This window comes from Lissotriton vulgaris, unplaced genomic scaffold (genome assembly GCF_964263255.1).
Source record: "Lissotriton vulgaris unplaced genomic scaffold, aLisVul1.2 SCAFFOLD_1050, whole genome shotgun sequence".
Taxonomy (NCBI): domain Eukaryota; kingdom Metazoa; phylum Chordata; class Amphibia; order Caudata; family Salamandridae; genus Lissotriton; species Lissotriton vulgaris.
Genome location: NW_028242719.1, coordinates 194,008 through 338,186, shown reverse-complemented (window position 1 = coordinate 338,186; position 144,179 = coordinate 194,008). Strand labels below are relative to the sequence as shown.

At 50.1% G+C, this 144,179-nt stretch overlaps 1 protein-coding gene and 1 pseudogene across 1 annotated transcript; one reads left to right on the top strand and one right to left on the bottom strand.

Moving 5' to 3' along the window:
• Positions 1 to 54,192: 54,192 nt before the first annotated feature.
• On the top strand, positions 54,193 to 113,769 carry LOC147668862 (uncharacterized). Its single transcript, XM_086948391.1, has 4 exons — positions 54,193 to 54,472; positions 108,336 to 109,234; positions 110,265 to 111,150; positions 113,630 to 113,769. The coding sequence occupies exons 1-4, from the start codon at positions 54,193 to 54,195 to the stop codon at positions 113,767 to 113,769; spliced, it is 2,205 nt and encodes a 734-aa protein (XP_086804517.1).
• Positions 113,770 to 137,527: 23,758 nt separating this feature from the next.
• Positions 137,528 to 139,974, bottom strand: LOC147668861 (uncharacterized; annotated as a pseudogene).
• Positions 139,975 to 144,179: the final 4,205 nt, after the last annotated feature.

The window sequence follows — 144,179 nt, the reverse complement described above, 5'->3', positions numbered from 1 at the left end:
TGAGTGGGAGGGCCACTGGGAGCATGTTACTGCAAGGGCACCACTCACAGAGACAACAAAAGAATAAAGAGTGACAGTAAAGACTTAACGAAAAGGGAAAAGTCCCGCTGTCTTATCCATTGGTGGGAGTGTGTGCCCCGCAAAGTGGATTCGGGCAGTGGCCATCAGAGATGATATCCTGCACATGACCAGTGAAGAAGCCTGCAGCGTATGCAAAGCTGCTGAGTGAGACCAATCCAGGCTCTGGAAAGGTGAATGCATCCCAGGCAGCATTCACCAAAGCACAGAAGTGTCTGCAGCTTGAGGGCATCAGGTAGGAAAGAAAGCACCACCATCATCTTGGTGCCCTCATACTGTCATTACCGGCAACTTTTCCCACCCTCAGTCTGAGCATGCAAGAATAAATAAATACACAAGACAACTTTCTTATGCCAATATATTGCTGCAGGTTTATTCCATACAAGACTATGCAATATGTGGTTTATCTTACGGGCGATCCAAGGGCGGGCAGCTGTGTCAACCTATGCTGCCCCGCCCATCTGATGAGCCAGCACACACTGTGGGACGACACCCAGACTGTGCTATACCTTTGGTGATCCTCTTCCGGATCACGTGACACGTTGGTCTTTTCTACTCACGCCCTTTTCAGGGCAAAGCGTAGCAGGGCAAACCCCTGGTTGGTCAGGCCCCCAACCGCCCGAAGGACTAGCAGGGCGCTGTCGTGGTTTTCCAGGAACCTGCCCTGAGGCTCCTAGTCTTTGGCTCTGGCACCCCTACTGTGCCGCGCAGAGGTACCCTTACTGTACCGGTCTGCCGCAGAGGTACCCTTACTGTACCAGTCTGCTTCCAGATTGCCCTGTAACTCCGCCTGCAACACAAAAGGAAAACATTAAAACATTCAAAGTACCCTGCCCGCCAGCCTGTCTGCCGGATAAGAGGTGGGGTGGGAGACGGCTTATATGCCTTCCCCCCCCACCTGGTGAATTGGAAGGACGCCACAGTGGCGACCTGGTTAGTGAGCTCCTGCAGGAGCCCCCAACAACTAGAGCGGCGGGGGGCAGTGCCAAAATGGCAGTAAAGGGCCAACCTGCTGGATTGGCCCCTGCAAGGGCCGCGGACAGCCGCATAGTGCCATTACCGGCAACTTCTCCCACCCCCATTCTTAGCATGCAAGAATGAATAAATACACAAGAGAACTTTGTTATGTAAAAATATTGCTGCAAGTTTATTCCATACAAGAGTATGCAATATGTGGTTTTTCTTACGGGCGATCAAAGGGCGGGCAGCTGTGCCAACCTATACTGCCCCGCCTGCCTGATGAGCCAGCACTCACTGTGGGACGACACCCAGACTGTGTTGCATCTTTAGTGATCCTCTTCCGGATCACGTGACACGTTGGTCTCTTCTACTCACGCCCTTTTCCGGGCAGAGCATAGCAGGGCAAACCCCCGGTTGGTCAGGTCCCCAACCGCCTGAAGGAATAACGGGGCACTGTCGCAGTTTTCCAGGAACCTGCCCTGAGGCTCCTAGTCTTTGGCTCTGGCACCCCTACTGTGCCGCGCAGAGGTACCCTTACTGTACCGGTCTGCCGCAGAGGGACCCTTACTGTACCAGTCTGCTTCCAGATCGCCCTGTAACTCACCACAGCTCTGGAGGCAGCCCCTGTCGCCACCAGAGCCCCCCACCAAAACACCTCTTTTCTGACCTGCAACCTTCTTTCTAGGGCCTTGTGCATGTCCAGTGGAAAGTGTCTATGCTCACCTGTGACAAATACACCCAATGTTTGTCAACCTAACCTAGGAGTACGCCTGGATGGCAATGGTGACAATGGACCCCACCTTTAGCAAAGTAGCCTTTAACATTAGCCTGTATCAGCTTGTGTCTTATGAAAACTAGGACCCTCTGGTCTGCAAACTTAGGCCATGAACAGTTCCTTCTTACTGGGATGTTCAATGGCCTCCTATGACTTAGCTTCGACCTCTGCGGGGGATCATCTCTGAACACCAGAGCTCACATAGACCCATGTAGTTGCTGATCTCACCAAATCAGCGCATTTCTCACCTGCAAACGCTCATTTCCAGGCCTCCTGCAAATCTAAGGGAAGAGATCCCTCCCTACTGGTGATAGATGACCCCCATCTATCACAATAACCCTTGACATTAGCCTGGATCAGCTAGTGTCTGATGAAACTATGGGCCCTTCTGGCCTGTGACCCTGTGCAAAGAACTATTCACCCTCCTGCCGGAAAAGTTCCACTGCCTCACATGACTCAGCCCTGTGCCAACTCTGGGCGGGACAGTTCTAGACACCATGGCTCACATTGCCCCATCTATTTTCCAATCTCACCTAGCTGCCGTCCTTCTAGCCCGAGTGTGCCTGAACACCTGTGTCTCCCATCTATGGGACAGCAGCCCACTTGTTAGCGAACTGCATCCACCCCCGCCTGCCTTCTGCAGCTATTAGGGCGAGAAGGATTGTACTTATCATGTGCAGAGCCCCTTTGCTTTCTAAATCATGACATGCAGGAATGTTCATAACTAGAAGTGTGTGCCAATGAGCAAGGGTGCCCTCCTGCCCTTGCCCTGCATCCCTTATCCCCCGCTGTGGTGAAACCCCCTAGGCATACCAGCTGAGACAATTTGTCTGATTCAATACAGTGCACACTGTTTGCAATATGGTGCCTCACATTTAGGAATGACCAAGTCCTACATACCCCATCCTAGAATATTCCCGAATATGGAGGACAGGGGGGGTTCACACTACCCACCCTGAGCAGCCCCAGCGATGTAAAATTACCTGTTCAGTTACATTTTTATTTTTTTGTTGAACACTGGACGTGCAAATGTTCTTTACATAGTGGCCTTTTGTTCTTGGCACCTAGTTTCCCATTTCTTGGGACAGCAGCACACCATGTTGGCCGACAGTGTCCCCCCCACCAACGAGGCTAATATAGCCAACCGGGCAGGCAATTGAGCTTAACTGCAGGAACATGTCACCTATGCCCCATTGACCAGACGGTTGCACAAACCCCTTCGATTGCTAAACCCTGGTGAGCACCTTAATGGTGTCAAATCTGGTTTGAAACAATATATGTCTTGTGCCCACTATTGGAGACACCTCACCCGTTTGTGCGGTGACAACTTGCGCAGTGCACCCCACTTGCTTAACTGCCATCGGATCACAGATGCACAGTACCTACTGTCCATCTCCGAACCTGAATGCTTCAACGTGCCAAAATGTCAGAAACCAAGATACCAGGTTCCCTGTTTAGCGGCAGTACGCCTTCAGTGGATCTGCTAGGAGGTACCACAGACCACATTGCAGTGGAGAAGCGTGGCTCAATGGTTAGAGCGGCAGACCCTGATGCAGAGGTCTGGCCTGGGACCAGGGTTCAATCCCTGCCTTGGCGGCTCTTGGACTCCATCTCCCCGGACCTGATAATTCTCGCCTTGGTGCCTAGTCTAATCATGGGTCCCACTCTGTGACTCTGGGCAATAGCTTGCTTAATCTCCACAACGGCCCCAGCAGCGCTTGGATGCCTGGCCTCCACCTTGGGGGTGCCCAGGAGTGGACATTTCACAGGAAAGCCAGGAAGGGTTCCACAGTGGTATGAATACAGCGCTACGAGACCTCAGGGTAGAAGTGCGTTATATAAGTACAAACACATTTACATTTAAATTTACTTTGGTCATGCGAACCATCAGTACACAGTTTTCACCTGGGTGTACCTCAAATGAGACAGGCTCCACACAGATGTAAGGCCAGAGACACAAATATATTGAATCTATTTATAGGGTTTTTTTTACTTGCCACCTTCTGGTTGGTGATGCAGAATCTCCTACCCAGCATAAGCTGACCGCCTAGCGTTGCCGCCACACTACCCGTGTCCCTTGAATCACCCTCCATCACCCTGTGAAATAGTCATATAGCTAAGTGGGCAATCAATTCAACATCCCTCCTTTCCTGCCGAACTGCGGCCTGTTCAGTCTGATCTGTGGTGGCTGCACCCAGACTTCCCAGGCAAATTTATTGCTGATAATGTGACCAGTTGACCTTGGGGGAATCTCACGCTTGCAACTACAGCGATTGTATCATTGTAATGATACTGCGTGTCTGACTGGACTATGCACAGGTAATTGGACTCCTACATGCGCAGTTGTAGTGAACAACACAGTGGATGGCCCGGATGTGTCGGGTGACGTCCCCCTACCAGTCTCTGCTGTAGTTTTCCCTTAAAGGGAACGGCCTGCTGAAGCTCAGCAGACAGGTGAAAATGTATCTCAAGCCCACTTATGTGTTCACAGGGTGAAAATTGGGGATACTTTAAATACCACTGGTGGAGGAGACTGGTGGAGGGCTGGGCCTGCTGCCAGAACTTCCCTGCTCCACCTGGGTTTCCTAAGCACCAGTCCCGTACCCTCCTAGTCCACCCTAGGATACGCAGGTTCGACCCCCAAACCTGGGATGCTGTGGCCCAGTATGTGGGGACTATCAGGGAGCTAAAGCAATCATCTATCTCAAGCAAGGAATGGCCGCTCGCAGCGCTCAATTGCTCCCCGATATAATTATCTTCATCGGCAGTTGACATGGCTCAATTATTACTTGATGTCCTTGAATGAGTCCAACCCCACACCCAAACAGGTGATTGCTTCCCAGGTGAGGTGATGCAGCCTGGCATATACTATGCTACGCGCAGGGAGCACCTGCCCTGTAACCCCCTGGCTGCTTGTCTGGCCTTCCTATATGCCCCCGGAAACCTAAAGCAATGCTTAAATTCGAACTGGTGTGCCTATGCTGGAAATGTAGTGAGCCTTCGCCTGCACCAGTCGCCCAACAAACAGGATGGCCCTGACTAACCTTGTGCTATGGTGTCCGATTTGGGAAGGAGTTTCCCCTGTCCTATTCACTATTGTGCTGTTGGAATGAATTTAAGGAGATCAACCCTTCCTCAGCACCCGGGGGCCGTTCCTTGGCCTGTATCATGTACCATGCACAGGTAAAAGTTCAGTAAATGTGCACAGTTTGAACTTGTCCCTCCAACTTAAGCCTGGCAACCCAGAGTTGGTTCTGGCCCTGCACTTGAAGCTCTTACATCAGCGTTTGGCTAAACACTTAAGCTTAACTCTTTGCTCAGCACAGGTGCTGAAGGCGATCTGTACACCTTCCACCTGGTCCTGGACACCGCGGTGAAGAGTTCCAGAAGGACCTGGCCAATATAAAAGACACCAACAGAGCTGAGGGAACCCTGACCAGCTTCAAGGATTGTTTAAGTGTTAAACTAATCTGCAGGGTTACCCCGCTTGCTCAGGTAATGACTATAGCATTCCGACCAGCACCGCTCACAGCGCATCTACCAGGAGTTCCTCGCCATGAAAAGCCTGACCAGCTAATTAATAACAGTGATGGTAATTTGGCAGTTTACTCCCTGCTGAGCCGTCTCCCTGTACACTATGCCACATTTGGCCCAAGAGCCTACCCCACATTTTCCATACGGAATACCTATTTTTAGAATGCCAGGTTCCAGCATCATAAGATATAACTAGCGTGCTTGCTGGTAGTTGTAGGTTAAAGCTAGTGTCATAAAGGCATGCATATGTGGGCGAGGAATCACCGCAAATGAGAGTCAAAGACAGCGCGGCATAAGGAGTATCGTAAGCAAGTGCGCATGGGACCAAAGGAGGGCGTGGGTACCAAGCAAAACCGATGTGATATGTCCCCAGCCAGACATTAGCAGGGCTACCCAGCTGGCTCAGGCAATGACTATGGCATTCAGACTGGCCACCGGCTCACAGCCAGGGGCGGATACGGATTGGCAAGGCGGGCATTTGGGAACGGGCCGAAGGGCCGGTGCCTCAGTGCCCTCTGTGGGCCGTTTTTTTTCTCCCCTGTCCCAGTCCACAGAGAGTGGACTAGGAAAGGGGAGAAAAAAACCGGCCCACAGAGTGCATGGAGACAGAGACACAGAAAATGAAAGCAGCCTCGCTGTGCGGCCAGACAGCGATTGTCAGCTGTGGCCTCTCCTTCACCCCTGCCCTGCCAAGCAATCAAGCTGAGGCTGGGCTGGGGAGGGGTGATTGTTTGCAATAATCGGCCTCCCTGGGGGCCAGGTGTTTCTCAGGCCTTTGAGCCATTTGCACCTCGGCCCCCTGGCGCCCATGCAGCCCAGAAACGGTGTTAGTCTTAACACCTCGCCCACAGCCCTTCACATTCAGGGCAAAGTGGGCGAGGAAGAATGGGCCTTGCTGTGGGGGCCTGGTGATGTTTGGAATTTTTTTGTTTTATTTATTTATTTATGCGATTTTATATAGCGCAGACTTTACCCGAAGGTGTCAGAGCGCTTCACACTAGGAACAGCAATAATACATGAGGAGAAAATTATAAGTGGACAAATTACAAAAGCAAACGTTAAGTTACATGAATCAAAAGTGACAATAGTGAGCAACCAATATACAAGAGGAGCAAACGATACATTACAGGAGGAAAAAGTGACATGTGTGCAGGTTACAAAAGCGTACAAAATATAAGTAGAGGTATAATACTGCAATTAATGGCAGACACTCCAGCACAAGAACAAACGTTACGTAGGCAATGGTGGCACTTGTGCAAGTATCTAAAGCAAACAAAAGTGAGAGGAGCAAACAGTGTGTTACAAGAGAAAAGTGACTTGTGCAAGTTCGAAAAGGGTACCATACACAGGTACAAGGGTAATACTACAGTAAATGGTAAACACTCAAACTGCCAGAACACACTGGGAAGGCACTTCCCATGCACCAGCTTCACCTCAGCCTCCCCCCTGGCTACCTGGCTACCTTGGATGACCCAGAAAGCTGTGTTTTGTGCTCCCCTGCCAGGACATTTTCCCAAGGCCTGGAGGGTTGATTAATTTACTAATTGCAGGGGCCTTACCTCTGTTCATGTGCTCCTGAGCTGAAGGTCTGGGGGGGGGGGGGCTGAGTAGGTTAGTAATAGCAGGGGATTTGCTGCTTTTCAGGTGCTCCTGTGCTGGAGGGCTGGAATAATTTTGTGACAAAAAGGGGCCTTGCTATTTTTTTTAGTTGCTCAGCATGTAGGCCATTGTCACCTTGGCCCTGTGTTGTGTGCAAGAACAGTATCCTCCCACTTTCATTCCTTGTCTGTGCAAATGGTGTTTCATGAAAGGGCACACCTCTTGAATGTGGGCCACGCCCCTTAAATATGGGCCACGCCTCTTGAATGTGGGCCACTTTTTAGGTTTTGCCTGGCGAAAAGATGCGCTTTGCGCATCTTTTTAGCGCAGGCGAAAACCTAATGAGTACTGTAGTGTGGTTTGGAACGGCCCCGTCATTTATTGGCTAGCTCCATAAATGGAGCCTAGCCATTGGACGATGGGCCTGTCCGTCAATGCCGGACCAGATTCGGGGGCGTTCCTGAGAATTTTTGGCTTTTGGCTACGTCACGCGACGTCAGCCAAAAGCCGGGAACGCCCCCGAATCTGTTCCGGCATTGCCGGCACCCGCCTTACTGCTCCGGCCGTCGTCAGCGTCTCTCCTCCCCCTTTCCCGCCCCCTCCCGCTTGTTTCCTGATGCCCGCCTTCCTGCTCCGGCCGTCGTCAGCGTCTCTCCTCCCCCTTTCCCGCCCCCTCCCGCTTGTTTCCTGATGCCCGCCTTCCTGCTCCGGCCGTCGTCAGCGTCTCTCCTCCCCCTTTCCCGCCCCCTCCCGCTTGTTTCCTGATGCCCGCCTTCCTGCTCCGGCCGTCGTCAGCGTCTCTCCTCCCCCTTTCCCGCCCCCTCCCGCTTGTTTCCTGATGCCCGCCTTCGTTAGCAGTTCTGAACAGAACTTATTTCCCTTCGTGTCAAGGCCTCATCCTAGTTTGACCTATACTCTGGATAGCCGCTGGCATTACTGTTGTGAGAACTGTCAAAAAACTATCAATCCAGACCACGCTAACCTTGTTGACGAAACCTCTTCTAAGGTTGTCCAGAAAGGCTGTGACACACTCGGTATCCCTGGGTGCGGTGCGTGTGGTGTGTTTGCAGGTGGTTGGGCGTTCTACATCACTAGTTGTGGACGTTTTACTGGATCCATGTTGGGACCTTCAGAAGAGAAACGTTGGTGTTTGTTCTCGAGGCCGCATGGACCCTCCCGGGTTTTAGACTCCGACTGACTTCCAGCTCACCTGTGGGTAAGAGAAGACCCCATGCCTGAAACGGCATGCCTCCTCTCTAAAATCCGTTTTGTCATTTTAACTCTCTTCATTGGGCCGATAGAGGCTGAGCCTGGACACAGCTCCATGGAGGCGGCCGGGACACAGCGGCTCCGCCTGGACCTCTCCCGGGCCGCTCCAGGCCCCTCAGGGCCCGCTCATGCCCCCCAGCCGAGGAGCGAGGTGTGGGCCTACCTGATGACCCTGGCGGACCGGGGCCTGCAGAGGAAGAAGGCGGGGGAGGAGGCCAAGCACGGAGTGAGTGTCCGACACCGGGGGCCGCGGAGTGAGTGTATGGGATGGCATCTGTGGAGGTGATGAGAGGCCGCGTTTGGGGGCTGGGAGGGGAAAGTTTGAAAGGATGGGGGCAGCGGAAAGGGGTTGAGTGCTGAACGGTACAGGGGTGAGTGAGTGTGCTGAAGAGCAGGCAGGGAGTGAATGTCCAAGTTAAGTGGCTAAAGTGGGGATTTGGGAAAATGTATAGGGTGAAGGATTATGGTAATTCGGGGATGGGCAAGAGAATTGCTGCGAGCCGGGAGTAATAGGCTGGGTGCTGCAGGCGGAGAGGAGGGTGAATAGGAGGCGCAGAGCTGGGGTGAGTGTTGGACGAGTGACAAGGAGGCTGAAGGGACTCGGGGCGGGATGATGGACTCCGAGAGGGGTCGCCTAGGCATGGATCGTGTATGTGTGGACCGCAGTCCACTGTATGTCAGTCACTGGGTATGAGGAACCTCAAAGTTGCAGAATTGAGGCGGTAAGGGTTTCCCCTCTTCCTCACAGGTTGAAATCTAGGAGGGGTTTTTCCTGAGTGGGAATGGTAAGATCAGAGGAGTAGGATGCTTGATCATCATTGGAGAAAAATCTGAGGGTGTTGGGGGAAGAGTGGGGGGGGGTGACTCTTCTTCCCCGAAGGTTGTTCTGGTGCCTCTAAGGTGAAAGGAGGCTAGGTATTCTCTCGGCATAAGCGGAGGAGCTGATGGGGGCGAGAGGGGATTTGCCTATTATGGTTAAGTAATTCAAGGTACATTATTGGCCAAGTAACTCCATGAAATGTCAATGCTGATTCAATGCCGCTGGCTCCCCAGCGGTTGTTTCATACACGGTATGTTTTGGTCTCATGCATGGGTGCTTATTGTTGCTCTCGCCCCTGTTTCTGGCCTGTGCACTAGAATGATGAACTGCTTTTCTCCTTCACTTTCACTAGTAGACGTTTCCTTTTCTGGTGGGATGTGGTGCTGTCAGTGTCCAGAGAGCTACTGCAGGTAGGGGTGGAGAAAGTGATCTCTGCATGGATTTCTCCCAGACCACACTGCTGGTAGATTGTGACCTATCTGGGTTGTTTGGTGGGTGTCAGTCAGTCCGTAGTCCCTCATTTTGTATTTGGCTGGTGTTGCCTGTGTTTTGCTTCTCGCCATAGTGAGTTTTTCAGAAGTTTCTTCTCAGTGAACGGTAGTATTGCAGCTGGTTGTGTTGCCCCAGGTTTGCCTCCTAGAACATTGTCTAGTGTTTCTTTGGTCCTGTGGTCCTTGAGAAACTCTTCATCTTTCTTGTGATCTCATTTGTTAAGAGCTCCGGGGGCTGCTATTCAGGGATTTCAAGATTCTATGCACAGAGGTATATGACACAGATGGCATGGCCTGGCACCATGCTAGTGAACACTACACACCAGGGCATCTTACACATGACGTGTCATTTTGACAAAATTACTCATTTTAAGTACCTTATACTTGGGGTGCTTTGTGTGGCTGTGTGTGTGGGGGGCTTTGTGTGGCTGTGTGTGGGGGGGCCTCTGTGTGGCTGTGTGTGTGGGGGGCTCTGTGTGGGTGTGTGTTTGGGGGGGCTCTGTGTGTGTTTGGGGGGGCTCTCTGTGGGTGTTTGTGTGTGTCATTTGCGAGATAAAGCTAGTGGCATTGTAAATGACAATGCCATTTATTTATGTTAAAAAAAAAACATAAATAAAAATTATGTCAAGAGCAATGCCAATAGCTCTAACTTTAACAAAGGCAAAACCATTGCATTGTAAATGCTTGTTTCGTCAGTGCCGAATTGTGATCCCAATCCGACCCTGCTCACAGCGCATCTACTAGGTATTCCGCTCCCTGAAAAGCCTGACCGATCCGCCATTCTTAGCGTTAATCTAACTCGCATTGAGAATTACATATTAATTAAACAGATGTAACATGTATGTGAATGCAAAGGTACTGAAACGCTATATATGAGCACCAGTTACATTACATATTCAGCACAGCTACCCTAATGTGCCACCCACCTGACCGCTTAAAGGTACTTAGTACGGCCACACAATGTCGAATTATTCTGGCCCTTACCACGGACCAAGGTTTACTCGTCCAGTCATCCGACCCTTATTACCCCCCCGTAAGGTGTACCATGGAGACCGACCCTTGGTGTGCCATCCCAAACTAGACATTCTGCCCCCTTGGCATGGATAGCGCCACCCTACTTACTGCTTTTACCTTTCGCGCTGCCCGGCGGCGCAAGTTGGTCCAGGCAGGTCCTGTGCGACTGAAAACTCGCAGAATTACTGGGGAGGAGAGAACCACATGCAAATATCTCTTGGGCGGCACCCTCCTACCCAGAGCACCCCATCTCTGGTGCGCGCATGTTGTCTGTGATGCCACCTTTGCGAATATACCTTAGAGTTACAACTTTTTAGTGCGACAAAGGGGGAACAGGCACAATGAATTCTTCCCTCTGAGCTGCTGGGCCTCATTTATGAGAAGTGACGCATCACTGAGTGAAAGCAGCGATGCGTCACTTCTCAGTGCGCACTCCTTGCGACATACCTGATGCGTCATACTTAATTTTTGACGCATCATGTCGCAAGGAGTTAAGGATAAGTCAGTATTTCGGATGTATCTGTAAGCGCAAAAGTGACGCATTGCTGGAGCGTATCACAAAAGTGACGCAACTCCAGCAATGCATCCTTTCACATGGGGCAAGCCCCAATTGAAAGGGCCTGCGTCAGTCTGATGCCTGCTGTGAGGCAGGCGTAAGATATTGACGCAACGGCGTCCTAAAAGTGACGCAGTGAAATCTCATAGATTTCACTGTGTCACTTCTACGACCCTTCCTTGCGTCAAACCACCCCCCTTGCATACATTATACCTGGCGCAGGTATAATGTGGCGCAGGGGTTTACAAAGTGACGCATCTACCTAGATGCATCACTTTGTAAATATGGCGCAACAAGGCGCATTTTTTACGCCACTGGTGCGTTACAAAAAGTGACGCACCGGCGGCGTAAAAGTGACGCACGGCCTCATAAATGAGGCCTTGCTGTTTTTATTTTATTATTTATTTTTCTCTTTCTTTTAAGAGCACTGAGCCAGCTCAGAACAACAGGGGGCATCAGTCTGACTGATGGCATCATGGAAGGGGATAACCTGGCAAGGTCCATAAAGAGGTCACCAGTCTGTTCCCCCAGAGTGTTTGCTATTGGCATGTTTAAACGCGCATAACGCCGTCATGCCAATTGGAGCACTTTAATAATAAGTCCCGGTTGCGATGCAAATCGGGCGCACTGCCAGAGAAGGTCCGCATTTGCTAGGGGGAATAAGTGATTTACCCAGAATCACTAGATGTAGGGCCGGTATTCAATAAAGGTTTTGATATTCCAAACTCGCCTGCTTGGGTGCTAGAGCCCCCATCTCGTGTCGAAAACAAGCGTAATGCTGCACCAGGTTCACGCACCGCCTGCGCCGGCGGTATCCGATGTTACGGCTGCCTGGCCGCTTGCTTAAGTTGCATTGAAACTGGGGCTGGCTCCCTGCCCACATGGTAATGGACGTGCAGGGAGGGCCGCGCCACTCGTGCAGGCACATGAATGAGCACCGCTGCCATAGGGCAACCCTCATTCTGGCACCCGCCGGCAGCACTATACATGTGGCATCTGGGAGCAGGGCCTAGCCCTGATCTCCCGTTACTTGCAGAGGCACTGGAAACACTAAACACGGTGCCACCTTGTCCCTACGCATGACCACAGCTGCAAGTGAGCCCCCTTCTTACTGGCACATGCCAGCAATACTATACATGCAGCCCCCAGGCAGAGCCCAGAGCTGCTGGGAGAGAGACCACTGGGCTGAGTACAGCGCCGCTCACTGCGGCTTCGCCCTACTCCCGCAGATTAGGGAAAAGACGATCTTGCCGAACCCGGGATCAGGGCCGGCCTTAGGCATGTGTAAACTGTGCACCTGCACAGGGCCGCCAAACCACAGGGGTCCCCACGCCAATATATATCCTTAATATAATAATCCTCTGAGGATGGATACTGTTGGACCCGGCCCTTTTGGCAGGTTCACCCCGAGACTTTTTGCTTTGATTTTAGGCCTCTGCGCACTTTTTCACTGTGGTGCAGTGTAAAGTGCGTGAGCTCTCTGTGTATGTGTGGTAAGTGACCTGCCCTCCCATAGGAATAAATGGGGAATATGTATGCCCGTGGTAGTTCCTGATGTATGGGGAGTGCAGGGTCGAGTTTGGTATGTGCAAACTCGTGAGATTGAATTCTGCTCAATGGTATATGCGGCAGGATTGTGTCTAGTGTAGAAGTGCCACTTCTAGAAGTTGGCATATTTGTGTAATTTGTGTCTGGCATGTGATTGGCTGAGGCTGGCTGGTGAGCCTGGCTCCAAGAGTCTGGGAGGGTCTGCCCCGGTGGTGAATGGAGTGTTTAGCATGCTGATGTGAGGGGAGGAGTGAGCCTGGGCCTGCTTGTGGATTGACCGTCTGGTTTGAGGGTCCTGAATGGGTCTGGGTTTTCGCCACACAATGTTGGCTCCACCCCCTGGGGTGCGTCTGATGTCCCTAGCCTGCCCAGTGAAAGGAATTCCCTATAACCAGTTCTAGCTGGTTCTCACACTGCCTGCACCCTGCTAGATAAAGGATTTCTCTGTATAAGAAGGGGCTGTGTCCCCTTCCAAAATGTTCTTGTTTCTGGCTTGAATCCTGCCAGGGGCGTGCTGCTGCTTGGGCCCTGGGAAATCCCTGGGCCCTGCCCAGCCCCTGATACCTGATGGACTTGTCCTGTGATGTCCTGCATTCCTTGGAGGACTTTGTGCATGGACTTTTTGCTTCTTTAGAACTGGGAGCGCTTTACTTTCACTGTTAAGCGCTGGGAGCACTTTATTCCTGCTCTAAGCACCTGGGAGCGCTTTATGGTTACTTCTGGACCTTGGTTGGTCCTATAGCGCTGGAGAGCGCTTCGTTGGTGGCCTGATCGAGTGCCCACCTCGATTTATTATTTTAAAGAAGCCGGTGCCCACCCGGCAATTGCCTCCGAATCACCGCCGCTGCCCGGGGATTGAAATCGCCAGAAGAACTGAAGAAGCCGCGCTCTAATTGGCGGACTGCGGGAGGCTCGTCCTCTGAGCCGCGAGGTGATTGGGCCGCAGTTGGGGGCTCGTCTTGGTGGGCCGCGCTGCCATTGGCTGCCCACCGGAAGGAGAGAGACGCGTCATCACCGGGGCTCCAGTGAGGGAGTGAGAGCCCCGGTCTGCCTAGTAGAGCACGCGCTGGAAGACCGGGGGCCACGAGAGAGAGAGAGGAGGTCGGGAGCCCACCCCGCCTCCTCGAGCCCAGGGAAGCCATGCTGTGTCCTTCCGGTCTCCCGTGAGGAGAGGGAGACCGGGGATGCCCGCCGCTGAGGGAGCAAGATCGGAGATGTCTGCGTGCCCGCCCGCCTGCCAGCGTGAAGAGACCGGCTCCAGAGACGGCAGCGCGACACTGCTGCTCTGCCTAGCAGAGACTGTTCCCTGCACCTGGAGAGCCCGGTAAGTGTGGGGCTCTCCGTGGTAGTGGTGCCGGGGGGAGATGGAGTCAGAGCGGCCCCGTGTGCTCAGTGGGCCGCTCCAACATGGCGAGAGTTGTTCCCGGGGCTAGGAGGCTCGTGATTGTCCCACGTTAGGGACATTTTGTCAGTGGGGCACATTATTGATTTAAGAGCCTGCGAGGCTCAGAGGGGCCTTACTTGTCTTTGAGCCTAGTGAAAGGCTCCGGGGGCATTTTTGCTAGTTCGAGACCCCCTGCGAGCGACTCCCACGAGGCCCCAGTGTTATGTTTCGAGCTTAGAGAGGCTCAGGGGGCCATTTTTGTTTGGTTAAAGCCCAGCAAGGCTCTGCAGTGCCACAGTTGATTTACGAGCCCAGCGAGGCTCGAGGTGCCATTGTTTGCAGAGCCTGAGGGCTCCATGGGCCATAATTGTTTAAGAGCCTGTGTGGCTGCAATGTTTGGGGCATGTGCGATGTCCAGAGCCTGTGTGGCTCCAACGTGCACAGTTCAGAGCCTGTGGGGCTCCAACAGAAGGCGCAGATTTATTCTAGAGGCTAGTGACAGCCCCTGTCGCAGTTTGTTTCCCAGCTGCCCAGCAATTAGTGGGAAGCTGCACCGTTTAGGTCTTGGGATGTTCTCAGCTGCCCAGCAAGTAGTGGGCACCTGCAACGTTTAGGTTTTGCGCCAGTGGCACACCACTGACTGGCGCTGCATGGTAGCGCGCCCTGACATTCTGGACAAAGGGCTCTTTAGTCCCTTCATTAGATGGGGGCTGGTATGTGGCTTTATTTAGGCGCAATATGATTATCTATGTGATGATAATTGCCTTATGTGAGTTTTGTGCAATGTGATGTGGTGCTAGGAAATGTAATGCATTTAATATGATTACGCACCTTGATCTTACACCTCTGAATGTTTTTAGGCATCATGTGTTTTTGCGCTATTGAGTTATGTTCTGGCACCTCTGAATGTTTTTATGCATCATGTGTCTTCCTTGGTTTTACACCTCTGAATGTGTTGGTTTATGCATCATGTGTTTTTCCTTCCCTGTACCTCTGAATGTGTTTTTGATGCATCATGTGCCTTGTTATTACACCGCTGATTGTATGTTTTATGCATCATGTGTTCTTCCTTCTCTACACCTCTGAATGTTGTGATGCATCATGTGTAATGTGTTCTTGCTTATACCCCTAACTGTATTGTGATACTTAGGTGGTTGTTCTTTTTAGTACAGGTGGTCCTAGTGAGGTCCTGGTTCCCTGCGTGACATTCTCCTAAGGTGTTTAGGGTTGCGTAGGTGGTACCTACCTGTTACCAGTAGTTACTGGTTGTGATTTATAACTGTTATTTTGTGCTATACTTATTCTAAGTTCTAGAAGTGCTATTTCTAAAAGTGTTAATTCTGACAGTGACCCATGTGGCCCTGTCCTGTAAATAATCCCTTGTGAATATTGCCTGTGCCAGTTGGCACAATGTACATGTGTGACTTCTATCTGATGTGTTTTTACAATACAGAAGTTATTTTTATATAACCTTGTGTGGAGTTCCTTTTGTGGTGTGCCTAGGATGTTGTTGCTGTTGTATGCTGGCGCAAATGCTTTACACATTGCCTCCGGGATAAGCCTGTCTGCTCATGCCAAGCTACCAAGGGGGTGAGGAGGGGTTATCTTATCTTATCTTATCTTAATAGTCATTTGTTGAGCGCACGTACACCCTTGGGTTTCTTGGCGCTATAGAGTCAAGACAACAACACCATTCTTAAGCATAAGCCTGTTGTAATAGCCAAGTTTTTAAAGATTTTCGGATCTTGGCGTGTGACTCCCTTGCCCTGACTAGAATGGTGGTTTCTGCCTAGCTTTGGCGTCATCCTTAGCCAACCAGAAATAGCCAGTTCTAACAGATACATATTTGCGTGGCGGACCCTGGCAGGGATTTGGCGGCCTCCAGCTCTGTTCCACTTCCAAACACCCTGACCCCTCCTCTTCACTGGCCTCCACGCCTGCGTTCCTCCGGGGCCCCCTACCTGTTCCTCCAGCGGCCTCCTACCTACGCTTCCTGCCAAGGGCCGCCATGAGCCTAGAGCCGCCTCTGCCGGGATTGAACCAGGGACACCCCTGCCAAAACAAGGGCTTTGGTCACTCAAACCGAGAACCGTCACAGTGCTCACTAATCTCACTACAGTATACCGAGCACTCGACAAGCGCCAACAACCCACTCGAACCGCACCGATGGAGAGCTCGAACCCGGTGCGCTGCACACTCACTCTTCCACTCCCTCTGTGAGCGGGGCTGCCAAGCATGGTTCCTGAACGGGAAGCTGGAACATTTGCGAATCAGACACCTCCTTCTCAACTCTGTTTCAGTACAATGGTGTCACAATATTGCTACTTCATACTGCCTCACAAATAGGGAAGTGACCCACACCTCCCATTAGTGGTTTGTTTGTATTGCAAAACTCTTTTAACACATTGTAAAGTCTGTTCTGACTCATAAAAGCAATTCAGTAGCTAGTACAGAGGCCTCAACCCTGTGATTTTGCATATGAAAGGGTTATGACCTGGAAAGACTATCAGGCTCTAAATCCCGTTTCCATTACGTCTTGGTAAACAACACCTAAGCCTCGCCAGCAGGTGGCAGTCATTACCCATGAGCTTCAGGCATAGAGCATATTGAAGAAATGCTGCAGGTTGTGACTTGGCAGAGCTGTTGGACAGCACTCGTGAAGTACGGTACATAGGGGCAGATGTATCAACATCCGTGTTTGCGATTCTCAAATACCGTTTTTTTGAGAATCGCTATTTGAGAATTGCAAAATGGGATGTATGTAAAAATCACAATTTTTTTGCGATTTCACACAGGTAAATTTCAGGGGTGCATCAGGGTGTCCTTATGACACCCTTGAAATTATTCTCAATGTGAGATTCTCAAATTGCGAAATCGCAATTAAGGAATACTTTCCCATTCATTCCTATGGGCCAGGAGGCCCATAGGAATGAATGTGAAGTCATTCTCAATTTGCGATTCGCAATTTGAGAATCGCAAATTGAGAATAATTTCAAGGGTGCAAGGGTGTCATAAGGACACCCTAATGCACCCCTGAAATTTACATGTGGTCCCATATGGCACACATACATGCCCTTAGGGCATGTATGTGTGCCACATGGCACCTTCACAAATGGCAAAAAGTGCATTTGTGAAAGAAATCGCAAACTACCACCAACTTCAAGTTAGTGATAATTTGCGATTTCTTAATTAGAAATCGCACAACTTGGGTACTCGCAAATTGAGAATAATTTCAAGGGTGCAAGGGTGTCATAAGGACACCCTAATGCAGCCCTGAAATTAACATGTGTACGCATATGACGCACATGCATGCCCTTAGGGCATGTATGTGCGCCACATGGCACCTTCACAAATGGCAAAAAGTGCATTTGTGAAAGAAATCGCAAACTACCACCAACTTCAAGTTAGTGATAATTTGCGATTTCTTAATTAGAAATCGCACAACTTGGGTACTTCATACATAGCATTTAAGGAATTGCAATTTGGGATTCCTTAAATGCTGATGCAAAATTAAGGAATCGCAAATTTTGCGATTCCTTAATTTTACGATGCGATTTCAATCATACATCGCATTTTCTGATTTTTCTGTCGCAAACGCTGCTTTTTTGCGAATCGCAGCATTTGCGACAAAAAAACGGATGATACATATGTCCCATAGTGATTTGTGGGCCTGAATTTTACTGGCTGAGTTGACCTGATTATAATGTTTTATTAGATAATGGTTGCAGCCCAATACAAATTGAGGCCACATATACTGTTATCAAGTAGATCCGAAAGGCACTGTTTTGTCATTTATTTTACTGTTTTCTATCGCACTTCTCTATAGCCAGTAATTAAAATGTTTCGTTTACACAGCTCACCCCTCTCATGGAATAGGTGGCTGCGGGCTGGTATAATTAGATACGATGGCTCTGCCCTTTATTAGCAGGTGAACACGTGCAGCCAAGGTCACCTGAAGGGATAGGAGGAGCCCGCGGGTTCGCTGCTCTCCCCCCTCTATCACCCAACCTCGGGCTCACAGCTGAGGTGATATAAAATCAGCGCAGGCAGGCTGGAGGCAGGACGGTGGCAAACAGCCTTCGCCGCGGGGCTAATTCCTGGCTCATGCTCAATGTTGAGTACCGCGGTACTCATGACGAGCTCCGCTCATCATGACTCCACCCACTCAATGGAAAGCCTCACACAGGAGGGAAATTATCACCGCGTGGGCGTTCCACAGCGATGAGCACAGCTCCACTGTGCCTCATGACGAGCTGAGCTGACCTCGTCATGAGCGTCGAAGGAGTTAAGCGCAACCGATGAATGGATGGTGTACCGAGTTGTCAGCGTGCCTGAAGGAAAACTGTGCGTGCACAGTCTACAGCGAGCCTAACCAGACAACCAGTGTGTGTGTTGCGGCGAGGGACAGACTGCATCTCACGCAAGTTACCCTAACTTACCACGCCGCAGTACGTGTTTTACTCGCTGAGCTTTCCACAGTCCCCTCTCTTAGCCTTGAGTCCGGACACCCGTTCGGGATCGGTGGGAAGGAGGAAACCCTGGCTGGTCTCCCCCCCTACACACACTGTGCCCTACAAGGCGAGGCCTAGCCCGCGCATGCTGGCCTGGTGCACGTGGCCTCCGTCCACTCTTTGTCCCCTCCCCGGTCGGCCATATGCAGATCCCGACCAGGGGAAGGGGGCGCCGTCCTGTGCACCCCTGGGAGCTGCCCTACCCCCCCTGGCGGACCGCGGCCACATTATTGGCCGGGCTTTGCAATCTTGCCTGAGAGAAAGGGGGAGGGTAGAAGCACCCTCACCGCGGCACAGCTCCTGGGGATCCCGCCAAACAGCGTAGAGGGCCGCAACCAGACGGCGAGGCTGGCGAACAGAGACCGCCAGGAGGGGCGGGGGAGGCTTATATGCCTCCCCCCCCACCTGGCTCACCGGAAGGACGCCACAGTGGCGGCCTGGTTAGTGAGCTCCTGCAGGAGCCCCCAACGCCTAGCGCCGCGTTGGGCGGTGCCAAAATGGCACTAAAGAGCCACCCTGCTGGATTGGCCGCTGCGGGGGCCGCGGACAGCCACAATTCCTCTGTCCCAACGACACCCACTTCGCCAGGATCAACTGCAGCACCACGGAACCGAGCGACGGTCCAGAAGCAAGGAAGGCGGCCGTTGACTGCCACAGTTAGCCCTGCAGCGCCACCTGGTGGCTATTTTGCGCTACCGCGGTTAGGAAAAGGACTATAGTTTAAACACCAGCTTGAAGCAAAAAGTAACCGATTGCTGCAGCCTATGATCGGTGCCAGGGAAGGAAGTTCTACATATATTTAGTTTAAGAGGACCGCCAGGACAGGCACGCACTGCAGACGGAGAGGCAGCTCCATGGGTGTACTTGAAGAGGTGACCACAACTGCAGCAGTTCAAAGCAGCCATGCACACTTAAGGGTCGGCGGCACCGTTACACTGATCACAGCACCGCAGTGCTGCACGAGCTACACAAGTGAAAAGCAACAGACTTGACTGTAAAATAAGGAACGTTACCCAGGTATATGTTTGCAAAAGTATGGTACCCAAAAGACAAGAGACTGCATGCACGCTGCACTAGTTCTAAAGCCACGGGAAGCAAATGTAAAGGCAAGCTGAGGTCCCAGAGTGGTACCAGGCCACCACACAGACTTTCAGGATAAAGAGACAATGCGCAGGAACGCGCCAGGAGTAAACCAGGCAAGCACGCAGCAGCACAGGACCAGCTGCTACAGTTCAGGAGTAAAGGACTGAAGAGAATGCACAGCAAGTGCGTCCAATGAAGCAAACGAAGGGCGCAGTCAAAAGGGCGCCAAAGTGATGCAACCAGAGAGAGGTTGAAGAGATGGCTGGACAAACCATCAGGATCACGGTTACCCCAAATAAGGCAGAAGAGCGCCAAGTCCAAGGTGCGCGACAGACACACCCAGAAGCGTGACTGCATGGGCAAGCGCCTAGGAGTGCAAGACCTCCTCGAAAAGAAGAAGGCATGCAGAAGGCATCAAGGAGAACCACTGCGGTAATCCCGAACAAAAAATGGTGCCAATGGAAATTCCCAAGAGGAAGTACAAGTCCTACTGACAGGACAAACCTGAGACAGGCTCTCAAGAAGGGTGAGACCATCTGGGCACCTAGCAAGGTCCACGTGACACCAACACGAGACACGCGGCAGGACGCCACACCCAAGTGAGATCCTGGTCGGGTGAGAGAGAAGAGCATGACATAATAATACTCCGCGGAGAGAGAAGAAACAGTGGCACAGCGCCACAGGGCAAACGACCACCACAGGCGGGCAGGAAGAAAGGAGCAGAGCGACAGGGCAGAAGACTCGCACCACCACTGGAAGAGCACACCCAGAGACACCAGACAGCCACCAGCCGGACCGACATCCCTGGAGACAGCCCAACGAGGAGAACCAAACATAAGCCTGCAGCGTGATGCGAGCATCCCTCCAACGCTTCCCCGCACAACCAGTGAGTCCTGAACACCAACAGGATAAGGTCGACATCCCCGTGTCTCACCGCTGATGACCGGGGCAAAGACAACCTCAGCAAGATAAAGGCAACCTGCGAAGCCTCTCCAGTCCTCCTCGCTCCACAAACTCACCCAAGACAACAGACCGCCGCCTGCTGCCAAACTGAGGAACAACCACCACTTATCATCACCACCAAGGAGCATCAAACCACCAACGCAAATCCACACTCCAGATAACCAGAGTTCCATGAGAGAGCCACCCAGGACGCAGGGAGGTCACAGTTGAAGACCGGAAGACCTCACACACAGAGATCCTCCCGAGTGGACCTCACCGCAGCTCCCAATGCACTGATGCTGGAATCTGTACATAGACTTCGACACTGCGGGACCAGGCCGGTCAAAAGCACTTCGCCAAGGACAACTAAAACATCATGGCCATGCAGGCCAAAGCTCCGGTGACGCCTGGCTGACGGCCTGAAGAAACTCCGTCAGTGCTATTTAATGTTTGTTTATGTTTCTTCCAGGTTGGACCTTTGTTCCTTTCTTTTCATTAAGGTGGGGGGGATGTCGTGTCTAGCCAGACACGCTCTAGGGTTCTGCCTGCAAGTGTAACACACTTTACACCCTCCACAGGCGTCACCGGCCAGGTGACCCTGCCAATAAAAGAGGCCTGGCGCACGTGTCTGGGGCCAGTTCTGCACCATAACCATCTGTGTCTGCGTGGTAATTCATAGCAGTATGTGGGCCTAGTGCCCGACAACACAACACCCTCAAGAGCAGGTGTGTTTTACCGCTCCCTGGTGCACTTGTGCCCCTCAAGATTGGGTGTGTTTCTCCCTCGTGCACCCGTGCCCCTCAAGGTCGGGTGTGTTTCTCCCTCGTGCACCCGTGCCCTTCAAGATCGGGTGTGTTTCTCCCTGGTGCACTTGTGCCCCTCAAGATCAGTTGTGTTTCTCCCTTGTGAACCCGTGCCCCTCAAGATCGGTTGTGTTTCTCCCTCGTGCACCCGTGCCCTTCAAGATCGGGTGTGTTTCTCCCTGGTGCACTTGTGCCCCTCAAGATCGGTTGTGTTTCTCCCTTGTGAACCCGTGCCCCTCAAGATCGGTTGTGTTTCTCCCTCGTGCACCCGTGCCCTTCAAGATCGGGTGTGTTTCTCCCTCGTGCACCCGTGCCCCTCAAGATTGGGTGTGTTTCTCCCTCGTGCATCCGTGCCGCTCATGATCGGGTGTGTTTCTCCCTCGTGCACCCGTGCCCCTCAAGATCGGGTGTGTTTCTCCCTCGTGCACCCGTGCCCCTCAAGATCAGGTGTGTTTCTCCCTCGTGCATCCGTGCCCCTCAAGATCGGGTGTGTTTCTCCCTTGTCAACCCGTGCCCCTCAAGATCGGGTGTGTTTCTCCCTCGTGCACCCATGCCCCTCAAGATCAGGTGTGTTTCTCCCTCGTGCACCCGTGCCCCTCAAGATCGGGTGAGTTTCTACCTTGTGAACCTGTGCCCCTCAAGATCGGGTGTGTTTCTCCCTCGTGCATCCGTGCTCCTCAAGATCGGGTGTGTTTCTCCCTTGTGAACCCGTGCCCCTCAAGATCAGGTGTGTTTCTCCCTCGTGCACCCGTGCCCCTCAAGATCGGGTGTGTTTCTCCCCTGTGAACCCGTGCCCCTCAAGAGCGGGTCTGTTTCTCCCTCGTGCACCCGTGCCCCTCAAGATCAGGTGTATTTCTCCCTCGTGCACCCGTGCCCCTCAAGAGCGGGTGTGTTTCTCCCTCGTGCACCCGTGCCCCTCAAGATCAGGTGTGTTTCTCCCTTGTGCACCCGTGCCTCTCAAGATCGGGTCTGTTTCTCCCTCGTGCACCCGTGCCCCTCAAGATCAGGTGTGTTTCTCCCTCGTGCACCCGTGCCCCTCAAGAGCGGGTGTGTTTCTCCCTCGTGCACCCGTGCCCCTCAAGATCAGGTGTGTTTCTCCCTCGTGCACCCGTGCCCCTCAAGAGCGGGTGTGTTTCTCCCTCGTGCACCCGTGCCCCTCAAGATCGGGTGTGTTTCTCCCTCGTGCACCCGTGCCCCTCAAGATCGGGTCTGTTTCTCCCTCGTGCACCCGTGCCCCTCAAGAGCGGGTGTGTTTCTCCCTCGTGCACCCGTGCCCCTCAAGATCGGGTGTGTTTCTCCCTCGTGCACCCGTGCCCCGCAAGAGCGGGTGTGTTTCTCCCTCAAGCACCCGTGCCCCTCAAGAGCGGGTGTGTTTCTCCCTTGTGCGCCCGTGCCCCTCAAGAGCGGGTGTGTTTCTCCCTTTGTGCACCCGTGCCCCTCAAGAGCGGGTGTGTTTCTCCCTCGTGCACCCGTGCCCCTGAAGATCAGGTGTGTTTCTCCCTCGTGCACCCGTGCCCCGCAAGAGCGGGTGTGTTTCTCCCTTGTGCACCCGTGCCCCTCAAGAGCACTCATGTTGCCTCCCCTTCCGTGATGCGCATGCGCTCATTGCTTTCTTACATGACTCCGCCCTCCTTGTTGCTCCCCCCACATGTCTTCTTTATCCAACCCAGCCTGATTCCTCGATTCAAGCTGCTTCTCCCCTCCCGATACTTTGTGTTTGTTTACCGATCCAAATACAATAAAGCTCTTGCGTCATCTTGCAGCGATGCACGTGCTTGGAGTGCGCGCACACAATGACGGAACCAGGCATGAGGCTGTTTGTCTTGTTTGTTGCCATGCTGTATAAGCATCACGGATGTGGTGCAGCAGGGCTAAAACATTGACAGATTCCAGGGTCACAAAGGCGGGAGGTGTTGGCTTTGCCAATGCTTGTTTTCTGTTTGTATCCATGCTTCCTAGCATCACAGATTTATTTATTTATTCTATTTATTTATGCGTTTTTATATAGCGCTGACTTTACCCGAAGGCGTCAGAGCGCTTTAAATTAGGAAGAGAAAATTACAAATTAACAAATTACAAAAGCAGACGATTAGTTACATGAGGTGAAAGTGACAATTGTGAGCAAACAAAATACATGAGGTAGCAAACAGTGCAATACAGGAGGGAAGAGTGACAAGTGTGCAGGTTACAAGTGAAAACAAAGTACAATTAGAGGTGATATACTGCAATATATGCTAGACACTCAGGCACAAGAACAAACGTTACGTGGGCAATGGTGGCACTTGTGCAAGTATCAAAAGCAAACAAAATGTAAGAGGAGCAAACAGTGAGTTACAAGAGAAAAGTGACGTGTGCAAGTTATATACGAGTACCAAACACAGGTCGTTTTCAATGATGGGAGGTCTTCCGTCAGATAATAGAGAGGGCGTGAGTTACTTTTGGAGGTGTCTCTGGAGAAGAACTTTGAGGTCCGTTTTGAAGGCCTGGGAGGAGGCGGTCCAGAGCTGGCTAAAACATTGACAACTGCAAGGGTCCCAAAGGCGAGACGTGTTGCCACATCCTCCCCTTATGACCCCCCCCCCCCCCCTCCCCCACTACACACAACCCCTGTCAATCTCCGGCGTGTGCTCGCTCAGCCCTCAGTGGTTATTTTTGGCTGCCCCCCTCCCCCTCAGGGCACTGCTCTTGCTGTTGCTTTCGGTTTGGGGTCGCTTCTGGCTCGCTCTGTGGCAGCGCTGATCCTTGAAGGCAGAGCGTTCCAGAGAGGCCATGAAGGCGCAGGGGCACCCGGGAGGCTCCAAGGCTGTCACCTGCTGCAACCCTCTGACGGCGCACCGTGTGATCTTGGATGACGTGTGAGGGGCGCACCCCGTCCACCGTCCCAGCGCACCGTGTGATCTTGGCTCGCAGTGCACCGTGTGATCTTGGCTCGCTGTGCACCGTGTGATCTTGGACACGTGGCCTCAGAGATGGACCCCACAGCCCCCGCGGGGGCCCCCGGCGCAGCGATGATGGCGCTGCTCCTCGAAGCCTGCGAGGCCCTGCTGCAGCGCCTGGTGCAGCACGGAGACCGGGCCCCGGATGAGGGCACCGCAGCCCTGGCCCGGAGGCTGCTGTCCCAGGGGGGCCCGCGGGGACGGGGGGGGCCCTCCCTGTCCACGGACGGCCAGCTCTTCCCCCACCCGGACCTGGGGGCCCTCCTCCGGGCCAGCGCCTTGTTCTCATCCCTGGGCGAGGAGGACGAGGAGCTAGAGTGCGTGGCCGGGGAGCTGTCCAAGCGCCTGGAGGCCGAGGGCTTCGAAGCGCTTGAGGGCCGGGCCCCCCTGGCAGAGAGCCGGCTGAGCCCCACCGCCCACCCGCCGCACTGCCCGCTCTGCACCGACACCCTCTCCCCGCAGGAACGCTGCCTGGACGCCTGCCAGGCGCTGCTGGCCGACCTCAAGGCGCTGCACCTCCGGCACCGCCGCCTGGGGGCGCTCTTCAAGGACGAGGGGGCGCTGGCGGTGAGCCTGGGCCGGGAGGTGCGAGCTCTGCTGGCCAAGAAGGACCCCCGGGCCCGCAGCTACATGGAGGGGGCTCCAGCAGCACTGCAGGTGGCCACACAGGCACAGCTGGGGGTCACAGCAGCACAGGAGAGGGTTACAGCAGCAGAGCAGGGGGTCCCCGTAGCACATCAGGGGGTTACAACAGCACAGCAGGGGGTCCCAGTAGCACAGCAGGGGGTCCCAGCAGCACGGGAGGGGGTTACAGCAGCACAGCAGGTGGATATAGCCGCACAGGAGGGGGTCCCAGTAGCACAGCAGGGGGTTACTCCAGCACAGCAGGGAGTCCCAGCAGCACAGCAGTGGGCTCCACCAGCACAGCAGTGGACTCCACCAGCACAGCAGGGGGCTACAGCAGCACGGAAGAGGGTTACTCCAGCACAGCAGGGGGTCCCACCAGCACAGCAGGGGATCCAAGCAGCACAGCAGTGGGCTCCACCAGCACAGCAGGGGGTCCCAGCAGCACAGCAGGGGGTCCCACCAGCACAGCAGGGGGTCCCAGCAGCACAGCAGTGGGCTCCACCAGCACAGCAGTGGACTACACCAGCACAGCAGGGGGTCCCCGCTGCACAGCAGGGGGTCCCAGCAGCACATCAGGGGGGTACAGTAGCACAGCAGGGGGTCCAAGCAGCACAGCAGGGGGTCCCACCAGCACAGCAGGGGGTCCCAGCAGCACAGCAGGGGGTCCCAGCGGCACAGCAGGGGGTTACAGTAGCACAGCAGGGGGTCCCAGCAGCACAGCAGGGGGTCCCAGCAGCACAGCAGGGGGCCTCCGCAGCACATCAGGGGGCCCCAGCAGCACAGCAGGGGGTTACAGTAGCACAGCAGGGGGTCCCAGCAGCACAGAAGTGCTGCGCCCAATCACACCAGCCATACATGGATGAAGATTTGGACTCCGCATCATTGGAGGTCTGGACACGCGCTCAGCCGGGGTCCGAGATGCCCCGGGGCCCCGCGCCGGAGCTGGGCGCAGACCTGGTGATGGTGGACAGGCGGGAGGAGCTGGTTTACTACATCAAGGTCAGAAAGAACCCTAGGGGGTCAGGAATGAGGGACGACGAGGTGACGCTGAGGGCCCTGCTCAAGGATCCCGGGGCGCGGGTCCCGGGCAACCGGACGCTCCTGAACCCCACAAAGACTGGCTACCAGGTCATCTTTTTTACCACGAAGGAGAATTTACACCATAATGAACCCCCGGCGACAATGGACGTTTACAGGCAGGAATATAGGCACCGGAAACGGAAGTGCCACGGCAGTGTCAATCTCAACAACGATATACCGTATCTCTCGCACCTGAAGCACAACATTTACTGCTGCATCCTGTGCGTAGAGGAGGACAACGCAAGCGAGGACCGCTGATGGTGGATTATCAAACCACTTACGTACCCGAGAGTACGAGCACCAGCCCACACGTTGAAACGCGCGGTAAGTACTCAGTGGCGGCCTCGCTCCACGTTCTCTTCTTCGTTATTGGCACTTAATGCGAGCCTGCCTGCGTGAGGCACAACCCACGCCAGGCGTCGCTAACTTTTTCTGTAATGAGAGCTACTTCTGATCAGTGAAAACCATCATGAGCTACTAAAGGCCGAGCCACTCACGCATTCTTCCGAGAGCCCCCCACGCCCAGCTTCATTGACTTTAAGCCTCGTTTCCTCGTTCCCGTACTGTAGTTCGAACGGAATACTCAGAGTTTCAAAGAGACGCTGCCAGGAATGACTGTGGATGTGTGTTGACCCCAGGCTTCAAGACCTTCCAAATTACAGCTGTCGCTGAAATAATCATTGTAATGCAGCTCAATTAACAATCTTACAAGACCGCAATCTTACCTTCAAGGTGGAACTGTGCGAGGCCCTCTATACTGTGTAATCTGGGAGCCCGGGGGCGGGGGGGGCAGTTCTGAAGAAGTCATTATAGTAGTGAAGTAGTCGCAGTGCGTGGCAGTCGCCGGTGCAAAGCTCTGCTGAATCACACGTACAGATGGGCTCAAAGAGGTGCTACTCGTCGTTTGCAGCCACGACAAGATGGCTGTGCTTATCAATGTCAGAGCAGCTGAACCTCAGCTCTGCGTTATGCAGCCACTCGCACTGGAGCATGAGCGAAAGCACCGGATTCGTCCTCTGCTCTGCATTCTTTCAAAGGCTAAGTTTGGACTTTAAGGTTTTCATGGCACACGTCATGTAGCCAATATATTCTCATTGCACCCTTTGCATTTGTTTGCGGTCAGTAACCCAGGCCTGCAGTACACATGCTTTGTTCTTTTTCAACTAATAAACCACTTTGAAAGATGCTGACGGTTCTTCTCTATGGCTATCTTATTTCGTGATGTCAGTAAGCCAGGCCTGCAGGGAACCCTGCTTTGCTCTGATCTTGTGCAGCTAATACAAAGGTGGAAACGGGCTGAAGATCCTTCACTCCAGCTACTTTTTCTTGGTGTTACTAAAACCAGCCTGCGGGACACATTCATTTGATTTTGTTCATTGTTAGACCTGGCACCTTGGCGTGAGTCTCCCTTCCACTTTTTGCTGATGTGCCTCCGATGTTTTGCTGGTTTTCCGATACTCAGGGCACTGCGCCACGGCTGACCCGTGCCGCAGTGCAAGTGCTCCCTACTGTAAATTATACATGCGATTGGTATCCATGATTGGTGCATTGGATTTACTGTCAGTCCCTAGTAATGCGCACTAGAGAGTGCCGGGGCTTGTAGATGCCAATACTGCTGGTGGGCCTGCAGCGCTGGTTGCGCCACCCACCGAAGCAGCCGTAAAGATGTGTCCGGGAACTGCGACCGCAGAACCTGCGTGCGGTCTCGTACTGTCACGCTCGCTGGGCAAGTGCACCCACTTGCCAGCCCCGAACCTTCCCTTGACTACATATTAGTCACCCCTATGGTAGGCCTACGGGCAGGGTGCGTTGTAGGTGTAAGGTAGGACAAGCCCTGATGTGTGTGGCATGTCCTAGTAGTGACTTACAACCAAAACCGTATTTCACTATTGAAGGCTACCTGCTCCATTAGGCCAGACTGAGCTGCTGGAATTATTACACCCTATAATCCCCGCAGGCTCAAGGAGCATGGTAGCGAGTCATGTTTAGTATGCCTGAACTCAGGATGATAAAATATTTCTTTCAGTAAAGTTTATTTTAGTATCCTGGGTTTGCAAATGCTACTTTTAGAAAGTTAGCATTTGCTTGCTTAACCATTTCAGTCCGCCTCTGCTGGTATGTGTATCTGACTGTCTGGGACGTGTGAGTGACAGGGCTGGAGGGATGACAGGTGGTGAATGCGCAGATTACACCTTAGTGGGAGGTAGGAGTGCCTCTTGACTCGAACTGTAGCTGTGCTCGGCCACCACAATGCTGGCTCCACCCTCCTGGGGAGCGGCGGATGACTCGGCCGGCACCTGGCCCAGGAAGGGCGAAGCCCCCATCAACAAGGTACTCTGGTCGCCCCTGTCCGCACAATGCTGGCTCCACCTCCTGTGGGGCGTCTGATGCGCCTGCCCCTCACACTGAAAGCAGAAGCCGGAGTACACCCGCCAGGGTACTCAAGGACTGAGAGTGGCTATGCAAAGGCCCCCCTGGCCTGCGAGAACAAAAGAAATGGCCTATAAAAGAAGGAGCCCTGCTCCTTGAGAATTAGATCCTGTTTGGGCCACAGAAGGACTCTGCCCGACGAGAAGGACCGTGAGAGACAAGGAAGGGGGCTGACTCTTGCCTGTGTCTGGTGCCTTGCTGCCGAAGGAGAGGAAGAAGAAAAGACTACGAGAAGACTTTTGCTTTACTTTGTGCCAAACTCTGCTAAAGAGATCTCCAAGGGCTTGTAACTGAACTTGCCCCCTGACCAGCGCCCCAGGACCAGTGGGCGCTACACCCTGAAAGAAAGCGACTGCGGGTGCTGGCCATCGCTGCAGTACCGACGGAGGAATCTCTTCCAAGGCAACGAAATCCACCTGACCACCGTGACCGGGGCCCAAAGCAACAGCGAAAGCAAAGTGAGGACCAGCCGCCGCTGGCCCGAACACCGTGACCGCAACTGCACCGGGAGCCCGAGAGCAACGCAAAGGAAGACCCGTCCGGTCCGAGCTCTCGAGTTGACTGCGCAACAAGCAGCCACTCACCTGCACAGACGGACAGTTGCCCCGTGAGAATCTGCAAGGTCGGTAGCCTGCCCGACAGCCCAGCTGTGAGCGCACAGCTGCACCGGCACTTGGCTTGGTACGTCCTGCACTCGGGGACCGTACTGCCACTTGCCACCACCGCACAGCCGCCGCCTCCAGGGTCGGAGCGGACGACGAGGAGAGGACCCTGCCGCCACAGAACACCGCTGCCCCGGATGACCCGTGAACTGCCCGGCTGAGAGCCGCAACGACCAGCGACCCCGGGAGGGCAACGCGACGTGGGACAGATCCCCTGGAAGCCGCCTGCTCCCCAAGAACTTTTGTTGACACCGGCCCGAGGGCCCTAAGAGAACGCTTAAACTGCTAGAAAGAACTGTGGTAACCTGAACTGAGTAATTTGCAACCGTTATCGTAAAGAACGTTGACTGTATTCACAAGCCTGCTTAAAATCTATATAAAGATATATATTTTTACAGAATACAGTCTGGTCTCGTTGTGTGGTGGGTTGGTTGTAAAGGTGTACCATTGCAAGTGTTTAACCTATATGCCCCAAAGATTAGCCTACGACTGCTTAAGCCACACTACCTAGAGGGTAAGCAGAGGTTGTCTGGAAGGTAACCCTCAGCCCTGACGAGGAAGAGGAGAGTCCCTGCTTGTCGCTAGTGTTGCACTGCGCCAACTAGAGACTCCCCCTTCCTACATTGGACGCAGCGGTGAGGATTTTCGAATTTACACTTGCGATATCTATACCTGAGCTTCTGACCACTACACAAGGATTACGGTCCAGTTACTTAGCCACAGACTTTGCTTTTGAATTTTGCCGAAAAGAAGATTCCGAGTGCGGAAGCCATGCCGGGCACAAAGAGCCTGGATGGAGCAGAGTCCACGACCTCCGAGGTGTTGGAGGTGGAATGGGACCCCGCAAAACTGGATAAATATTCCAGGGATGAACTGAAGTTCTTTTGCAAGAAACTCAAGGTTCCGCACGCTGGTTGCAAAAACAAGACACAGCTCTCCAAGGCCCTGAAAGCCTGGATAGAGTCCAGAAAGACCCCGGAGGATCAAGACGCCCTCGCCGAGCAGAATGCAACGGAGGAGCAGAATGCACTTGGGGATCTGATTGACCTCGAGAGGCAAGACAGCGTGCACAGCTTTGGTAAAGGCCTGTCGCCAGAGGAGCTGGCGGACAGGAAGGAAACAAGGAATCACGAAAGAAAGCTGGCAGAATTGAAAATCCAACTGGAGCTTGAAACAAAAAGAATGGCGCTGGAAGAGCGAAAGCACCAAATGGATTATGAAGTGAAAATGAGGGAGATAAGTCTCAAGGAGAGAGACTTGGATCGTCCTCCCTCTGGTGGCAGCACATCGTCAGTGCAGGTAGAGTCAAGAGTGCACATCCCGAAGGACGTAGTCAAGGAGTTCTTTAAGGGGGATGACATAGGACAGTGGTTTAGGGCATACGAGGTAGCCATGTCCTCCCACCGGGTCCCTGACAAGGATTGGGGAGCGGGGTTGTGGGGAAGGTTCCTTAGCGAAGGGAGAGATACCTTGCTAGATTTGCCCGTTGAAAATCAGAGATCCTATGCCCACATGAAAGAAGCTTTAATGAACAGGTACGGGCTTACCCCTGAAATGTATAGACAGAAGTTTAGGGGATGTACTAAGCGGCCTGGGAATACGTATGTGGAGTATGTGACTTACTTTTGCAGAGCACTGGATGGTTGGGTGAAGGGTAGCAAAATTGATGATTTTCAAGGTCTCTTTGATTTAATTGCATGGGAGCACTTGTCTGATCACTGTTTTCCTGAGTTACGCCAACACCTGATCGATAGCAAGCTGTCCAACCCGAGGAAGCTTGCTGAGGAGGCGGACCGCTGGCTCAGCACCAGGGTCCACAAGGGTCCCGTGGGAGACTCCGCCAAGAGTGGGCAGGGTCCCCAGCAGAAGAGTGGGGGGGACAAAGGGGGAAAACAGAAAGGGTTCCAAAAAGGCCCCCAAAGTAGTTCCCAGGGGAGCCCGCAGCAGGGTTCTCAGCCTCCCCCACCTCCGAAGCAGAATGGGGCCCCGACAGGTAAGCCTGTTCCAAAGGGGCCCTTCAATTGTTTCAAATGTGGCGAGCCTGGGCACATATCCAGTGACCCCAAGTGTCGCCTATTTGGAAAACCCGCACCCACTGGTGCTCCGCCCCGACAAGTGACTAGCGTTCACCTGGGGAAGAAATGATGGTCCCGAGGGGTGGAGATCCCGTTCACATGACCCAGGTCTCGCTAGGAGACAGTGAGATGATCCCTACGAACTACTTGCCCTCTAACACTAAGAAATATGGGCAGGTGGTGATCATCAATGGTAAGGAAGCTGAGGCTCTTCGAGACACAGGAGCCAGTGTGACTGCAGTGAGGCAGCACCTGGTGTCTCAAGAGCAGGTTGTACCCCATGCCTACTGTAGGGTTATCAACGCTGATAATTCAGAGAGTCAGTGTCCGATGGCTCAAGTTCCCTTCGAGTGGGGGGGGGTCTCTGGTACTCTGCAGGTCTGTGTGAGAAAAACCATGCCTGTTGACTGTTTGCTAGGGAACGACTTGGAGCACTCCCCTTGGGAAAAGGTGGAGAAGACAACTCACCTGCGGATGGTGGGTCTGCCTGACTGGGCGTGCGTGACCACCCGGTCGATGGCAGCCAGTAGGGGTGATCGAGAGGTCCTGGGGCCTGAAGGAGAGGCCCAGGAACCGGCCTTAGGGAGAAGGCGCAGGGGGCGCGGGAAACCGGCCCCTGAAGTTCCCACGGTCCAGGAGGAAGCAGACCTTGAGGGGGATGCCCTGGAGCCTACAGGGGAACAGATCGCCGAACTGGGGGACCTGCCTGAGCTGACCCATTGGCAGCAAGAAGGAGGACCCTCCAGGGAGGAATTCTGCAAGGAGCAGAAAGAATGCCCTTCTCTCGTGGGTATGCGGCAGCAGGCTGCAGACCAGGCCAATGGTGTTCAGGCCAAAACACATTACGTGTACTGGGAGAACGACCTCCTGTATTCAGAGCCTAAGGCTGCTGAACCTGGGTCAGCCCGTGTGCTGGTGGTACCCCAGAAGTTCAGAGCCTTCCTACTGGGTCTGGCTCATGATGTGCCTTTAGCAGGACATTTGGGGATGGACAAGACCTATGACAGGCTTGTCACCCACTTTTACTGGCCCCAAATGCACAAGAGCTCAGACGCTCATTGCAGAACCTGTCCGACTTGCCAGGCAAGTGGGAAGACGGGAGGGAAGAACAAGGCTCCCCTCCAACCCTTCCCTGTGGTCGGTACGCCATTCCAGCGAGTGGGTATTGACATTGTTGGGCCTCTGGACCCCAAGACAGCCATGGGCAACAGGTTCATCCTGGTCTTGGTGGATCATGCCACCCGGTACCCTGAAGCCATCCCTCTGAGGACAGTGACGGCCCCCGTGGTGGGACGTGCACTGATGGGAATTTTCTCACGAGTGGGACTCCCTCTAGAGGTGAAGAGCGACAGGGGGACCAATTTCATATCCAAGTATATGAAGTCCCTTTGGCAAGAGTGTGGCGTAACGTATAAGTTCACCACGCCTTACCATCCCCAAGGTAACGGGTTGGTTGAAAGATTCAACCGGACCCTGAAAGGCATGATCATGGGCCTAGAAGGTCCGATGAGGCGTAAGTGGGACGTCCTCTTACCATGCCTGCTCTTTGCATATCGTGAGGTGCCACAGAAGTCCCTAGGGTTCAGCCCCTTTGAACTACTGTACGGCCACCCCGTGAGAGGACCACTGAGTTTGGTAAAGGAAGGCTGGGAGCAATCTCCCAGGAAACCTCCCCAGAATGTATATAGCTACATGCTGGCCTTCAGAAACCAGACCAGACGCTTCAGACAACTTGCCGAGGCAAATCTGGAAGCAAGCCAGGAGGAAATGAAGCGGTGGTACGATCAGAATGCCACTCTGGTCGAGCTTCAGCCTGGACAAGAGGTGTATGTCCTGGCCCCAGTGGAGCCCTGTGCCCTTCAAGATAAGTGGACAGGCCCATTTGAGGTTGTGGAGCGCAAGAGCCCCGTGACATACTTGGTGGACATGAAGACGGCCAGGAACCCTTTGCGGGTCCTACATGTCAACCGCCTCAAGCCCCACTTGCGAAGGTCCGAAGTGGGCATGTTGTTGGCAACTGATGACGGAATGGAGGAGGAGTCGGAGCCTCTTCCTGACCTCTTGGTGGCCTGTGAGAAAGATGGGTCAGTGGATGGAGTTAACCTCTCACCCACCCTGACCGCCGAACAACAGGAAGACTGCCGCCAGTTGCTGGGGCAGTTTCCAGACCTGTTCTCCCTGGTTCCGAGTGTCACAGATTGGTGCGTCCATGATGTGGGCACTGGAGACAGCTTACCTGTGAAGCATAAGGCTTACAGGGTGACTGACAGGGTCCGGGCCTGCTTCAAGGAGGAGGTCTCCAAGATGCTTGCCCTGGGGGTGATTGAGTCTTCCAGCAGTCCTTGGTCCAGCCCCGTGGTTTTGGTTCCGAAGGCTGCTGCGCCGGGAGCCACACCCGAACTCCGGTTCTGTGTGGACTACAGAGGACTCAATTCAGTCACGAAGACTGACGCGCACCCCATCCCCAGAGCTGACGAGCTCATTGATCGGCTAGGGGCTGCCCGGTTCCTCAGCACGTTTGATTTAACGTCTGGGTACTGGCAGATCGCCTTGACCGATGGGGCAAAGGAGAGGTCGGCATTCTCTACACCAGATGGGCATTTCCAGTTCCGGGTTATGCCATTTGGAATGAAGAATGCCCCTGCCACCTTTCAGAGATTGGTCAACCAGGTGTTGGCTGGACTGGACGAGTTCAGTGCCGCCTACCTGGATGACATCGCGGTGTTCAGTGGCACCTGGCCCGAACACCTGCGACACCTCTGGGAAGTGTTGATGGCCCTGCGCAGAGCAGGCCTCACAATCAAGGCAAGCAAGTGCCATATTGGGCAGGGTTCCATGGTGTACTTGGGACACCAAGTTGGGAGTGGCAAGGTAGCACCCTTGCAGCCCAAAATTGAGACCATCCTGGCTTGGGAACCCCCCAAGACCCAGACTGCAGTGAGAGCCTTCCTGGGGCTCACTGGGTATTACAGGAGGTTTGTCAAGGGTTATGGCACGATCGTGACCCCCTTGACAGAGCTGACTTCGAAGAAGCAGCCCAGGAATGTGATTTGGACTGACACCTGTCAGAAGGCTTTTGACACCCTGAAGACTGCCATGTGCACGGCGCCCGTGCTCCTGGCTCCTGATTTCTCCAAGGAATTCATAGTGAAAACAGACGCTTCAGAGCATGGTGTAGGGGCTGTTCTTTCACAGATGACTGAGGAGGGCTTTGACCAACCCGTAGCCTTCATAAGTAGGAGGTTACTTCCACGGGAAAGTAGGTGGAGTGCAATAGAGCGTGAAGCATTTGCTGTGGTCTGGGCGCTGAAGAAGCTAAGGCCCTACCTGTTTGGGTCTCACTTCCGAGTTCAGACAGACCACAGGCCCCTCAGATGGTTGATGCAAATGAGGGGTGAGAACCCGAAACTGTTGAGGTGGTCCATTTCTCTACAGAGTATGGACTTTACGGTGGAAAACCGCCCTGGCACCGATCACGCCAACGCTGACGGTCTGTCCAGATTTTTCCGCCTTAGTGATGTGGAACTCCCTGGGGAAGGGTAGTTCCCCCCACATTTCAGCTGGAGGGGACACATGTTAGACCTGGCACCTTGGCGTGAGTTGCCCTCCCACTTTTTGCTGATGTGCCTCCGATGTTTTGCTGGTTTTCCGATACTCAGGGCACTGCGCCATGGCTGACCCGTGCCGCAGTGCAAGTGCTCCCTACTGTAAATTATACATGCGATTGGTATCCATGATTGGTGCATTGGATTTACTGTCAGTCCCTAGTAATGCGCACTAGAGAGTGCCGGGGCTTGTAGATGCCAATACTGCTGGTGGGCCTGCAGCGCTGGTTGCGCCACCCACCGAAGCAGCCGTAAAGATGTGTCCGGGAACTGCGACCGCAGAACCCGCGTGCGGTCTCGTACTGTCACGCTTGCTGGGCAAGTGCACCCACTTGCCAGCCCCGAACCTTCCCTTGACTACATATTAGTCACCCCTATGGTAGGCCTACGGGCAGGGTGCGTTGTAGGTGTAAGGTAGGACAAGCCCTGATGTGTGTGGCATGTCCTAGTAGTGACTTACAACCAAAACCGTATTTCACTATTGAAGGCTACCTGCTCCATTAGGCCAGACTGAGCTGCTGGAAATATTACACCCTATAATCCCCGCAGGCTCAAGGAGCATGGTAGCGAGTCATGTTTAGTATGCCTGAACTCAGGATGATAAAATATTTCTTTCAGTAAAGTTTATTTTAGTATCCTGGGTTTGCAAATGCTACTTTTAGAAAGTTAGCATTTGCTTGCTTAACCATTTCAGTCCGCCTCTGCTGGTATGTGTATCTGACTGTCTGGGACGTGTGAGTGACAGGGCTGGAGGGATGACAGGTGGTGAATGCGCAGATTACACCTTAGTGGGAGGTAGGAGTGCCTCTTGACTCGAACTGTAGCTGTGCTCGGCCACCACAATGCTGTCTCCACCCTCCTGGGGAGCGGCGGATGACTCGGCCGGCACCTGGCCCAGGAAGGGCGAAGCCCCCATCAACAAGGTACTCTGGTCGCCCCTGTCCGCACAATGCTGGCTCCACCTCCTGTGGGGCGTCTGATGCGCCTGCCCCTCACACTGAAAGCAGAAGCCGGAGTACACCCGCCAGGGTACTCAAGGACTGAGAGTGGCTATGCAAAGGCCCCCCTGGCCTGCGAGAACAAAAGAAATGGCCTATAAAAGAAGGAGCCCTGCTCCTTGAGAATTAGATCCTGTTTGGGCCACAGAAGGACTCTGCCCGACGAGAAGGACCGTGAGAGACAAGGAAGGGGGCTGACTCTTGCCTGTGTCTGGTGTCTTGCTGCCGAAGGAGAGGAAGAAGAAAAGACTACGAGAAGACTTTTGCTTTACTTTGTGCCAAACTCTGCTAAAAAGATCTCCAAGGGCTTGTAACTGAACTTGCCCCCTGACCAGCGCCCCAGGACCAGTGGGCGCTACACCCTGAAAGAAAGCGACTGCGGGTGCTGGCCATCGCTGCAGTACCGACGGAGGAATCTCTTCCAAGGCAACGACATCCACCTGACCACCGTGACCGGGGCCCAAAGCAACAGCGAAAGCAAAGTGAGGACCAGCCGCCGCTGGCCCGAACACCATGACCGCAACTGCACCGGGAGCCTGAGAGCAACGCAAAGGAAGACCCGTCCGGTCCGAGCTCTCGAGTTGACTGCGCAACAAGCAGCCACTCACCTGCACAGATGGACAGTTGCCCCGTGAGAATCCGCAAGGTCGGTAGCCTGCCCGACAGCCCAGCTGTGAGCGCACAGCTGCACCGGCACTTGGCTGGGTACGTCCTGCACTCGGGGACCGTACTGCCACTTGCCGCCACCGCACAGCCGCCGCCTCCAGGGTCGGAGCGGACGACGAGGAGAGGACCCTGCCGCCACAGAACACCGCTGCCCCGGATGACCCGTGAACTGCCCGGCTGAGAGCCGCAACGACCAGCGACCCCGGGAGGGCAACGCGACGTGGGACAGATCCCCTGGAAGCCGCCTGCTCCCCAAGAACTTTTGTTGACACCGGCCCGAGGGCCCTAAGAGAACGCTTAAACTGCTAGAAAGAACTGTGGTAACCTGAACTGAGTAATTTGCAACCGTTATCGTAAAGAACGTTGACTGTATTCACAAGCCTGCTTAAAATCTATATAAAGATATATATTTTTACAGAATACAGTCTGGTCTCGTTGTGTGGTGGGTTGGTTGTAAAGGTGTACCATTGCAAGTGTTTAACCTATATGCCCCAAAGATTAGCCTACGACTGCTAGAGACTCCCCCTTCCTACATTCATGTAATAAAAATATTTGTAAAATGCTGAAGGTTCTTCTCTGCAACAAATGTTTTCTAGATGCCAGAAATTAAAAATATACCTGGATTTTGGATTTCACCAATAACTGTCACTGAATATGATTGTATTCATTCCAACTGCAGGCAATCCATTTCAGTGAGAGACGTCACACTGCCTGGTGTTCCCCAATCCCCTGTAACCTGGGGTGCAGCCTGAGCGAGTCATTCAAAAGTTCAAAACTTAGGGCCATATGTATCAACACATTTCCCCATAGACACAGAATGGGCAAAACCCTTTGATACATCTGGGCCTTAGATTTTGCAAAGTTTATAGCGGAGAACGCAGATTCACAAAGATAAGTAGAGCCAAACAGGGAAACAAGTTTTGTTGCAGCTGTGCGGGTGTTCTTGTTCTTTTCAGCATCCACAAAACTCCAGAAAGTAAGGTCAGATTGCCTCGCTTTCAATTCAGTGTCATTTTGAAGCGTGACAAGCTCCATTTCCACGGTGGCAGAGCCTGGGTTGAGAAGCACCGTCATTGTCTCAGAAATGTCCCTAACATCCTCTTCCATTGAGGGGTTTAAAGTGAACATCACACAGGGCTCCCGTTGCTCAGAACCACTACTTCTGTCCCTGAACTCTGGACGAAGCCTCGTCGGGAGGCAGCTCCGTGTCCAGGAGCTCAGCCGCAGCTTTGTTTTCAAAAAGGATTTGGAGCACGGAGGGAAAGTGCTGTCTGCACTTGCTTTATGAAAAGGATATAGTTTCAATACTAATGTTTTCACAGAACTAATCATGTTGACGATTGTCTTGGTTTTTCTTTGTAATAAGCAATTCAAGCCATTGAATTCTTTCGTCACATCTGTCAAAAACGCTAAATAGAGCAGCCACTCAGTGTTTGAGAAAGTTCTGGTATCTTTATTTCTAGACTCAATGAAAGCTTCGACTTGTGGCAATAGCGAGAGGAATCTACACCATATTTCCCCCCCGCTAAGCCATCGGATCCAAGTATGCAGTAATAGCTCACCATACTCAGCTGACAGTCCTTCAAGGTTCGGTGTTGCGTGGCCTTACCACAAATTGAATTCATAATTTTAAGGGTCCGGGGGCAGAGCCAGCACCAGACGCGGAATTCGCCTATAACTGCGGCCTGGGACCATAATGTCCAATTCCCCCCGAGGACACAGAAATTCCCTACTATTAAGGTAAATTGAGCCTTGCTATAGAACTACGGTGGGTAAAATCACAACCCCTGACATACTACACAAAAGGTGTGAGCATACATTTTAACCTGTTTGTCCTGGCGAATGCTCCATAGACCCGGCTGGGCGATAAGGAGCAGAAACATGTTGGCTGTATGTTTAAAGTGATATGCGAGGATCCAGTTGCTTGGTCAAAGAGTATACCCATTTGTATATTTTTTAAAAACAAACCACATCCATTTATAATTAAAGTAGTTGCCTGGATTGTGGGTTTGTTTTTTAATAATAACCTTCTTCCGTGATGGTACCTACACATATATCTGGACACTGCTACGCTGCTCCAGAGGTTACCTCAGGTTTGAGGTTGGCATGTAGCACACTAGGGGGCATATTATTAAGGGATGTATCTCCGCTTTTGGCTTTAAAAGTCAAGAAAGCAGAGATAAAATTATCTCCCTATTAGCAACAGGGTGCTAACACGCAAATTCGCATGTTAGCACCCTTTTTCTCTACGCTTCCCCTTGCATCTCTAATGAGATGCAAAGGGGGCGTTCCAGAGAAAAATAATAGGAGAAATGTTGTTAAGCGACATTTCTCCTATTATCAAGGATTTCGCTAACCCTGTTAGTGATAAAAAAAAGCAGCGCTAACCGCGGTTAGCACTGCTTTTTTTACACCTGGTATTTTCCTGACTTAGCCATGATATCCTATGGAAGGTGGATATCATGGCTAAGTTTGTGAGCCCCTATCATCAAGCTAACACCAAACTTTGAGAGATTATCGTTGGTTTTCCAGCGATAATCTCTCATTTGGCAGTTAGCGTGAGGATTTTTATCACTTCTGAGATGAACGTTGCTAATAGCAAGTTATCTCTGCGATAATTTCCGGCGATGCTTAGCGTTAAAAAAATCGTTGCTAAGCATCGTTAGCGATAAATATCGCTAAACGTTGGTAATATGCCCCATGATCACCCAATGATAAATGCCACAACGTCTATGGGGGGCGGAGAACAAATATAAACCGCACAGCACAATATAGCGTTTATGAGGGTTATCTAGAGAAACTTTTGTAACGTAGTCACAAGTGTCCTAGTCCATTTTTGATAAACGTTAATAATTTTTACTCTTGATCAAACCCCGTTACCTTGGCACATATTGCCTGTTGGTGGTTCGTGCGATGGTAGTTCAGTGATGGAGGGATATATTGATCTGCTTTACAATTGGCAATGAACGGGGAATGACGCCCTATCTGTGCGGTGCGCCATCAGTTGTTATCGCCACTAACTTATTCAATGGTGCATTTTTTTTCTCAAAATAATTCTGTGGATGTCAGCACCTCTGGTTGTGGTTTTCAGAGGCAATAAAGTAAAAAAAATCCTCTCTATCAGTGAAATCTATAAAATCCGTCTTAACGAACATTCCCAACTGGGGAATATCTCTTGCATCAACAAATTCATTCTGAATAGAAAAATATTTGCATGTCTTTAAACCCAGCTCTAGCTGCTCTATCATGTTGGCCGATAATGCAGATACCCTTCTTGCCATAGTGTCCGACCCTAACTGCACATCTGAAGTGGCAGACATGATTTCAGAGCTATTTTTGAAGTCTCTGAATATGGACTCGGCATTAGAAGCATCGCTCCCTTCACAACGGCTTCATCTGAAAATGTTGCTTTGTGCCTGATCAGGTGAGAAGGACCTTTGGCAGCTGCTTCAGTGGCCACAGTGGCTTTCTTTGAAAGGTTTGTAAACAAGCATTGGCATGGCCAATAGATCTCGCCTTTGGGACCTTATAAGTGTTTAGCCAGCAACAGTTGATGTTGTTGCACCAAGGATATTGTGCTGGATAACCAAACACTTATAAGGTCCCAAAGACAAGGCCTATTGGCTATGCCAATGCTTGTTTCTTTTTAGTCAGTACTCATGATGGGAGCCATTCCTAATGGCTTTGCTACTGCTTGATTAAAGAGGTGAGCTACAGAAACCATTTGTGGTCAAGATAGCAATCACCCTATTAAAATATTATTTGTTTCAACCTAGTACCACATTTTATAATATTTTCTCAAGTCAAAGGAACATTTTACATATTGGCAGCAGCATGACTAGTCGCATGAACCCTTTAATAAGTGACTTGGAATTAACGCTGTCCTTTAGGAAACGTTTCAGACCAGGCGTGGCCACAGTGTGTAGGCAAGCATTCTAACCCCTTGGATGAGGCGGTAATTATGCCGCAGCGCTAGAGGGGAGGGGGGGCCGTGCGGCGCCGCCATGCACGTGACGGAACCACTCCGTCACGAGTCTCGGGCGCGCTGTGCTTGTGACGGAGTGTTTTCGTCACGGCCGGCCCGCTCAGTAGAACGTGCCGCGCAGGCGCAAAATCAGCATCGCGCAGGCACGGCGGCCGGGCCGTGACGGAACCACTTCGTCACCAGCACAGCGCGTTCGTGGCTGGTGACGGAGTGGTTCCGTCACCAGCATCGATGAGGCTAAGGTACCAAACATACCTTTTGCTTTGGCATGGGGTTTTCTTAGATTTGAAGTGCTTGTGTACTTTTGGGGGACAAAAGAGAACATAGCTGATTTTCGAGATAGCAGACTCCACAGAGCCCTGCTAAATGGATATTGGTTGTCTTTATTTGCAGTGTCTGGGCCACAAAGTTCAATCGGAGAAAGAGAGTGGGCGTTATTTACTCAATACCAAAGGCTGTCTGTCTTATGGGCAGGAAGCAGCTTGGGAAGATCCCTGTTAGCCCAGCTGCTTAACAGGCTGGTGCTGGGCTCTTCCCCACCTTGAAGAACAAGGGCAGGGAGGCGGGAGGCAGTGTGTGTTTGGAAAATATCCCAGCTGGCACAAGCTTCCGGCTTCTGGGGCGAAAGACGAGTCACCTCTGAGCTTCTATGACAGAGATGGTGAATCGCAAAGGTGCTGGGACGCCTACAGGTCCGTACCCCCCTTTGATGGAGACCCCGAGGGACCGTTAGGATACGGGGAGAGCCACAGGTGGATTACTGCTCCAGACCTGGTGCTCAGAAAGGCGAAAATGTGGTCACAGTTGTCATCAAGCGGCAGACCATACCTGTACTTCAGTGGAATGCTTTTTCCCTTCGAGTTGTTGGGGGGGGGTTGCAAGAGGTGTCAATTTAGGGTATTCTCTCAGCTGAAATAGTTTCATATGTTGGTTACTTTATCTGACAGCCTTTAGTCTTGATTGGGGGCTAGGTGCCTGTTCTTTGGAGAAAAAGAACAAGATGGTTTGGATGAGTGTATATTGAGAGAGCATCCTGCTGCCTAGAATATTAGGCAGTGCTCAGGCCAAGATTCATGCGCGCTAGCAGGTGTTAGACTGTCCTTGTACTGAAATAGCAGGGCAAAACGGACTTCTGTGCTGAGATGTTTCAGAACACATATGTGGCTATCCCAGTGTTAAAAAGAGGTGTAGCACTCTGTGTTCAAGTGCAATGGCAGTCTAAATTAGAAGTAAAGTGATGCAATAGAATGGGTTACTTACTGCACCTTAGGATAGAGGTGCGTGGTAAAGCTTTGTGGGCGTCCCATTTCTAGATTGGCAGAGAATGCTGCTGGTCAGAATGTGGATGCAGTAACACAGCTGTGTGGGTCCATTTGGCGGCATTACTGGTTATGACAGGCCAGTATTGAAGTGCAGTAGCGAAGATTTGTAGGAATAACATGGTCCCGTATTACGACGGAGGATTGCACAGCTGTGTGTGGCTCGGTGCACTGACTGACGCAGCTGGGTGTTGGCTGAAGAATAATCAGGCATGTGGGTTAGAGCTGAAATGTACTTGCAGAGCTGGGTGGTTTTGCGAGGGGACAGCTGTGGAATAACTCGACATAGTTCCACCTCACACCAGGTATTGAGGTGCGAAAGCAGGTGGGGGTGTGGTTCTCGATTTGCATTAAATGTAGTTATTTTCCTCTCTGAAATCCTACATAGTTTTCACCTTTTAAGTAATGACCCATGCCATTGAATATATGGGTGGCATGAAAAATGCATGCCTGTGTCCTCACTGACTGTATGATACGGGATACTCTTGTGCTTGGTTCTCAGAAATGCTGGCCTGTTCACTGCTTGCGTAGAGATGGTGATGGGTAGTACTGACATTAGTGTACATAGATAATTTCTAAGCATGGGCGGAAAATCCGTTTCGCTCGCGGATTTTGCGGATTTTCGGTAAATTCGCAATCCGCGAGATTCGCGAATCTCCCGCAAAATCCGCAAATCCGCGAGCAGCGGATTTTGCTCGCACTGCTCGCACTGTTCGCGTGAGTTCGCGGCTTCCCAGTACAACTTCGCGCCCCGCGAATAAGTGCAAAATTGCAGAAATACGATCTTAGCAAAACTGAAACTACTTACCAGGTTCAAAAGTTCAGGCTCATCATTAGTAGCCATTTCCTGTAGTGCTTCCTGAGGGGCCCCTCCAGAGTTCAGTTGCCAGTTGCAACTATTATGTGACCCTGCTCTGAACCTCAGAATAGTTACACATATGCCACAAAGGTCCTGAATTACAGCTAAGGGAGACAAGCAGGAGCCAGGCTGGAAGTTCAAATCCATTAATCAGCCCCTAATTCATTATTGTCAGTTGGGGCAGGGCAGGTGTTGTAACTAATTTTGCAACAATGAAAGCACTTAGCAAGTGCAAAAGATCACTGATCAGGAAGCACTAAGGAAGCAGGTGCCAGCTAAAAAAATATTCTGTGACACATTAATCAGCCCCAAATTAATTCAGGTCACTTGAGGCAGGGAAGGTGTGCTTGCGTTGCCACAATAATGTACACTGACTGGACAACCAGAGGGTGCTGTGATGAAACAGAGGGTGGCATGGGTGGGCCAGAGGGTGGCATGAGTAGTCAGAGAGTAGCAGTGGTGACAGAGAGTGGCAGTGATGAAGAAGAGTGTCCCAAACAGGCTGGACACGTAGAAACAACAAGTTCGCGAAACTTGCGACCCGACAGGTACGTTCGCAATTTGCGACATTGTACAAAACCCTCGCGAACTGGCAGAAACCCGCGCAAACACACAAAAAAAAATCCGCAAATTCGCGAGAATTCGCGGATTTTGCGGATTGCGAGTTCGCAAATCCGCAAAATTCGCGAACGCGAGATTCGCAAAATTCGCCCATGCTTAATAATTTCCCAAATCCTAGCAGACAGCTGTAGCGCATTGGACCAGACAGTGGGCCCTTGACAGATTCTCACCCACTGACACCACATTACGAGGCAAGCTCTGGGCTTGTTGCCAACCTTCCACTTGGTGGCACTGGCCCAACTTTTATGCCCAGACTCTGATGGAGGTATTTAAGTTCACACCAACCACATATTGTCTGCCCACGAAGGCGGCCAAACATATGGTTTCATTGGTGCGATATTGTAGCCAAGGTGGTCCCCCCCCAAGTTAATTATTTGCTGATAATTGAATTACTCTACTTGTGACCTGAGACGAGTGCCACTGACAGCAGTATTCAGTTATTGTTAGATGGCCTATCATACTGACAGCAACTACTCCAGCATTGTAAGGGTGTCCAGATGGTGACATCTCAATATTACCAATTATTGTGAATTTAAAGCGCTATACAAATAAATATAATGTCCGGGGCTAGTTTAGCGATCCCATTTTTCAGGCTAAACTATTCTCTGTGTGTGGTTTCCTGTCCCCGAACTGCTCTTCTTTTCAGTAGCTAGTTATTTTTCAGAGCATATCTCTGAATCCTCCTAAAAGAACAGAAAATAACTGGTGTTAGGTTGAGAAATGAAGGAGCTTTTTCCTGTTGGCATTTACATTTCTGAAAAACGCTCATATTTAGGATACTTTTCTGACTTCTCGTGCTCTTTGTAAAAACGTCCATAGCATAGCAACAACTAAAGAAAATGTTCACATTACGGCCAGTATGCATTTAAAACAACAATCACTCTTTTTATTGCCAAGATAAAAAACAAGCACACGAGTGGTGTGTGCCTGCGTGCGCGAAAAGAAGCCCCGGAGTTGTGTGTGCGTGCTAAAAGACGCTTTATGGTGGGGGAGGGGCGAGCAATACAGAGGCGCACAACGGCAAAAGTGAAAACAGGCTGGCGAGTGGTGTGCGATGTGCGCGTACCATGACAAGAAAGGAAAGCCAGATGGTACCTCTGATCATCATTGTGCGCGTAACCGCACGCTCGAGGCCAGCCAAAAAGCTGTGGGCGGACTTTTTAAAGCCTGTTTACTAAATGTCTCACTTTTCAGCGCATGCGCTGGCTCAGGCGAGACCTAAAATATGATTGCTCTGTCTACAGTATAGATTTCAGTTTAGTATTTTTCCTTATTTCCACTGCACCTTTTTGCTTCACAGGTTAAACATGCACAGTTGTCTTTAATTTGTGGAAATACAATTCCCTCTCCCACTCTTGATGGAAATGCTGTGTCTTCCTCTTTGGCCTTTTGGAAGGATCTGGCTCTTCATCCATGATTGTAGTTGTTAAGGCTACAAGCAAGAGTAGAAATGTGGATGAGGTCACCCTTCAATCCATGACAGGCAAGAGCACCATGTGTCAAGAGATCTGGGTTAATTCCATCATTCTTTTGCTCACCACTCCACCCCAGTTTAGACCTGGCCATATGCAAATCAGTCTTGACACTGCGCCCAATGGGAACATCCCAGCCCGAACTGCCAAGCCAGGTCCTCCCAGAACTGTAATCAAGCATCCTAGGACTGGTTTTGGGGTATTACATTGTTCGGCATTCTGTCCACCAATTGTTCTTTTTGCATTTTTAACCCTGAGTGGGACGGTTATGCCCAGATGTGGGTCCCGTGCTCTCCATGGCACTGGAGTCAAGCTATCCTGGCCGCTGAGGAATTAAACCCAGAAACCGGTCCCAGGATGCTTCTTCCCAGTCCAGGGAGGACCTGGCTTGGCAGTTCAGGCTGGACTGTTCCCATGGGGCACAGGGTCAAGACTGATTTGCATATGGCTGGGTCCAAACTGGGATGGCATGGTGAGAAAAAAAACGATGGTTTTAGGCCCAGATCTCTGTACTGGGCTGAATGTACAACATTGTTCTGCATTCTGTCCATGTGAGCAGCACCAGGATTGGCTGAGCTGCTTGGTTTGCCGCTCAGACGCTCCCTGGGATCTGTGCTGTTTCTCCGACCCGGCTGTGAGGCACACTGCTGGGTTGGAGAAACGTAAGTTTGTATGACGGTTTGGCCGGTCTAAGGCGGCAGGCCAAACCATCATGCGCACTTACAGTGTGCACTACTCCTCCCCTGCTGCCGTCAAGGCCCCGAAGAGATTTGGGTGGCTCTAAAGGGAAACTGGAAAATTAAACGATAATGAAACCAATTTATTATCATTTTATTTTTCCCGTTTCCCTCATCGGGCTCTCAGCAGGGGGGCGACGCTCCCACCGCTGTGCTATCGACTCTGAGAGTGCACTGAGTGCTGCTAAACAGGCTCAGCGCCGGTGCTCTAAGCCCTAGAAGATGTATGTACAGGTGACTAACCTATTGGCTTAATTTAACCTACGTCTAAATCCCTGGTATATGATACTGAGTGTGCTCAGGGGCTGTAAGTTAAAGATCACTTGTGGACTGCAGCGCTGGTTGTGCCGCCTCGAGAAAGACAGGGTAAAACACGACACCCAGGCTGCCAGAGACGCTTACGCAGCTAGCTTAACTTTGCCATTTGGATTAATGGCAAAGAAAAGATCCTCCTTTTTAATATATCCTAAGTCCCCCCTAAGGTAGGTCTAACGAGCCCCCTAAGGCAGGTGCTATATATTAAGAGGTTTGAGCATTCGTATTTATATTTACATGTGTATGACAGTAAAAACCCCACATTGTCGTTTTTACCTAGAGAAAGGCTAGTAGCCCCATTGGCTAGTGTAAAGTTACATGCTGACCATTCCACTATGCAATCTTTTGAATGGGACCACTGACGTTAGTACTTCAAGGTATCAAAGGAAGCGTTACATTATGTCCAACCTGTCGCTCCTGGGAGTTGTTCACACCCCCACCCTTGGCAGCTCTTTGTTATAGCGCCTAGTCGAAATTAATGTAACTATTGTGAAGCTTTCAGGACACACACTTCTGCACTCCTGGAGAGAGGTGTGAACAAATCCCAGGAGGAAAACAAAGGAGCTGTCAAGGGTGGGGATGTGAACGACTCCAAGGAGGGATAACAAATGAGCTGTCATGGGTGGGGGAGTGAACGACAACCCAGGAGGGATAACAAAGGAGCTGCCAAGGGTGGGGTGTGAACGACTCCAGGGAGGGATAACAAAGGAGCTGTCAAGGGTGGAGGTGCAAATGACTCCCAGGAGGGATAACAAAGGAGCTGCTAAGGATGGAGATGTGAACGACTCCCGGGAGGGATAACAAAGGAGCTGCCAAGGGTGGAGGTGTGAAGGACTCCCAGGAGCGAAAACAAAGGAGCTGCCAAGGATGGAGATGTGAACGACTCCCGGGAGGGATAACAAAGGAGCTGCCAAGGGTGGAGGTGTGAATGACTTCCATGAGGGATAACAAAGGAGCTGCCAAGGGTGGAGGTGTGAATGACTCCCAGGAGGGATAACAAAGGAGTTGCCAAGGGTGGAGGTGTGAATGACTTCCATGAGGGATAACAAAGGAGCTGCTAAGGGTGGAGGTGTGAATGACTCCCAGGAGGGATAACAAAGGAGTTGCCAAGGGTGGAGGTGTGAATGACTTCCATGAGGGATAACAAAGGAGCTGTCAAGGGTAGAGATGTGAACGACTCCCAGGAGGGATAACAAAGGAGTTGCCAAGGGTGGAGGTGTGAATGACTTCCATGAGGGATAACAAAGGAGCTGTCAAGGGTGGGGGTGTGAACGACTTCCAGGAGGGATAACAAAGGAACTGCAAAGGGTGGAGGTGTGAACGACTCCCAGGAGGGATTACAAAGGTGCTGCCAAGGGTGGTGGTGTGAATGACTCCCAGGAGGGATAACAAAGGAGCTGCAAAGGGTGGGGGTGTGAACAACTCCCAGGAGGGATAACAAAGGAGCTGCTAAGGGTGGAGGTGTGAATGACTCCCATGAGGGATAACAAAAGATGAGCCAATGGTGGGGGTTTGAACAACTCCAAGGAGGGAAAACAAAGGAGCTGCAAAGAGTAGGGGTGTGAACGACTCCCAGGAGGGATAACAAAGGAGCTGTCAAGGGTGGAGGTGTGAAGGACTCCCAGGAGCGAAAACAAAGGAGCTGCCAAGGATGGAGATGTGAACGACTCCCAGAAGGGATAACAAAGGAGCTGTCAAGGGTGGAGATTTGAAGGACTCCCAGGAGCGATAACAAAGGAACTGCCAAGGGTGGAGATGTGAACGACTCCCAGGAGGGATAACAAAGGAGCTGCCAAGGGTGGAGGTGTGAACGACTCCCATGAGGGATAACAAAGGAGCTGTCAAGGGTGGGGGTGTGAACGACTCCCAGGAGGGATAAAAAAGCATCTGCAAAGGGTGGAGGTGTGAACGACTCCGAGGAGGGATAACAAAGGTGCTGCCAAGGGTGGAGGTGTGAATGACTCCCAGGAGGGATAACAAAGGAGCTGCTAAGGGTCGAGGTGTGAATGACTCCCAGGAGGGATAACAAAGGAGCTGGAAAGGGTGGGGGTGTGAACGACTCCCAGGAGGGATAACAAAAGAGTGGCTAAGGGTGGAGGTGTGAATGACTCCCAGGAGGGATAACAAAGGAGCTGTCAAGGGTAGAGGTGTGAACAACTCCCAGGAGGGATAACAAAGGAGCTGCTAAGGGTGGAGGTGTGAATGACTCCCAGGAGGGATAACAAAGGAGCTGCCAAGGGTGGGGATGTGAACGAAGCCCCAGGAGTGATAACAAAGGAGCTGCAAAGGGTGGGGGTGTGAACGACTCCCAGGAGGGATAACAAAGGAGCTGCTAAGGGTGGAGGTGTGAATGACTCCCAGGAGGGATAACAAAGGAGCTGTTAAGGGTGGAGGTGTGAATGACTCCCAGGAGGGATAACAAAGGAGCTGCTAAGGGTGGAGGTGTGAATGACTACCAGGAGGGATAACAAAGGAGCTGTTAAGGGTGGAGGTGTGAATGACTTCCATGAGGGATAACAAAGGAGCTGCTAAGGGTGGAGGTGTGAATTACTTCCAGGAGGGATAACAAAGGAGCTGCTAAGGGTGGAGGTGTGAATGACTCCCAGGAGGGATAACAAAGGAGCGGTTAAGGGTGGAGGTGTGAATGACTCCCAGGAGGGATAACAAAGGAGCTGCTAAGGGTGGAGGTGTGAATTACTTCCAGGAGGGATAACAAAGGAGCTGCTAAGGGTGGAGGTGTGAATGACTCCCAGGAGGGATAACAAAGGAGCTGGCAAGAGTGGAGGTGTGAACGACTCCCAGGAGGGATAACAAAGGAGCTGCCAAGGGTGGAGATGTGACTTCTTCCTGGCTGGATGGAGAAGTATGTGCGAAGCCCAAACGGCGAGCTTCAAAGATGAAGCCACCTTTGCGGGACAAAAGAGAGTCACACAGAGGAAGGGGTGATCTATGGTTTTTGTAGACAATCTGGCGTTCGAGGGGAGAGGGGAATCCTGATGCCAAACCAGGTACCCAAGAGGTGTGTGGCCTCCTTGTAGCCACACCTCTGGGTAGGGCTCTGGAGCACCAGGTGCAGAGAGAGGGTTTCTGCCATTCTTCGAATGCGCAGAATAGTGAACTTTGGGATAGCTAGATGCCATACTCCGCAGGGAGTAGTCATCCGGCGGGGAGTAACCTAGTACCCTATTGGCTAGTGAGTGGCTACCACTTCCTGAGCTCAAAGTGGGTATCATAATAGCACCCCAGGCATCCTGACCTCAGATGACCTCAAGGCCACACCTGTGCTGGAGGAAAGACTGAAGAAGGTCTGTCCTGCTAATTCCTGGACCTGGCAGAAACGTGTTGAACCAAGAAGGACTGCAACTGCTGCACCTTGGACTAGCATAGAGAGGACGGTGCCTGTGGTGTCCCGACTCATGGAACAGGCTTCCAAGCGTACCAGGCAGAGAAGGTTTCTGCAAAAGTGAGTCAGCTGACTCCCTCTTCCAGCCACAGGGCCATCAACCCTGAGAAGCATGCATGTGGAGAGGTCTGTAGCCAGAAATGCCTGACCGCTGTTGTCACTGAGGTGTAGTCTGTGGGACTAGGTCCTGACACTCAAAAGTTGCACTCAACCCTGCGGGACTCAGGAGAGTTGTCAAAGTGGCCCCAAGTCGCCCAGGCAAGAAGGTACAGCCACCTAAAGGAAACCAGTCTTTCCATGGGCGTGTATCCCGCTGGTAACCACACCTCTAGTGTGGGCTATCAAGCTCCATGGACCGAGAGAAGGGTCTGCCATCTTTGGAGTGGGAGGAATATTGCATTCTGAAATAGATGCCACACTTTGCTGGAAGACGTTAGCATCCAGAAGGGAACCTGGTATCCCATTTGCCCTCAGAGTATCTCCTGGGGGCAATTTCTGGGCATAAAAGTGGCCCGCTGGCACTCAGCCTCAAATCTTGTCTGCACTGGAGAGAGGACTGAAGAAGGACTGTCTTGCTGTTCCCTGGACCCGGCAAAGAGAGGCTGCACCAAAGACAGAACTGCATCTGCTGCTCCTGGAATTGCCATGAGAGGGGGCTGCAACTATTATGCCCTGTTCATCCCCAACCTCAAATAGGAGTGACTCCAAGACTCAGTTGGCTGGCTTCCTGTAACAGCTACAGGGCCACAAAAGCTGAAGAAGCCTGCCTTGGTGAGTTGGTAGCCATAATTGCATAACCATCGAAGTGCAGCCCAGGAGCCCAAATCGTTATGCTCACAACTTGCAACCTCGTCTGCTGGACTGGGGAGATTTGTTGAAGTGCAGTTTTGTCACCTAAGATGGACACTAGCCTCAGTTAAAGGGAATGGCCTGTTTTGCTGTAACTGGAGACCAGTAGACCAATGGCAACTGTTTTTTGGTTGGACTTCACCCAGACTTCGAGTCGAGTTGCCTAAGTCGCCCGCAGCATGGCTGTGAACTGAGAAGCAGATCCAAGAAGACCCCGGTCACCGGATCAGCATCCCCAGCTTCCTTCCGCATCCTGTGTCCTTCCCATAAAGACCACTTCATTGAGATCTATAGCGGTTCACCCACAGTGCCTAGAACTGGACTCTCAATTGCCTTGGCTGCAAGGTATCTGTCCTGGGAAGCCTTGTTGGCTCCTGTGACTCCCTTTGTGCTGGAGTTGGTCACTCAAAGCGGGCCAGAGTAGCCAAACAGTTTTGAAAAGTTTCAAAAGTAATTGATAACCACAGTAGTTACCAATGCTTGTTTCTGAGTTGAGTGAAAAGCAATGATTTATGATTTGAGAATAATTTATATCTCTGGAAGCCTCCAGTGGATTTTGTTAATTCTGGTATCTAAACATTCATAAAATAGAGATGTATATTTATAAAATGGTCTTGGAATTCCTTCGTGTTGTGTTTCTCTCCCATTCAGGTATTTTGGTACTTCCAAATGCCTCGCGCCTGTGCATCCCTAAAGCTTCACTGCTCCAAGCCACAGCAACGCAGGGTTGACCCGAGGTTTTACAGATGAGCCCGACTGATCCCAAGCTGGATCTGTGATTGTATTACATCGTGAGGTAGCACAACCCCATCATATAATAAGCATCTTTTCTTGCAGCATTTCTGTACAGAGACAACTAAATGTGCCTTGATACTTAGAGCCCAATGTAGGTAAATATGAAATACCCATTCCTAAATAGCGAATTTTACCGATTCTGTATTTAGGAATCAGTATTTTATATGTAGCTAAAAATTCGGTAAAAAATACAGATTCAGTAATATTCGTTATTACATATGGCCCTTGGTGTTAAAGAGGACCAGTCTCTTGTGTATTTCACTAATTATCCATGATGCCCGGGAAAATAACATTTGTTGGACTGATATTCATACTGATCACCCTTCCGGATCAAGGATGCTGCCAGAACGTAACGAGGGAGCCCTCACAAGCATACGGGGTTTGTCTATGGAGTGAGGACAGTACAGAGGACAGTACAGAGGGCATTGCAGAGGACAGTACAGAGGGCAGTGCAGACGGCAGTACAGAGGACAATGCAGAGTGTAGTACAGAGGACAGTACAGGGGACAGTACAGAGGACAGTACAGGGGACAGTACAGAGGGCAGTACAGAGGACAGTGCAGAGTGCAGTACAGGGGACAGTACAGAGTGTGGAGAAGTGTGGCTCAATGCTTAGAGTGGCAGACCTTGATGCAGAACGCTGGCCAGGGACCAGGGTTCGATTCCCGCCTCGGCGGGTTACGGGCTTAAATTCCTCTGACCGGATATTCTCGCCTCAGTGCTGATTCTAAGCATGGGTCCCACGCTGCAACTCTGGGCAATAGCTTGCTTAGTCTCCACAAAGGCCCCCTGATACACAAGGGATGCCTGGTTTCACCATGGGATGCCCAGGAGTGGACACCCCACAAGGAAAAGCCAGGAGGGGTTCCCTTGTGGTAGGAGTACAAGCGCCGGGATGCCTCCGGGTCACTGTTCGCGCTATACAAATACGCCACATTTACAGTGCAGTACAGGGGACAGTACAGAGGGCAGTGCAGAGGGCAGTACAGGGGACAGTACAGAGGATAGTACAGCAGATAGTACAGGGGACAGTACAGAGGACAGTACAGGGGACAGTACAGAGGATGGTACAGGGGGCAGTACAGAGGACAGTACAGAGGGCAGTACAGAGGGCATTGCAGAGGACAGTACAGAGGGCAGTACAGGGGACAGTGCAGAGGACAGTACAGAGGGCAATACAGAGGGCAGTATAGGGGACAGTACAGAGGGCAGTACAGGGGAAAGTACAAAGGGCATTGCAGAGGACAGTACAGAGGGCAGTGCAGACAGCAGTACAGAGGACAGTACATCACCTGTTTGGACACCCTTTGGAGCTCTGGTGGCTGCCTGTAGTAGCTCTGTGGAGTAGCTGAAGAACTTAGTAAAACACCCACAGGAACTCATTGGATTGCGTGAATGAGCCTAAAATATCTGCAGGATGTCAGCAGGACGCCTGCTGGAGTGAGGGTTGTAATGTCGCTCCATGTGGTCGGTGTGTTATCCACTAGTCCAGGGTTTTATCAGCATGGCAGGTGTTTCTATGCTAAGCAAATAATAAAAACCTTCAAAAAGGTTCAAGTCGGGGGGGCGTGGCAGCAGCCTAATAGCGAGGCTTCAGGAGTGAGGAGGCATCCCCCGGTAATCCGGCATTCAAATCCGATAAAATAATTACTCCGGAAGGGCGAACCGGGTTGGTGATCGAGTGGTGCCCAGCGGGAAAAGTCCGTAAGCCGCGTGCCACCGGGAAACGCTGCGGTGAGACCCTGCATGGTGTGGCCTGAAGGCGACGACAAGCAGCGGACTGTCCTACGAGCACTGGCCGGGCGGAAGTGGAGGTGCGACGGGACCCCGACGCCGGAAACCAGCGCAAGAAGCAAGAACCAGAGTAAGACGGAAATCGGAGGGGCACAGGTATCATCTGCTGAAGACTGGAGGGTTGCCGGAGGAGGCCAGCGGCAATGGGAGCTTGCCAGGAGACAAAGAAGAAGACATACGGCGCGGGGCTCCGGGAGCAGAGTGAAAGGTAGCGGGACCAGCGCCGGCTTCGGGATTAAATCCAGCGGGAGGTCAGTGAGCCGCAATAAGGTACCGACGGAGCCCCCCCCCGCCCCCCGCAATCCAAAATAGACGGTAGGGAGAGATGCACGGAGGGACCTATGGCGCCCCAAACAGTGAATGAATGCCGGGGCCCGCAGCTGAGTACATAAGCCAGAGGACTCGGAACGGGCGGATTGACTACCGGCTTGCGGGGTGAAACAGCATCAGGCGAAAACATGCAGCAGGCAGAGCAGTAAAAATCAACGGCCACACATAGATACCAACAGCAAGGGCCTGCAGAAAAGGGAAAGGGTGTCTGAACATCCTGGTTGCGCGATCCGTCAGAAGGGCAGTGAAGAGCTGACTGGAACTGGGTCGTGTCGAGGTGGGGTCTGGAGAAGAGGCACGGGTGGGGGCAGCCATTGGGGACGGCGATCCGGTCAGCCTCACGAACCACAAAGCGAGGGCGTCATTAGTGGCCCTACATTGACAGATCAAAAGAAACATTGAGATATTCGCCCCCCCCCTTGCCCCCCCCCCATCGCACTGGACCGGAGGGTAAGACATTGGTGAAGGCGATACCGCCACTTCAACGCAACAAGTGTGGAAAGGCACACCCTGCAAATACTGCATACGTCCCATAAGTTCTGCTCACCCCATAACTAACTCTGGCAAACAAGGGACCACGAACAACCCGGAGGTTGAGGTCAGCTAGGAGGATCGGAGAACTGCAGGAAGATTCGCAGGGCAAGGCGAACGCACAGCAAGGGAGCGAGGAGGGACCGGAGCCAAACATGACAGGCAGGGGATCCATACACACCTCGACGCAGTCCAAAATTGATAAGTTCGCCTACGAGAGGAACAACCCTCCCCAGGCGGAACCCCGCAACTCCACGGGGAAGATGCCAGAAGGAGACGGGGCGTTAAAAGCAACGCTGGAGGATGTGATTCGTGCCCTAGCACAGGTACAAGCAACAGTGGGAACCATGGCCACAGAAGTCACCCTGATCAGAGCGGACTTTCAAAAAATGAATGAGAGAGTGAAACAGGTGGAGGTGGTGACGAAATCCTTAGTGGAGGACGTGTCGGAACTGCAAGTGGCAATGGAGAAGATGATGGCTGAAAATAAATCGCTCAGGGACAAGATGGGTGACCAGGACGTCCGAATACTGGGGGTTCCGGAATTGGAAGATAAAGGTGCACTGGACCTCTATGTGGAGGACTTGATAAAGACGCAATTAAACTTCAAGGGTCTCTCACACTTTTTCTCGGTGGAGAGGGCCCACAGAGTACCTGGTGGCAAACCAAAATTAGGGCCCCCCCCTTGAGACCTATCCTGGCGAGACTCTTCAATTTTCGCGATCGCGACGCGATTATGCAGGCAGCGAGAGTGACTCCAGCCATCCAGATACAAAATTCCAAAGTGGCCTTCTTCCCAGACTACACTGCTGAGGTGGCGCGCCGCAGGAGAACTTTCCTGGATGTCAAGAAGGAGTTGAGGGCCAAAGAACTGTCGTACTCAATGCTGTTCCCTGCGCGTCTCAGGGTGGTGGCGGAGGATAAAGTTTGGTTCTTTGAAACACCAGAGGCGGCTCAGGACTGGCTTGAAGGCTGGAGAACTGCAGGACAAACCCACCGCTCACACAGGAATGACCGTAATCACAGACAAAACAGCCAGGCGGGATCGCAATTGTCAGGCAGAGGGGGAGTAACCAGATCACCGATGCATGGATCCTTAGGAGCGGAGGGGGGTGTAAAATCCTGAACCCCGGTGGCTGATGCAGTGCTGTTCGTTTAGGAACTTTCCAGAGTGGGCACGCTTGGACACTGGCCTGGGGAGCTCGGAGGAGGGCAGGGATGCCGCCTGCTCAGGAGGACACTCAGCCCCAGTGTGCAAGTAAACTGTTAACGGGATGTGTTAAGCACTCTGCTATGTTGGGGAGGTGGGCGGTTGAAAGCCCGTTAAGCAGGGAGGCAGGGAGGGGGGAGGCAGGGGGGGTTTGTTTAGAAGTTGTTGAAATTCCACAAGTTAGGTCTAATGTTACGAATACAAGCATGTGCTATGCGATACATGTAGCAGGCGGGTACACCCAGGAAGTTGGAACCGGCTTCCACTGCTTTAAGTATTGAGCCATCTACGCATGATTCCCAAATGAGTACAGCTGAAGAGGAGGTGCTGAGATCACGGTTAGAGCCACTTCGACTTATGACTTGGAATGTAAGAGGGATGGGTGATAAGATTAAAAGGGGGTTGGTGATAAACGTGATAAGGAGGCAGGGACCGGCTCTGGTACTTTTCCAGGAAACACATCTCACAGGGGGGCAACCAAGGCTCTTGATAGAAAGGGATATAGAATGGCGGTACACTCAAGAAATCGGCACAGTTCATCACATTTTAAGCACTAAGGTAGGCATGCGGGGATGCTTTGCTGCGCTCCAAGGGCAGTGGGAAGGGAGACTCCTGAACGTGATATCGGTATATATCCCCCCAGCACTACACTTGATCATGTTACCAGCACTGGGTGATTTCTTACTAGACCTGCCTGATGTGGGCATACTAATCGGAGGGGACTTTAATGCAACTGTGGATACACAGGTGGACAGATTTCCGGAGGCACCTCAGCCTAGTGGTCCTTCCAGATTTCAGAGGTTCTTGTCAGCAATGGGATTAGTTGACACGTGGCGCCACACCCACCCCTCAACAAAACAGTACACATAACACTCCACAGTTCATAACAGTCTGTCGCGAATCGACTATTTCTTGCCGCTGGGTGGGGGGCTGCAGCACGTAGATAATGTAGACATACACCCTAGGGGGATCTCAGATCATTCCCCAGTCACGCTCACAATGTCCACACAGGAGAAATCCCGTAGGAGAATTTACCTAATGCACGCTTCGTATCTTAAGGTCCCCAAGGTGCGGAAGGCACTCAAAGTGACGACATCCCACTATTTTGCTGAGAATACTGAGTCAGTACAGTCTTCTGCTGTCCTGTGGGAGGCGTATGAGGCGGTGCTCAGGGGACAGGCTATAACATCCATAAAGGGCCATAAACGAGAACGACAACGTGAGTTGTTCGAGCTGGAACTGGCCCTACACGACGCAACCGTGACACACGAGGAGAATCCTACGCCTGCCACGTCCCACGATTTGTTACTAAAGCAACAGCACTACAGGGAGCATTTGAAGCAGCAGTCAGTGACTCAAATAGTAGAGACGACCCATAGGATCTACGACATAGGGGATAAAGCAGGGAAAATTTTGGCCTGGTTAGACAAAAAGGAGGTAGCACCAGGGGTATACAGCGGATTTGTGACAGGCAGGGGTCAGTGCACACACGGCCCGAAGAAATAGTAGAAATCCTAGCAGATTATTTTGAGAGAATGTACACTCCAGCCAGGGAGGTGTCGGCAGAGGCGGCCCGTGCAGCGATAGGCCATATCCCCACTCCGACACTGACACCGGAAGCAGTCACAGAACTAGAGACAGACATAACGGAGGAGGAAATACAAAGGGCTATTCATGCGGTAAAGTCGTGTAAGGCTTCGGGACCAAATGGTATTCTGATAGAATGGTACCAGACGGCGTCCGAGGGACTCAGTGGACCCATGCTGGCAATGTTCACAGATAGTCTGGAGAAGACTAATCTTCCGTTAGATCAACGGACGGCGACCATCGTCGCGATTCCTAAGCCCGGAAAACCGCCAGAAGACTGTACATCATATCGCCCCATCTCACTCCTTAACGCCGAGGTTAAAATCCTGGCGAAGCTCCTTGCCACCCGGCTGATAGCGCACCTCCCACAACTTATACACTCCGACCAGTCAGGCTTTATGCCACACAGGAACACCGCCCTCAACCTGCGCAGGGTGCACGGTGTGTTGGCTAGAGCGGACTCATTAACAGAACAGGCGGTCATACTGGCGCTTGACGCAAAGATGGCATTCGAATTGGTAGAGTGGCAATATCTTTTCGAAGTCTTGGCACACATGGGATTTGGCCCAAATTCCCTGCCTGGATCCGACTACTATACAGTGAACCGATGGCACAGGTGGTGGCGAACGGCCATATTTCTCGGGCATTCCGGTTGGAGCGAGAGACCCGTCAGGGATGTCCCTTGTCGCCACTGCTCTTTGCGATTGCACTGGAACCGTTGGCGACGCTGATACGTTCTACCCCACTTCTGAAGGGGATCTCCTGGGCAGAGGGATGGGAGGACCGCATATCCCTATATGCGGATGATATGCTGGTATACCTGACGAAGCCGGAATGTAGTATACCGGCGCTGCTAGCGCTGTGCAATGAGCAGGGGGGAATATCGGGATATACTCTGAACTGGACTAAGTCAGATATATATGTCTTACAGGGCCCACTAAGCGAGGATTGTCCCCTGAAAATGGCAGGGTCCTCCTTTCGTTATCTGGATGTACATGTCACCATGACCCAATCGAGTTCTTCCAGAAGAACCTAGCACCGCCGTTGGAACGATTGAAACAAGACGTAAAATTCTGGGCAGCGCTGCCGCTGACGTTGTTGGGTAGAGCGGCGCTATACAAGATGATGTCACTGCCCCGGTTTTTGTACATCCTAGAAAATACGCCATATCCGGTGACTCTGGGGAACTTTAGGCGGGTGTATGCAATGGTGTCAGGTCTCATGTGGAATAATCGGCCAGCGCGCATAGCTCAGGCGAAACTACAAAGGGGGTGGTATGACGGGGGGATTGCCCTGCCAAACCTGCAATTGTACTACTGGGCCGCCCAACTGAAGCCCATTAACCAGTGGCTGCATGCACCTCAGGAGGACCCGGCATATAGGGCGGATAGGGTACAGTTAGGTACCAACAGCATACTGGCGCCTCTTTATGACCGGCAACATGTGAGCAGGCTCACGGGACCCACAAAGCTTACTGCATCACTGTGGCACACGATACAGGCAAAACTGGGGTGGAAGGGGAAAATCACACGACTCACCCCATTATGGGATACGCGAGCTCTGGGTAATCTGAGACGCAGCAAGGGTTTCACACATTGGGATACCATAGGTATATCCACAGTGGGTGATTTATGGGGAAAAGGCACGGTGATCCCCTTTGACCGGCTGCAACAGCAGTATGAGCTGCAGCCCACGGAACTGTACCGCTACATACAGATAAGACATGCTCTGATGGCAGCAGTCCCAAGAGACACAGAAGTCCCAGAGGCATCTCCCCTTGAGGATCGTCTCCTCACGGATTACATGCAGGAGCGGGCAACATCACTCAACCTACCGCAAACTGGTTAACAACTGAGAGGACCCGATGGTAAAACTAAGAGCTACGTGGGTGGAAGACATAGGGGAAATGGACGAATACGAATGGAACGAAGCGCTGGCGTCACCTAAGGAGGTGGGCATGTCGGCGAAATTTAGGCTTGTGCAGCTTAACATTTTACACAGGGTGTACTACACAAGGAAAATGCTACACACAATACATAGGGCGCAGCACCCATACTGTCTTCGCGGCTGTGGAGAGGAGGGAACACTGTTACACACTATCTGGGAATGTCCTCGCATTCAAGAGTTCTGGAGACAAACGATGCGTACTATATCACAGACACTGGGGGTATCCCTGGTCCCTGAACCACGAAAATGCTTACTAAACATATGGGAACCTAACGACCTTTCCAGACACGGACTGCAGTGGTCCATGATTGGCATGATTATAGCTAAACGCGACATAGCACAGAAATGGGGTGCGTTTGACACCCCCACATTGACACGGTGGTGCACAAATATGGACAGGGTCATGATAATAGAGAGGACAGTGTACACTAATAGGGCGTGTCCATGTAAGTGGAACAAGATATGGAACGTTTTTAGGGGGGACATATGTGAACCTCTGGAGGAAGATGACGCATTGACTTCAGAAGAGGAAGGAGATGAAGACTAGGAGAAGTGGAAGGGGGGGGGAAGGGTGGGGACCCAGGAATAGACCCAGAAGCAAGATTAGGAGGGGGTGAAGTGGGCGGATGGACGGATGAGGGGTATACATTTGACCACCGTGCAGAATCACCTAACTGAGCGGGAATGTGGTAGTGACAGGCTCAGTGGTCCCACACATAACAGACGCTCGGCAACTGCAAGTTAGGATAAGGGAATTGTGCTTGCTACCTGTAAGACTCATGACCGAATGTGGAAACTTCATGTTATTATTGTTTAATGTTTTTAAAAATGGAAAAACAGATCTATAATAATTTGAAATCCAAACGAGATCCATACACGCAAATAACGCCGCCAAACCCCCGGGTTGTCGGCAGAGGGGCTGTGCAATTCGGATGCTAAGGATTCAAGGCGAAAATGGTACAGCCGGCCCCAGAGGTTGTAGGCCAGTAACAATGTATGTTGATGGATAAAATAAAGGTCTTTTAAAAAAAAAAAATGTTCAAGTCCACAATTCTTTCCATGTGGACATAAAAAATGTAATTTAAAAAAACATGATTCTTTTAAAACTATTTGCTAACCATGTTAACTATTCCTAAATTAATATTAGAGCAAAGACAGAGGCAGATTTGTTTTTTTCACTTACTCGCACCGAACTCATCCTCGCCCTCAGTAAAGAAGATCACACCACTAGAGCCAACTTCCAGAATGCCATGATCGATGTCGCCGACTGCATAAGAGCAAACTGCCTCAAACTCAACATCGACAAAACCGAAGTTCTCCTCTTTGGAAGACCCCCCTCGCCCTAGGACAACTCCTGGTGGCCCTCAGAACAGCACCAACCCCCAACACCCATGCACGTAACCTCAATATCATCCTTCACAGCGAGCTCTCAATGAAATGACCGGTCAATTCTGTTGACTCCACCTGCTTCAACACCCTCACAATGCTCCATAAAGTCTTCAGATGGATCCCAACCGACCAGTGGCAGCTCCTCCGCTAAGAGCGTCGCCCCACTGCCCAGCGAGGGGTGCAAAAAAAGAAAAAGAAACAATGCACAATGCACAACGCAGCACACATATAAACAGCAACAATGAGGAGAAATGAAACATTTCTCCTCGTTGCACCGGGGTAAGACCACGTTTTCCTGGTCTTAATTATGGTGCTGCCTCCTTTTTAAGCCACCCTTGTACATAGGGGGCAGCGTCAGAATCAATGGGTGTTGTGGTGGGACGGCCACCACAACACCCACTGCACGTCCCTTTCACAGTAAGTACAGCATGAAAGGTGGCCTTATCTACAAGGCAGCGTTAAGCTACGTTAAGTGGCTTAACAGTGCCTTGTAAATAAGGCAAAGCCTGTATTGCCACAGGAACTTAACAAAAAGTGACGTTGTGGTGGCGATAGGGGCTTGTAAATATGCCCAAAAATGTCTCTGCAGACTTTAACAGGATCACCCACTTTCCCTTTTCAAACTCATATCACTCTCCAAAAAAGAGTTAATTTTCTATCCATTTTGGTGGGCTCACCCACTTTAATGCTCTGTTCACCCACATCTTTCAATCAAGAGGTTGGCAGGTTATGTTATGGTTTATGCATTTTATATAGAGCAAAATCACCTCCAGGTCTCTAAGTGCTTGTAGAGAAAAGTGCACAAAGTCACTAACGGCAGATGGAAACATAAGCAGCAAACCAGAAATTACACGGTGGCTAGCGCCTCTCTAAATGGGAGCGTTTTAAGTTGTTTCCTAAAAGTGAGGAGAACCGGTTCCTTGCGGAGGTACTCAGGTAAGCTATTCCAAATTTGTGGAAGCAGGACAGAGAATGATCAACCCGCTTTGGATTTCGTGATATATCGGGGAAGAGCTAGACGGCAGGCCTCAGATGATCGCTGTGTCCGGCCAGGAACATATTTCTCTAGGCGTTCTTTTATATACACTGGTGCTTGGCCATAAATTGACTTTGCATTGAGCTCTCGTTTGATGGGGAGCCAGTGCAATTTGTGTAGTAGAGGGGTAGCGCGGGTCTTTCTGGCAAGTCTGAGAATGAGCCTGGCCGCAGGTATGTGGACTATGAACTTGCACAGATATCAGGGCTCCCTGGCCTGAATCACCGGGGATCTGGGGAGAGCACGCCTTCTGCAGCAACCTCCTTTCAACTTTCAGGGAAAATATGAGCCTCATTTATGAGGCCGTGCGTCACTTTTACGCCACTGGTGGGTCACTTTTTGTGACGCACCAGCAGCGTAAAAAATGTGGTAGGTAGATGCTTCACTTTGTAAACGCCTGTTGTACATTATACCTGAGCCAAGTATAATGTATGCAGGGGGGCGTATTGACGCAAAGAAGGGTCATAGAAGTGACGCAGTGAAATCTATTTCACTGCGCCACTTCTAGGACGCAAATGCGTCAATTTCTTACGCCTGCCTCACAGCAAGCGTAAGACTGACGCAGGCCCTTTCACGTGGGGCTTGCCCCATGTGAAAGAGCACATTGCTGGAGTTGCGTTACTTTTGTGACACACTCCAGCAATGCGTCACTTTTGCGCCATGCAGATGGTGAACAGCCTGAACAACGAATCCTTAACAACGAGTGTATTAATCAACGAATCCTTAATCACGACCTTTACAAGAACCACGAACTCATTAACAACTACTTTACATTAACAACGACCGCATTTTTAATAATTTAGGAACGTGTAATATTCATTTGTACATTTTTGGATTTTAATTATGATGTAGAAATATTACTTTGTTTTAATTTGGCGTGTTAGGCCAGTAAATGGCAGTGTTGGTTTGTTTTACAGTGATATGCTTAAGAACAGTGCACGATGCGATTTGTCACAGTTTGTAAAAGGTGAAATAGTTACAAAACCCTGGCTGTGCGTTTTTTTCTATATTTCATTTAAGAGAATTATTTAAAAAAAAATCTGTAGTGCAATCAATTAAAAAAAATATTCTAAGAGACCTTTTTGTGAAATGGCTGCTGGAGTTATAAAAATCTTCAAAAAAAACTAGTTGATCAAAACAAAACATGTTTTCTGTTGCTCCTAAAAATAAATTAATCCACCGAAGTTAAATTAGGAGTTTACATCTGTTTCTTAATGAACCATTATTATATAGCGTAAAATGAACCTGATGTTTTAAGTCTTAAACAAGTTTAAAAACGCTCCTGACATAACAAAACTGGGTGCAATTTCCTTGGCCACATGAATAATAATCGTTATTGCTCTCCATGAGGGCGACGTTTGTAGTATGCTTGGAATCGCTGGCTGACCTTTAGAACAATCATTTGGTGGGGGAAAGCATGCTCGAACAGCGCATGAAAAAAAACAATTAGAATGAACATTTAAAGAATATTGAAAAAATGTTTAAGTTATCCATGAATCAAACATGCGATTTTAAAAACGTAGTAGTAAATTCAGGAAATACGAAAAAATATTAATTTTCGTGGTTTAGGCATTCGTTGCACAGAAAGTAGTGGCTTGGCTTAGGTAGTGCTTTAGCCTTCGTGGTTCAGGCATTCGTTGTTTAAGTGGTAGTTGTTTAGTCATACAACCCATGCAGATATGTCAGAAATACTGACGCATCTGTAACTCCTTGCGCCATGATGTGTCATACTGTAAATATGATGCATCATTGGTGTCGCAAGGAGGGCGCAATGAAAAGTGACGCTTCGCTGTTTTGACGCAGCGATGCGTCACTTTTCAGAAATGAGGACCCATGTTTTTTATGAATGTTCCATTTTTTCCCGGACTGTAGTAACAGTGGCACATGGATCTCAGCTCAGATTGCAATCTTGCATTGCAAGGCACCCACACATTTCAGTTCCGATCTGCTGTGGTTTGAGCACCAGCCCTATTTAAAAATTCACTTTTATTACTTCTACTTTCCAGCTGTGCACCTCTGCGCCTTTAAATCTTCATTAACATTTGATGCACACGGTGCGAAACAATATCACCTGTGTCTTCTGCTCAGCACAGAATAAGAATCTGAAATGACTGTAGAGGAGCCAGAAACACTGCGCAAGTGAAGACCCCGGAAGCCTTTGGGCGGGAGACGATCAGAAAGATGGATTAATTTCAGAGTTGAAGCATAAAGTGAGCTTCTTAGAGGCCAGGGCTGAATTACTACAACTTCTGTGAGGGGGGAGGTGGCGGCCGCAGCCCCCACCCCTGCACCTCTTGCTGGGCCAGGTCCGCGGGGAGAGCTGGGGCACGTGGTTTCTGGGAAAGCTGGCAGCCCCTGGCAGGAAACGAAACCGAAAGTAACTTCAGCCTGTCACCGAGGAGGCAGCTGCAAGGGCCTGCTTCTCACGCACAAAGCGTGTGCCTTAACTGCATTAAACAAAACTGGTTTACTCTGAGATGAGGTTTAATGAAAGGGATAAAAATGCCGATTTTCGTAGCAAGCAGCAACGGAAGATCGCGATTTGCATTTCGTGTCTTTACTGAACTATCAGCAGCAAAGGAATGCATGCACCTTCTACCTGTGTTTGGTTCTCTTTTGTAACATGCACACGTCACTTTTCTCTTGTAACACACTGTTTGTTACCTCTCACATTGTGTTTGCTTTAGATATTTGCACAAGTGCCACCATTGCCTACGTAACGATTGTTCTTGTGTTTGAGTGTCAACCATTTATTGCAGCGTTATACCGCTACTTGTACTTTGTAAACCTTTGTAACCTGCACACATATCACTTTTTCCTCCTGTAATGCACCGTTTGCTACCTCGTGTATTTTGTTTGATCACAATTGTCACTTTTGCCTCCTGTAACTTAACGTTTGCTTTTGTAATTTGTTCACTTGTAATTTTCTCCTCATGTATCATTACTGTTCCTTTTGTGAAGCGCTCTGACACCTTCGGGGAAAGTCCGCGCTATATAAAAACGCATAAATAAATAAATAATACATGAGGAGGGTGTCCAGAAACTCCACGCCCCCAGGACACAGCTCTTCTGGTTCTGTGCTTTGCTCTCACCTGTCAGTGCATCTGGGAGTGGATGTCTCGGTTCATTGTAATTGAGCCGGTGGCACCAAGACACCTGATAACAATGGTGTGTGAGAGCTAAGTCCAGGAACGGAAGAGTGTTGTCCAGTGGACGTGCCGCCAGCTATGCACCTCAATCATGGTTTGAGAACAAAAGAAACAGGCCCTGTCAAAGCCAGTCCAACTCCCCCTGGAAATGCAAGTGGGAGCTGTTAGCTTGTTTGCTTTTGTCTAAAAATTTGAAAACATCTAAAAAAAACAGCAGGCTTTGCATAATTAGGGGCATATTTACTAGAAACCGGTGGTGCACGGTGTTACGCCAAAATCAGAAATGCTGCGCTACAGCACTTTAAAAACGCAGAGATACGCTGTATGTACAAAAATACGGCGTGTGAGAAGTTGGCCCGATATGCAACGTTCGCTATTCTAGCGACCGCTATGTATCGTTCCAACGACCCTTATGGTGTTTGGTTGTAAGTCAACCTATAGACCAGCTATCCTAGTAGCGTGGATACGAGCAGTCTAAGGCTAAAGACTCGAGAGGGCGCGTTAAGCCAGCTGTTTACCACACCTGTACCCCTTGAACATCCAGTGAAAAGACACCACACAAGTGTTATGAAAATAAACAATATATTTATTAAGAATCACAACAGCCCTGTACTCTTTATGAGGACAGGGTACTAAGCACAAACCAAATCTCTTTAGCAAATACTTCAAGTGCACGTTTAAACAAGTGTCCGAAGACACGGAAAGGTTAAGGCAAGTCGGAAGCGAGGGACTCGGGACCCTAGAGTAAGGAGGCTATGCAGGCACCGAAATGCCGAGTTACCTAGCCACGAGGGCTGCGGCTGCACAAGTCTTACAGGCGTCGGGGTCTTCGCTGACGAGCCAGGAGCCGGAAGAAAAGGAGTTGCTGGCCGGCGACCAGTGATGAATAGTTCGTAGAGATCCAAGCCTGGATCAGAGATTGATGAAACCTGAAAGCAGAGGGGACCAAGTTCGTACTACTAGCCAGTAGTCAGAGGGTACCAGGAAGGCACCAGTTGGCCGTCACCTCGACCAGGTGAGTGGGCGACACTAGGCTCTGCAGTCTCACGGACCAGGAGGCGTTGTCGGCGACCACGGTGGAGGTGCGAGCTGTCCCACGAAGGATGGCGCTGTTGGCGTCTTGAGTGGACCAGGAGGGTCCGGGGTGCTTCTCGAAAAGATGGAAGCAAGGGCCAGTCTGGAGCAACCAGACCAGCAGTGTTGATTGTCGGTCGTCGTCAAGGAAGGGCACAAGCCAGCGGCTAGTGACCAGACAACGTGCTGAGCAGCGAGCAGAAGGGCCCCACGCAGATCGTGGAGATGCTGGGAGACTGCACTTCGGTGCTGGAGCGGCTCAGGGTCGGGGCTTCTCGGACCCCAGAGCACTCACCAGAGAGTTACCTCGATGGTCGTGCTGGTTTTAAGAGCGTGCAGGTTCTGATGATGGCCGGTCCCTCGAGGTCTCGTCGCACCCACAGATCACAGCTGAGCTGATGACGTGGGTAGAGGTCAGAGGTGCCAGGGAAGCCGGTTCTCGTCGAGCTGGGCCGTCGGATTCCTTGAGGAAGGACTTACAGCAAACCGCAGAGTTCTTAGATGGTGCCCGCTGATGCAGGGTGACTACTCCTTAGCCACAAGGGAGAAATCTTGAGAAGAGTCTTGAAGTCCTTTCGTAGAAAGTATTCTTGATTCAAAGATGATCTAATTTGGAAGGGTCCCCGCTCCGGCCTTTATCCTAAAGAAAGGGGTGGGTACATGACTAGGTCCTGCCCTAAGGGTGGGACCAGGAAGGGGGGTAGTTACACCCCTCTCCCCTGCCGGACTTTCCCCAGGCCAGGGCTGTCGCCCCTGGAACTGGTTCTAACCGGCAGATGCGTAGTGAGCACCGGGGTGCCACTCCGCAGTCACCTTCTCGCAAAAGCCCTACCTACCCAGAATACACAAACCCTGTCTGGGACGGTGCGAACACCGCCCTCGACAGGAAACCCTTTGTCCAAGCGCTCCTCGCTGGGAGGACTCCCAGCAGCAGGAGGTCAGACTCGTGTCTGTGGTGGCAGCATCCATTTTGTGGAGCTGAGGCTTTCGTTAACTTTAACCGGGGTTCACAGTTACGTACATGTCGTGTCCCTCTAGAAGGGCGGGATGCTAACCTCGTCGCCAGGGTTGGTGAGAGGGCAGCACCCCGATTCGTATGACACCTTACTCGACATGTCTTGATAACGCGACACCGAAGTTACCGATGTGGTACGCGTTATCATGGAACAGCCATTGGGTCTTTTATCCGCAAGCTGCAACCGGCTCGGCTCGGGCCAGAACACAGTTCACACGAGCCCATGCACTCTGCCTTCAGGATTGTCAAGGCCTGCCATAGGAGTGACTGATAGGAACTCGGGTGTCCATTGGATGGTTAGATATAGAGCTACTATATCTAAAGCAAAGGGTGATTACACGACTTTGCCCCAGCTGTCATGCAGCCAGTTGTGTCAAATTTAGGAGGCCAACCAGGGGTGGCATAATACATGCTGCAGCCCCTGGCGGCCCTGGGTACACCTATGCCCTGAGTTACAGGGTCTGATAAGGTGGCCCAGTACCAATTGGTAAATGCACCTAGGGTACATATCGTAATTTAGAAAGAGAACAGCCAGGCTGTGGGTCTGATTGGCAGGCCCACAGCCAGAGAAAGTCGTAAACCAGTGAAACAAAAGCAAAAAATCTGGGTGATCATAGGATTGCAGACCCTACTCTCCTACATGACCCCCCCCCAAACGTCGGAACAACTAGCTAACCTTGACCAGGTGAGTCTTCTTGTTCTAAGTGGAAATATCTGGAGAGCCCATCGGCATTGCCATGATCAGTACCAGGTCTGTGTTCCACTGTGAAGTCCATCCCCTGTAGGGAAATGGACCACCTAAGCAGTTTGGGGGTTTCACCCTTCATCTGATTTAGCCACAAGAGGGGCTTATGGTCGGTCTGAATCTTGAAGTGAGTGCCAAACAAGTATGGCCTCAGCTTCTTCAGGGCCCAAACCACAGCAAAGGCCTCCCTCTCAATAGCTGACCAATTCTTCTCTCTAGGGGTCAGCCTTCTGCTTATAAAAGCAATGGGCTGGTCTTGACCGTCAAAATTCAGTTGAGAAAGAACAGCTCCCACACCCAACTCAGAAGCATCTGTTTGGACAATGAATGGTTTGGAGTAGTCCGGACTCTTGAGGATAGGCGCCGTGCACATGGCCTGCTTTAGGTCATCGAATGCTTTTTGACAGCTCGCTGTCCACTGAACCTTTTTTGGCATTTTCTTACTCGTCAGTTCATTTAATGGTGTCACGATGGAACCATAGTTCCTGACAAACTTCCTGTAGTAACCAGTCAGGCCCAAGAAAGCTCGAACCTGAGTCTGGGTGGTTGGAGGAGCCCAGTCCCTGATTGACTGTATCTTGCTCTCCAGTGGCTGAACCTGACCTCCACCTACAAGGTGGCCCAGGTATACAACCTGTGTCTGCCCTATCTGGCACTTGGTGGCCTTGATAGTGAGACCTGCTGCTTGCAGTGCCTCTAACGTCTTCCGCAGGTGGACCAGGTGATCCTCCCAGGTGGAGCTAAAGACAGCAATATCGTCAAGATACGCCGCACAGAAGTCATCCAGCCCAGTAAGGACGTGATTCACCAACCGTTGGAAGGTGGCAGGTGCATTTTTCAGACCAAAGGGCATCACCACGAACTGATAATGCCCACCAGGGGTTGAAAATGCGGTTTTAGGCTTGGCGTCCTCAGCTAATCTGATTTGCCAATACCCAGCTGTCAGGTCAAACGTACTTAGGTAGTTGGCCGAAGCCAATCTATCGATAAGCTCGTCTGCCCTTGGTATTGGGTGGGCGTCAGTCTTAGTGACTGCATTGAGACCCCTGTAGTCTACGCAAAACCTCATCTCTCTCTTACCACCCTGGGTGTGAGGTTTCGGCACTAGAACTACGGGACTAGCCCAAGGGCTATCCGAGGGTTCAATGACTCCCAGCTCCAACATTTTCTGCACTTCACTTTTGATGCAGTCTCTAACGTGATCAGGCTGCCTGTAGATTTTACTCTTTACGGGCAAGCTGTCACCAGTGTCGACCTCATGGGTGCACCAATCGGTCTGACTGGGTGTCAGAGAAAACATATGTCGGAACGACTGAAGAACCTGTTTACAGTCGCTCTGCTGATGTTCGGAGAGGCTGCCACAAAAGACAACACCATCTACCGAGCCATCGTCAGGATTCTGAGTGAGCAGGTCGGGGAGAGGGTCACTCTCCTCTTCCTGTCCCTCATCTAGGGCCATGAGCAAACTCATGTCCTTCCTGTCGACATATGCTTTTAGCCTGTTGACATGAAGCACCCTGTGGGGGCTCCGGGGAGTTCCCAGGTCGACCAGGTAGGTGACCTCTCCCTTTTTCTCCAGGATTGTGTGGGGCCCGGACCATTTGTCCTTGAGTGCTGCTGGGGCCACTGGCTCCAACACCCACACCTTCTGTCCGGGCTGGTAAACAGTCAAGACAGCCTTTTGGTCATGCCAAGCTTTTTGGAGTTCTTGGCTGGCCTTAAGGTTTTCAGATGCCTTTTCCATGTACTCAGCCATCCGCGAGCGGAGGCCAAGCACATAGTCCACTAGGTTGGTTGCAGGCTTTTTGAGAGGTCTCTCCCATCCTTCCTTCACCAAACACAGGGGTCCTCTTACAGGATGCCCGTACAAAAGTTCAAAAGGGCTGTAGCCAACCCCCTTCTGTGGGACTTCTCTGTAGGCGAACAAGAGGCAGGGGATCAGGACGTCCCATCTACGCCGAAGCTTTTCCGGTAGTCCATGAATCATCCCTTTTAGGGTCCTGTTGAATCTCTCAACAAGCCCATTGCATTGTGGATGATAGGGTGTAGTGAACTTGTAGTTGACACCACATTCCTTCCACATAGCAGTTAAGTAGCTCGACATAAAGTTTGCACCTCTGTCGGAGACGACCTCCTTAGGGAAGCCCACTCTGGAGAATACTCCAACTAGGGCTCTTGCCACAACAGGTGCTGTAGTGGTCCTAAGGGGAATAGCTTCAGGATACCTGGTGGCATGATCCACTACCACCAGTATAAACTTGTGCCCTGATGCTGTCGGTGGTTCCATGGGACCGACGATGTCGATCCCCACCCGTTCAAAGGGCACCCCCACCACAGGCATTGGTATAAGGGGGGCCTTTGTCGTGCCACCTGACTTACCACTGGCTTGGCAAGTGACACAGGAGCGGCAAAACTCCTTGGTATCTTCGTTCATGTGAGGCCAGTGAAAGTGTGAGACAAGCCTGTCCCACGTTTTCGTCTGGCCTAAGTGACCTGCTAAGGGAATCTCGTGGGCCAAGGTAAGTAGGAAACCACGCTGAGACAAGGGGACGACCAGCCTCCTGGTCATGCCAGGCTTGGGGTCTCTTGACTCAGTGTACAGGAGTCCATCTTCCCAGTATACCTTGTGGGTACCTGTGGCGTTCCCAGCAGCCTCAGCAGCAGCCTGCTGTCTGCGGGGTTCAAGAGAAGGGCAGTCTAACTGGTCCTTCCCCAGGTCTTCCCTTGAGGGTCCCCCTGAGCCCAAGAATTCAACTTGATCAAGTTCGAACTCCCTCGGCTCAGTTTCCCTCAATTCCTGTAGGTCAGCCTCCTCTGAGACTTGATCCTCGACCTGGGGCAAGGGGGAAGGCGCAGCCTTAACCCTACTGCTCTTTTTCTTGGGAGGTGTCTGGTCCGTTGTTCCAGGATCCAGCACCTGTTCAGTGGGGCATTTCCTGACCTGTGACCTAGTCACAGCGAACACATGTGCTGGCAAACCTAACATTTCCATGTGAGTCCGGTGCTCCACTTCTGACCATTGTGACGACTCCAAATCATTGCCCAACAAACAATCCACTGGGAGGTCTGGACTAACTACAACCTTCTTTTGGCCAGTTACCCCTCCCCAGGAGAAAGCTACAATTGCCATACTGTGATTGGTAGTGACATTGCTTGCATTGGTCACCAGGAATTCTGTACCTGGCATGATCTGTCCAGGGTCCACAAAGTTAGGCGTCACCATGGTGACGCTGGCACAAGTGTCCCTATAGGCCTGAGCCATCTTTCCATTTATGAAAGGCGTCTGTCGGTATTTGCCCAAAGTATTGGGGCTTACGTCAGGGGATACGTCCGCGTCCCCTGTACTGACAAGGACAGCCTGAGTGAGTGTGCCAACTAAGTTGTCACGCCCCTCAGAACCCAGGGTTAACCCTACTAAACCCTTGGGAGGCGCACTACCACTGCTGACTGTACTAGGGGGCACAGGTGCCTTAGGGGCTGCAGTGGCAGGAGTCTGCCCTCCTCCTTTCTTGGTGCACTCACTAAACCAGTGAGATTTACTTTTACAGTACTGGCACCATCTTTTAGATTGGCCTTCTTTCTTCTTTTGGGGAGCCTGACCCCCACCCTCTTTGGGTTGTTGGGGACCTGTCGAAGACTTCTGGTCATTTTGTTCCCCCTTAGAATCTTTACCCTTCTGGTCTGCTTTCTTCTGACCACCTTGATTCTGGCCCTGGTTCTGTTTAACTCTCGTACGAACCCATTTGTCTGCCTTCTGTCCCAATTCTTGGGGAGAGGTCAGATCCGAGTCGACAAGATGCTGATGCAACAACTGGTTCTGACAATTGTTTAAAATTTGTTCTCTCATCATCAAATTATACAATCCTTTGTAATCAGTAACCTTACTGCCCAGCAACCAGCCCTCAAAAGCCTTAGTGGCACAATCGACAAAATCAGACCAATCTTGAGACTGCGTTTTCTGGGTATCCCTGAACAGCACCCTGTACTGCTCAGTGGTTAGGCCGAACCCTTCAACGAGTGTATTCTTCAAGACTTGGTAATTGTTAGCGTCCTCCACCCTTGTGGTGAGGAGCTTGTCTCTTCCTTTCCCTTCAAAGGAGAGCCACAAGATAGCCGCCCACTGACTCTGGGGAACACCTTGCACAGTGCAGGCCCTCTCCAAAGGAGTAATCCATTTATGGATGTCGTCCCCTTGTTTAAAGGGGGGCACTATCTTCCCAAGGTGCTTCGTATCGAAACTCTTTTCCCTATTACTAGGTACATTGCTGCCACCAGTGGGGACTGCCCCACTTAACTGTTGCTCTCTAGCAAAAGCAAGCTTTTCCTTGGCCAGGGCAAGTTCTTCCCTTTCGATCCTCAGATTAGCTGCCCTTTCCTTCGCTTCGTACACTCTCCTCTGAGGGGACGTCATCCCTCTTTGAGAAGAGTTGTGAGAGCCGTTGGTATGAAGGGATCTGCCAGAGCCTCTTGACAGAGATCTGGCTCGTCCATTCCCCATGTTAAGCGGACCTGACAGTAGCGCCGGGGTTCCCCCAGTACCACTATCATGTTTGCTTAAGTTGGACCGTGTTAGTCTGACGACTTCTACCTGTCCCTTATCTGCCTCATCCCCAGAGAGATCCTCATCCTCATCCTCCTCGCCATCTTCGTTCTCAGTTGCTAGGTGTATGAGGTCAGGATCGTCCCGGGTTCCCTCGAGGGGAGGCATGTCTCCTTCTGGATTAGAAGAGCTACGAAGTTTCTCAGCTCTCCTGGCATCATAAGTCTCCAAGAGACCAATCAGAAAGGACGTTGTGGGGTTAGACCCCTGCTGAATCTTCCGGGAGTGACACAGTCGTCTTAACTCCTTGAAGCTCAGCACAGTATATCCTGAAGGGATGACCTGTGGAGGGTCAACTGACACAAGGGGAGACTCAGAGTTTCCTCCTTGGCCCGACATACTGTTTCTAGTGTGGTGTAAGTGATGCACCTACCTACACTATGTGTTTTCCTACTGTACCCTTGCTAAGAGTTGTAGCCAAGGTGTGCTAAGCCTTGAGGAGCTACAACAGCTGGTTCAGTAGAACTCAGAGTATTCTAAGCTTTTAGTTATATGTACTAACAGTACTTGTGCGATCTTTCAACAAGATATTCTTAGGATACGCGTGGTAAAACAACAGCAAGCTCAAATCCCAACCGCTGCTCACCAATGTGAGAAGTTGGCCCGATATGCAACGTTCGCTATTCTAGCGACCGCTATGTATCGTTCCAACGACCCTTATGGTGTTTGGTTGTAAGTCAACCTATAGACCAGCTATCCTAGTAGCGTGGATACGAGCAGTCTAAGGCTAAAGACTCGAGAGGGCGCGTTAAGCCAGCTGTTTACCACACCTGTACCCCTTGAACATCCAGTGAAAGGACACCACACAAGTGTTATGAAAATAAACAATATATTTATTAAGAATCACAACAGCCCTGTACTCTTTATGAGGACAGGGTACTAAGCACAAACCAAATCTCTTTAGCAAATACTTCAAGTGCACGTTTAAACAAGTGTCCGAAGACACGGAAAGGTTAAGGCAAGTCGGAAGCGAGGGACTCGGGACCCTAGAGTAAGGAGGCTATGCAGGCACCGAAATGCCGAGTTACCTAGCCACGAGGGCTGCGGCTGCACAAGTCTTACAGGCGTCGGGGTCTTCGCTGACGAGCCAGGAGACGGAAGAAAAGGAGTTGCTGGCCGGCGACCAGTGATGAATAGTTCGTAGAGATCCAAGCCTGGATCAGAGATTGATGAAACCTGAAAGCAGAGGGGACCAAGTTCGTACTACTAGCCAGTAGTCAGAGGGTACCAGGAAGGCACCAGTTGGCCGTCACCTCGACCAGGTGAGTGGGCGACACTAGGCTCTGCAGTCTCACGGACCAGGAGGCGTTGTCGGCGACCACGGTGGAGGTGCGAGCTGTCCCACGAAGGATGGCGCTGTTGGCGTCTTGAGTGGACCAGGAGGGTCCGGGGTGCTTCTCGAAAAGATGGAAGCAAGGGCCAGTCTGGAGCAACCAGACCAGCAGTGTTGATTGTCGGTCGTCGTCAAGGAAGGGCACAAGCCAGCGGCTAGTGACCAGACAACGTGCTGAGCAGCGAGCAGAAGGGCCCCACGCAGATCGTGGAGATGCTGGGAGACTGCACTTCGGTGCTGGAGCGGCTCAGGGTCGGGGCTTCTCGGACCCCAGAGCACTCACCAGAGAGTTACCTCGATGGTCGTGCTGGTTTTAAGAGCGTGCAGGTTCTGATGATGGCCGGTCCCTCGAGGTCTCGTCGCACCCACAGATCACAGCTGAGCTGATGACGTGGGTAGAGGTCAGAGGTGCCAGGGAAGCCGGTTCTCGTCGAGCTGGGCCGTCGGATTCCTTGAGGAAGGACTTACAGCAAACCGCAGAGTTCTTAGATGGTGCCCGCTGATGCAGGGTGACTACTCCTTAGCCACAAGGGAGAAATCTTGAGAAGAGTCTTGAAGTCCTTTCGTAGAAAGTATTCTTGATTCAAAGATGATCTAATTTGGAAGGGTCCCCGCTCCGGCCTTTATCCTAAAGAAAGGGGTGGGTACATGACTAGGTCCTGCCCTAAGGGTGGGACCAGGAAGGGGGGTAGTTACACCCCTCTCCCCTGCCGGACTTTCCCCAGGCCAGGGCTGTCGCCCCTGGAACTGGTTCTAACCGGCAGATGCGTAGTGAGCACCGGGGTGCCACTCCGCAGTCACCTTCTCGCAAAAGCCCTACCTACCCAGAATACACAAACCCTGTCTGGGACGGTGCGAACACCGCCCTCGACAGGAAACCCTTTGTCCAAGCGCTCCTCGCTGGGAGGACTCCCAGCAGCAGGAGGTCAGACTCGTGTCTGTGGTGGCAGCATCCATTTTGTGGAGCTGAGGCTTTCGTTAACTTTAACCGGGGTTCACAGTTACGTACATGTCGTGTCCCTCTAGAAGGGCGGGATGCTAACCTCGTCGCCAGGGTTGGTGAGAGGGCAGCACCCCGATTCGTATGACACCTTACTCGACATGTCTTGATAACGCGACACCGAAGTTACCGATGTGGTACGCGTTATCATGGAACAGCCATTGGGTCTTTTATCCGCAAGCTGCAACCGGCTCGGCTCGGGCCAGAACACAGTTCACACGAGCCCATGCACTCTGCCTTCAGGATTGTCAAGGCCTGCCATAGGAGTGACTGATAGGAACTCGGGTGTCCATTGGATGGTTAGATATAGAGCTACTATATCTAAAGCAAAGGGTGATTACACGACTTCGCCCCAGCTGTCATGCAGCCAGTTGTGTCAAATTTAGGAGGCCAACCAGGGGTGGCATAATACATGCTGCAGCCCCTGGCGGCCCTGGGTACACCTATGCCCTGAGTTACAGGGTCTGATAAGGTGGCCCAGTACCAATTGGTAAATGCACCTAGGGTACATATCGTAATTTAGAAAGAGAACAGCCAGGCTGTGGGTCTGATTGGCAGGCCCACAGCCAGAGAAAGTCGTAAACCAGTGAAACAAAAGCAAAAAATCTGGGTGATCATAGGATTGCAGACCCTACTCTCCTACACGGCGCACCCCTGCATTCCCCCTTGGTGGGGTCCTCGGTGAGTGAGAGGATCAGTTGGGTGTCGTCCGCGTAGGAGACTATCTTGAGGCCGTGGGATCTGACGACGTCTGCGAGGGGGTACATATAGGTGTTGAATACGATGGGCCTGAGCGATGATCCTTGGGGTACACCGCAAATGATGTCCTTGGGAGCGGAGGTGAAGGGAGGAAGCTGATACTCTGTGTACGTCCTGTGAAGAAGGAGGCGATCCACTAGAGGGAGTCGCACTGTATGCTGATGTTATAGATTCTGCTGTTGAGGGTGTTGGGGAGACGGTGCCAGATGCAACAGAGTGGTCAAGGAGATTCAGGGCCACACTTCTGCCGTGGTCGAGGAGAGTTCTGATGTCGTCTGTGGCCGCAATCTGCGCGGACTCAGTGCTGTGGTTGGCTCGGAACCCAGATTATGAGGCATCCAGTAAGCAGTTCTGTTCCAGGATCTCAGCGAGTTGATGGTTGATGGCTTTCTCGAGTACATTGGCCGGGTATGGGAGCAGGGAGATCTGTCGTTGATATTTTAGCTCGCTGGGGTCCGCCAATGGTTTCTTTAAGAGGTGGTTTGAATTCTGCGTATTTCCGTCTGTTCGGGAAGGTTGATATGTTGATGGAGTTATTCAGGATGCTGGTAAGTTCTGTGCTGATGGGGTTCACTCCGACGTTGAAGAGGGGGTGGGGAAAGAGGTCTGTGAGCGCTCCGGAGTGAATGGAAAACATGATGGCTATGGGGATCTGGGTGGTGAGTGGAGAGAACGTGGTGAGTGTTTGGTTGGTGTTTGCCGGTGTGCTGGGGTTGTTGAAGTTGAGGGTGGTGGGTTGAGGGTAGGCCTGGGTGGAGTTCACAGAGTTTTGCTCCATGAACCTCCGCAGAGTTAACCGAAAAGCTCTGCAAGATTCTCAGAGGTTGTGACCTGGTGGAGTAACTTGAACTGAGATGCAGACCTTGAATTGAAGCAGAAAATATGGACTTCGTGAAAAAAGAGCTACTCTACACTACATGTTGCCAATAGATGGTGCATTAGAAAAAAAATTGAATTGAGAAATATTCTTAAAAGTGATAATCTGCAAGTATTCTTCGTGCTCTCTCTTCTCTTGCTCGCATTGCACACAGAAGGGACATCTTTACACACCAAAGGGACATCTGTACAACCCAGAATCACTGCAATTTACCCTGTGACGCTTTAGCAATGAAACTAACCACTGGTGTCAGTTACAGTGGTATCTGTGGGCTGACTAGTGTGGCCAATGGCCACAGGGCAGACTGTTTTGTACCCTAGCACACTGACCTCACAACTCTGCGTGTCACCACGAGGACCAGGCTGCGCGGACCCATGTGACCCTGCTGCCCGAAGGGCAGACTACACTGACTTCTCAGTTCTGGCTCTGAAGGCAGGGGAAAGCTGTGCTGCAGAGGCGGACTTTGGTGGGAGCAAGTAGACAGCATGTATGCATGTTTGCATGTATGTGCACATGTAGGTATGTGTACATGTATATATGTGTGTATGTATATATGTGTGCAAGTATGCATGTGTGCAAATATGTATGTGTGCAAGTATGTATGTGTGCATCTATGTATGTGCGCATGTATATATGTGTGCATGTATATAGGTGTGTATGTATATATGTGTGCAAGTATGTATGTGTGCATCTATGTATGTGTGCATGTATATATGTGTGCATGTATGCATGTGTGCATGTAGGTGTGTATTTTTCCACCCTACTTCGGGTTTGGGTGAAGGGCAGGGTAGATGCCAAATTGTTTGGGGTGTGTGGCAGAGTGAAACCACAGTATGTGTGATTCCTGTATTTTTTTCACAATTACTTCAGGCTTGGGTGAAGGGCAGTGTTGATGCCAAAGGATTGTTGTGGTGTTGTGTTCCACACTTTCTAAGGTGTTTCACCTTTCCTTTTATTTTTGCAGTGCTTGGATGGTTCTCTACCGCGTCCTGTGATCAGTGCCCTACGTGCTGCTTTGTATGTTAGCCTGTCCAGTTGGCATGCTTTGTGGAATCAGGGTTTGGATTGTGGTTTTGTGCTGTGGTAGAGTGTGTGTGTTTTGTTGGGTTAGAAAGGGAGAAGATGAAGGGGAATGTATTCTGGAGGGTGAGTATGTGCTTCTTCTTCTTATTTTGCAAGTATTATGTATTGACCTGTTGTCCTAATTCCATTCAATATTTTCTATCTGTCTTTGGATGCACTTTTTGCAATTTCGGCATGTTGTGAAATATCTTCCATCTTTTATTGGTTTAGAGATGCTTAAAATGTGCATGTTTGGCTGGCGGTCGCAAGATGGCTGACCAAAGGGACAAGCACACTGTAAAGATAAGTGCACAGCTCTCTGCAGCTTCCACTCGGCAGCAATTGCCGACACGCTGTTCGGGACAGGTTGGAGAAAAATAAAACAGTAATCAATAAACTTTTTTACTATTTCTTTTTCTGCTCAGGCAGCAGAACTGATAACGTTCACACGAGCTTGTGAGCTTAATGCAGGATTATATGTAAATGTTTACACAGACAGCCGCTATACTTTCGTAGTAGAGCACGATTTTGGCCTGCTCTGGAAGGAAAGGGGCTTTTTGACATCACATGGAACCCAGATAATGTATGGAGAATTAGTACAAAATCTCTTGACTGCACTGACGCTCACTAAAAGGATAGCTATAGTGAAATGTAGTGCACACAAGAAAGTGACAGATAAAGTGGGACAAGGAAACGCTTTCGTAGACCGAGTGGCACGTGAAACTGCGATGCAGCCTGGCTCCGCTTCGATGTATGTTGTGAAGTCACAAGCTGAACTGTGGCATGATACTAGGGAAAAGGTATAAGAAATGCAAAAGACTGTTACTGAGAAAGAACGAGACCAATGGTCCAAAGATGGAGAAGTGGACGATGAGGGTTGTTGGAGGAGTAAGCAGATGGATAGGTGGAAGTTACCCACAGCCTTCATACAACCTATGGTTCAGATGGCACATGGGCTAGCACATGTTGAAGCTTCGGCAATTGTCAAATTGCTTACGCAAGTTTGGGAGCATCCAGAGATTGCTAGCACAGCTAAGAGAGTGGTACAGACCTGCATTATTTGCCTTACATACAATCCGGTAAAAGGGACACGAACTCCAGCAGGAGGATTTGCAACACCCACTGCGCTTTTTGAAGTACTGCAGATGGATTATATTCAGCTGGAACGCTGCAATAATCTGAAGTATGTCCTGGTTGTGGTTTGTGCATTCAGTAAATGGATTGAAGCATATCCTACTAAGGACAATACTGCCATGACTACTGCTAAGGTGCTCTTGAAGGAATTCTTTCCTCGTTTCGGTGTTTGTAGATTGTTGTGGAATGATAACGGGCCCCATTTTGTGGCGGACGTTATTAAGTATGTCCTGAAGGGATTAGGCATTGTGCAAAAATTCCACGCAGTATTCCACCCTCAATCAGCAGGGTTGGTGGAAAAGTACAACGGCACGCTTAAATTAAAGATTGTGAAAATACAGGCTTCTACTTCTCTGACTTGGCCAGATGCTCAGCCTTTGGCATTGTTGTCTATCAGATCAGTACCATATTCTCGGACGGGCTTAACGCCCTATGAGATAGTTTTCGGGCGCCCCATGAATATATGGGGGATGCCCAAACCAAGTTCAGTGTATGATGTACCTTGTGTTTTAATGAATGACTATTTGGCATAATTAATGATAGACTGGTTTCTATTCATCAACATGTTCGAGAAGCACTCCCTGATCGGTCCACAGGAGAAGGTCACAATCTCCGGCCTGGTGATTTCGTCCTCGTGAAGTCCTTTGAGAGGTCGAGTAGTCTGGAGTCAAGATGGTGTGGCCCTGAACAAGTCCTCCAAGCCACGAGAACAGCAGTACGAGTGAGGAATCGCAGGAACTGGATCCATTCTATTCACTGCCGGAAAGTGCAACGTGATCTGGTGGAACCTTCTGTACTGACTGACCATCGAGATATCCTGACTACGGAGAGAGGCCGTGCTGTGGTACCTGACGATACTGAGAAGTTCTTCCCGGACCAGACAACACCTGCATCGAGAAGATACAATCTACGACCAAGGAAAGAATCTGCAATTGTATGAGAAGTTGTCAGAACGGTCCCTAGGTTTGTGAAACGGAGAGCCAATGAGGCAAGGGGGGGGGGTCAGCCATGCATTAGAGTAGTGAAACCCGTCTTGGCCCGATGGTGAAGAAAACAACGGCTACCTATGGGGTAAGAGTTCTGACAACACTTTAGTTTCAGGAAGATACTGTGTACATTTGCTCAAAAATTGATAAAAGAAAGATTTTTGGTTCTGTAGGGTTCATTTTTGTTATAGCAGTCATTGCTACAGTCATGTGGTTTGTTGAGGAGAAAGCTCCTGCCCGTGAACTGTATGTTGTTTCTACTCCAGTCCCTGATGAGCACTTCTTCTATACACTCCCATATCAAGAGCTGAAACATCGACAGTCATATTTGAATAACACCTTTATTCAGATGTTGCAGTATACCCACGTTGCTACAAATACCACAGACTGCTGGATATGTGGGATGATGCCAGCGCATCAAAAGAAAGGGGGAACACCATTCATACCACCACCCTTTTCTCACAATGGCTCTTGTAGAGCGTGGTACACTTTGGTTTTTGCTACGAGGAAGCCTACAGTAGGACGATTGATTTTCAAACTGAACAAAGAATGCTATCAAGATAAAGACGGCTATCCACAAGCCAAAGGAACTATATGGGAGTGGGAAGAATATCGACCGGACAATGAATCAACACCTTACGTCTTCACGAACACTAGAGACACTGTTGGGCAGGAGAAGTTTGTGATTTCGGTGGCCCAAGCACAAGCTGATTTATGTGTACAGAGCGTAGGCCACATTCCTGTAGGTGTTAGTGATTGTATTGTTGTATTGAACATTGATGGCCTGAATAACAGTACTTTCATTGCTTCACATAACACCTATTTTGTATGTGGGAATAAGGGTTATTATCAATAAAAGGCCGGATGGTCTGGAGTATGTTATGTATCGTTTCTATTGCCACCTGTATTCTTGGCACCTGCATCATATCATAAAGACTTGAAGCTGTTGAATAATGTAACTGTGAACAGATTCAAACGGACTTTATCTGCAGACGATGTTAATCAGACGGACACTAGTCTGCAACAATATATAGATTTCAACTTAGGATTGCTTTTCTTTGTGGGGGCTGCCCTGAATAGCAGAAAGATACGGCGATTAACAAGAGTAGTAGAAGCCGTCACCAATCAAACTGCTGCGGCTCTTGGGAACCTTACGGAAGAGCTACAAATTACTAGGATTGTTGCGTTGCAGAACCGGATGGTTCTCGACGTTATGCTAGCAGATAGAGGTGGAGCTTGTACAATTATTGGAAGTAGCTGCTGCGTGTTTATACCTGATCAATCAATCAATCAATCATTGCATTTATATAGCGCACTACTTACCTAGAGGGTCTCAAGGCGCTGGGGGGGGGGGGGGGATCTGCTACTGCTCGAACAACCAGGTCTTGAGTTGTTTCCTGAAGGCGAGGTGGTCCTGGGTCAGGCGGAGGTGGGTGGGGAGGGAGTTCCATGTCTTGGCGGCGAGGTAGGAGAAGGACCGTCCCCCTGTGGTGGCTCTGCGGATGCGGGGGACGGCAGCGAGGGCGTGGCTGGTCGATCGAAGCTGGCGTTTGAAGGCGTAGAAGTTGAAGCGGCTATTGAGGTATCCTGGGCCTTGGCTGTGTTTGGCTTTGTGTGCGTGGGTGAGGAGACGGAAGGTGATTCTCTTGTTGACCGGGAGCCAATGCAGATCTCTCAGGTGTCCGGAGATGTGGCTGCGACGGGTAATGTCCAGGATGAGTCGTGCTGAGGCGTTCTGGATCCGCTGGAGTCTCTTCTGGAGTTTGGCGGTGGTTCCGGCATAGAGGGTGTTGCAGTAGTCCAGACGGCTGGTGACGAGGGCCTGGGTGACTGTCTTCCTGGTCTCGGTGGGGATCCACCGGAAGATCTTACGTAGCATGCGCAGGATGTTGAAGCACGACGAGGAGACGGCGTTGACTTGTCTGGTCATGGAGAGGGAGGAGTCCAGGATGAAGCCCAGGTTGCGTGAGTGGTCTGTTGGTTTGGGTGCACTGCCTAGGGCGGTGGCCAACCAGGAGTCGTCTCAAGCGGCGGGTGAGGATCCCAGGATGAGGACTTCTGTCTTATCTGAGTTCAGTTTCAGGCGGCTGTTCTTCATCCATTCGGCTACCTCTTTCATCCCTTCGTGAAGGTTGGCTCTGGCGGTGGCGGGGTCGTTGGTAAGGGAGAGGATCAGCTGCGTGTCGTCGGCGTAGGAGATGATGTTGAGGTTGTGCTGGCGTGCGATGTCTGCGAGGGGGCTCATGTAGACGTTGAAGAGGGTTGGACTGAGCGAGGAGCCTTGAGGGACGCCGCAGATGACTTCGGTGGCTTCAGATCTGAACGGAGGGAGGCGGACTCTCTGTGTCCTTCCGGCGAGGAAGGAGATGATCCACTCCAGTGCCTTCTCCTGGACTCCGACGTTGCTGAGGCATTGTACTAGGGTACGATGGCAGACAGTGTCGAAGGCAGCGGAGAGGTCGAGGAGGATGAGGGCCGCTGTTTCTCCGTTGTCGAGCAGCGCTCGGATGTCATCGGTGACTGCGATCAGGGCGGTCTCGGTGCTGTGGTTGGCCCGGAAGCCAGACTGCGAGGGGTCGAGGGATCCGTTCGTCTCGAGGAAGGTGGCCAGCTGCTTGTTGACGGTCTTCTCGATGACTTTTGCAGGAAACGGGAGCAGCGAGATGGGGCTGTAGTTTTTGAGGTCGGTGGGGTCAGCCGATGGCTTCTTGAGCAGAGCGCTGAGTTCGGCGTGCTTCCAGCTCTCCGGGTAGGTAGCGGTGTCGAAGGAGGTGTTGATGATATCCCGCAGGTGGGGTGCGATGATAGCGTCGGCCTTGTTGAAGACGTGGTGAGGGCAGGGGTCGGTCGGAGATCCGGAGTGGATGGAGTTCATCATGCGGACGGTGTCTTCGGTGCTGATCGGAGTCCAGGCGCGGAGGGTGGTGGTGGGGGGCGGTGGTTCGGTCGTGGTGTTCGTCGGTTGAGTGCTGAAGCTGTTGTGTATGTCCGCGATCTTGTTGTGGAAGTAGGAGGCGAGGGAGTTGCAGAGGTCTTGCGAAGGGGTGATGTCGTTGTTTCCGGCGTTGGGGTTGGAGAGCTCTTTGACGATGTTCAAGAGTTCTTTGCTGTTGTGTGCGTTGTTGTCCAGTCGTTCCTTGAATGCAGTTTTCTTGGTGGCGCGGATGAGTTGGTGGTGTTTTCGGGTGGCGAAAGCCATTAACAAATTACACAAGATTGCAGCTGATATACATCAAGAAAATGGATTTTGGACTTTCTCTGGGTGGTTCTGGACCTTGATTTCTACACAGGGTTGGAAGGTCCTCACTGGAATATGTATAATTGTTGCCATATTATTCACCTGTTGTTCATGCATTCAATGTAGCCCTATGATATGCTCGTTATGTGTCTCACTTTGTGTGCCTAATAAACAAGCTGTTGCGGATACTGCCCATGAGAAAACTATAACTAGAGAGATAGCGGATATGATGAGCATCGATATAAACGATGAGTATTTAGATTATCCAAGAAAACCGAATGTCTTCAGCAAATGCTGAAAGGGTCGTCTGTTGTAAATAAAACAGCGATAATGTTAAGCATTCGCTGAAGACATGCTATTCTGTCTTTATTCTAGTTTTCCCGCTCATACTCAGAAATACGGCCGGACTCCATTTTGTTTCTAGTGTCCATCTTGTATGCTACACTTCGCCATGTGCTCGCCACGAGGCAAGTCCTACTTCACTGACTGTCACCCCTGGAGTTTGCCCAGCAACAGGCTATAAATAGTTCCAGCTTGTCTAGCGCATGCCCAGTATGTTTAACATCTGTTTCTGCTTAGAGGGGATTGGAATGTGTATTCGAGGGGTTCCATGAACCGTTAACTCCTCCTATGCATCGATCATGTTTTAAGAAATGTCCATATATGGCTGTAAATCATGCTTTTGAGTTGTAGCCGCCCACTTATGAGCCCCTTCTTTGTGTATAAAAGGGGACCGCATGTCCGAGTTCTTTGTGCTACCTTGTACAATACTGTAGAGTGTTGTGTGGGCTGTAGTACCACCTTTAAAGGTTTATTAAATTATGTTTTTGTATTTCCAGTTTCCGTGCCGATTTCTTATGTAGTCTGAGGACTTTGCGTACAGAAGGGCGAACCCTTTCGCACTTACGGGCCTTGCTGAGGCCTGTATCATCAACAGGGAGAGGCAGGCTCACAGGGAGAGGCAGGCTCAGTCCACGGGGAGAGGCAGGAGGCAGGCTCAGTCCACGGGGAGAGGCTGGAGGCAGGCTCAGTCCACGAGGAGAGGCAGGAGGCAGGCTCAGTCCTCAGGGAGAGGCAGGAGGCAGGCTCAGTCCGCAGGGAGAGGCAGGAGGCAGGCTCAGTCAGCAGGGAGAGGCAGGAGGCAGGCTCACAGGGAGAGGCAGGAGGCAGGCTCAGTCCACGGGGAGCGGCAGGAGGCAGGCTCAGTCCGCAGGGAGAGGCAGGAGGCAGGCTCAGTCCGCAGGGAGAGGCAGGAGGCAAGCTCAGTGCGCAGGCAGAGGCAGGAGGCAGGCTCACCGGGAGAGGCAGGAGGCAGGCTGAGGCAGGAGGCAGGCTCAGTCCGCAGGGAGAGGCAGAAGGCAGGCTCAGTGCGCAGGCAGAGGCAGGAGGCAGGCTCAGTCCGCAGGCAGAGGCAGGAGGCAGGCTCAGCCTGCAGGCAGAGGCAGGAGGCAGGCTCAGTCCGCAGGCAGAGGCAGGAGGCAGGCTCAGCCTGCAGGCAGAGGCAGGAGGAAGGCTCAGCCCGCAGGGAGAGGCAGGAGGCAGTCTCAGCCCGCAGGGAGAGGCGTCTTCAGCTGAGCAGGAAGCCTGCGGAATGAAAGCAGCTCTGCTCTCGGGCTCCCCCCAGGCTGGGCGTCGCCCTCAAAGGGGGCCTGCAACCAGACGGCTCCCCTGCTGCTCGGCAGCTTTACAAAAACACTTCCTTGTGTGAAGAGGCACAAGCAGCCGATAATCAACAGAGCCGGGTTACACCATCCAGATGTGCTGGCTTGTCTTTAACTGTTGAAGTATGCAGATTAATTATCAAAGCTGGAATTTACCACTCCACTTGAAAAACGGCCCCCAGAGTTTTATGTTCTGGTTGTATCAGGTGACCAGGAGCTGAAAGAAAAAATTTCACGAACTGAAACACTTAAAGTGAAATACACATTACACAAAGCGGCCCACTTCATGCGAGACCCTTCAGCGATTCTTGGATTATTCGCAGCTCCAGTTGAAAATGCGACCTTTGAAATGTATCTTCTGGCATCGAATGTGTGACGTCATATATCTCAGCATCACAAGAGTGATGTCACAGAAACCAGAGTGTGCCCACGGACGCTTGTGGACTTCTAAGCACTGGGGCTGGCCAACACCAAACAGCAACCGAGAAAGGAAGCCGCACACATCTGCGTGCTTTATGGGTTTTCCTCCCGAGCCCCTTATCCGTTTTGTTTTAAGAGGAAACCCCAGCTGAACCCTCCAGGCTGTATAGCTCTGACACCGGAAGAAGTTAGTTGTGGCCGTTAGAAGAGTGCGGCAGACAATCTCTTTCACCCCCAGATGCATCAACAACCTAATTTGCGATTCCTTAATAGCGAAAAATACCGATTCGCTAGTAAGGAATAGCAAAATGGAATGCATCAAGAAATCAATAGCGATTTCTTCGAATTCCTTAATTGCGACTCGCAAATTGTGAGTCGCAATTAAGGAATACCTCCCCATTCATTCCTATGGGCCTAGAGGCCCATAGGAATAAATGGGAAGACATTCTCAATTTGTGAATCGCGATTCGCAAATTGAGATTGCGATTTCAAGGGTGGAGGGGTGTCCAAAGGACACCCTGTTGCACTCCTGAAATTTGCCTGTAAGTACATCTTGCACACACACATGCCCCAAGGGCATGTGTGTGTGTGTAAAATGGAACTTTGAAAAATGCACTTTAGTGCATTTTTCATAGTTTTCGCAAATTACCATGAAGGACAACTTCATGGTAATTTGCTCCCCTTATTTGCGAATTCGCAAATTTTTAAAGTTTGATGCATTGCATTTAAGGAATCTCAATTTGAGATTCCTTAAATGCAATTACAATTTAAGAAATCGCAATTTTGCGATTTCTTAAATTGCGAAAATTACAAAAATGATAATGCATCCCAAAAATTGGAATTGCATTCGCAAACAGCCGAATCTTGCAATTCGCACCATTTGCGAATGCAATTTCCATTGATGCATGTGCTCCATAGTGATTTCTAAAATTGCGATTTTTGCATTTGGGTTGATGCATCCCGAATGCAAAAATACCGCTCGCTTGATGAATCTGGGCCTTAGTTGCAGCGAAAAATCAAAGCAGGGACCGGAGTGTAAGGTGAGTTCTCTGGCGCCTGAAGCTCAAGTACACCCCTTGTGGCCGCCCCTGAAATATACTTCCACCAGGGAGATCAAAAACAGGATAAAGGCTGTGAGGGGGCGAGGGGGAGTGGTTAAGGGAAACCTAGGAGACCAGTGGAGAGGACATTAAGAAGGAAGAGGCATATCTACTCCCAGCACTGTCACTTGAAGGAGGCGATGAAAGCAAGTGGATGGGTGTGGGGAGGAGAGCCCCCGCCCTGTAAACCTACTACAGGGGGGCGATTAAAGACAAAGGGGCTGCTGAAAAGGATAGAAATAAACAAGCTGGAGAAACGTAGAATAGACATGACGGAAATGGAGGCTGATTCTCTCCCTTCAGGCCAGACTTGTGCTCTTTACGCAGCCTCACAAGAAGCCACACTCTGCAGTATTGTGTGTGTCACAGGGGCAGGAAGGTTGGTGCGACTGAGACCCACCCACAGCCTCCTGGAGTACAGAGCCGTTTTTACTCCTGAAAATGCTGTTTACTCACCCCTTATCAACGCTCGAGGCCTCTGGGAATCTTTTAATGCTCCAGGAAATGAACCTTTTTATCTCCTTCGGTTCTTGCAGGAGCTGCGCCTCCTAGTTCAATTATAATGCACACTTTCAGCTCACGGCAATGACTTTGGGTCCCACTTTTCATCCCATCAGATTTTCTTTGGAATCGAGAGGTCCTGTCCGCTTCCTTGCACATCAGCCATGGCTCCCTAAACCGGTGTACGTGTCAGCAGCCACATTTTCACAGTTAATCACATTCCTCTCAAAATTATTGCATTTATTTAAATCCACTTCCAAGAACAGGAACGTGGAGGTTTGAGCAAAGAATGAAGAGAGAGTGAGAAGGTCAGATAAAGAGGGTGCAAGAATAAGGATTCGAAAGAGCATAGTGCCAATATCGGCCCACTCACCATGATGAATACAGGCCTCAGCAAGGCCTGCGAGTGCGAAAAGGGTTCGCCCTTCTGTATACAAAGTCCTCAGACTACATAAGAAATTGGCACGGAAACTGGAAATACAAAAACATAGTTTAATAAACCTTTAAAGGTGGTACTACAACCCACACAACACTCTACAGTATTGTACAAGGTAGCACAAAGAACTCGGACATGCGGTCCCCTTTTATACACAAAGAAGGGGCTCATAAGTGGGCGGTTACAATTCAAAAACATGGTTTATAGCCATGTATGGACATTTCTCAAACCTGATTGATTCATGGGTGGAGTTACCGATTCACGAAACCCATCGGATACACATTCCAATCCCCTCTAAACAGAAACAGATGTTATACATACTGGGCATGCGCTAGGCAAGCCAGAACTATTTATAGCCTGTTGCTGGGCAAACTCTAGGGGTGACGGTTAGTGAAGTAGGACTCGCCTCGTGGCGGGCACATGGCAAAGTGTAGCATTTAAGATGGACTCCAGAAAACAAGATGGAGTCCGGCCGTATTTCCTAGTATGAGCGGGAAAACTTAAAGAAAGACACAATAGCATGTCTTCAGCGAATGCTTAACATTATCGCTGTTTTATTTACAACAGACGACCCTTTCAGCATTTGCTGAAGACATTCGGTTTTCTTGGATAATCTAAATAGTCATCGTTTATATTGATGCTCATCATATCCGCTATCTCTCTAGTTACAGTTTTCTTATGGGCAGCATCCGCAACAGCTTGTTTATTGGGTACACAAAGTGAGACACATAACGAACATATCATAGGGCTACATTGAATGCATACACAGCAGGTAAATAATATGACAACAATTATGCATAGCCCAGTAAGAACCTTCCAACCCCATGTGGAAATTAAGGAACAGAACCACCCAGAGAAAGTCCACGATCCATTTTCTTGATGTATATCAGCTGCAATTTTGTGTAATTTGTTAATGGCTTTATACACAGAAGGAGTATGGTCAGGTATGAACACACAACAGCTACTTCCAATAATTCTACAAGCTCCACCTCTATCTGCTAACATAACGTCGAGAACCATTCGGTTCTGCAACGCAATAATCCTCGTAATTTGTAACTCTTCCGTAAGGTTCCCAAGACCTGCAGCAGTTTGATTGGTGACAGCTTCCACTGCTCTTGTTAATCGTCGTATCTTTCTACTATTCAGGGAAGCTCCCACAAAGAAAAACAATCCTAAATTGAAATCTATGTACTGCTGCAGACTGGTGTCCGTCTGATCAACATCATCTATGGATAAAGTCCGTTTAAATCTATTCACAGTTACATTATTCAACAACTTTAAGTCTTTATGATATGATGCAGGTGCCAAGAATACAGGTGGCAATAAAAACGATACATAACATACTCCAGACCATCCGGCTGGTAATCGATAATAGCCCTTATTCCCACATACAAAATAGGTGTTATGTGAAGCAAGGAAAGTACTATTATTCAGGCCATCAATGTTCAATACAACAATACAATCACTAAGACCTATAGGAATGTGGCCTACACTCTGTACACATAAATCAGCTTGTGCTTGGGCCACTGAAATCACAAACTTCTCTTGTCCACCAGTGTCTCTAGTGTTCGTGAAGACGTAAGGGGTGGATTCATTGTCCGGTCGATATTCTTCCCACTCCCATATAGTTCCGTTGGCCTGTGGATAGCCGTCTTTATCTGGATAACATTCCTTGTTCAGTTTGAAAATCAATCGTCCTACTGTAGGCTTTCTTGTGGCAAAAAGCAAAGTGTACCACGCTCTACGAGAGCCATTGTGCGAAAAAGGAAGTGGTATGAACAGTGTCCCCCCTTTCTTTTGATGCGCTGGCATCATCCCACATATCCAGCAGTCTGTAACATTTGTAGCAACGTGGGTATGATGCAACATCTGAATAAAGGTGTTATTCAAATATGACTGTCGATGTTTCAACTCTTGGTAAGGGAGTGTATAGAAAAAGTGCTCATCAGGGACTGGAGTAGAAACGATATACAGTTCACGGGCAGGAGCTTTCTCCTCAACAAACCACATGACTGTAGCAATGACTGCTATAATGAAAATGAACCCTACAGAACCAAAAATCTTTCTGTTATCCATCTCGAGCAGAAAATGTACACAGTATCTTCCTGAAACTAAAGTGTTGTCAGAACTCTTACCCCATAGGTAGCCGTTGTTTTCTTCACCATCGGGCCAAGACGGGTGTCACTACTCTAATGCATGGCTGATACCCCCCCTTGCCTTATTGGCTCTCCGTTTCACAAACCTAGGGACCGTTCTGACAACTTCTCATATGATTGCAGATTATTTCCTTGGTCGTAGATTGTATCTGTTCGATGCAGGCGTTGTCTGGTCCGGAAAGAACTCCTCAGTATCGACGGGTACCACAGCACGGCCTTTCTCCGTAGTCAGGATATCTCGATGGTCAGTCAGTACAGCAGGTTCCACCAGATCAGGTTGCACTTTCCGGCAGTGGATGGAATGTATCCAGTTCCTGCGGTTCGTCACTCGTACTGCTGTTCTCGTGGCTAGAAGGACTTGTTCAGGGCCACACCATCTTCGCTCCAAACTACTCGACCTCTCAAAAGATTTCACCAGAACAAAATCACCAGGCCGGAGATTGTGACCTTCTCCTGTGGACCGATCAGGGAGTGCTTCTCGAACCTGTTGATGAATAGAAACCAGTCTATCATTAATTATGCCAAATAGTCATACATTAGAACACAAGGTACATCATACACTGAACTCGGCTTGGGCACCCCCATATATTCATGGGGCGGCCGAAAACTATCTCATAGGGCATTAGGCCCGTCCGAGAGTGTGGTACCGATCTGATAGACAACAACACCAAAGGCAGAGCATCTAGCCAAGTCAGAGAAGTAGAGGCCTATATTTTTGCAATCTTTAATTTGCGCGTGCCATTATACTTTTCTACCAACCCTGCCGATTGAGGGTGGAATACTGTGTGGAACTTTTGCACAATGCCTAATCCCTTCAGAACATACTTAATAACGTCTGCCACGAAATGGGGCCCGTTATCACTCCACAACAATCTACAAACACCAAACCGAGGAAAGAATTCCTTCAGAAGCACCTTAGCAGTAGTCATTGCAGTATTGTCCTTAGTAGGGTATGCCTCAATCCATTTACTGAATGCACAAATCACGACCAGGACATACTTCAGATTATTACAGCGTTCCAGCTGAATATAATCCATTTGCAATACTTCAAAAGGTGCAGTAGGTGTTACAAATCCTCCTGCTGGAGTTCGTGTCCCTTTTCCTGGATTGTATTTAAGGCAAATCATGCAAGTCTGTACCACTCTCCTAGCTGTGCTAGCAATCTCTGGATGCTCCCAAACTTGCATAAGCAATTTCACAATTGCCGAAGCTCCAACATGTGCTAGCCCATGTGCCATCTGAACCATAGGTTGTACGAAGGCTGTGGGTAACTTCCATTTGTCCATTTGCTTATTCCTTCAACAGCTCTCATCGTCCAACTCTCCATCTGTGGACCATTGATCTTGTTCTTTCTCAGTAATAGTCTTTTGCATTTCTAATACCTTCTCCCTAGCATTGTGCCACCGCTCAGCTTGTGACTTCATGACATACATTAACGTAGAGCCAGGCTGCATCGCAGTTTCACGTGCTATTCGATCTACAAAAGCATTTCCTTGTCCCACTTTGTCTGTCACTTTCTTGTGTGCACTACATTTCACTATAGCTATCTTCTTAGGGAGCATTAGTGCAGTCAAAAGGTTTTCTACTAATTCTCCATACATTATCTGGGTTCCATGTGATGTCAAAAAGCCCCTTTCCTTCCAGAGCAGGCCAAAATTGTGCGCTACTTCGAAAGCATAGCGGCTGTCTGTGTAAACATTTACACATAATCCTGCATTAAGCTCACAAGCTCGTGTCAACGCTATCAGTTCTGCTGCCTGAGCTGATTTCTGTTTGTATGCATGCTGTCTCCACTATCGTGTGTAATGTGGTAATTGCATATGCTGCAGAAGTTGTCCCGTATGGTAACTTTAAACAGGACCCATCCACCCACAGCTCTCCATCCACATCTGTAAAGGGCATATCCTGTAAGTCGATACAACCCTTTGTCTGTTCCTCAGTCACAAAGACACAGTCATGTGTCTCTTGTGCCTCAGGCTGAGTCGCTGGAAAGGGCAAAAACGTGGCTGGGTTTAGTGTTGCACATCTCTTCAAAGTTATATGAGGAGCCAACAATTTCAGCTTGTATCCTGTCAGACGAGCACTAGTTAAATGCTGCGTCTTTGTCTGATTCAAAAGGGCATCAACAGCATGGGGGACCAACACCAACAGCTTATGAGATAAGACTATCCCTTCACTCTGACGTATTGACACAGCTGTCGCTACAACTGAGCGAAAACACCCAGGTAATGCTAGAGCAACAGGATCAAGTACTGCCGAGAAGTATGCACAAGGGCGTTGCTTATCGCCGTGCATCTGCACTAACACTGATAACGCACATCCATCTCTCTCATGCACATACAATGTAAAGGGCTTTGTATAATCAGGGGTACCTAACACAGGTGCTGAACAAAGCGCCTGGTGTAATTGGTGAAAAGCATTCTCACATTCATCTGTCCATGGAAGGGGAGCTGCAGTATCCTTTGTCAGAAGGGCTAACAGTGGTTTAACTATGTGTGAAAACCCTAATATCCATTGTCTACAAAAGGAGGTAAGACCTAAAAAAGGCTCGAACCTCTTTCTGCGTGGATGGTACTGGTGTATCTAAAATGGCTTGAATACGATCTGGTGTAAGTGCACGCCCCTCCTTAGACAAAAGGTGGCATAAGTAGGTCACCTTTGGTCTACATTATTGCAGTTTCTTTTTCGACACTTTGTGATTGTGAGATGCCAAAAAGGTAAGTAAGGACAAAGTGCACTCTTCACATTGCTCAGTGCTGTCGGCAGCCAACAGGATGTCATTGACATATTGTATAAACTCCACACCGTCAGGTAAGAGAAAAGAGTCTAATTGTCGTTTCAATGCCTGACTGTAAATACTGGGGCTCTCAGTGTAGCCTTGAGGAGCCCTACAGAATCTGTACGATCTATTATTCAACGTGAAACCGAAAAGATATCGGCTGTCAGGGTGAATAGGGATCGAAAAGAAAGCGTTCTTCAAGTCTATAACAGAGAACGTTGTTGCAGTTGGCGGGACCAGAGTAAGGAGTGTTGTAATGTCGGAAACCACTGGGTATTGAGGTATCACTATCTTATTAACCTCCCTCAAATTGATAATAAATCAATAAATCCTGGTATCAGTGTCTTTCTTCAAAATCGGTAGGATAGGGCTATTGCACACGTTGTATGAAACTTCCTCAACCACCCCTACTTTAATCAAGTCCTGCACTATCTGTATGAGCGCCTCCTCCCCCTCCTGTGATATCCGATACTGAGGCAGGCGTGGCAGCACAGCTCCCTCCTTTACACTGATGCGCACCAGAGGGATAATCATCTGTCCCACATCGGTATTGAACGTGGCCCACAAAGATTCAGGCAAAGAGGCCAGTGCAGCCTCTACGGTAATCATGCACACCCTTTCCATTGGCGGATAATTATCATTCAGAATAACACGTACTCCCTCAGGGGAGCACCGTATCGTGGCCCGAAATTATTTGAGCATGTCTAGTCCCACGATATTATCAGGAGTTTTTGGGGAGAGTAGGAATGGACATGGTGCAGCAAACTGATCTACATAAAGTGCAAGAGGTTGTGATAGTGGGCTAACAGAAGGCGTTCCATCGAACCCTATTGACGTGATTATTGAGCCAGACAGGGGAGCCCTCGGAACCAATTTTTTGGACAAAGCGCTACGAGTAGCTCCTGTATCAACCAAGAACCGATCAGTAGAGCCCAAAACATGCGCTGCAACATATGGACCCCTCTGATCTACTGGCACTTCAACTGGTTCCTTACCCCATCCTACGCATTCTCATGCATACTGTGAATCATGCTGCTCAGGAGGTGCATACTCAGACATTTGGTACTGGTTTCGTTGATCAAAAACATTGGATCCATCTCGGGGTCGCACATTAGAATCAAATCTAACTCGGTCATTCGTGTTGTTTCTAGGGCCTGAAAAATTTCCTCTACCCCTCATAGGCCTCTGCCCCCGCTCCTGGTGCTGTGCACACAACACCGGGCACTCGTTCGCCCAATGGCCTTTCTGCCTACAATAGGCACATTGATCCTGGGCCAAATCAGTACGGCCTGAAGGAGAGTTAAAAAAATTCCGGCCGCCTCGATCATTACCTCTACGAGGCGGCCCATATACTTGCACTAACATAACCTTCGTTTTCAGATCTTTAGATTTCTTTTCCTCACTACCCTTCGCTTCTAATTCCTGACGCTCGTAATACTGAGCCATCGTCAGGAGGGATGCTGGTGTCGAAGTCATCCAAGAACTTTCACTTGCTATTAAATCGAGCTGCTATACTTGGTAATAAACTCGAAACATATTTATCAACAAAAAGATGTCGACCCGTGTCGTCCGTAAGCGACTGACCGCTAAAATCATGAAAAGTTTCCTCAAATCGTGTAAAGAAATCTGAAACGGATTCATCTGCTTTCTGTTTACATGACGCTAACATAGTCCAATCAATCTTTTTAGGGGGATAAGCGTTTTTAATTTAGCTAAAATAGCAGCAGGAAGATTTAAAATGGCCTGGGGCGGCTTCTGTGCTGGTTTCCTCTCCCTGTCCTCATCCTCAAGGTCCCTCCATTGAGTTTTAAATGCCTGAAGATCATCAACCTTACGTATTGATCTCCACATATCTGGGGGTAATATGAGCCCGAAGAATAAGTCTATATCGACCAGAGTCATGGTACAAGAGTTCAAAGCCCCCTCAACTTCCTCATAAAAGGCTGCGGGATTCTTTCGAGGATCAGGTAATGCTGCCTTCAATGCCATAACGTCTGCCTTATTTCAAGGAGTATAAACCCAATTGTAGATAAAATACCCTTGAGCATCCCCTGACCCTCTATCTGAACTAGTACCTGCTCCTTTAGGAGGAACATACAAAGGCGCCGCCTCCCTCATTGGTTTAACATGCACTGCATCGATCTTATCTGAGTAAAAGATGGATGACTGCTTGACGCCGCCACTCGGATTCAGCTGTTCTCCGACAGCTTTCCGTTTCCGTGCGTCGTCCCGTAGCCGAAACGTTTCATCCCATAACGCAAATAACCGTCGGATGGCATCGGGTACCCGGGGAGAAAGAAAAAGACCTTTACGCAACTCCTTTGCATCAGCTATCACATCCGCTGGTTCTAGAACATCTGAATACTTTCGAAAACCTGACACTACTTCATTAGAAAAATAATCAGCAAAATATAACTTCTCCCTATCTTCCCATGACTCTAGTTCTGTCAACAAGTCAGTGAGAGTAATAGAATCCTTGTTAACCCGATGAGCGATCTTATGAAGCTCGGTCATACGGTCGGTCGATAACATAGACCGCGTATCCACTTTCTGTTCAGGCGGTCTAGGATCTTGATCTCCTTCACTCGGGGCCGACGGACCAGCGTACGGGGGCGGTGAACGATCTAATAACGAAAAATCATCATCCGATTTATTAAGGACAGGATAAAGAGGCTGTCGGACAGGGTACTGGCCAGATATTTGCAACCAACGTTCTTTCTCCTGCTTCTCTTCTAATTCTTTTGCTTCGTGTTTTTTCGCCTCATGCGCCTTCTCACGCTCACTCTTTCGTTGCTCTTTCTCAATCAGTGCTTGCTCACGCTTCTCACGCTCTCGCACCTCTTTCACCCACATTCGTATGTATTCAAACATATCTTGCCTCACTCGCTGTTTACACATACACTGCTCCACATACTCAATTTTCCTCAAATCAAACGATCCATACATAGGCCATCGCAACTCAGGATCCTTCTTTGTATATTTCCTCCACAACGTATTGTACATTATGGGGGAAAGACCAAATTTGACATACATATCCCTATTCGGCGTCCCCTCTGGGGGAGCCGGCTGTGATTCCTCAAGTACCAACCGGTCATTTCCAAAACAGCAGCACCACTTAAGAAGTGCGCTAAAAACAGTCATGTCGAAGAATAATGCAAAATATGCAATATTATATTTAAATGGCACTTAAACGTTGCACCGCTCAAATTCACAGATCAGGAGAAATATCCCCACATTGCCCGTCTATATGGGTTGCAACTCATATATAACTTACACAGGATCAATAATGTGACTAGTCATTACCAAACAATCAATCAAATTAGTCGGGGCAAGCGTATAAAACTGCCTTGCCAAACAAGACTATCAAAGGCTCAGAGCAAGGATCGTACAACGATTATTACCAAACAAGAGCATCCAGATTCCAACTGCCAAGTTCCGAATTCGCCCAAACGGCCACTATGCGGCAAACCGACAGAAGAGATCTCAGTCGATGACCGGCGCCACCCAGATTTTTTTTTTTTAAATATCCTTTATTGAAATACACAGGAGATAAGAGCACTTGTAAGATACATCTTACTTTTCTTCACATCCTGGGGATGTCTGTCATGGTTGCGGGGCACAGTGCATTATTTAGCATTGCATTGCTTCATACATCACGTTAGTAGTGCATTACATACATTCCATCCATGTGGGCGTGGCAAAGGAGAAAACATAACAAGATAAACAGTGTGGGGGATAAAAAAACTAGGGGATTCAGGGGTAGGGGAGGTTGTGGTCATAGATTCCGATAGTGTGGTGTGTAAGTGTGTTGCGTGGAAGGCGCGTCGATGCTTAGGGGGCTCGTGGATATTATTAGGGTGTAGTCGCGGATGCGGGTCCCGTGTCAGGGAGGGTAGCGAATCAGCGAGAGGCGGGAGCTAGGTGAGTGGACAGTGTTGGGCGGGATAGCGCCTAGGCGGACAGTGTGGGATGTCAGCTGTCGACCCAGTGACTGTGCTAGCAGGGTGAGCATGTGCGGTTCTGCCGGCGGCGATGGAGTTATAGCCTATGCGCCCCTTCTCCGTCCTGTGTCTCCTGGTCTCCCCTGGTGGGGGAGTCGTTTTGGGGGTGTCTTGCTAGTTGGCATTCCCTGTGAAATGAGCTGAGCGTCGTGTCCCATAGTGTCGCAATCGGGAATTGTCTCAGTCCCGCTTTTTCCTCACTATGTAAGGTGGTGCTTTCGGCCTTCGCCCAATTGTCTAGGGAGGTGCTCCAGTGCTCTGCAAGGGGTGGGGTGGCTCGTTTCCAGTGTTTCGTGATCAGCCGTTTGGCTGTGAGGAGGCCGAGGTCCCAAAAGCGAGAGGGTACTTTATTTTGTTTGGTCCGCTGGTATAGGCCTAGGAGGCCTGCCTCCCATGTATGTGGGATCGTCATGGCTGTGCATTTTTCTAAAATCTGTAGCACTGTTTGCCAGTATGTCTGGAGCTGTGGTCATTGCCACAGCATGTGTAACAGGTCCGCTCCTACCAGGGCACATCTAGGGCAGCTAGCCTCGGTTCCCGGGAAGTATTGGTTAAGTTTATCTGGTGATAGGTATGCCGTGTGTAGGATGTAGAATTGAATCAGTTTGAATCGTGCATTGCGGGGGATATTTCTGGGGCCCATAAGTATCATTACCCACTCCTTGTCCGTCCAGTCCCGCGCCCTGTCAAGTGCCCATTTGGTGCGCAGTGGCTGTAGAGTATGTTGCATGTGTGACAGGAGCGCCTGTGTCAGCCAGTGTACAACATGTGTGCCGTTCCCCATGACATGCAGATGTTAAAATAGTTGATGTGTGGGTAGTTCCTCAGTGATGTTGCCCCACCGTTGCGTGTATGCCATGATGATTGAGGCGTGTTGTAGGAACTGTCCTGCCGGAAGGCCTGTGTCGGTGGCCAGTGTCTCGAAAGTTATCAAGGTGCCCTCGGCGTATAGATCCGCCATGGTGTCCACTCCTGTGCGTGTCCAGTGTTCTAGCGCTGCTTCCATGATGATGGAGGCGGTCTTTGGGGTGCCTAGGAGTGGGAGTGCTGGGGCATATGGCTTGGTGTGTTTCGTGAGTCGCAAGCTCCTAGTGTAGCAGTGCACTGCAACCTCTACATGTGGCTGTGACGATCTCCTCGAGCGAGCCAGGGGGTGGAATAAGGCATGTACTTGTGCGGAGGTCAGCACGTCCGTTGCCGTAGCCGTTTCCTCCAGGTTCCTTCCAGCAAGCCAGGCAGTCACCCATTGTAGCTGCGCAGCTAGGTAGTATGATTCTAGATTTGGTACTGCAAGGCCACCGTCATTAACTGGAGCATATAGTTTCCGGAGGGCTACCCTGGGTCTCCCAGCGTTCCATATCAGGTCCCTGAGCATGGACGCCAGGTCTTTGAAGGTGCGGGCTTGCACGTATACTAGGATGTTGGTAAAGTAGTATAAAAGTCTGGGTAAGACGATCATTTTCGTCAGTGTTACTCTGGCAGGGACATTGAGTGGTAGGGTCTTCCAGAAGGCAATTTGGGATCTTATGGATGTTATGGCGCGTGTCAGGTTACCGTCCAGAACATCCGGGGGTGTTCTGTAAATATATATTCCCAGGTACCTAAATGTGGTTGGATGCCATGGCAGCTGCTCGTTGTTAATCCTAATGTCAGGGTCTGGAATGTCGGGATGAAAGGAGTACGCCCCGGATTTGGCCCAGTTCACTTTGAGGCCGGACATGGCCTCGAAGGTTCGAAAGATGTCTGAGAGTTCCAGCGGTATGCATGCGAGATCCCTAACATACAAGAGTAAATCGTCTGCATATAGCGAGACCACATGCACGCGTCTGTTAGCGGGATGCCCCAGTGTGTGCCCTTGTTGTGTAGTATCTCGACGAGGGGTTCTATCGCAAGCGAGAAGAGCAATGGGGACAGTGGGCAGCCCTGTCTGGTGCCGCGTTGAACCCTGATGGCATCGGACAGCAGTTTGCCCGTATGGACTCTCACCACGGGGTGTCTGTACAACAGTCCAACTAGTTCAATGTAATCATCCCCCAACTAGAACTTGCTCAGCACCGACAGCAGGTAGGGCCATTCAACGGAGTCGAATGCTTTCTCCAGATCTAGGATCAGGCAACCCGATCTCGGCCAATCCCGTGTTGCATATGTTTGCAGCCGGAAGAGTCTCCGTATGTTGTGGGAGGTGCATCTAGTTGGCACGAAGCCGGTTTGGTCCCCATGTACTAACGCGGGCACCAGGGTTGCCAGGCGACGAGCCAAGGTTGACGCCAGTATCTTATAATCCGTGTTTAGCAGCGCTAGGGGCCTGTACGAGCCTAAGGGCGTGGCGTCTCGTCCCAGCTTAAGAAGGGACACTAAGGTCGCCTCGTACATCGACAGGGGGAGGGCCGAGTCCTCCACTGCCGCTTCGTATACTCGGAGGAGCTCCGGGATCAGGATGTCGGAACAGGCTTTATAATATTCCGCTGGTAGCCCATCGGGACCGGGAGCCTTGCCGTTCGAGAGGGCGAAAATGGCCTCACGTATCTCGTCTGCTGTCAGTGGTGACCCGAGGTCGTCTTGCTGGTCGTCTGTTAGTGTCGGTAGTGTAATGTCATCTAAGTATGCATCTATGGTGGATCGTGTGGTTAGAAGACGGGACTCGTAGAGCGTCCTGTAATGTGTCACAAAGGCCTCGTGGATTTTCGTCTGGGTGTATGCTATTGGGCCCACTGTGGGATGTATCGCCGTAATAGGCGCGGTGCGATCCTCTCGTTGTATCAACCAGGCCAGTAGCTTACCAGGTTTGTCACCAGTGTGGTGTGTGCGGGCTGAGTGGGCCGTGCAATTAATGTTTTTCAACCTGGCCATCAATCTGTCATGCTCAGTCCGCATTTCCAGTAAGTGGACGTCTGTGTCTACGGCTGCTGCCTGTTCCGCTTGTAACAAGCGCAATTCCAAATGTCTGAGGTCGGCTTCCAGTTGTCGTTGAGAGTGTGCCTGAGTGCCTAGGCACTGTCCCCTAAGGACCACTTTGAAAGCGTCCCACTCTATTTGAGGTGTCGATGCCGTTCCAGTGTTATCCTCGAAATATTGTGCAGTCTGTGCTTTTATAGAGCCTCGAAATTGGCTGTCTAATAACAGGTCGGGTTGCAGCCTCCATGTTGGTATCGGGGCTCGTGGTTGTTCCTACAGTAGCTCCAATGTATGTGGGTTATGATCAGAGTGTGTGCGGCCCATGTAGGTGGTGTCTATGACATGTGGCAGGACCTCACTTGTGACCATGTACCTATCTAGGCGCACATGTAGGGTGTGTGCTCCCGAATAATATGAATAGACCCTGGAGTGGGGGTTGCGGGCGCGCCATGCGTCATGAAGATCCCATTGTTTGGACCAGGCCCGGAGTGTGTTCACAGTGTTGTGTGCCTGTGAGTTAGGTGGTGGAGGGTGGGAGCGGTCTAGTGCCAGGTCTAGTGAGCTGTTGTAGTCCCCACCGAGTACCCAGGGGACGCCATACCAGGGGGCCAGTGTGTGCGACAGTTGGGTAAGGAAGTCCGATAAGCCTGTGTTGGGTGCATATACTGATGCTAGTACCAGTGGGTTCCCATCTAGCCTGCCATGGATGACTACGTATCTCCCCCCGGGGTCTATGTGTACGTCTAGTGTGGTCCATGGAGTGCCCGGCTTGACCCACACCAATGTCCCTTTAGCATAAGACGAGAAACCTGTAGCATACAATTGTCCGCGCCATCTGCGGCGTAGTGTGGGTGTCTCAGTGCCGCTAAGGTGTGTTTCCTGTAGAAGGGCGATTTGTATAAGGTGGCGCTTTAGGTACGAGTAGATTTGGTAACGTCGGGACGGTGTATGTATACCCCTCACATTCCACGTACAAACTTTAAAGGTCGACATTGCATGTACTTAATTGCATCTCCTTCCCAGGCCGACCACCGCCCCCAATGGAACCCACGCCTGTCATCGAGCTAACATTCCTGCTTACAGTCAGAGAAAATTGGCACACTATTTCGGTTAAGACCATAGGGGGAGAGGGGAACATGGCTAAAAGAACTATTAGCCAACAAACATTGTAAACAGTCAAAATGCCAAAAGGTCGGATGCGGAACGTGCTCCCGTCCATACTCTCTAGGAGAGCAACCAAAATGTAAGTCTAAGGGGGTGGTTGTGCTATGCGTACTTAGTCAGTGGAATTAAGTCAATAATAATGTCGTGGGAAAGCCCACCGCCTTCCCGGGAAGAGCGTGCCGGTCTAGACCACCCTAGCACGCAGGAAGCCTCACTCATACATGCAGCAAAACATTATACATTACGTGGTCCAGCAAGCTGTTATTAGGCGAAGTGTCTCTGCAGTCGCGTCCTGGTCGGGAGCAGGCACCCAGCGACAGTCAATGGGTTGCCACCCAGTGGGAGGACTCCCGGTGCGAGTCCAATGTTAGGGTATCCCTCAGGGTTGAAGTGGCCACCTCCCGCCCGAGACCGGCGCCACCCAGATGGTCAGATCTGAAAGGAAGGAAGAATACCTCGGGATGCCAGGACTAAAGGCGCCCCTGGCAGTGATCACGTCCCCGGCAAGGTTCCAATCCTTCGTCACGACCAGTCCTTCGAGCATCCGAGTCGTCCATGAGCCCCACGCGACGGGCGCCAATTGATGAATACAGGCCTCAGCAAGGCCTGCGAGTGCGAAAAGGGTTCGCCCTTCTGTATACAAAGTCCTCAGACTACATAAGAAATTGGCACGGAAACTGGAAATACAAAAACATAGTTTAATAAACCTTTAAAGGTGGTACTACAACCCACACAACACTCTACAGTATTGTACAAGGTAGCACAAAGAACTCGGACATGCGGTCCCCTTTTATACACAAAGAAGGGGCTCATAAGTGGACGGTTACAATTCTAAAACATGGTTTATGGACATTTCTCAAACTTGATCGATTCATGGGTGGAGTTAACAATTCACGAAACCCATCGGATACACATTCCAATCCCCTCTAAACAGAAACAGATGATATACATGTGAGAAGTTGGCCTGGTATATAATGCTCACTAGTTCTAGTGATCACTTTGTACCATGCCAAGCAACCCTTATGATGATTGGTTGTAAGTCAACCTTATAGACCAGTTATCCTAGTGGTAACGTGGACAAAGCAGTCTTAGGCTAAACTCTGAAAGGCATGTGAAGCCAGCTGTATTACCATACACAACCCCCTTGAATACCAAATGAAAGGACACCACACAGATATATATTGAAAAAATATATTGATTTATTAACTAAAAGTATCCCCTGGACTCTTTATGAGCACAGGAGCACAAGCGTTAAACACAAGACAGTTTAAAATACACAAAAGTTGCACAATATGGATGAGCCCTAGGGGCCACCTAAACCATATACTAAGAAAGTGGTATAAGAGATACCAATCAGAAAGGGAAGAGGCCTAGGGCCTTGGGAATCGCTGGAGCTATTCGGGACTAGCAGTGACTAGTCAAGTCAAGTCAAGTCAGAAGATTTATATAGCGCGCTACATACCCGGAGGGTCTCAAGGCGCTTGAAGAAGGGTGGGGAGTTATTTGTCGAATATCCAAGTTTTAAGTTGCTTTCTGAATGCTAGATGGTTCTGAGTGAGACGAAGGTGAGTGGGGAGTGAGTTCCAGGTTTTAGCTGCGCGGTAGGAAAAGGATCTACCTCCCATGGTGGTTTTATTGATGCGAGGTACGGTGGCAAGGGCTTGGTTGGAGGATCATAGCTGATGGGAGGGGGTGTAGAAGGAAAGACGTGTGTTGAGGCATTCGGGTCCAATTTCAAAAAGTGCTTTGTGCGCGTGGGTTAGGAGTCGGAAAGTAATCCTCTTATTGACGGGGAGCCAGTGGAGGTTTTTCAGGTGACTAGAGATGTGGTCTTTACGCGGGATGTCTAGTATGAGTCTGGCTGATGCGTTCTGTATGCGTTGGAGTTTATTCTGGAGTTTTGCAGTGATACCGGCGTATAGGGTGTTTCCGTAGTCCAGGCGGCTTGTAACCAGTGCATGGGTGACCGTTTTTCTGGTTTCGGTGGGGATCCAGCGAAATGTTTTTTTGAGCATGCGAAGAATGTTGAAGCAAGATGATGAAACGGCGTTTACTTGTCTGTTCATAGAGAGTGAGGAGTCCAGGATGACGCCCAGGTTCCGTGCGTGGTCCGTCGGGAAAGGCCCGCGGGACTCGGGTGCAGTGTTTAAAGTGCACGCACTCACCAATGCAAAGTCTATGGTGCGTAAAAAGTACAAAGTTAGTTAGTTTGGAACCTTCCGAGTGACCTAGAAAGCTGAAACTTGAGACACAGGCCCTAGAGATGTGTACCAGTGTAGGAACACCGGCGGAGCTGAGTTACCTCACCCACAGGAAGCGGGTGCATAGGGTCGAAGTAGTGTCAGGTTTCGTCACGCTGGTCGATGGTGCTTGGAGGTGAAGATGCTGCAGGCGGCTCGAGGTGAAGAGTTCTGGTGGATCCAAGGGTGGATATGAAGATGTGAAGACCTGAAAGCATAGGGGACAATGTTCAAAGTCACTAGCCAGTGACTACCGTGGAACCAGAATGGAACCAGGCGATGTCGGGTGCAAACAGGCGTTGAGGTGTAGCTTCTCTTTGCAGCCTCGTAGACCGGGGGTCGAGGACGTCCAGGAGTCAGTCACGAGCTGTCCCACGCAGGCTTCTCGCTGTTGGCGGTGTCGGCAACTTGATCGGAGCAAACAGGCCTTGGCTAATGCAAGCCACGCAGGAGTCAAAAAAGGCTTATCACTCAAACCAGCAAGGTCAAAGCGGGTGCTCCTTTTTACAGGAGCTAGGGCAAGTCTAGAGCAACCAGACCCGCAGTGTAGTTCTTCAGTTTCTTTGCCAAGATTGCCGCTGACCACGTGGCTAGTGGCCGGGATGGCGCGTTGAGTGGCACAATGCAAAATGGCCCCACGCAGACCGTGGAGATGCTGGGGGCTGATCTTCGGTGCAAGGACTGCTCGGTGTTGGGGGTTCTCAGTCCCCAAAGCACAACGTCGAGGATGCCTCTGATGCTGCGCAGTCAGCTCTTTGGGTGTCTTCCAAGAAGTCCGGTCCCACGTCTCTCGGTGCCTCCACGGGTCCCTTCTTTGCAGGGACTGTGGATCGGGCTGTGAGAAGTCTGGGAGTCTGGGTCTTGTCAGGCTCTGGGCTCGGGCTCCGGCGGGAGGCGGCGGCAAAGCAAACGCGATTCGCTGGTTGGTACCTGCTTTCACAGGGTGGCCACTCCTAGGCCACAAGGGAGATTCTCTTCAGTCTTCTGTGCAGCAGAATGTCGAAGTCCAGTCGTCTTCTTTGTGTAAAGTTGATTTCAGGATGATCTGCTGTGCAATGGCACTGCTCCCACTCTTATTCCCAATCTGAGGGGTGGATCACCTACTAGGTCCCTCCTCTGGGTGGGACCAGGAAGGGGGGCGGTTACACCCCCTTTCCTTTGTCCAGCTCCTCGCCAGGCCTGGGTCTGGAAAGTCCCAGGACCGGTTTGGACTGGCTTATGCACGGGGACACCTTGTGTGCCCCGGGCATGTCTCAATCTATTCAGCCCTGTCCTACCCAATACACAAAACCCTGTCTGAGGTGGTGCTCGCACCTCCCAAGGCAGGAAACCCTTTGTCCAAGCCTCCCTCGCTGGAAGGACTCCCAGCAGCAGGAGGTCAGACTTGTGTCTGTGGTGGCAGCATCCATTTTGTGATGCTGAGGCTCTGGTTAACTTTAACCGGGGTTAAGGCTACACACATGTCGTGTCCCTCTAGAAGGGTGGAATGCTATCCCCGTCGACAGAACTGTCGAGGGGATAGTATTCCAATTTGTATGACACCTTACTCGACATGTTTTGATAAAGCCAAACCAAAGATAGCAAATAACCGCGAGGATTATAATGCACTTAAGAGTATATGGTATGGCAATATCCCGGAACAGCTAAGGGAGTGGTTCCCGACAGCTGCAGAGAGGCTCAGCTCATGCTAGAGCCCCATCTCACATATTTCCAAGCACTCTGCCTCCAGGATTGATGAGGCCTTCCATAGGAGTGGCTGATAGGAACATATGTGTCCAGTTTAAGGTTAGATATAGGGATACTATATCTAAGTAAGAGGCGGTTACACCAACTTACCCCAGCTGAGTGATCAGCCAGTTGTGTCAAATATGGAGGCCAGGCCAGGGGTGGCACAATACATGCTGCAGCCCCTGGTAGGCCTTGGAAACACCTATGCCCTGGGTACCTAGGGTACACTGTTACAGGGGCCAATAAGGTGAACCAGTTCCAATTCGTAATGCACCTAGGGTGCATCGGCTGTAATTTAGAGAGAGAACAGCAGGCTGTGGGTCTGATTAGCAGGCCCACAGCCACATTAAGTCATAAACCAGTGAAGCAAAAAGCAAAAATTTGGGGTGACCATAGGATAGCAGACCCTACTCTCCTACAATACATACTGAGCATGCCCTAGGCAATCCAGAACTATTTATAGCCTGTTGCTGGGCAAACTCTAGGGGTGACGGTCAGTGAAGTAGGACTCGCCTCGTGGCGGGCACATGGCAAAGTGTAGCATTTAAGATGGACGCCAGAAAACAAGATGGAGTCCGGACGTATTTCCGAGTATGAGCGGGAAAACTTAAAGAAAGACACAATAGCATGTCTTCAGCGAATGCTTAACATTATCGCTGTTTTATTTACAACAACCAGCCCTCTCGCAGCAACATGCATGTCGCATAAATAAGCAGACAAGACAACTTTTTTGTTGGAGAAAAATAGCTGCAGGTTTATTAGCATACACAAATGCCAACAAGGTGGGTTACCTTATAGACGATCCAAAGGCAAGCCGCCCCTCGCGGCCTACCACCTGATGGGCCAATTTGCATCGTGGCCTTAGCCAATCGGGGCTTAGCGGTGGTGGTGAGGAGATAGCCCCTCCCACTTCCGGTGAACCATTGGTCCACCCTCTTGCTCACGCCCCCCCCCCCTACGAGGGGCGGAGCGTTCAAGCGACCCCCGGTTGTACAAGTTTCCAACAGCCCGTAGGATAGCGGGGCGCCGTCGCACCCCAGGGTCCACCGCACAGACTTCCTGGGGATATTAGGCCTCAGCATCCTTTGTGGTCCTGAAGAGGGTACTCCCGGGTAACTTTCCACCTCTGGATGGCCCTGTAACTCCGCCTGCAAGACAAATAAGAAGATTAGAAAACATTTCCCCCCACCCTGAAAGCGCCGGGTATGCGGTAGGGAGGGAAACGGCATCAGGGTGAGGGGACAACGGACAAAGAGGCCGCCAGGTGGGCAGGGGATGAATATATACTTCTCCCCCGCCCCCCACCCGGCCGGAAGTGACGAGCGGGACCCCATAGGGATCTCGAAACACTGGGCTGCTCCGTGTGCCATCTTGTGGCACTATGGGGGCCGCCCTAATATGGGTGTCCCCTGCGGGGACGTGTCGGTCGGCCTGCCTAGTGCCAATATCAGCCCACTCACCAGCCCTCTCGCAGCAACATGCATGTCGCATAAATAAGCAGACAAGACAACTTTTTTGTTGGAGAAAAATAGCTGCAGGTTTATTAGCATATACAAATGCCAACAAGGTGGGTTATCTTACAGACGATCCAAAGGCAAGCCGCCCCTCGCGGCCTACCACCTGATGGGCCAATTTGCATCGTGGCCTTAGCCAATCGTTGCTTAGCGGTTGTGGTGAGGGATAGCCCCTCCTACTTCCGGTGAACCATTGGTCCACCCTCTTGCTCACGCCCCCCCCTACGAGGGGCAGAGCGTTCAAGCGACCCCCGATTGTACAGGTTTCCAACCGCCTGTAGGATAGCGGGGCGCCGTCGCACCCCAGGGTCCACCGCACAGACTTCCTGGGGATATTAGGCCTCAGCATCCTTTGTGGTCCTGAAGAGGGTACTCCCGGGTACCTTTCCGCCTCTGGATCGCCCTGTAACTGCGCCACAGCCCTGGGTGTGGCGACAGTCGCAGCCAGGGCCCCCCACCAAGGCCGGCTTTCCTACTTATGTCCTGCTATATAAATAGGGCCTCTCCCCTAATCAGCAAGAAACAGTCCATGCTTATACTGGGCAGGTGTACCCCTCACTCTAAACACCCCCAGAGGAGTTGGCATGTAGCACCCATGTCTAATGAGGCCAAGTCTCCTCTGCACAGAGAATGTAGGCATCGTGCAGACTTCCTGCGCCCAGGCTCCACGCCTCCCCTGCCAAGCTCCCTGCCTCAGGAGCCAGGGGTGAGTTCCGTCCACTGACGTTACCTGTCCCCCGCTGGATGCTAAATCGCCCCGTGCAGTCATAGTGGTCTATTATTCCTGTGATAAACCTTGCCACATAGACCAGACAACTTCATAAGTATTAAATATCCCTGGTGCCCATCGCAATGGTGACACACTGACTAGACGGAATAAGGGTATGGTGCTCGTAAATAGACACTGCACCCTAACTTGAAGTGTCAACCGACAGATGCCCGGACCCTGTTATCCACCTACATATACCAGGGAAGGTCTCAGACTACCAGGTGGTGTGTCATAAGGTAAGCTATACTCCTAGTGGTGGATTCGCTGGGACCAGACTGTGTCCCAGCCAAGGGTGTAGAGCACAGCGCTCCCCGTCTGGGTTAATAACCTATCTCTCCCTTTCAGGCTCCAGCTTCAGAGAGCAGCTATCCCTGTTCTGGCGGGGCATAACAAAGTACAATTCCCACCCATGGAACTACGCTGCCCTAGCAAAATTGGCATAGGATCGGGTGTCCATGTGTCTTTGACGTGTAAAAGCAGAACACTTGACCCTATTTGGGCAGTCGGTTGCCAAAACAACCTTCTTTCATGATAGAGCCAACATACGTTGACCCCACGTACACCACGGTTATTGCACCGCAAACCACAATTAACTGGGTGCTTCCACCAATGCTTAGCTCCCTGGCTCTGAGCAGGTGATAATGACTGTCTTGAATGGACTTGGGCATCCCTCGCTTGGTGCGTGCTTGCCCTTATTGGAATCACCTAGGTTGTGCAAGCCCCTGCCAGGCCTCAAGCTTAACCAAGCCCCTGCGTAAAACACCTGCCTGTGTAGGCGAACCAAGCGACTTCCCTAAAGCTCACGTCCCTACCACCCAATGCTTACTTATTAGGCATGTCACTAAGTGTCTCCATCTGCTTCTACGGCTAGTATGGACCTACATAGGCAATCCCCCTTCAAGTACACCATGACTAGAAACTACAAGTCTGTCTCTTGACCAGTCGCCCCAAAAGGGGCACTGCACCCCAACAAACGAGATAGCTGTTCGCCACAGCCAAGGCCTGGCTGAAGAACGGGACTTATAGTCCATCTGGGATGACCTTGGGGATCCAACTCTTGGTTTATGAATCCAACTATACCCAAAACCCAAAGTTGAACCGCCCACTGCCTGGCCGCTAACTTCTCTGTCATGAGTAAAAGGCCAGAATGCGTGAAGCTTAGGCAAGTCCCTTCTAACACTGTGTACAATATCTCCTCGTATGTATCACTTGTACTATTCGTCCCCCTTTGCCTGGCACTTGTGGGACCCTAAGAAGCTTCACCAAGCAACCTATAAACTGTATATACATGTTGTGCAACTGGGGGGACCAATGCTTCACCACTCGTGCTTCCTCTAATGTGACAAATGCAAGGTGAAAACTTACTATGATGCCTGCATAAACCACCTAAATTACTGTCGTGGTGAAAGCTTGCCAGTGTACATAGCCAGGTCCCATCCACTGCGTGTCGACCCAAAATGGTTACTGTTCGAATTTGCCTGGCCCCAACCGGATCCTTCAAGTAAAATGAGGAAACAACTGCCACCTTGGATCCTGACTAACGACTAAATAAATGTGACTCTGGCCGAACTATAACTATTGCACCTAGCCGAGGGCCCTTCACTGCAAGAGAAAACCCTGCAGTTTGTTTTAAGACTGTGGGTATTACCTGCCCACATCCGAACCCTCCAAGGGAAACCCAGCCAGATCAAACGCAGGCCCTCCTGCTAAGCCACAACCCTATCTGGCTGAACGTGCCACAAGTGTCTTACTATTCTGGGCACGAGAATTTACCACAAAACAATAAAACCAAGGCAATAGTCACCGAAAATCTTGGCTTACCCCATGGCTGTAATAGCGGACTTCTCTGAAAGCCAGGCAGTGCTAAGTAGTTACAAGGAGGGACGGTGCCATGCACCAGAACCAACCCCCCGGTACCCCGGTAAATAAAAGCGCCGGTGAACTTGCTGCTGATAATAGCAGTGGCGGGGCCTAGACACACTTACAGAAGTCCAGGAAGACTTTCTCACCTTGTGGGATAAAAAGTTACCAGGTGACAAGTGTGTACCCCGCAACACAAGGCGGGGAAAAGGTAAGGGCCCCTCCCTCTTGTGTGACACCGGGGGATAGCTATGACAGGAAGATGTACTTTGTATCTTATTGTGCTAAGGAAAATCTACGCACAGCAACATAGAGGGTTACAACACTAACTGATTAGAGCAAACCAAAGAGGTAAACACCAATCTGCTAGCTGCACTTTGAAGTGGAATGCACTCCCATGAGCCCTCCCAAGTGGACACAAAGCGATGCCTGCTAGTAACATGCTTGGGAAAATTAGCCAACTGTCCACATGTACTGACCTCTAGAGCCTGCCAAAGGACCATGCCTCATAATACTTATAGAGCGGTAAACCCTTCTCCTGCCCTCGTTGAGAGGCTCCCAGGTGCATCTGGGCCAAAGCAAAGACATAGGTTGGTATCCCGGGGGCAGAAACAAACATGCAAGTAACGCATAACAAGAATGTCCAATACTGGGTCTTAATAAGGCAGGTGAAAGAGTGTTTCAGTCTCTCCCCTGCAGTATACAATTCCATGTAGCAGCCAAGGACTAAAGTGCTACATGAATGAGTAGTCGTCCTGAATTAAAAAGTACCAGAGTTGGTAAATTACGGGCAGTCACAGCATCCCCCTGCGGGGTGACCCATCACATATCCAAGCCAAAACATACACGCTCCATCCGGCCCGGAGCTAACCTTGCAATAAAAGCTTCCTTTCCCACCTGTACTTCTCAGAGTGGTGACTGTGTCCTTAATCCGATTGTCATGCTCCAAGCCCTGGCCGGTAGGTCTGCTATGCGTTGTTTGACCAATCTTAAATGATACCCGGAAGTGAATAAACCATGAAAACAGCCCCTAACCAGCCAAGACTGGTACACCAATTGCTAAATCGATCGCCAGGATCAGAGCCCCTTACTTGTGCCCCCCCCCGTTGCAGTACAAAGAACCCATTCTCTTAATGCACATGGCACGCATGATGTGCCCAGACACCCCAATTGTACTAAGAATACTCATTTCAAGTGTGTCACGGGGAGCAAGATTTGCCCACACTCCGCCACTGCTTACCGAGAGAACACTCCCAAACGCCTGGTAAATCAACCGAGTGCTCAGACACAACTGTAGTTATAACAAAGAGAACATCCCGTAATTGTACCCGAACTACCTGCTCTGCTCACACTCACCAGTAGACTACTAAGAAATGCTTCCCAGGGGCGAAACCTGCGCGCCCCGCCGACAAGTACAATTATGACTCCTGCCATAATCCCTGGCTCTCCCTCGACTACTACTATCAGGTATGGCAGACAGGAATAGCTTGCCCTGCAACCTGACACGCCTGCAGGCTGCAAACATTCTCTGCATGCCCTGTCGCTAAATAAATGCACCCTATGCACTTTTGCTCCTGTCAGCCATGTCCCAGCTACCAACACGGGTCATAACATTAAAGCTGCCCTGCTTAATTGCAGATCTCTGCGTAAGCATTGTATAGAAATATTCCATTTACTCGAGGATCAGAACCTTAACATATTATTCTTGACGGAAACCTGGCTGGATGAATTCTCCGACCCGGATATTATTCAAGCCCTTCCCCCTGGATACGCTCTTTCCAGATTGGATAGGAAAGACGGTAGAGGTGGTGGCATCGCCATCGCTACGAAAGCTCCTCTAGTATGCACGATATCTCCCATCTTGGTAGACCACAGTGAAGCGGGCTCATTCACGATTAACACCGGCCCCAATCACTCTATATCGGGCATTCTGATATATCGACCACCTGGCAGGTTACATGACTTTACTTCCACCCTTATGGAAGCCATAACCCACCTTGCACTAAGGAAATCTCGTTTACTAGTGCTAGGGGATCTTAATGCCCACTTTGAAGACCCCTCAGACACTGACGCTAGTGATATTCATGCTGAGCTTCTCTCGATACAGCTGGAATTAAAAAACAAGGAACCGTCACATCAATTAGGGCACTTACTTGACCCTGTTTTTGGCAACTGGCAGGGAGTTCAAACTTCTGCTCCTCAACCTATACCTTGGTCGGATCATTATATCATCCCCATCACTATTCAAGTAGACAGAACCGAACATTACCGTCATCAGTCCATAAGATATAAACGCAGAAAATGGAAGAGTTTTTCATTAGAATCTTTTATTAAAATTGTCCAGGATGTAGGACCTCCTAGAGGGAATGATTGCGAGACAGCCAATAAACATATTCATAATGTTGTTACTAAGGCCAAAAACATGAAGTGGAAGGTGCACACAATTAGAGTCCAAAGGAACGGCAGTGTATTGTTTATCTTCTTCTTTATTTAACAGTTTTTTCAAATACAGGCACAGCCAACGCGTTTCGTTCCATTAACCATGTGGAACTTCGTCAGGGCGGTTTGATTCAATTTTGGGATTGGAATCTATTCTGACCAACGTTGTGGATCGAAAAGCAGCTAATTCTGGGTCTTCAGGGGCATGTAACCTTCGTACATTCAAAGACGGTGTTCAAACTGGATACAAGTAGGTAAGCCCAGTAGATGTTCCCATGCTATATCCAGCAATATTCCGAGTATAAAGGGACTAGGTATAAAGATTGTTCAGGATAGTGCGGACATACGCAGGAAATCTAGTATTCGCAAAGACAGTCTCTTGCTCTTTTCTATAATGTCGATCTCCGGTACGGGCATAAATTGCAGATGACGAGGCCACCGGTCCGTAGTAGAACCCGGTGTTCGTGGTAATAACCACTGAGCACCTGTAGTCGGGTGCTCCAATTTCGTATGTCGTCTCGTGGCGGCGTCCCGGATTGTCCCTTTATACTCGGAATATTGCTGGATATAGCATGGGAACATCTACTGGGCTTACCTACTTGTATCCAGTTTGAACACCGTCTTTGAATGTACGAAGGTTACATGCCTCTGAAGACCCAGAATTAGCTGCTTTTCGATCCACAACGTTGGTCAGAATAGATTCCAATCCCAAAATTGAATCAAACCGCCCTGACGAAGTTCCACATGGTTAATGGAACGAAACGCGTTGGCTGTGCCTGTATTTGAAAAAACTGTTAAATAAAGAAGAAGATAAACAATACACTGCCGTTCCTTTGGACTCTAATTGTGTGCACCTTCCACTTCATGTTTTTGTATCTTTGACTCAAACACCTATTGGTAGCAGGTGTAGGAAGAAGTTTGCACCACCTAGAATTGAGAAATACAGAACTAGTAGTGCTTGACCTGGTTTGCTGCCTTGATCCTTTTGGTTTTTTGTTACTAAGGCCCTTGACATCACTGCCCCAATTCGCACCACGACCAAAGATAGGAGAACAAAAAAAGCTGCTCCCTGGTTCAGTCAAGAACTTCAAACCATGAAGACAGCTTGTAAAAAGCTTGAAAGAGCATGGCGCCAAAAATACTGCCCAGAAATTAAAGCCCAGTACAAGACAGCGCAAAGAGAATACAATAAAACCATACGTCTGTCTAAGGCAGCTCATTACCATACTCGCATTATGGAAGCAGATAACTCCTCTAAGGAACTTTACCAAATTTATAAAGAAATCTCCATAGTGGATGCAAACTCCTCCTCCCAAAACGACTCTGTGGAAACCTGTAACAAAATTGCCCAATACTTCTCAGGAAAGATTACAAACATCTATGCTAGTTTTTCCAATAATATAAAGGCGGCAACCGATTTTGTTGAAAATGTCAATCTCGTAAGCACTCCGGAGTGCCTAGGCTCCTTCGAAGTTCCTCCCTATGAAGCACTGGCCAAAATGTGCAAAAAAATCAAATCAGGATCGCCCCGTGACCCTGCGCCTCCAAAAATTCTAGCTGAAGCTTTTCCAGCATTAGAACCTCATTTTAGACATCTGCTTCAAGTCTCCTTCTTCACGGCTAGCCTGCCTATGGAATGGAAACAGGCTGTTGTACTACCGATTAAAAAAAAGCCGAATATAAGTCAAGACATACTGGACAATCTACGTCCAATATCTCTATTACCTTACCTTGCAAAGCTAGCTGAGAAAATTGCTAATGCCCAACTCATGGACCATTTAGAAGTCTATAATAGTTTTCATAAATCCCAATCGGGGTTTAGATCTAATTTTTCAACAGAGACAGCGCTCCTGAGGGCTACTGAAACCCTACGGGAAGGAGCGGACGAGGGTAAGACCATGGCTCTCATCATGCTGGACCTCAGTGCCGCGTTTGACACTGTGAAGTATGTTAGGCCTGGTTGAGAACCAGGACACCAGCACGCACTACTCAATTTACGATTTGATCGTTAGTACATTTATTTCAAGTTTCATCAATGAATTAACTTAAATCAGCATAACATTTATATCCATGTTACATTTGTTTGAAGTGCATATAGATTAATCAACATATACATAATTGTCATTTACTATGTATTGATACATCACAGTGACAATACATTTAGTACCACCCAATGCATTTCGGGGCGCGAGCCCCTTCGTCAGGGGTCTGTAGATGTAAAAGAAAAAAGAGAAGAAAATAAAGGAATCTTATTACTAATGATGCACTATCATCAATAAAGGTAGGTAATTAAGTTATTTATGTTTCTTACCGCAAGCTAGATGAAGAAGTAATGCAAAGTTACATTTCTGAATGAAGATCGTAAAGATCTGTGGATAAGGAAGAACTGCGTGTGAATATGATAATTTATTCTGAACAATATGGTGCATTCAAAGGCACTGAATTGAGGGTTAAAAATACCTGTGCACTTGGGTCGATATAGTCTGTGAAAATGACAAAGTAGTGAGAGGCGGGGTTAGGGGTGAAAAAAACGGGCTATTTGTATAACAACAACCTGGGGTTAAATTAATCATGAGGTTGATAGATGTAAAAACGACCTCACCTTATGTATGCTGACTTTAACGTAGTGAGCCTATGTGGAAGTAAACAAAATTGTGATCAAAGGTCGGCACAAATAAAATGACGGCGAAAAACGGAAACTCTAAATGAAATCAGAGTTTACCTGTGAGTCCTAGGGATGGTGCTTCAGACTCAGCGGGTACTCAACTAGGTGAAGAGACCTGCCAAGAAGGGTAAAAATAGTGTATCTTTAGGTCCTGGCCAGTGTACAGACTGATCGGATCGCATAGTGATTAACGAGCTAAGCGCGAGGGTTGGAAACGAGCCTTACCGGAGTAAAGTGTTGGAGGGTCCTGTCTCGGCGTCTCGGCTAGCGTACGCGTGTAAACGATGAGTCCTTCTTTTAGTAGAAAGTTGGACTGCATGACAATAGAAGACGGACTATATCGCGGAGAAGCGAGCTATAAGGAGTGGATTATTTAGAATGCGATGTTGCCATATGTGAAGTAGATACGTGTGTAGAAACTGACGGCTGGTTTATAAAAACCGTATGACGATGAATTCCGTCAACTAGCATATGAGGCATCTGTATTCAAATAAACTAGTGCTCTTGCGCTTGCATGAAACGCCATCTTGGAATGGTGTCTTAGAAACTAATGTAATCTGTTTAGATGCATGAGACATTGTTAAAAGATTGGGAGGGTAGATGACAACTTGGGCGTTGTCATATTATACAACAATGCTGGAGAATTAGAATAAAGGAGACGAAAAAAGAGCAAAAGTTTGGTGCGAATACAAAGGTTCAAACTAATTGGTGCTTACTATTTAAGCGTATCATTATCATTTGTATCTTGGTTAACAGTAGCTACTATTGATTAAAGATAATATAAAACCAATATTTCCTGCCTATTTACATTCTAAAACAAGGAATCATGCTTAATCTAGGTAGACTGTCTTCCTGTGTTGAGTGATGGAGATAGTGTTGTGGAAATATAAAGGTAGCCAACAGAAAACGGTGCCTGGTTAGTGACTAAGAAAAGGGCCATGTTGAGAGTGTGTGACTATATGTGATAAATCAGTGTTCTGGAGTATTGCTTGGAAATGTGGAGGTTAGCGATCGATAAAGTTGAGGTGTCTATAAGAAACATAGCAGATCCAGCTTATCATTCAACCCCTTAGGGGTAAGGGTTTGCAGTCGTCGAATCCAGAAAGTTTCTCTTTGAATTAGAATTTTGGCATTGTCTATGCCTAGTCTTTGAGGAACAATTTCGATAATCTGAAATCTCAATTGGGCAATGGAATGCCCTGCTTCGATCCAATGTTTTGCAAGAGGTGCAGTCAGATTCTTATTACGGATGCGACTTTTATGTTCTGTCAGCCTGAGTTTCAGTTTTCGATCTGTTTTGCCGATATATAATAATCCACAAGGACATTTTATGGAGTAGACCACATGCTCCGAGTTGCAATTTGTTGTGTGTCTCAACTGTATTTTTTCACCCGTGCGCGGGTGTAGTAGGGTATCTCCTAGGATGACATTGTTACAGTTTTTACAATTGTAGCACTTTTGAGTCCCCTTGTAGGTCTTTTTTGATGTCGTTTCGTCAATGCTAGGTTTATTCAATAATTCTTTAAGGTTCTGCGACCTTTTATATGCGAACAATGGTTTGTCTTGGAAAAGTGTTTCGAAGTCTTTTTCGGCTGTTATGATTTCCCATCTTTTGCAGATTATCCTTTGAATGTCTTTTGAAGCTGATGAGTACTTTGACACGAATACCATTCTTTTATTGTCGGTTTTCTTCTTCTTTTGTAGCAAGTTTTGCCTTGGTGTGCTTTTCACTTTTTCAAGATGAGTCTCAAGCAATTTATCAGGGTAACCCCTATCTAGGTATCTTTGTCTTTGCTGTTCCAAGCTTCTCGTGCAATCAGTTTCGTTGGATGATATTCTTTTAATTCTCATAAACTGAGAGATTGGAAGGTTGTTTATGAGGTGGGTGGGATGAAAGCTCTCATAAAGTAGTGCTGTGTTTCTGTCTGTTTCTTTTTTGAATAATTTCGTTTGAATTGACCCATTTTGAAGTTCCACAAGAACGTCCAAGAACGGAAGCGTTGTGTCACTGATATTGTGAGTGAATTGTATGCGTGGGTTGGCTAAGTTCAGACTCGCAATGTTCTGTAGTAGTTCTGCAGTCGAGCGTCTCCATACGATGAATATGTCATCAATATAGCGCTTATAGTAGACTATCCCTGCTTGCCATGTGGGGTCTTCTAGTATATAGTCTAGCTCGAATTTCGCCATAAAAATGTTGGCATAGACGCAGGCTCCTGGAAATCCCATAGCCGTACCCGTTTGCTGAATGTAAAAGTTTTCTTTCCAAACAAAGTAATTGTTCAGAAGGTTTGACACTGTAGCGCATTCCATCCTGCTACAGTGTCTAAACACAGCGGGAGTCACCAATAAGGCACTGGGATGGCTGAAAGCCTTTTTGACCAACAGGAGCTTTCAGGTACAGAGAGGGACGTTTCTCTCAGACAGCGTGATGCTGGAACAGGGGGTGCCTCAGGGTTCTGCCCTGAGTCCCACCCTGTTCAATTTATACATGGCTCCCTTGGCAGATGTTGTACAATCGTTCGGCGTAGAGCTTGTCTCTTACGCCGACGACACGCAACTTCTAATATCACTGTCACAAGCCCCTTCTCTGGAAGCAGACAACTTCAATGCTTGCATGAGTAAGCTGGCCACTTGGATGACAGAGCACTGTCTAAAACTAAATGGCACCAAAACGGAGGTTCTTATAATCGGGGGCAATGAGGCAAAATGGACAAAAGAATGGTGGCCCAACTGCCTGGGTCCTTTGCCCCCTCCCAACCGGGAAGCAAAAAATCTAGGTGTCTGGGTAGACAACAAGTTATCTTTTGACAGCCACGTCAAGAAAACAGTAGGCAAATGTTTTGGAGTAATGAAAACGCTCAATCGGACCCTTGACCTGCTGCCTCTGAATTCTAGACGGACCATGACACAGGCTCTAATTACATCCCGGATCGATTACGGGAATGTGCTGCTCCTGGGCACATCTGCCAAAAACATCAAGAGACTACAGGTGTTACAAAACTCTGCAGCACGTCTGGTGTTAAGGCTGCCTCGCAGAGCTCCTTCGAGCCCCTCTCTGGCAGCCCTCCATTGGCTACCTATCAGCAAGAGGATTGTTTTCAAAGCTCTACTTTGGTGCCACAGGATAATCCACCTAAAAGCGCCGGTTTATATGTCAGATCTGGCATCCCTGTACGAACCGAACAGATCCCTAAGATCGAAAGGAATGGGCCTGCTCAGAACATCACGCCCCAGAAAAGCTAGAATGGGAGGAAGGTCCTTCCGCACTCTGGCAGCCAAGCACTGGAATCTCCTTCCCACGAACATTAGGCTAGAGACTAGAGAGGCCTCTTTTAGAAAGCTGTTAAAAACCTTTCTTTTTACATCATAATGGCACCCCCCTCTCTACTCTTGCTTGCTCTTCTCCACAGCGCGGGGACACGCCGGGAGGCGTCACCATGCGCTTTATAAACCCCTTTAAACTAAACAAACTAAACTCCTGGGGCGACGCTGAGAGACCCAGACCCTCGCACACTTCCTCCCCCCCCCCCCCAGAGTGTTAGACCTCTGTACCTGTTGATAGAGCAGGTGTCCCTCGATGTGAGTAGGGCGGTTCTCCAGCGTTGTTCCTGCATGTGACCCAGAAGACATCCGCAAGAAACCCTGCCCCCCAACCATACCCATTTTTACTCTCTGCAAAGGGCAGGGTCCATAAATGACCCCCCCCACCCCCCACTCACAAGGCCAAGCCTGTTTGACAATTACGAGAGCTGGATTGTCCTAATTATCTTCTTGTAAGGGATTGGGTGGGGCAAACTTTGCATACTTCCAGCGCCAGGGGCAGTAGAGCGGTGATGTGTCTAGACACTAAGTAAACGTATTCGATTGCTAAGTCAGAAGGTGACCCTAGCACTTTGGTGTGAGTGACAGGAATCACAACAAAACCCGTCCTCTTACCATTCTGTCCAGGAAAATTAAAACTGACCTCAAAGTTCTCCTCCTTTAGAAACACTTACAAGTACAAAGGGTGCACTCTCTATCCTAACGTAGTACCTCTAAGTATAGCAAGTTCTATTCTCCTAGACTGTGTAGGTCTTCCTAGTGTCTAGTGATTATAGTTAATCAAGATGCAGTAATATCCTGCTACCCATTATAGTACTCTTATTGTACATGCACACGTCACTTGTAACACACAAGTCACTTATACTCCCAGCAACGCACCGATTGCTACCTCTTGTGCTGCAAGCTCACGTGTGTCACTCAGCGCCATGTACCTTGCAGATGGCCTCCAAAGAGCGCGCCCGAAGGCCCACGAGTTCAGGCGTAAAGTACTAGTCGCGCAGAGACCACGAGGACACCAGCTGATGCACTTAAAGATGCAATGCATCACCATGAGGGCTGGACAGGAATAGGGCATTGCAGGGCGGCAGAGCTCCACTTTTGCCCGAACCTTACTTGCTGCCAGTGCTTAATTTGTGCCGGTGCTTTCCAGTGCTTAGCACCGGCACTTAAATGTCAGGGCCGGGGCTACGCTTCTCCTTTGATGATTTCTTTTTGTCCGTAAAAAATAAATCGTTTTACTGCTACAGACTGGGCAGCAGCAGCTGCAGCCGCAGGCCCGGCCGGCGGCTGCATCGTTCTCATCATGTCGAAGTGTGACTCATCAGCAGTCATCATGTGTAGTGTTTTTTATCCCGCCCGCAAGCCAAGTTCCAATTTAATTTGCGAGTGAGTGAGTGCCTGCCTGGCTGTCCGCCGGCCGTCCGCGACTCACATTTCTGATTTCTATCTATCTCAATCATCACTGTAATCATGTGAGATATAATAGGTAGCCAGGCCCCGGCCCCGGCCCCGGCCTGCCCAGGGCAAGATAGAATATAAAATTGAGTGTATATATAAAAATATATATTGTGCGAGCCAACTAGTTTCGTTTCACGTGGGACCGGACGCCGATACAGAGAGTGAGAGTTTGAACTTGTTGACAGTTTCGGTTTGAGTGGGTGGGTGGGTGGGCGGGCCGCAGGTTCTGATGGGGGTAGTCATGGGCTGTCCTGTGTGTGCGCGGTAGCGCGCGCAGCCGCTGATTGGTTTCAGTATGGCTCAGGCCAGTGCTTAATTTGTAAAATATGAAGTGCAGGTGCTAAAATATTTGTCGGAGGCCACACCCAATTTTTTCTGGCTCCACCCACTCCCTCCACTGGCCCCACCCACTTACTCTATTAGCTCCACCCACATCTTCAAGTGGCACTGCTAAAAGTCAAATATAATAAATGATCTGAATTTCAGAATGGGAGCCTTACATGAGTGCGTGAGATGTGCTGAAGACAACATGGGGGCTGTGTCTTTAAACCTTGCTATCAATCCTACCTCCGAACAGCCAATGCAGTGATCCTTGGCATGTCACTTCACCTCTCTCTGCTTCTTGTAACCAAAAGCTGAAGTGCAGAGACACAAATATTTGACCCCAGGTGTGCCGGTTGCATTTAATTGTAAATTAGATATTGAGAAAGCATTTGCAAATCGCTTGAAATTTTAAACCTCTGTGACAGACTCAACACAATTGGTAAGTAAAAGGAGACAGCTCTGCCATGGTGGGGGCTGGGGAATGTATAGGGAGTGAGGGTAAGGGTCCTCCGACATCCAGCAGTGTGCATTCAACAACCCCTTTGTGCTGTGTGTAATCTCTGCTCAGGGCTCACACTGGGGAAAGTTGATCAAATCAGCAGTTGAATCTGTAATATTCACAGGTATTCCGGAAGCAGGCGTGGAGAGCTCCTCAGGTCAGGCGACATGCTTCTTTAACCCGATTTGCATTATTTTATTATTGAATGTAGTGTGTGGTTTCGCTGAGGCCATCATTGGACAGCACTGGTAGTGTATTCTGTTCTTTGTGTCAAGCAGCGGATGGGTGTTATCCTCATCACACAGGGGCCTATGGGATTATGACCCTCATCTGCCAGCCTGCTTCAGGCCAATGGTATCCTTGTCCTTGGCATTCTGTCATTGGTGGACTCTCCCCTTGCCCCCTTGAATTTCTCGTGCTCCTGTCTCACCTTTTGCCTCCAGCTGCCACTTGTCAACCCTGCACCTCCCTCACAACACTGCTGCCTGCACACTAATTCTGACCGCACCTCAGTAACTCTGGGGTCTCAGAAGGGCCATGATAGATTGTAGCACTGTCGCCAGCATCATGTAAGTTGGGGATCTGATCCCTGGCTGCTCAGCCAATCAGAATGCAGCTCACAACAAACGAGTAATTTTCTAGTTGCTGGCACGAGTGTGAGTGCAGCCCATACTGCTGAAGATACCAGTCTGGCCTAGGAGTGTCCTGAATTGTGTGCACTCATGTCAGATGGATTTTTAGCAGTACTAGAGGCACGCACTGTACAAATAAGCTGTGATACTGTGCCGAGGGTGGAAGAGAGCAGCCCATAGATCTGGTGGACAGACACAGTAATGTAGTAAACCGTGTGAAGGCCTGCGGTTGTAAAAGGGCTGAGTCTAGGACGCAAGCCCATGAAGGAACAGGACAAGGTAATTTTTCTGGTTCACCTTCGCCTTCAAGCTATAAATTATATTTAAAAGTACTATTGAAGGCGTCAATGCGTCATGTAACTGAGCTGGAGTTTTTGAGACTCTATCAGCCCCTCATTTCCCTGCCAGTCCCTCCTCCTCTTTTGAGCCCATACTGTTTTATTATAACTATATTGAAGGCCCTAGCCAGTGGGACAGAGGATTGTGCGGCGGTGACGTCAGCAATCACCTTAATCATCGGCTGCAAGATTTGTAGCTATTACCAAAAATAGTTTTAGACCCTGCTGATTGAAACTGGTGCACGCCGACTGCAGGCCCGTTTCTGGGCGCTAGCTGGTTCCCGTGCCTCTTGAATCTCAGGTGACAGGTCAATTCTGATACTTAAATTAGCCTTCCACTGCCTCATAATTGTAAAGCCCTGTCTAAATTGCGCTAGTCACAGCCACAAACTGAGCTCATTATTAGAGGTACATACTCCGGATTTACATCCCAACTGTGGGCATTTTATAGCAAGAAATGTTGAGAGAGCTCGCCGGGTTCGCGCCTGTAGCCTGCAGATTGCTCAGGCCGCTGCCACAGGCGCGTTAACCACCCGAGCTGGCCTCTCCCGGAAGCAGAGATGTTGTTGGGAGGTGAAAAAAAAGAATCTTGGTCCCCAGAAGTAAGTGCTCGCCTCTAAGTGCCAACCGCTATCCACCGTAAGCTACCTTTGAACATACACAACTATGTATCCCTAAACTGAATTGGAGAAATGTGCCGGCCGAGACAGGATTGTGCATTAAGGTGATGTAACTTCGCAATCTTCCACAACGATCACAGTGGCACAACAACACACACTGGAGCATAATTCCTTTGCAGGAGAGTGTCTCACATCACATTAATATTTAATTTATGCACTGTATATGGGACCTCTGGGAGGAGAATATATGCGGCAATGTGAAGGGTAGGGCCAGCATGCCTGTGGGGCCCGCCTGGTCAAGAAATCAGCACTGACAGACTGAGACCCGGTATCAGATGCTAAATGGTAGACACACTCAAGACCAGTGCCAGTGCGTACATCCATGGGTGACATCGGTACAAACAAACCAGTACAACGCCGAAATAGGCCTCTCCTCCAAGAAAAATTGCACAGATACAAATATCGATATCCATATCAGGAAATTTCTCAACGGTCAGTCTCTTTGAGAGGTGGGCAGGGCTGTGACCTAAGTCAGTCACTCACTCCCGTCTCTCACGGTCTCACCTGACATGTGACTGACGCCATTTGCCAAATAAAGACAGGCATCTGCGCCAGACTGGTGCGCTTTTATAAATCCAGATTGGCATTGCTATCTATTCTAGGGTGCACAGCCACGAAGCCTGTGTGAAGCAGAGACACGACACACGAACAGTACTGCACACGAAGCAGAAGAGAGCCGCCCTCACATGAAAACGAGCCCGAGGCCTGGCCACCACTAACTATTGTGGGAATTTAGGTCCGACGCCCGAGCCCAGCCCAGCTAAACCTAAATGACTGTGGCAATGTGGCATCCGCCAGCGGCCCAGCGCCCTCCCCTGCCTGCATATCTCATATCATATCATTCATCAATCATCATCACACACAGGCGCGGCAGCACCCCCTTCTCCGGTGGCGTTAACACCTCAGTGCAACCACGATCTGTGATGATGGCCAGCGGCCCGCCCCGCCCGAGTATTTGATCATTCATTCATGTGTAATAGACTAGTGTCCTGTGTAATTAAAAAATGATCTTTTTCTTCTCGGGAAGGTCAGGTGGTGTCTGGACGGACACCATCCCGCCCGGCGCCCGGTGATGGCATCAGTTTTGCAAAATTACACAGTTGATTCAATTATGCAGCTTAACGTGGTGCTTACCGTTATTGGTGGTAGTAGGCCGGTCGGCAGGAACACGCACACTGACTGGATGCTGCTGCTCAGTTGGTTCTGCTTGCTGCTGCTGCTGCTGCTGCCTGCTTGCAGTTTCAGCAGGACTCAGGAGGAGGACAGCCAGTTGTGGTAACGCACTTGCGTTAGCGCACTAGTGTTCCGCTAAGCGGAACAGGAAACGCGTCACGCGAAGACGGAAGGCGGCCATTTCTAGTCATTGGCGCCGACCGCTTCACGTAGAGCAGAAGTGTAAACCCGGCGCTCCGTCCGAAATAAAGAATCACTTAAAATCAATGAGCGTTGCTCTTTATTCATTGATTCTATAATGGCGACGAGGCATCGGAATTGACACAGAACCCCGGATGCAAGCTGAAGGGCGATTGAGGTCAGAAGACGCTGATTCCACCGGCGGACTCGAATTCGGACGGAGCGTGGCAGAGGCCTACACCTGGCTCCACACGGCGCACACCCCTATCGAAGCACACAGGACGGCCCAGCAGAGGAGGTAGGCCTGCAGACACTCTGGGCACCAGCCGCCACGGAGGCTCGAACGAGCGAGCGAGCGTAGCGACTGAGCCCGCACCAACAGAGGCGAACCAAGGGGCAGTGGGGAGCACCACCCCAAGGAGTGCAGGACTAGCCAAGCAAGCTGGCGGAACAGAGTGAGGGCAGGGGAGAGTCTTCGAACACTCGCCCTGAAGAGACCGTAGGAGTGCAGGCAGTAGGAGGGGCAGGGGCGCAACCACTACCCACCCCTTCCAACGCACAACTAAGGGAAGACAGCGAGAGTGACCCGGAAGAATGGGACCCCACCAAGCATAACGCTCCGGGCAGCCCCCAAGGGAAGACAGTTTCTGTCCAACCCACCAGAAACAGAGAAGGCAGAATGGCGGTACACTCGTCGTCCCTCACGCAACTGGTGCCGTTCCTAACCAACCCAGGGGAACCGGAGAGACAATGGGAGGACTGGAAGAGGTACTTCCTCAACTACCTCGACGCTTTAGAGGAGGAGGCAGGCGCTCCATACTCAAGTAAACGCAGAAAGAAAATCTTGCTACACAACTTGGGCCCGGAGGGGATAAGAATCTACGACACCATTGTGAAAGTAGAAAGAGATGCAGCAGACACCGATGTTTTCAGCCACACCATTGCTGACTTAGACGCACACTTCCGGGCCGTGGTTTGTGTCGCGATTGACCGCTACAATTTTTTCCAAAGGAAACAGAAGAGTAGCGAAACTGTAGATGAATATGTTGTTGCCCTGCAGAAACTCGCCATCTCATGCAAATTCGGCGCTCTACACGACGAGCTCATCCGAGACCAAATTATCATGCACACGTCGAGCTCCCATGTCCAGGACAAGCTATGGGTAAACGGAGATGCCCCACTCAAAGAAATTTGGGCCATGGTCAAGAAAGCCGAACTATCAAAACGCTGTGCCCAAGCAGCTAAAAAAGACTCAGGAGGTACGCAGTCAGTGTGCCAGATATCGACGCAACAGAAAGGGGAACGCCCGAGGCAAAAGGAGCCACAGAAGAAACCGGAGGGCAGAAAGCAGAAGTCCACATATTCCGCCGACCAGAGAGGAGCTAAGGGAGGACGTCTGAGTTGCTACAGATGTGGGAGTGTCAATCATCTTGGAAATGATAAGGCGTGCCCGGCGTTCCGAGCAAAGTGCTCGTTTTGCGGAATTTTTGGCCATTACGAGAAAGTATGCCGCCGGAAACCGAAAGGTACAACAGTGAAATTCGTTGACCGAGAACAGCAAGACGATACCAATGAATCTGAGGGAACTGATGACCAGGAGGAAATACTGTATATTGATGTCCAAATATTGGAGATGGACGACTCGGGTAACGACAAGCCCCGATTGGACATGCACATCGGTGGTATACCGTTAGAAATGATAGCGGACAGCGGAGCCCCATCTCGATCATCCAAAGGAAGGTATGGGAAGACAAATTTGCGTCCACGCACGGTGAGAAACTGCGTCCTATGGACTTGCGTCCTGTCACGTACACTGGGCAGAAGATCCCAATGTTGGGGTATTGTCCCCTGTCGTTCGAGTTCAGAGACCGCCAGGCAATATGCAAACTGTACGTAGCAGAGAAAGGCCCCTCAGTCCTGAGCTGGAGAGACCAGGGAGCCTTAGGGATCCAGTTGAATCCGGGTGGTATCGAGAAAATCCTACTTATGGACATGGAGAAAAGAGACGATGTGGAGTCATGGAGGAGAGCGTACCCAAGAGTGTTCAATGGCCAAATTGGGGAGCTGGCGAAATACAAACACCTAATCAGACTAAAGGAAGGAGCAACGCCAGTGGTGCACAAAGTAAGGAACATCCCGTTCAGGAGCAGAGAGGCAGTACAACAAGAGTTGGACAGACTCGAGAAGGAAGGGGTGATCAGAGCCATAGAAAGTGCAGAGTGGCTCTCCCCCTTGGTGGTAGCTCAAAAACCCAACGGAAAAGTCAGGCTATGCGTGGACCTGAGAGAATTGAACAAAAACATACTTGTTGACAAGTTCCCCCTGCCACGCATAAACGAGATGTTGTCAAAGACCAAAAACATCAAATGGTTTTCGACAGTGGACCTGTCATCGGCATACCATCAGGTCAAGCTACACCCCTCCTGTACACACCTCACCTCCTTCATCACACCATTTGGCTGTTACGAATTCCTAAGGATGCCATTCGGCCTAGCTTCGGCAGCCGCAGTCTTTCAAAAGATGATGCACAAATTGCTGAGAGGAGTGGTCGACGTTCAATTCTTTCAGGATGACATCCTGGTAATGGGGAAGTCCATGCACAACCACAATGAGAAGCTCCACAAAGTGTTCAAGATCCTACAGGACAACGGACTGACAGCAGAATGGTCTAAATGCAGATTGGGAGTGAAATCAGTCACTTATTTAGGCCACGAAATAAGTGAAGAAGGAATCAGGCCCAAAGCCGCCAACATGAAGGCCATTCAAGACGCACCCACCCCGAGCAAAAAGGAGGACGTTCGGTCATTCTTAGGAATGGCCGAATACTACAGCAAGTTCGTGCCACAATTTGCCTCCAAGACGCACCACCTACGACAACTGCTCAAGGAGAGGAACGGATTCCAGTGGGGTCAAGCGGAACAAGAAGAGTTCGAGACCTTAAAGAAAGAGATGAGCGCCACCATCCCGCTCAAAGGATTCGATCCCCAGGCAGAGACAATCCTCACGACAGACGCAAGTGACCGAGGACTGGGAGCAGTCTTAATGCAACGCACTGAGAAAGGAGATTTGCACACCGTCAGCTTCGCATCCAGGTCTCTAGCCCCCAACGAAGAGAAGTTCAGCATGGTGGAGAAAGAGATGCTGGCAGTGGTATGGGCCATGGAGAGATTCCGCCAGTACCTGTGGGGAGCGCGATTCTTAGTAAAAACGGATCACAAACCCTTAGTCCGTGTGTTGACATCAAGCGGCCATGCGCATGCCACACCTAGGATCGCAAAGATGACCCTGCGCCTGTTAGACTTCCTCTACGACGTGGAACACATCCCTGGGCCTCAAAACAAAGTGGCGGACTTTCTCAGCAGGGCAGCTGCCATGGAAGCGAGGAGTGACCAAGAAGAACAAGAATGGGCAGGCTATGTGGTCGCCACGATCCAGGAGGCAGAGAAGGCAATAAGTATGCAAGAGTGGGAGGAAGCATACAAAGAGGATGTTGATCTGGAAGCTATCAAGGGGTATGTAGTCCACGGGTGGCCAGAAAAGAGGCACCTAAGAGAAGAACTCCGAAGGTACTGGGAGGTCAGAGAGGAACTATCGCTAGCCGAAGATTCTATCTTCCTGTTGAGAGGAGACAAGGTGATACCACCCAAGGGAGTACTGGAACACCTGATGGGACTACTACATGAAGGACACCAGGGCATCACCAAAACCAAAGCCCTTGCCAGACAAGCTTACTGGTGGCCGGCTGTCGATGCGCAGATAGAAAGGCACGTGAGACAGTGCGAATCTTGTGCCAAAGCAGACAAATCCCAAAACCTGATCAGACCACCCCTGGGGAAATTCCCCATACCGGATGGCCCGTGGGAAGTGCTGTCAGTAGACATCTTAGGACCAGTCCTAAACAAAACAGGGACTCAGAAATATGTAGTAGCGCTGGTGGACAAATTCTCCAAATGGCCAGAAATCGAAGTAAGAGAAAACATGGACACGGAGGCGGTGGTGAACTTCTTACAGTCCACATTCCTAAGAGAGGGCATTCCCAAGATCATCGTTAGCGATAACGGCCCTCAGTTCACTTCGACAAGATGGACAACCTTCACCGAAAGGAATGGTATAGAAGTGAAGCACCCACCCATTTACCACCCCGCAGGGAATGGCCAAGTGGAGCGGTTTAACCGCGTGATCATGGGAACCATCCAAGCGGCCATCAACGATGGGTTGGATTGGGAGAAGGAACTGGAGAAGATGGTATGGGCATACAGGATCACCCCGGGCAGCACCGGGTACAGCCCGTTCAAGATTTTGAGGGGGAGAGAAGCGTTCACCAAGGACAATCAGGCGTGGAGGAAGTTGGTGATACAGAGCAGATGGTCTCCGGCAATAGTGAAAAGGAACCTGGAAAGAGCACAGGAGATCTATACGACTCACTTCAATAAGAACCACAAAGTAAAGAAGGCAGAGCTGGAAAAAGGGGACTGGGTAAGAGTCAAACTAGCAGTCCACAAGAAGAAGGGTGAGAGCAAGTTCTCGCCGCCATTACAAGTCTTGGAACCGTATGACCGATCAGCCTTGCTAAGCGACGGAAAGGTATGGTCCCAGGACAGGATGGCCAAGTGCAGCAGGACAATCAAAGAGGAATGCGACGTGGAAGATGGTCTAGAGAATGTCGGAAGAGATGGAGAAGAAGAAAGTAACAGAGGAAGGAACGTGGACGTGGAAGAAGGACAGCAGGAAGTAGCCGAGGAGGAAAACGGTGCAGGAGAGCGAGAAGAACAGAGAAGCGAAAGGAATGGAGAGAAGGACAAGGACATGACAGACAAGAGTGGTACGCAAGGTAATGAAAGCATGGAACAGGAGTGCAGAGAGGGAACGATGAAGGTGAGAACCAGAGGGGGAAGAGAAGTGAAGACACCAGAGAGATTCAAAGACTTTAACATGGACTGGAAGTAAGAACTTTTATTCTTGAGTTACTGTGTGTAAAGGGGGGAGATATGTGGTAACGCACTTGCGTTAGCGCACTAGTGTTCCGCTAGGCGGAACAGGAAACGCGTCACGCGAACACGGAAGGCGGCCATTTCTAGTCATTGGCGCCGACCGCTTCACGTAGAGCAGAAGTGTAAACCCGGCGCTCCGTCCGAAATAAAGAATCACTTAAAATCAATGAGCGTTGCTCTTTATTCATTGATTCTATACCAGTGTGGACAGGAGAGGACAGCCCAGCTCTGCCCTTCGGCTTCGTGGTCGTCGTGGGCCGTGGCGTGGTGGGGGGGGGGGGCGCCTGCTGTTCATGTGACTGTGCGCAGGTTATGCTGGGGGCTGGGCGTGGCAACTGGCAGCCTGCCTTGCCGCCCCTAATCGTCTGCCTGACGGGAGCTAATGTTAAAAGGATGAGCAGGAGCCCCTCACCTTGGAAAGCCACAAAACACACGGGAGGGGCAGCTGAACGACAGACCACCTGACAAGTTGGAGCGTTACAACTGTTTGTATCGTACGGCAGCCCTAACAACCCGGAGTTAGACATAACCTGCACACTGTGCTGAAAAGGCTTATCGATAGCGTTCCCTGGCCTTGGGGAGGCGCGGATACACTACTAATCGGGGGCATGTAAAAAACATTTGTTTCGGACCGTTCGTAGCGGAGCACTGAGGATAAATCATGACCTCGGGGTGTACCGATCGCCCTCCACCAAGTCACAAGGTCGATTCTGGTGCAACTGGCAGGCGATACTACAAGCCGGCACCGCCGAAGTGGCTTACACAAGCAGATATATATTTGAAATATATATATATCTTTAAGCCTATAAAAAAGGCGCGTGCTCGCCCCGCAGGTAATGACGAGCTAGCATGAGCCCCCGGGGGTGCTCGTAAATGCCCCAACGCTTCACTAAGTGCGGACAGCGCGGCTGCCGCAAATCAAGAGGCTTGCTCCCCCCCCCCCCCCGGCGAGACAAGCCGCAAAGATGAATGCGTCTAAATAAAGATCTGTACAAAAAAACGCGTAAGGTGTAAAAAGCCGGACCACAAAGGGGCCAAAACGCACCACATCCACCACTGCCCTGAACACCACTTCCTCGAGGAGCTCGTATGTCTGCGCACGCCCGCACAGGGCCACTCGGCAGATTTCGCAGCGGTAGCGTTCCGAACCTTCAATCCTCCTATTGGAAGTCAAACGCAAAGATATTACAGGCTACATACCAACGAGCGCAAGAACCCTGGTCCCAAAATTATCTAAACACACTGGCCCTTATTTATGAGGCCTTGCGTCAGTTTTGCGCCGCAGGTGCGTCACTTATTGTGACGCACCAGTGGCGTACAAAATGCGCCTTGTTGCGCCATATTTAAAAGTTTACGCATCTAAGTAGATGCGTCACTTTTTAAACCCCTGCGCCACATTATACCTGCGTCAGGTATAATGTATGCAGAGGGGGCGTTTCCCCGCAAAAAGCCTCGTAATAGTGACGCAGTGAAATCTATGAGATTTCACTGCGTCACTTTCAGGACGCCGTTGCATCAAAATCTTGCGCCTGCCTCACAGCAGGCGTAAGCCTGACGCAAGCTCTTTCACATGGGGCTTGCCCCATGTGAAAGGACGCATTGCTGGAGTTGCGTCACTTTTGTGACACACTCCAGCAATGCGTCACTTTTGCGCTTACAGATGCGTCAGAAATACTGACGTATCTTTAAGTCCTTGCGACATGATGCGTCATACATTAAATATGACGCATCATTGGTGTCGCAAGGAGTGCGCAGTGAAAAGTGACGCATCGCTGTTTTCACGCAGCGATGTGTCACTTTTCATAAATGAGGCCCACTATCCTTTAAATCAGATGTGGACCTAGAATGCTCGGTATGCCACATCCCCCATTAGCACGAGGCCTCACCTGGGGACGCAGTGCCAACCACAAGCAATAAAACCAAAAGCCTGCCGAAATTGTTTAAGAAGAATGCCCTTCATAGATGAGAAATCAGCTAAGACCTTCCAGTTTGTCTAAATAGTAACATATTCGACTCGTGGACTGCAGTTGCAATCAACGAGCCACATTGGGATAACAACCCAAAAACTATGTAGGGGGGGGGCGCCCCCGCCACCCAATACCACACACTGCCCGCAACCGCCAACATGCGCCACGCCAGGAGGCCTTGCCATGCCATGCTGCAGGACCCTTGGTACACGCTGTGACCCCAGCACCACCAACACCACCAGACCAAAGGGGTTGGGGGCATCCCGGGCCCAAAACGCCTGCCCATCGTGCTTACGAACCGGCGCGACCGCAGCAATCCATAGCCCGTTACAAGTCCGCATACCACTTCTAACATGATACGCCTACAATGCCAGATGGGATGAAACGTTCCTCTGCATGTGACGCCTAACATGCCAGATGCACGTTAACCTGCCTCCGCAAAGTCCCGGAGCATAGCCCCAACAAGCAAAGAGAAGCTAAGATGGCCGCACCCGGGCGCCATTACCCACGAGTGCAGCACCCTAATGCCGCCTTAGCCGCGACTGAAGCCAAAACCGTAATACCACCAAAACTGAGTCAAACAAATACTACGATCTAAGAGCCCCGGTGACCACTTCAATTTCCTGAATAAAACCAGATCCCTCGCGGACCCAAAGGAAGGAAATGGCCGTCCGTGTGGGCCCCATTTCCCCAGGGATTCGCCCAAGTCAGCCGCAAGCCGAATACACTTGAGACTCTCCCGGGCCGTCCTAGGTATAAGGTACAAGACCCTGAAGTAAGAAAATGGCTCCCAATGCCCCTCTGCCCGGTCACTCAAAAGTGAAAGGCGAGGAAGACTGCAACACCTCACCTGCCCCAGTCAGGGACCCCGCACAGCAGGGAGGGAGGGAGAACACAGGCGGGACACCCGCCCGTCGCAGGCAGGCCCAAACCACTCCTCCTCCGGCTGTAATGCCAGAAACCGGTCCCCGGAAGCTTGTTTCCTTTCCAGTTGCACTGGGCCAGGGACAGACTAATTTGCATGTAGCCAGGTTGTGAGCTGGGATGGTGCAGTGAGCTAAAAAACGGTGATGGATCAAGCCCTGATCTGTTGACTGGGTAGGAGTATTCTACTTAATTCAGAAACTCTGTCCATCACCACCCCCTTTTCTCCTTTTCTGAATCACTCCTCCTCCGTGGCCGATGAATGCCCGCTCCGGGATGATCAGACGAGGCTGCTAAATTACCTCCCGTAAGACCATATAAAAAACCGCCGTGAAACGGGGGGGGGGGGTGCAAAAGCTTGCTCACAAGAAAACCCGTCCGCTACAAACCCTCCCCTTGGCAAGAGCCTGTGGGAAGCACACAACGCCGTGCCCAGATATCCACCCCCGAACGGCACATATAGCAAAATGATCATAAAAAAACTACAGTGATAGCACGTATCCACTTCAGCGGCCTGCAATATGCAGGCCGCCAGGCCCAGCTCCGCTCCCATAAAGTGGGGAGTAGGTATAAAAGGGGTAGCGCGTACAAACTCCCAGTGAAACCCGGGCACGACCAACAAACGAGGGAGACAATAAAATGTAGGCCCCCCCACCCACGAAAGCGAACAATCAAACAAAACCCTACCCGAGGAGGGACGACTCACCACCACATAAAACACCGGAGGAAACACCAATCCGACGCCAGACCCTGCCTCTGGACCGAGCTACCAGAAGGCATACCAAACGGCGTCCGGGTGAGGGGACAACGGACAAAGAGGCCGCCAGGTGGGCATGGGATGAATGTATAGTTCTCCCCCGCCCCCCACCCGGCCGGAAGTGACGAGCGGGACCCCACAGGGATCTTGGAACACTGGGCTTCTCCGTGTGCCATCTTGTGGCACTATGGGGCCCGCCCTCTTATGGGTGTCCCCTGCGGGGACGTGTCGGTCGACCTGCCTTATGTATGAGAGGGAGAGTTCAATGACAGGATTGGGAGTGATTGGGAGAGGAAGCAAGTTGGTAAGAGGAGTGTGTGGAAGAGGCAAGGATTGTAGATAATAGAAGGGAAGAGTAGATGACATGTAAAAGGAATTAGAGACATTTTGGAAAAGAAGGTGAGAAGAGTAGTGTGTGGGGCAAGATAGAGGGGAGAAGGAGAGAGTATTGTCAGAGTGACATGAAAGTGAGAGGAAGAGAGCAGGGTGTGAAGGATGGATTGTCCTGTGGCATATGAAGGAAGACAAGATTGTATCTGATGTATATAACTGGAATTTGTGGGGTTTAGAAAGGGGAAGGTGTGAGAATCAGAGGTAAAAAGACCAAAGAAAGAATGATAGAAGAGGGCAAGCGAGATAAAGAAGGATGTGTGTGATAGTTGGAAACACAGGTTAACCCCTTCCGTGCTTCAAACGTCCAACGGTCGTCGCGTGCACTACCTCGCTGGTGCTGCGCACGACCGTTGGACGTCCGAATCCCGTTAGCGCGATCGAACGTCCGCACTGGGGCGGAATGTTCGACGCGCTAAACTGGTTAATATTAGGAAACAAAATAGTAGGAGGCCCCCTGGAGTGCCACCAGCAGGAACGGTCATATTGCCCAGGCAAGCAGCAAATTAGCACCAAAGTCAGGTGGCATGGTACAGGAAAAAATGTGCTGCATGTTAGCAGAAATCTCTGTAGTGACCTCGGGCGGTAAAGGGCATATAGAAGTAGAAAGGGGAGAGTATGTGGAGACAGTACGCCGGGGCGGGGTGTTGACATGCTGTTGGATGTTTTCAATATACTGGCAGATTTACAATAATTGGTGCATCCCTGAAGATCAGCAGGGATGCACCAGTTATTTTGCGTGATGATAGGAGCCCCCTGCGCCACCATGGATGGCGACAAGAAGATGCCAGCCGATGTCGAGTGCTTTCAAGTGATGCAGGTGAAGCTTCACTCTTCAGCCACGAGGTCCAGGAGGCATCGACGACAACCAGGAGCTGGATTCGAGCTGTCCCACAAAGGATGTCGAGTGCTGCAGCGTTGGTATCCGTATTGGACCCAACAAGCCTTGGCAACAACAACCCACGCAAGATGACAAGATTGGCTTCGGTGCAGACCAGCAAGGTCTGAGGGACTCACCCTTTGGAGTCAGGGCACATCTGGAGGAACCAGGGAAACCCAAGAAACAAAGGATTGTCCTTCGTGGGGACTCACCAGTCAATGGACTAGGGATGACAAAGGAGCCTCAAGCTGAAATGCAGGAAGCGGGCCCATGAAACACTCGTGGAGTGTAGGACTCTCAGCTTCAGTACAAAAAGTGCTCGGGGAAGGAGCCCAATGCACAACTTTGGGAAACTTCGGAAAGTAGGTCCAGTTGCAAAATTACCGGATGACCAGAAGTTCCGGTCCCACATCTCTCATGTCAACTACAGGTCTCAGCTCTGCTGGGAACTCGTGTCAGCCTCGGAGATGTCTGGAAGTCTATGTCCTGTGTCGCAGATTCCTCGGGATCCGGCACGAGCCTCAAAAATGCAGACCGGTAAGATGCTTCTTTGGTGCCTGTTTGAACAGGGGAGGTACTCCTTGACCCCAAAGGAGATTTCTTCCGTCTTCCAGTCGATATGGAATGTCTACGGTCCAAGATATATGTCTCAGAGTTTCGTCCAGGGTACTCTAAAGTCTGAGGTACTGGGTTTTTCAGAACCGGTACTGATCCGGTAACCCAGCGGTGTCTGGGCAACACCCAAAGACCTCGAGTCCTTTCCTGATTCAGACCACAGAAACACGAGTCTTCTAGGTGAAGTCAAAGATCGAATTTATTGGCTGCAACCAAGTAACAGGCGTCCTAGAAGTACAACAACACGGTGTGTATATTCCCAGGAGACTGCTCCTTTTCACAGAGCCGGCCATCTCTTTTTATACACGATATTACACTTCAGGCAAAAATTCTTCGTTTTAGAATTCGACCATAAACATATTTTCACAAAGAAAAAGCAAAGTTATGATGGCAAACCCATATTTTCGTTTGTCCAGTTCGTGTTAGATTACCTGGCCAGGCCCAGAACTTCCATCAGATATCGATGAAACCCCCAAAAAATCGGGCACCTCCTCCTTGTAAAACTAGCCATAAAGAAGAAACAGGGACAGGTGTGTGTATGATAAAGCGTGGTTTGTATGGAATAAATGGTTTATGACATGTTGTGTCTTGATGCTAATCTTGCTCGGCCACTGGGTTGGGAACTGCCCGAACAGGTTTGGCTGGAGGCAGTGAAGGCAGCTCGCACAGGTCACAGGGGAGTCAGGAAAGGTGGACGTGTCCTTTCAGTTCGAATTCGGCCTGGGTCAATTGACTATGTAAGGGCAACCACAAGATGGATGTCGCTCATAAAATGGAACCCGAGGGTTCAACACAGGTAGTGCGAATACCAAATTCGTCATGGTATGATGATATTTTCTGACACAAGTGTTGGCTTCGGTATCATAATATAGCAGGGTCCAAAATTTTCAGAACCACAGACCCTCCTTTTGCCCTTATATAGGCAATAACTCATGCTAATCTGAGTCCAAATCTGTATTCATGAAGTCATGGAGATGCTGCTGTAGCATCATCCTGTTGCTTAGTTCGTCCCTTGACACAGGCTTCCTTACACATGATGTGGCACAGAGGCCATATATTGCAGGAGCGCACTGTACACACAGGCAGAACAGAAACAGGATGGCTAAGACCATTCCAATGAATATCAGAATTTTCGATCCCCAGGCAGATATCAGTTCCCAGAACCACCCCAGCAAGGACCAGTCTCCTTTGTCCACATGAATGGACTCAGAGATCTTGTGCAGTTTGGAGATGTCCTGGTATACTGTTGGAGCATTGTCAGGGATGAAAATGCAGCAACTGGATTGGATCACTTTACATACCCCACCACGGTCTGCAAGTATGACATCTAGAGCAACCCTATTCTGGAGAGTCATAATGCGGTCCGACTGGAGCTCCGCAGTCAAGTTACTAAGGGCACCAGCCGTTTCAATCACGGCCGATTCAACTACCCTCGTCAGTTGGCGAATGTTCCTGCTGTTCACCATAGGCCCCCAAAACGGAAGAAAACCTTTTGCGAAATCTCCAAACTCCTGTTCCGCAGTGTCGACTTTACTCACAACACCCCTAACTGTCCTTGTCCTGTGGTAATCTGCCTCGGCCGTGTAAGTGGGTGGCAACAGGAACAAGATAAAACATGTGCCCGAAAAGTCAGGGGGCAACCATGTATATGCTCTATCGTGGCAGACGAAGTAGGTACCCTTAGCTGCTAGGAATGAGGGAGAGGTCTGAGACGAGAAAACATAAGTTTCAGTGCAAACACTCTTCCCTAACTGAGCTCTGGGGTTTTTGCCATTTCCCTGCAGACATAGGTGACCTTGATGGGGTACTATCCAGATTGGGGAGCATTTCTTTGCTTTCTGGCTCTCAGTTAAGGAAATCCCATATTTAGTTATGTTCCATCTACTGTAAGGCTCTAATTCGTCTCTGGGAATCGTCCAATATATGTCAATATCCCTGCTCATATTTCTGATTCCTGTCACTAGTGCCTTGTTGCTTGAGTTCCTTCCTGTGGGACGCGGGGGATACGGGTCTATGGCAAACAGGAACATTGTCTGGAAAGCCCACAGAGAACCATAGTAACTAAATGGCAGGACAAAATACGGGAGACCCTTGTCTGTCGTGTGTGGCATAAGTCCGCATACCCAACAATTCGTTGTGTTCATTACAGACTGGTGCTGGTGTAGGAGCTGAACGAATGAGTTGTTTACAAATTCTAATCTTCTGGCAGACTTGTGTTCAGGTAGAGGGTGAAAGGAATGCGGGGAAACAGTAGGAGGAGGTGTGGGCTGAGTGTCGTGTACAAATGTAACTCGAAAGGTGAACAAAGTATAGCCCACCAAAAACATCATTATGCTACACAACATCAAAATGCATATTATCAAAAATTGTTTTCTTGCCATCACAGTGCATATTGTGTTTTTAAAGTTCGCTGGTCTAGCAGGTCTCTCCATCTTAGGAAACTCCACCCTCTAAGTTGCTGCCCGCGGTGGGAGATTGATTCTGCTAAGAAGTGCTTCTGTTCAGTCCAGGGTAACTCCCTTAGAACAACCAGAACTGTCGACCTAATAGTCTCCAGCTGCACTCCAAAGACTGTGGCAACCGCGACCCTAGCAGCAGAACCGGATGGCGGTTTGAAAATCAAAAATGAGCAAGTATCCCGGATGAGAGAGCTGCACAATCAAAAAGAGGGGAAAAAAAACTTTCTATTTTTGTCCTTAATCATAGGTCTTGGCCTCAAGTTATAGCGGTTTCGACCCGGTGCTGTGTTGTCTTGAAACAAAAGTTCTGGCTCAGTAGTGTCCAATTGCATTGATGGTGGCACAGATCCTTGCAGAATGTTATCGCTCTCCTTCTCTGTAGTAGTTCCTTTCAACCGTGCATTACTGAAGGGCAAGAAACGAGGCATATTCTCTGTTTCAGAGTCAGCAATTCCTTCCTGGACCCACCGGTCATAATGCAGAGGTAACGGGACCCTCTTGCAGTGGGTCCCGTGGATCCAGTTTTTCTTTCCTTCCACACGAACGGCTGATCTAGTGGAAAGAAGGACGAGGTGCGGTCCGGTCCACCTGGGCTGTTCGTTCTTTGTTCGCTGGAAGTTTTTTATCAGCACCCAGGATCCAGGATCGATAGGATGCCCTGGAGCTTCAGAGGCCTGAGGTAGACTGTTGTGGACCTGTTGGTGTAAAACACGCAATTTAGCCGTCAATTCATACAAGTAGTCAAGCAAAACAGGGTGCTCTACCTCACTGAGCCTGGTGGGTCTGGGCACCCCCCATATGTTGGCCGGGCGGCCGAAAACAATTTCATAGGGACTGAGTTTCACTCTCGAATGCACGGTCATTCTGGTGGATAGAAGTGCTAAAGGCAGAGCGTCAGGCCATTTAAGACCAGTGCTCGCTTGAATATTTGCCAATTTTAGTTTTAGGTTGCCATTGTAGCATTCTACTAATCCAGCTGATTGGGGGTGGTTTGCAGCGTGAAACTTCTGTTGTATGCCTAGACTCTCACACACTCTCTTCATCACTCGTCCCACGAATTCACTCCCATTATCACTCCAGACCATTCTAGGCATTCCGAACCTGGGGAAGAATTCTTTGACAAGGGCAAGGCAGTATTGTCCTTGAGGGGATATGCTTCTACCCATCTTGAGAAGGCACAGACAACAACAAGTATATATTTTAAATAGTTGCACCTCTCCATGTGTATGAAATCTAGCTGCAAAACCTCAAGCGGATACGTAGGAGGTGCAAAGTGACCAGCTGGAGTTGGGGTTCCCCTACCAGGGTTGTGTTTCAAACACACCATGCAGTTCTTGACCACATTCTCTGCACATTTAGGGATTCCACTGTTCTGCCATACTGGAGCCAACAACTTACAGATCCCTTTCACACTGATATGGGCCATTCCATGAGCCATTGTAACCACTGCAAGCATATACGCATCGGGTAGCAGCCATCTCTGATGCTCTGATAATTCGACCCAACAGCCATTCGCATCCAATCTACCCTTGCTCTCTCTCCATTCATTCACCTCTTTCTCAATGGCCTTGGATTGTATAGACTTCACACTCTCAATCGTGTCTTCACACATACCAACATCACCAATCCATCTCGCAGGGCCTGCAACATACATTCGACTCATTACATTCCTTGCAGTTTCTTTCGCAACTTCATCCGCAAATGCATTTCCACGACCAACATCATCAGTCACCTTCTTGTGAGCACTACAATTTACAATCGCGACTTGTAGAGGCAAGGTCAGTGATTCAAGAAGCTCATTCACTAGCTGACCATGTTGTATCTTTGCACCATGCGAAGTCAGGAACCCACGTTCACGCCACAAACGTCCAAAACTATGAGGCACGCCAATGGCGTACTGACTGTCAGTGTACACATTCACTTTCATTCCTTTTGACAACACACACGCCCTTGTAAGTGCAATCAATTCTGCCGCCTGAGCTGAGTTATGTGAAATACGTCCAGTTTCAACAACTGTATGCAAAGTGGTGACAGCATATGCTGCAGTCGTGTCACCATTCGGGAGCTTGAAGCATGAACCATCCACCCATAAGGTACCATCGCATTCAACAAGAGGAGTATCTTGGAGGTCTATTCTCCCTTTTGTTTCTTCTTCTTTTCTAAGAAGACAATCGTGTTGTTCTTCAGCACTCTCTGCCTCAACCGGAATTGGCAATAATGTGGTTAGGTTTAGTGTGCTGCATCTTTTGATGTGCACATGGCTCGCTAACAAGGTTAGTTCGTAACCTGACAATCAAGCACTAGTTAAGTGCTGTGTCTTGGTTCTGTTCAATAACGTGTCCACTGCATGTGGAACCATGACCACTAATGTGTTATTCATCACTAAACCAGCAGACTGTCGAATAGAAACAGCTGCTGCCGCCGTTGCTCTTAAAGAACTTGGCAATGCTTTAGCTACTGGATCCAAAGTCGACGAAAAATATGCACACGGACGCTGCTTGTCTCCAAACAACTGCGTCAGCACTGATAATGCACAACCTTCTCGCTCATGGACATACAATGTAAAGAGCTTACTGTAGTCGGGGTACCCAACACAGAAGCCGAACATAATGCATCACGCAATTCAGAAAAACTTTTCTGACACTCTTCAGACCAAGGCACAGGATTCGGTGTATCTTTACATGTTAATGCCACCAATGGTTTGGCCAGTAAAGAAACATTTGGAATCCACTGTCTACAGTACGATGTAATACCCAAGAAAGCACGCACTTCTCTCTGTGTTTTCGGCACACTTAACTTTGCTATTGCCTGGATTCTTTCTGGGGTCAGTTTCCTTCCCTCCTTCGATAAGAGATGACCTAAGTAGGTCACTTCTTGTCAACAATATTGTAGTTTAGACAGGGACACTTTGTGATGCAGATCACACAAATGACGCAACACAGACAACGTGGCTTCTTTACAGATTTCTTCAGAATATGCAGCAATATGCAAGTCATCAACATACTGAATGAGTGTCCCGCCTTCAGGTAAAACAATTGTGTCAAGCTGTGTTTTTAGAGCTTGACTATATATTGATGGACTTTCACAGTAGCCCTGGGGAGCGCGTTTAAAGCTGAAGCTTCGTCCTCCTAAACTGAAACCAAAAATATCCCTACTTTCTTCAGCAATTGGGATGCTGAAAAGGGCATTCTTCAAGTCAATTACCGAAAACCAGGTTGCAGAGGCTGGGATCATAGTCAACAGGGCAGTGATGTCAGGAACAACTGGAAATTGTGGCACAACTATTTTATTCACCTCTTTAAGGTCAATCACAAATCTGTACACGGGTGGCTGAGAGGGGTCAGTTCTTTTCAAAACAGGCAGAACAGGACTATTGCAAACGTTGCCTCTTGTCTCTTCAATCACATCTTTTTCAATCAGATCGTAAATGATCGCTAACAACGCTTTTTCTCCTTCACTAGAAATTTTAGATTGGGGAATTCGTGGCATCCTAACATTAACTTTCAATGTCACAACGTATGGTGGTATTTCTAAGAGACCCACATCGTTAGGACCAGTAGCCCAAAGAATATCAGGTAGAGACAGCAATTCTGTCGGAATTTTATCTCTTGACAAATACATTGGAGAAACCACTTTCTTACCTAGTGTAAGTTGTACTCCCGAAGGAGAACAATACAAAGTCGCATGCAATCTTTTTAACAGGTCCAATCCCAACAAGTTCTCGCCACAACCTGTTGTCAGAATAAGGGGTGCTTCGAATTCACAAGGACCAACAGACAGGGACATAGGACATGAAATCGGGTTCCTAACCGGTGCGCCAGAAAAACCTACAGAAACATTCATTTCGCCAGACAAAGGTGCGCCAGGGAGTTTTGAGTGCATCATAGAACTCTTTGTAGCACCAGTATCCAACAGAAAAGGTTCTGACACACCTGATGTAATCACCTCAACGTATGGTCCACTCTGATCTACTGGAACTGAAACAACTCCCTCTCTTTGTCTATGGCTGTCCTAGCAATCATTACCTTCCATATACTCATCTTCTGCATAGTAATCATCAGCGTAGTACTGAGCTGTCCTACCAGATGCGTTATTCTGTTGATCAAACCTATTCATGGAATTTTGAGTTGGAAAGGAGCGTGTATTCTGAGGGACGTTTCCACGTCCTCTACCTCTAGATGTTTGCTGAACACCTCTACCTCTTGTGTTTGACACACCATTTGCGCGCTGTAACAAGATAGGGCAGCTATACTTAAAATGACCCTCTTCCTTGCAATACAAACACTGATTGGGACCCACAGGAACGCGTGGCTGAGTATACTGTACCCTTGGCTTTTGAAACTGTGGAGGTTGCTGATAATTATTCTGATAGTTATTCTGACCGACATTATTCTGGCCACTACCACCACGTGGCGGGTATGCTTGCTGTAACAGGACCTTCGTTTTTAACTCTCTAGTTTTCTTTTCTGCTCTTTCTTTCTCATCTTTGTCTCTATTTTCATAATATTGTGCAGTAGCCAATATCTGTGCTGAAGAAGAAACTGCCCACGAACTCTCTGAATCCTTCAACTTTTTACACAACTCCGGAAGTAGATTGTGTACAAATTTATCAACGAACAGTCGCTGACCACCTTCTGTACTCATGTCTTGACCACTGTGGTCGACAAACGTTTCTTCAAACCTGGTGAAGAAATCAGACACCGTTTCATCTTTCTTTTGCTTACACGCAGACAACTTATCCCAATTTACACGCAACTCGGGCATCAAAGTCTTCATATATGTAATAATTCTACCAGGGAGTTCTGCTACTAAAGGCTCAGGTTTAGCACCACCAACTTGTCTAGTATCAGCAGCAATAATATTTGCCCATGTGTCGCCTAGCTCTTGATCATGATCCGTATGACGAATCTTTCCCCGTAAAGGCTGTGGAACAACATTCCCAAATAACATATCGATATCAGCTAAATTCATGGTACAGGAGCCTGCAGTCTGTGATAATTCTTTGTAATATCCTGCAGGATTTTTGCGGGGATCGGGCAATGTCTGCTTAAGGGCTAATACTTCAGCTCGTTTCCATGGGACATGTACCCACACACGCTGAAAATGTGGCAAAACGGCGGGAACAGCATTTGCATCCCCTTCCCTCCAAACTGGGGGAACCTCTCTCATGGGATATTGTCTTCCCTTTCTCTTGACAGAGGAATCATGATCAAACAACGATTTGGAAACACCTTCAGTCCTAAGTGATAACAATGTCGCAAAGGCTTTCCTAACATCTGAACCCACAATTGTGCCTTTTGAAAATTCGAACCGTACATGTTCAACTCAGGCGGATTAGAGTCCAAATCATTCTCCTCTAAATCTTCGCATAGAAAAACACACATTTTCTCGAAAACGTATCTCTGCTTTGATGCTTCCCACTGATGGAAGACATCCATAACAGATTCTAGATCATATATTGTCGGGTTAGTCACCCATCTATGTGCCAAATGACTTAACGTTTCTTTCTCCCTAGAATCAGGCAGTTGGCTACGCAACTGTTTGTGCCCAGAGACGTGAGCCGGACTTGCCGCTCCAAACAAAGGATATAGAAGACTAGAAACAGTGCTTGCCACTCTCTGGCGGACAGACGGAGAAGTCGATGAAAAGACAAGTGGGAAGGCAGGGTGAGATGAGGCAGATGCAGAGGCAGTGTCAGGAGGAGTACCAGGAGTGGTAGTCGATACAGTAGGTAAAGTTGCAGGAAGTATAGGAAGAGCAGGTGTAAAGGCCGGTGACCCTTGGGAAGGCTGCTCCGGAGGAATAGGAGCCAGCTGAAGAGTAGCTGGTGGGTGCTGTGGAGGAACAGGAGGCATAACAACCATGGGTTGCACAACTAAAGGTTGTGAAGGTGCTGTAGCATTTTGCATATAGGGCGGTGGTGAACTTAACAAATGCGAGATTAGGGGATCTTTTTCAAGCTCTTTTGCAGCTTTTTGCTGAAGAGGCGGCAAAACTGGATAACATTTATCTATTACCATTTTACGTTGCCTGTGCAACTGCTCACTCATCTGTTCTTCTTCATTGTCTTTATACTGCATAGCAGCTTGCATTACAGAGATACCCCTTTCTCTCTTATCTTTCTTTGCTAATTTAATTTCCTTCTGTTTGGCCTCCTTACGCCACAGGCGGAAAGAGTTAAACATTGCCGGCCAGGCTTTCTTCTTAAAGAGTTTAACTTCGAGATTATCTAGGATTTCCGTATCAAAACTACCATAATAGGGCCATTTTAAAACACCATCTTTTCTGGTGTATTTTATCCACACTTCATTGTATGTGATGGGGCCTACTCCATGTTTCACATATAATTCATAGCTTGGAGTTCCAATCGGAGGAACCGGACACGAGTCCTCCAATCGGGAGTCCCTATTATTACAACCAAGACAAAACAAATTTCCAAGTCTGCTAAGACCAGGCATCTTCGCTCTCTAGTCTAGCTTCAAACTTCAAAGGATTATCGATTACGATATTTCTCGTGAATGCACGAGTCCTTTGGCTTTGGCGCTTGCAAGTTCCAAATCAAAGCGGTCCCAACAAGGGGACACCAAACAAACTAAGGACTGGGAGACGCTCCACTTATACTTAACTGAGGTATCGATGGCTTCACCAGAAGACTCATCTATCGTTTCGCTCTACCAAACATCAAGGGTCCAAATCAGGGCGATAGTCAGCGCAGCAGTCCTTCGTAGCCGTCGGGACGTGGGGAACCTCGCAGCAAAGACCTTCGGAACCACGTCGACATACAGGGGTCGCTGAAGTGGCTGGCCGTCCTCCGGAATTTTCACACGAAGCTCCTCACGAACATCTGGCTTGGACCGGTACCGCTGATACCGCGCCACGTTGGGCGCCAATTGAGGTACTGGGTTTTTCAGAACCGGTACTGATCCGGTAACCCAGCGGTGTCTGGGCAACACCCAAAGACCTCGAGTCCTTTCCTGATTCAGACCACAGAAACACGAGTCTTCTAGGTGAAGTCAAAGATCGAATTTATTGGCTGCAACCAAGTAACAGGCGTCCTAGAAGTACAACAACACGGTGTGTATATTCTCAGGAGACTGCTCCTTTTCACAGAGCCGGCCATCTCTTTTTATACACGATATTACACTTCAGGCAAAAATTCTTGGTTTTAGAATTCGACCATAAACATATTTTCACAAAGAAAAAGCAAAGTCATGATGGCAAACCCATATTTTCGTTTGTCCAGTTCGTGATAGATTACCTGGCCAGGCCCAGAACTTCCATCAGATATCGATGAAACCCCAATAAAATCGGGCACCTCCTCCTTGTAAAACTAGCCATAAAGAAGAAACAGGGACAGGTGTGTGTATGATAAAGTGTGGTTTGTATGGGATAAATGGTTTATTACATGTTGTTTCTTGATGCTAATCTTGCTCGGCCACTGGGTTGGGGACTGCCCGAACAGGTTTGGCTGGAGGCAGTGAAGGCAGCTCGCACAGGTCACAGGGGAGTCAGGAAAGGTGGACGTGTCCTTTCAGTTCGAATTCGGCCTGGGTCAATTGACTATTTAAGGGCAACCACAAGATGGATGCCGCTCACAAAATGGAACCCGAGGGTTCAACACAGGAAGTGCGATTAGGGGTGTTCCCGTCACTCAATCGTGACGCAAATGCACAGTTATAATGTCCTAATCATACCAAATTCGTCATGGTACGATGATATTTTCTGACACGAGTGTTGGACTTTGGTATCATAATATAGCAGGGTCCAAAATTTTCAGAACCACGAGTCCCAGGGACTGGGATCCTATACTTATAGTAAGTTTAGGGGTTGGACTAACTCTAGGATCCCACCTATGGGAGGACCTGGGGAGGGGGTGGTTACACCCCTTCCCCTTTGTCCAGTTTCACGCCAAAGCTGGCGCACTCAGGTTTGAACTGGGAAAAGCATGGAGCACCTTGTGTGCCCCAGGCAGTGTCTGAAAAGCATTCACTGAATGCAGCCCACCCTGCCCCAATACACTAAAGTCTGTCTGGGGAGGTGCCAGCACCACCCTGGACAGGAAACCTATTGTCCAGGCCTCCCCTGCCGGAGTTTCGTCCAGCAGCAGGAGGGCGGACTCGTGTCTGTGGCAGCAACATCCATTTTGTGATGCTGAGGCTCTTTTAAACTTTAACTGGGTGTACCAGTGTGTACATGTCTTCTCCCTCTAGAAGAGTGGAATTGTAAACCCACTGCCAGAACTGGCGGGGGGAGGATTCCAAAGTGTTTGACACCTTGCACAACATGTTTTGATAAAACCAAACCAAAGTTAGCATTTACCGCGAGGTTATAATGCACTTAAGAGTATATGGTATGGCTATATCATAGAACAGCTATAAGGAAGGGTTTCCGAAAGCTTCAGAGGGGCTCAGCTCATGCTAGGGCACCCTCTCACGTAAAACCAAGCACTCTGCCTCCAGGATTGTCAAGGCCTGCCATAGGAGTGACTTATAGGTCTTTATGTGTCTATATCTACATATGTATATATTGGTAGATATCGGTATACTATATCTAAGTAAGGGGTACTTACACCACCTCACCCAGTCTGCAAGTGCAAACCTGTGGTGCCATTTTGGAAGGCTTCCTAGGGGTGGCACAATACATGCTTCAGCCCCTGGTAGGCCTCTGTGGTACCTATGCCCTATGCCCTTGGTACCTAAGTTACCATATACTAGGGGTTTACAAGCATCACCCAGTGACCAATCTGGTATGTGCGTAATGTACATGCAATCAATTTAGAGAGAGAACAGCTAGGCTGGGGTCCTGGTTAGTAGGGCCACAGACAGACTAAAATCTGCAAAAAGTGGGGTAACCATGGGAAGCAGACCCTACTCTCCCACACAGCTAACCTTGGTTATCGCTACTTTCCTTCGCCTGCTTTTCATTTGACTAAACAATGTTAGTCAATGGGTGGTGGATTATATGGCTGAGACTACCCTGCCCTATCAACAAGGATATCAGGAAAACCGTTGATGTTCCATGGAAAACATCGCTATCACAGGAATAATTATTGCCATTGCGCAATGTGTTGGTAATACAGCGCTAGCATGGTGATAATTATCTGCGATAGCCGGTGATAAAATTCCTCACGCTAAGGGCGGCCAGCGATAATTATCGGTGCCGCTTGTTGATATGCCCCAAAGCAAGCACACTAGCAGCATGCACCAAATCTGAACATGCAGCTACACAAGCCTCGCTCTGAGGCGGGGGGGTTTAATGACTGTGTAATGTGCTGGCTGTGCATGGGAGAGAAAAAAATAGACCCAGCCCTGCGAAATAGGTGCTGGTGCTCAGCAGCCGAAAGCACCGGCACAAATTAAGCACTGCCGCCAGCTATCAGTTTGCCTCTCGATCTCTACTATGATCCGCTCCCGCCTGTTATGAGTGTGCCCCTCCCTTCACATCCTGAGCTGCCCCTCCCCCCGTCCCCCACCAGCTATCACTGTGCATCTGATACAGCATCATGGCGCTATACAAGCATGCTTCTCCCCCCCACCTGAGCTGCCCCCTTCCCACTCCCCCCACCCCTTATCCTCAGCCTGAGCTGCCAGGGCCTGTCCTCGCACCCCACGCGTGGCTCCGCCTGTTGCTTGGCAGCTCCTGCTTTTAGCCAAACTAGACTTTCCGGTACAGGGAGAGGCGGGAAGCCTGCCATGGGCGTGTCTCACCACTGCTGCTACCGCGGCCCCTCTGGGGCACCTCCTTCCCTCCAGAGATAGCTCGGTCGGTTCACCTCCCTGCAACCAGAACGCTGCATATGCTGTGAATGAGTCTGGCCGACTTCTGCTTTCAACATGTTCTGGTTGATAAAGCGAGAGTGGTCGAGGGAGGGAAGGCTGTTTGTGGACACTTTGTGACTTTGGCAAGGTTTAGTTGCACGAAAGACCCCTTTATGTGTAAGGTGAGGTCCATTTAAGCAGGCCTCTGCTTACTCTGACCCTGCCCCCTGTCTCCACCCTTCACGAAATGTCAGTCACCATCCCCTGCACTTGACGTTTATGGACTATCACGAGGCCCCTCTGCTGAAATGAGGAGCCGCCCCACGGTCATGGACTATCAGAGGCCCCTCTGCTGAAATGAGGAGCCACTCCACGGTCATGGACTATCGGAGGCCCCTCTGCAGAAAGGAGGAGCCGCCCCACGGTCATGGACTATCAGAGGCCCCTCTGCTGAAATGAGGAGCCGCCCCACGGTCATGGACTATCAGAGGCCCCTCTGCTGAAATGAGGAGCCACCCCACGGTCATGGACTATCAGAGGCCCCTCTGCTGAAATGAGGAGCCGCCCCACGGTCATGGACTATCAGAGGCCCCTCTGCTGAAATGAGGAGCCACTCCACGGTCATGGACTATCAGAGGCCCGGTCATGGACTATCAGAGGCCCCTCTGCTGAAATGAGGAGCTTCCCCACGGTCATGGACTATCAGAGGCCCCTCTGCTGAAATGAGGAGCCGCCCCACAGTCATGGACTATCAGAGGCCCCTCTGCTGAAAGGAGGAGCCGCCCCAGGTCATGGACTATCAGAGGCTCCTCTGCTGAAATGAGGAGCCGCCCCACGGTCATGGACTAACAGAGTCCCTCTGCTGAAATGAGGAGCCGCCCCACGGTCATGGACTATCAGAGGCC

Bases quoted from the DNA above. Each gene is read 5' to 3' on its own strand.
- LOC147668862 (XM_086948391.1), top strand. From the start codon at position 54,193: ATGCAGGCAGCGAGAGTGACTCCAGCCATCCAGATACAAAATTCCAAA. The intron at 54,473-108,335 runs GTAATCACAGAC...ACACGCCTGCAG, and splicing joins CCGCTCACACAGGAATGACC to GCTGCAAACATTCTCTGCAT. The intron at 111,151-113,629 runs GTAAGACCATGG...CTTCTTTTGTAG, and splicing joins ACGGGAAGGAGCGGACGAGG to CAAGTTTTGCCTTGGTGTGC.